The sequence below is a fragment of the Trachurus japonicus genome, chromosome 11 (genome assembly GCF_045865225.1).
Source record: "Trachurus japonicus isolate A0001 chromosome 11, Traja_1.0".
Taxonomy (NCBI): Eukaryota; Metazoa; Chordata; class Actinopteri; order Carangiformes; family Carangidae; genus Trachurus; species Trachurus japonicus.
Window position 1 is genome coordinate 4,963,884 of NC_140917.1, and position 135,123 is coordinate 5,099,006.

The window sequence follows — 135,123 nt, forward strand, 5'->3', positions numbered from 1 at the left end:
TCGTTTCTTTTTTAACTATTACAACAACCTGCTTGGGGACTACAGACAGAAACAGTAACTTTTTGATTACTGTTACTGAAAAAAGTAGCGCCGTCATTTTATAACGCTGTTATTCCCCTCACTCTGACTGTGTGTGTGTGCGTCAGTCGTGCCCCAGGTGTGTGCGTGGCGTGCTGCTGTCCACGCTGCTGGAGCTGTGTGATAATTCCAACACCGTGTCTCACCTGCTGAGCTGGAGGGGGGACGGAGGACGGACGGCTCCGAGTCTCCTGCTGCAGCTGTGGAGGGACGAGGAGGAGACGCTGGGAGTCGGCCGCAGCCGGCACGGAGAGATCACAGGTCTGGATGTTATTGATTATTGATTAATATTGATCAACTGAACAGAAACACAGGAGCAACACATGGGAACAGTTGAACCTGTCAGAGTCTGTGGCAAGAATGTTACTTTTTTAGTCAATGTATGTTCAAATTAGAGCCAATGGCGGGAATTTGTGGAAATATTGTAGAGAAATTTCTGGAAAAAAGTGGTAAGATTTCTAAAAAGGAAGAAAGAAAGAAATTTTCTAGAAAAAAGTGTTACATTTCTCAAAAAAAAGTTTTTAAAAAATTCTAGAAGAAACTGGTAAAATTTCTCAAACAAAAGTTTTTTTTTAATTCTAGAAAAAGTCGTAAAATTTCTATTTAAAAAAAGTAACATAATAATGAAAAAACAACTGGTAAAAAAGAAAAACGTTTAAAAATTCTAGAAAAAAGTGGTAAAAATCTAAAGAAAAGGTTGGGGACACTTTTTCTTTACATTTTTACCACTTTTTTCTAGAATTTTTTAGTCAATGTAACTTCAAATTAGGGCCAATGGCGTGAATTTGTGGAAATATTGTAGAGAAATTTCTGGAAAAACGTGGTACAATTTCTCAAAGAAAAGTTTTTAGAACAAATTCTAGAAAGATTTGGTAAAAAGGAAGAAAGAAAGAAAGAAAGAAAGAAAGAAAGAAAGAAAGAAAGAAAGAAAGAAAGAAAGAAAGAAAGTTAAAGATTTTCTAGAATAAAGTGGTAAAATTTCTCCAAAAAAAGTTTTTAAAAAATTCTAGAAGAAACTGGTAAAATTTCTCAAACAAAAGTTTTTTTTTAATTCTAGAAATAGTGGTAAAATTTCTATGAAAAAAAAGTAAAATAATAATGATTTTTAAAAGAATTTAAAAAAAAAAAAAAAAAGTAAAAAAATTATAGAGATTATAATTTCAAGAAAAAGTTTGGACCCCCTTGAACCCTCTCAAGGACCCCTGGGGGTCCCCGGACCACACGTTGAGAACCACTGTCCTACAGGACTCAGATGTTTGAGGCAGGACGACTCGTCTTCTGGTTGAGCTACAGACTCACCAGTGGACTCTACGTAAAGGTGAAAGTGTCCCGCTTCCAATAAAAAAAGAATTACGTCGCTGTCGTTCGTCGTTCCAGAGACACGACACAAAACAGTAAAACCAAACCTCCGGCATCGTGTACGCTGAACCGACCTCAGAGGGTTAAACAGGAGTTTGGTCACGGCGCGGTGACTGAGCTCTCAGGTGAGGACGTCTCTGCTGACCGTGTCTCACCTGTCCAGACCCCCTCAGGCCGATCCTCAGCCGCCAGCTGCAGGAGAACACACACCCGTCGCTTCCTGCCCACACGGCGAGCGGTGCCGTCCTGGAGGTGTCGGAGAACCTGCGCTCCAAGATCTACGCCGTCTTCTGCAAACTGGGTAAAACAGAAAACACTCAACACAGGCTGTTTGATTCTGTTCAATCAGTCCAGATTCTCTGATTTCAGCTTCTTCAATGTGAATATTTCTGGTTTCTTTGTTCCTTTATGACAATAAACTGAGTCTCTCTTTGCTTTGTGGACAAAACAAGACATTTGAGGACGACGTCTGGTGGTTTGGGAAACACTGATTGATGTTTTTAACATTTTATTGACCAAACAGCTAATCTATTAATCGTTTGAATGGTCAACAGATTCATTGATAATGAAAGTAACCATTAGTTGCAGCTCTAGTTCACTTCTTAAAACCCACTTTTACAGTCTTTCTTTTATGTGATGTCATCCTCTTCTTTCATCATCATCTATTTTATTTCACAGTTTTACTCAGATTCTCTTAGTTTTACTTTACACCTTCTTCTGTTTTTACTCTTTTATCCCATCTTCTCTTATCTTATCTAGTATTTTTATCATGTATACCCCCCTTTTTATTTATTTGATCTAATTAACTGCATCCTGCATTTTAATTGGTAGTTGGGTTCTTGTATTGCAGCCTTGGGCGCTCCATCGCCTATGGTTTTATGGCATCTGTGACTTTGCTCTTACATGTTATTTTGTGTGTTTTTAAAGGTGCCTTATAAATAAATTAAATAAATTAAAATTCCATTGAAAGGGAACCGTGTCAGTGACTGTGGACTCGTCCTCCCTCAGGTTTCCAGCAGCTTCCTGGTCTGTCCACCAGAGACTACGTGACTCTGAGCATCGTCAGGAGATACCTGGACTTCAAGGTAGGAAACGTTTCGCTGCAGAACAGAAACCAGAACGTGTGACTGAGTGACTGAGTGACTGAGTGACTGAGTGGTTCTGTGACGCTCCGCTGCTCTGTGGGCGCGGCAGGTGGGCGAGGTCTGGGCCGAGATCAGCAGGGAGCTGCGTGAGGACGGGCTGAGGCCGGTCAGTCCCGACCTGGAGGCTCTGAGCTCCATCGGCCGGATCAGCGAGGACACGGCCCAGAAGGTGGCGGCTGAGCAGCAGCTCATCCTGCAGCAGCAGCTGAACCAGGACCAGGATGAGGAGCAGCTCATGTACACAGAGGTGGGTCCAACACAACCAGGACCAGGACCAGGACCTGGACTCTCTGACCAGTCTGAAAATATTATTGACTCAGTGTGTTTCACCTCCGTTAACAATGATATAATAATAATCATTGATTTTAGGAAGAGCAGTGCTGAACCTAACGCCTGATTCATGGTGAGGACGAGCAAACTGTACAAATGTACAAGTATCTCGGCACAGTTTCTGACTTGAAACTGAAATTCAGTGAGAATTTCCACTGAATAGGAACTAGGAACTCTCCCTGGAACAAGTCACAAGTCACGTAGTTAATTATCACAATTACTCTGTTTTGAGTGAGTTTTCAATTAAGGTAGAAATGGAGCATAGCCACAGGGAAATCCTGCTTAGTTTCTCTTTAAAGGGATAGTTCATACATTTAGTCAGGTCCTCCTCTCACCATAATCCCTATAATGGACAAGTTGTGACCTGCACATTCACCACACTATGAGATAATCATGTAACATTATCTAACATTAGGACACATGAAGCAAATACTCTGAACTACTTTCTCTTCTGAAATCCCTCCGCCCAGCAGCCGTGTCTGGAATGTAGTTCCGGCTGTATTTCCCTCTAAAACAACTCTGTCTGGTAACGTTGTGTTATTATCTCATAGCGTGGTGAATGTGCAGGTCACAACTTGTCCACCAGAGCGTTGTGGAGTTGTTGGATTGTGTATTTGATGAGTTTGATGAGGGACAGGGGACCTGCTGCACCGTTCACCTCCATTGTGTTCACTGAGCAGCTCACGTCTCTGCCCCGCCCATCTCAGAACAACATGCACCGATAATTAAAGGTGATGAACCAACTGCTATGACTATAGGGGCTATGGTGAGAGGAGGACCTGACTAAATGTTGAACTGTCCCTTTAAGCGAGAAGCAAAACAAAGAGTTACTTTTTTCTGAGGAAACTGAGCTCTTTTTGTGTCCATCTGATATGTTATGAACCTTTTACCAAACGTTTATTGATGAATAAAGTCTCCTGACTGTGTGGTTGTGTCTCTCCTCCTCAGCTGAAGTCTCAGTGGAAGCAGCTGGAGCTCACTGCAAAGTCCTGGGACGGATACGTGTCCAGAACCTCAGACTATCACATCCTCAAGGTTTCACTGGTTCACACTCCATCGATTCATTATTATCATTATTATTATTATTATTATTATTATTATTATCAATAATAATCAGTTTGACCCTGGATGAGTCTCAGCTGTGTTTTATTCTCTGTGACAGGAAGTCAGAGCTCAGAGGAAGAAACAGAGTGAAGCTTCTCACCTGAAGCAGGAGGCGACTGCAGCTCGTCCTGCTCAGGTCTCACACACACACACACACACACACTCTCACCCACACACACACTCCCTCTACATGGTTTGTAGTGTGTGGAGCAGCAGAGATTAAGATCTTTACTGACCTCTGCTGGTGAAGAGACAGAACTGAACTGAGCAACTTCAGCTGCACACAATAGTACACGGCTGCAGACTGGAGACCTGCACGTTCAGACCACATCCATGGTTCAGACCCCTTAACGCCACCTAGTGGTCGACTGTAAAACTGCACAGTCTGGACCAGCACTATTTTAATAGTTTTTTGACAGGGCAAAATCCAAATAAAACACCATGATCTAATAGTTTGTGAAGCTTGGAACACTTTTAAACTTTATTCAATAGCCTATAATGAAATAAAATGCTTTTAAATGTTCTATTGCATGGGGTTACTATTGGTTTTGTTGCTAATGGATACAGATATGACAGATACCAAATATGGACAATATGGATGGAAGTAGGAACGTGAGTATCGGACTATTCGTTTAATGTCATAAAAGTTTTTGTCTAAATCTATCTGACAGTGTGGGCCAACGTTTCCACAACAGCATGACATTTTATATTTTATGAACACGTTGGCCCACACACACACAGCCTATAATTTTATTTCTGTTTAATTTAAGCACACAGTATTAAAGTATCTCGGTTTCATTAACTAGCGAGCTTCCAAAAAGATCAATATAATATATATTACTGTATTTGACAACGTGTATATACTGTAAGACGTTCGTAGTAAACGTATTATGGTCAAACGGTCGTTACACTGTCAGATACATTTTAGAAAAAAACTTTTATGACATTAAATGAACAATGTGATTCACGTTCGATACTCACGTTCCTACTGACATCCATATTGTCCATATTTCGTATATATTATCTGTATCCATTAGCAACAAAACAGGTGTCGCTGTAGCAACAAACACACAGACACACACTCTGACTGCTGGTGTGTTCATGTGCGTCAGGACTTCCTGGGTCGCGTCCTGGCCGTGGACAGAACCGGAGCTCAGGGACCGGCCGGTGTCAAGGTGACGGTGGGACGCACCGTGATCAGAGCCGCCGCCGCCGCCGCGGGAATCGAACACGCGGCGGAACCAGCAGCACAGGACCCCGAGTACTTCAGCACCGTGTCCGTCAAACACTGATCAGTACCACACCTTCATCATCTTCATCTTCATCAACACTTTGAATCTGTAACAGACGAGTTCCTGTTTGTTGTATTTATAGTTTTCACCTCAGTGCTTTAATATATGAACTAGCAACACACACACACACACACACACACACACACACACACACACACACACACACAGCTGTAGTAGAGTAACTGGTCTCTGTGTCGTATCTGTTAAAGTTCATATTTATTAGATGAATTAATAAACATCAACAGTAAATAAAGTGAAATATTCAACATTAATAACGAATGATGTCGTTTCTCTGATCTGTAAAAACTTTAAAGGACAATTGACCTATGGCTAAGCCACGCCCCCAAACGCGATGAACCAATCACAGTGCGCATAGCTAGCCCATACACTCGGACATTCTCTGCTTCCACGTCCATTGAAATGCATTGCAGTTGGTCAGTTTTCATTCGTTTTTATATGTTTTTTCTTGACATTTTAAGTTTAAAATGGTCAGACGGTGTGCATGGGGTACATGCAACTCCGACACTAGGTATCCAAAGAGGCTGGGCCACGGGGTGGATTTTTTTTTACCTTTTCCCAAGCCACATCTCAACCGAGAGAAGTGTCTGCCCTGGATAAAGTTATGAGGTAGACCACAACACCAACTAAACGTGGATAAACTTAACAAGGATGTCTACATCTGTTCTAAGTTAAGTCAACAACGTATTTGAGGCAACATATTGTCAGAGATGTTTAGAGGTTAGCCAGCATCACAACTAAGCATAAAGCCCGCTAGCTTAATGCTAACGTATAATGCAAAACGCCATAGACAGGCTAACAGAAGTTAGCCCGTCGCTATTGACGTTTCGTGGCAAACGGCAGCCATAGCAGTAAAGCTAAGTTAAGTTTTGGTGACTTCCAGATGATATTTAATCTTTCTGTCTCCAAAAACCATCAATTGCCTCCTGTGAAATGTCTCCTACTGTGACAGCTGCCATAGAGCCTTCACTGAATGTTGACTGTTTGTCCGAGTGAGTGGAGGGGGCGGGGCTTAGCCATAGGTCAATTCTGGGCAAATTTACCTCCTAACATTTTAGGTCTAAAGGAAGGAATCTGGAAAGGAAAGAAGGAAATCCTTCTTTTAGACCTAAAATGTTAGGAAAATACAGCCCCAAGTAGAAATGTCTTTGTTCCTGTGGACGTCTCGTTACTGGAGTCACTCAACTAGTTCCTCTGTAGTGTGTGTGTGTGTGTGTGTGTGTTACATAAGTCTCTGCAGTGCATTAACACACATGTTCCTTGAAGCGGCAGGTGTCAGGTGAAGTCCGGATGCAGCCGCAGAGCAGCTTCATCGATCCCATCGCCATGGTGATGGCCACCGTGGGGACGGCAGTGTGTGTGTACAGCAGCAGACGGATGAGTCAGAAACTACCGGTGACCTCTGACCTCTGACCTCTGACCTGTCAGGGCGAGGAGGAGCAGGAGGAGGAGGAGGAAGGGGGCGGAGCTTGTAGGACAGAGAGTTGGAGGAAGTTTGTGATGATGATGATGATGAAGATGAGTTTGTCGCTGGAGGGAAACTGTGAAGTGATGGAGGATCAGAGGTTTGAGTCAGAGTCTGATAATGTTATAATGTGTAGAATACGATCACAGCGTCACTGCAAGAGCCGTAAGTTATAGATTTTTTTAGTTTTGAACTTCATTATTTCATAGTTTGTGTTTTTGTCTAGAGTCTAGAATTTGAGGGAAATGACGTCAGCGACGGCTTCAGTTGGACATGAGAGCTGTGAACAGGAGCACAGGGAGCGATGGATGTAAATTATTTTTTTCTTTTAGTAAACTTTTGTTTTGAAAACGGATACATCTCGTTATTCCGTCTTGTAAGAAACCTTTCAAGCCTCCACGAAGGAAAAAAAACACCACAGCCACGTTTCACTGCAGCAGCTTCAGGTCTGTTTTGATTGATGATTTTTTATTTGAAAAAAAAAAAAAATCGATATTTAAATATTGGATGTCGATATCGTATCGTGATATAAAGTATCGCGATATATTGCCATATCGATATTTTTGCCCACCCCTAGTGAAACCTCTCCAGGGTCCTGATGTTCTTTCGATAGAGAGTCCAGCTCTCTGACCCATAGAGGAGGGTTGGGATTACAACAGCTCTGTAGACGCTAATCTTAGTTTGTATGGACAGGCCGTGTTGAGTAAAGACGCGGTGGTAGAGCTTGCCGAAAGCTTGATGGGCTGAGCGGATCCGGTTGTTAATGTCGTCACCAGGATCGCTAGTGTTGTTGATCATAGTCCCAAGATAGCAGAATCTTGGGACCTGTTCAACTGACTTGCCATGGATGAAGAAAGGCTGGAGAGGATGTGCAGGGTGCGGTTGTGCCAGGACTTTTCTCTTTCCAACATTGACCTCCAGGCCTGCACTCTCATATGCTTCCACAAAAGCATCAGTGGACTCCTGTAGATCAGCAGAAGAAGAGGCTGGGGCACAGTTGTCGTCGGCATACTGGAGTTCTGAAATGTATGTTTCAGATGTTTTTTTTCGGGCTTTCAGCCGCCGAAGGTTAAAAAGTCCTCCATCCACCCGGTGTCTGATACACACTCCAAGATGAGGGTGAGTTGTTTTGACTGAAGCACGAGCCAAGTTTTCCCCTACTACAGCTGTACAGCTGACATGTGGTCAAGACGTACAGCAGAGACCTAGCACAGTCTCATCGGTGCATTTCATTATTATAAACTCCAACCTGAATGCTCTCTGTCCTCAGACTGTCCACTACCCAGGCCATCACACAGGGAGAGCATGTGTGGCTTGTGTCATGAGTGTGTTACAGAGTTCGATATGAATGTTCACATCAGTCTTATTTGTCAGTGCTTTGTTATGTTGTCATGATAGTTAATATGCTGAGAAACAGGCTTGTAGCCTAAAATAAATCCAGACCAGTTTATTTTTAATAAATCAAATATTGTTCAATAGTTTCAGCTGCAAATGTGACCACTAGCAGCTAGAGGAACTTTTGTGTTTAGTGTGAAGTTACACAGTTATTGGTGTCCTTTTTCGTTACTTTTCCAATAAAGCCCCCAGTAAACCCCCAATAAAGTTATATATTAATCTTTTTCTCCTTTTCCATTAATAATGTCATCTATGTGTCTATATATTCAATACAATGTATCACTTATGTCATTCAAATTAGTCAACTACACACATTGCTATGAAAAAAAGGAACTTCGGGAGGCTAATTTGGCAGCCATCTTGAAAAATGGCCGCCATCTTGGATTTTCACATGTCCAATCGGACAGATTTCATCAATAGGCCCTAGAGAACAACCAAACCAAATTTCATGCTTGTATCATAATTTGCATGATTTTTCTGTTATCTACTCCACTACTTAGAAAGTGCTCAAACAGGCGATCGTGGGCTTTGAGAGGTTTTGTACATTCACAAGAACTTGTAGAAAATAGAAACAGACCCGGCTTCTGACTGAGACTCAAACCTGGATCCAGTAGGAGACCGGAGTCTGGTTGAGACTCTGAGGCTTTTATTCCAGACTTTAATCTAACTCTCTCTCCTCCCTCAGCTGTACAGAGAACATCATGTGATGTTGTCTCTGCTGACGCTGCTGAAGCCGCCCGGCTCCTCCTCCGGGCCGCGGCGCTCTGGAGCCGGGTCGGGGCGGCGGTTCTGGTCGGTGGTCCAGCAGGAGGAGCTGCAGCTGCAGGCGCTGGCCTCCCTCAGCACCGTGGCTCCTCTGCTGCTCGACGAGTTCATGTCCTGTCAGGGCAACGCCCGCCTGCTGCTGCTGCTGGACTGGTGCATGGGCCAAGGTGAGGGCAAAGGGCAAACTTTAGGCACTGTCATCAATATGTCTATTCTAATCTAGTCTAGTATAATCTATCCATCCATCCATCCATCCATCATCTTTCACTTATCCGCGTCCGGGTCACGGGGGCAGCTTGGAGCAGGGACATCCCGGGAGGATCCCAAGGCATTCCAAGGCCAGCCAAGTGACATAGTCACTCCAGCGTGTCCTGGGTCTTCCTCGGGGTCTCCTCGCGGTGGAAAATGCTCAATATACCCCCCCAGGAAGGCGTCCAGGAGTCATCCGATACAGATGCCCAAGCCACCTCAGCTGGCTCCTCTCAATGTGGAGGAGCAGCGGCTCTACTCCGAGCTCCTCCCGGGTGACAGAGCTCCTCACCCTATCTCTAAGGGAGCGCCCCGCCACCTTGCAAAGGAAACTCATTTCGGCCGCTTGTATCCGGGATCTTGTTCTTTCGGTCATGACCCAGAGTTTATGACCATAGGTGAGGGTGAGAACGTAGATTGACCGGTAAATTGAGAGTTTCGCCTTTCGGCTCAGCTCCTTCACCACGGCGGACCAATACAACGATCACATTACTGCGGCCACTGCACCAATCCACCTGTCAATCTCGCGCTCCATCCTTCCCTCACTCGTGATCCACCTGTCAATCTCACGCTCCATCCTTCCCTCACTCGTGAACATGACCCCAAGATTCTTAAACTCCTACACCTGAAACAGGAGCTCTCCCCCGACCTGGAGGGGGCAAGCCACCCTTTTTCTGGTCGAGAACCATGGCCTCTGACTTAGAGGTGCTGATTCTCATCCCAGCTGCTTCACACTTGGCTGCAAACCGCCCCGATGCATGCTGGAAGTCCTGACTCGAAGGAGCCCCTGGCTGCGCCTAGAAATTCTGTCCATAAAGATAATGAACAGAACCGGTGACAAAGGGCAGCCCTGCCGGAGTCTAACATGCACCGGGAACAGGTCTGACTTACTGCCGGCAACGTGAACCAAGCTCCTGCTCCGGTCATACAGAGACCGTACAGCCCTCAGCAGAGGGCCTCCGACCCCATACTCCCAGAGCACCTCACACAGAACGCCATGTGGGACACGGTCGAATGCCTTCTCCAAGTCCACAAAACACATGTGGACTGGTTGGGCAAACTCCCATGAGCCCTCGGGCACCCTGTGGAGGGTATAGAGCTGGTCCAGCGTTCCACGGCCAGGACGAAAACCGCATTGTTCCTCCTGAATCTGAGGTTCGACTATCGGCCGAATTCTCCTCTACAATACCCTGGAATAGACTTTCCACGGGAGGCTGAGGAGTGTGATGCCTCGATAGTTGGAACTCATCCTCTGGTCCCCGTTCTTGAAGAGAGGAACCACCACTCTGCCAGTCCAGAGGCACTGTCCCCGACTGCCACGCGATGCTGCAGAGGCATGTCAGCCACGACAGCCCCACAACATCCAGAGACTTGAAGTACTCAGGGCGGATCTCATCCACCCCCGGTGTCTTGCCACCAAGGAGCTTCTGAACTACCTCAGTGATTTCAGCTTGGGTGATGAATGAATCAACCTCTGAGTCCTCAGCCTCTGCTTCCTCGACGGAAGGCGTGTCAGTGGGATTGAGGAGATCCTCGAAGTATTCCTTCCACCGCCCGACAATGTCCCCATTCGAGGCCGACCGGTAGTCCTCTTCCATGGCCTCCCTGAACTTTTCCCAGACCTGAGTTCTCTGACTTCTGCGACCGACCAACCTGCCGTCCGCTTGGCCTGCCAGTACCCGTCAGCTGCCTTAGGAGTCCCCCGAGCCAGCCAGGCTCGATAGGACTCCTTCTTCAGCTTGACGGCATCCCTTATTTCCGGTGTCCACCACCGGGTTCCCCAGCGCCACGACAGGCACTGGGGAACTTACGGCCACAGCTTCGGACAGCCGCGTCAACAATTGAAGTGGAGAACATGGTCCACTCGGACTCAATGTCTTCCTCCCCTGCCAGCGGATCCAACTCACCACCAGGTGGTGATCAGTTGACAGCTCAGCCCCTCTCTTCACCTGAGTGTTCAAGACATACGGCTGGAGATCAGATGACACGACTACAAAGTCGATCATTGACCTCCGGCCTAGGGTGTCCTGGAGCCACATGCACTGATGGACACCCTTATTTTTGAACATGGTGTTTGTTATCCAAAATATGACTAGCACAGAAGTCTCTAGCCGGTACCGCTCAGCCTCCCGCACAAGCTCAGGCTCTGACATTCCATGTCCCTATAGCCAGAGTTGTTGTCCAGGGATTGGGTCGTCGGGGCCCCCGCCCACGACTGCCACCCAGAATACAACGCACTGGTCCCTTGATTCTTCCTGCTGGTGGTGGGCCTACTGGAAGGCGGGCCCACATCGCTCTTGTAGGTCCCATGGGAAGAAATCTGGCCACTGGACGCTCACCTGCGAGCCCCAACCCCAGGCCTGGCTCCAGGGTGGGGCCCCGGTGACGCCGGTCTAATTTTCATCTTCAACCTCTCAACTTTAAACTTGTAGTTCAGGTTCAGGTATTTGAACTTTGTCCTCAGCTGTGTCTCATCTTCATGTGTTTCAGACTCGTACTTTGGTCACGGTCACAGTTTCCACGGCGTTGGAGGTCGCGGCAGCAAAAAGGCTCCAATGAGACTCTGTGTTCGAGTCCTGAGGTCTGTGACATCATCAGGTGAGGAGTCAGTGAAGCAGGATCTGTGTGACCAGGGCGCCATCAACCAGCTGCTTGGTGAGTGACATCATCATCATTACAGGGTTATTATAGTTCATTGAAACTAAAACCAGCAGTGAAATAATAATCTAGTAAACTGAAATAAAAACAAGAGCTTGCTCCAACCTCCAGGTGTGGATGCTAAACTGCAGTAAAGTAAGGTCAGATAACATCAGCTTAGTTGTAGTTTTCTTGTCGATGTCTAAAGCTGTAGGAAGAAAACGCCACAGCTCAATATGGGACGACGACCTGATGAGGACTGATGGGAACATTATGGGATGGATGCAACTAAAAGGGAAAAAGTTCATCCTCAGAGGTCTGACAGAGGCTTTCTCCTAAAACCTGGAAAACTACAACTAAGACTAAGACTAAATAAAAACTAGTCAGTGCCTCTAAAATAAAAACTAAACTAAAACTGATTCATCTGCTGTGTAGCGACGGGTCGGGTCCGGGCTATTTTGGGCAAATTTAGGCCACCTGACAGAAATATGTTGATGCATGACATATGAACAGATACATTAGGGATACGACAATAGAGTTTGATGGTAAAAAAAAAAAAAAAAAAAAAAGGCTTTTGCTTTCACACAATTATTACGTGTAATTTATTTCCCGAAAATATGGATGTATAAAATCACATGAGCATCTGTAATCTGAGGTTTAGTTGTACTTTCCCCACAAGTTCTTTATTTTTGTTTTTTAAACAGTTGCTCCCTTCCACACAAAGAACACATGAACATGATGAGTAAAAATAACAAAAAAAAGTGTTAAATATATGTATCTATATGTTACACACATCAAGATATTCACACCCAGGTTTTTCTAACAGGTATAGCAAGTTTCTGACCACAATTATGTCACTTTTCAAAGCTGTCAGAGCTTGTGTTATTAATCTACATGAGTTTATATGTCTTAACTCCCACACACAAGACACGGTTTTACAAGGAAATGTGTGCGGTAGATAACCTTTTTTTTTTTTACATCCCTATGCACAACAGTAATTTATTTACTTATTAAAAAACACATGAAAAGAGCTTTTATGAGGCACGTGCCTGGAACTGCTCCTCTACATTCATCTGGACCGACCGGTTCAACATTCAGTCACTTTTCAAAGCTCCGCCCCCTCACATGACTCATAAACCAGGAAACTGCTGCACTTTCACTTCAGTCCCAGAGACGCAGACTGAAGAAGAGACGATCAGATTCAGCTTCAGACCAAACTAACAACTTCCTGTGAGTGAGTCCAGCTACAACACTGCTGCTTCAACCTGCTGACACTCCACACACTGAAGGTGAGTTTGACTAAAACCTGGACTCAGAGTCACAGTAAACTAAAGTCTAGTCAGTAGAGGAGGGAGGGGAGCCATGACTGACTCTACTTCCTGTCTGCTGTGTTTTCAGCTTCACTCACAGACTAAATGGCTTCCAGATTAGAGGAGGATCTCTACTGTCCGGTCTGTACGGAGGTCTTCAGAGATCCTGTTGTTCTGTCCTGCAGCCACAGCTTCTGTAAAGACTGTCTGAAGAGCTGGTGGAAGGAGAAAAAAGATCAATTGTGTCCAGTTTGTAAGAGAAGATCTTCAAAGGATCGTCCACCTTGTAACCTGGTGTTGAAGAACCTGTGTGAGAGCTTCTTACAGCAGAGAGAGCAGAGATCTTCAGAGGCTCTCTGCAGTCTGCACTCTGAGAAACTCAAACTCTTCTGTCTGGACCATCAGCAGCCAGTGTGTCTCATCTGCAGAGATTCAAAAACACACACCAACCACAGATTCAGACCCATCGATGAAGCTGCTTCAGACCTCAAGAAGGAACTTGAGGAAACTCTGGAGCCCTTAAAGAAGAAGTTAAAGGGTTTTGAAGAAATTCAGGTGAAGTTTAATCAAACAGCAGAACACATTAAGGTCCAGGCCCGACACACACAGAGGCAGATTAAGGATCAGTTTCAGAAGCTTCACCAGTTTCTAGAAGAGGAAGAGGAGGCCAGGATGGCTGCACTGAGGGAGGAAGAGGAGCAGAAGAGTCAGAGGATGAAGGAGAAGATGGAGGCTCTGAGCAGAGAGATAGCAGCTCTTTCACACGCAGTCAGAGCCACAGAGGACGAGCTGAGAGCTGAAGACGTCTCATTCCTGCTCAACTACAAGGCTGCAGTGGAAAGAGTCAAGCAGCGCCCCCTGCTGGAGGATCCACAGCTGGACTCAGGAGCTCTGATAGACCAGGCCAAACACCTGGGCAACCTGACCTTCAACATCTGGAACAAGATGAAGGACATGGTCTCCTACAGTCCTGTGGTTCTGGACCCAAACACTGCTGGTCCATATATCATCCTGTCTGAAGATCTGACCAGTGTGAGACTAGGAGATGAACAGCAGCTTCCTGACAATCCAGAGAGGTTTGATTATTTCTGCTCTGTCCTGGGCTCTGAGGGTTTTAACTCGGGGACTCACAGCTGGGATGTCGAGGTTGGAGACAGTACACGGTGGGGACTGGGTGTGTTACCAGAGTCTGTGCAGAGGAAGGGAGGCAAGATAGTGTCTGGATTATGGAGAATAAGGTTCAATGAAGGTAAATACAAAGCATATTCACCATCAACACCAATCACCATTCCCCCAGTGCAGAAGAAGTTCCAGAGGATCAGAGTGAATCTGGACTTGAACAGAGGAAAACTGTCGTTCTCTGATCCTGATACTAACACACACATACACACCTTCACACACACTTTCACTCAGAGGATGTTTCCATACATTAACATTGGTGATAAACTCCCATTGAAGCTGTTACCAGTGAAGGTGTCAGTGACAGTGGAGCAGAGCAGTTAGAGATAAAGAGGATGATCATATTTATAATGTTGTTTATTTCTTAAAGGGAAAAGTCAGTGAATTGAACCTGTTAAACTGCACCTGTCCTCCTGCTGTCTCATTAGTACACTTTTCTTTTCTTACCACCGTACTTTTCATTTCGCATTACGTTTTTTATTATGACTTTGTGTGGAGTGATGAGCTAAAAAATGATAAATTATTGAACATTTGATCAGTTTATTTTCAGTTCTTCTCCAGATGATAAAATGTCAAACATGACAAGTTGAAAAATGATTCTGGTTTAATTACATGTGTGAAAAGTTTGTATCTGTTCATATGAAATTATCTAAAATGTATCGTGTCATTTCATCACAAAAACTGAATGTACGTTTGTTCCTGTTTTTCATCAACATAATAAAATGTTGTCTTGACTTGGATTCATATTCAGCTTCGTCTTTAACGTCTCCTGCATCTACACAACGTCCCATTCTCTTCAGAATTAGCAGCAGAGGTGGAGGAAGTGTTGATGAATACTCTGGAGTAGTTTTTTATTCCTCAAAGTGCATCTGGAGACCCGGGAGGCCGGTTCCTAGTCCAACCAAAACTTTATATGAGAGTAATAGGACCCGACACAAAAACGTCCATAAAACTACACAAAAACCATTTAATATTCCTCCACACTGCTCGTCCACTGCAATCCAAGTGTCCTGAAGGGAGATAGTCCAGAGTTTACTGGAAACAACCTCATTTGTGTGTGTGTGTGTGTCTCAGGCGTCCTGATGCAGATGGAGTCGGGTCCCGGCGTCGAGGACGATGAAGTGACTCTGGAGATCAAGTCGGACATCCAGCTGGTCCTGTCGGCGCTGTGTGAGCCCGACATGCACAGGAAGGTCTGAACTCTGAACACGTGACATCATCAGCTCATCAGCACCGTGACATCACTGTCTGTGCTGCAGTGATGTCATCCACCTGTTCACTTCCTGTAGATTTTATGTTTATCAGCCACAGACTCATCATCAGTTGTGGTTGTGGCTGGTTTACAACTCACTGAACGGCAGAGGTGGGAGAAAGTCCCTATGTTGCAAGTCCAAGTAGAGTCTCAAGTCTTTGCTCTCAAGTCACAAGTCAAGTCCAGTTTTGAGTCCCAAACAAATCGATTATAATTAATGTAAGAGACATACAGGCTGAAGATGAGCAGCACGGTGTGTTTGAGTGTGTGTGTTGCAGAGGGGGTGGTTCACATGGGAGTAGGCGTGTGTGCGTGCGGAAGTGTGTGTGCGTAAAGGTGGGCACTCACCGGTGACACAGATGAGAGAGAGAGAGAGAGTCAGGGTTGGGAGTAGCCGTAATTTTTGTTGACCGCTACTCATTCATTCATTAATCACCCTTTTACCTGTTTAATTCGCTGGTCTCATATTTCCATTCATCCATCCTTGCTGCGCTGTGATAGCTCTGTGCTGTTTGTTTCACAATAAATGCACCAAAGCATATTTGGATCTCAGCGTATCTGTTATCATAATCTACTAAAGCGCGTCACAAATCTACGTACCTGAGGACCCAACCTCATACTCTCAGCGGCTAAAAGGTTTGTGTTTGGAAGCCGCAACAATTAATGATACATAAAGATCATTACCACGCCTCGCTTCTTTATTGGTTACATTCAATTTCACTTCACATTCTGCGGAGACGGTGACTCAGGATTGTCGTGTTCCCCCACACACATGGCGACTTTTGATCCAAACGGTCACAATTGTTGGGGCCAACAATCGTAAATATTGAACATGTTTAATATTTACGATTGTCTCCGCTGACCGTTTTACGAGTCGATTGTCAGGAGAATTTAAATCTTAAAACACCACACACCACAGGAGAATCTCATAAGATAATCTTAAGAGCCTAAGATAATCGGGCGATTTTTGTCTTTGGTCGGAAGGGGGAAAATCGGGGCAAAATCAGCCAGATTATCTTTATGTGTGTGGTAGGCATTAGTGTGTTGGCATTAATTATACAGCCAAGACTGATAACAGGAGTGGGTTCTATATAGAATGTCTCTGGCTGGCTGCTACAGTAACATTGATGTGACATTTTTGAAAATATTTTAATATTTGTGCTTGCTGCATGTGACTTGACTTGAATTCAAGTCTTTGCTCTCAAGTCCAAGTAGAGTCTCAAGTCTTTGGCATCAAGTCCCAAGCGAGTCCAAGTCTTTTTTTGATCTGATCAAGCAAGTCTTAAGTCATCAAAATCGGGACTCGAGTCCAAGTCAAGTCTCGAGTCCAAGTCCCCACCTCTGCTTAACGGTTTAGGTCCAGAATACGTAGAATATAAACCCAGTGGAGCTCTGAGATACTGACTCAGGTGAAGCAGCATTTACAAACTGGAACAAACTACCAGCAGAACTGAAATCAGCCCCAACATTAAGCACTTTTAAATCCAGGTTAAAACATAAGTTCTCTTTTCATGTTGAGCTTTTTTAAAGAACTTTAAATCGTAATCTTGGATTTGCACTGTAAATCCTCTTAATTGTTTTAATACAAATCAATATTTCATGCTGCAAGCTCATATTTTATTTTAGCTCTATTTTAGTCTGTTAATTTTTTTCCTCCTATTTTTCAGAGTAAACATTTTTTTCTGACTTAATGAGATTTCAAAATCCTGCAGAAGCTCCCACCTTCAAGTAAAGTTTAACCTCTGCAGTCAAGCCTCCACTTCATCATGGATCGCCACTTCAAAAAATACAGTCGAGTTCTCCTCAGCTTTGTTTTGTGCTACTTATACACCAGTAAGAGCGAAGGACTGATTTCAAAATAAAGGTGACCTTCCAAAACGGATTCAATTGCTTGATTTGCAAGGTGATGTAGATTTTCAAAGGAAAAGCCACACATTTTTCTTATTTAATTTTTCACTGTAAATTCAGGTTGATATTGAGAGAAGACGACCTGTTATTATTGAACTCCACCTCAGAGAGTCACTCAGGAAATATCAGAGCAGATGTAGCACCTTTATTTTGAAATCAGTCCTTACGTTATCCTGGGATTTTGAAATCTCGTGAAGTCAGAAAAGTAATTACTCTGAAAAACACAGCTTTTTTCAAGTGAATGCGATACACTTCTGTACGTTTCCATCTCTTAGTGTTAGATGTTTTGTTTTGAAGTGAAGCTCACTGAGTTTCTCCTCGGTGTGAAATGTGCTGTATGAATGAATCAAGCTGCCTCGTCGTCTGGTTCTTCTGCTCCAGGAGCTGTTTGGGTCCGAGGGCGTCGAGATGGTCGTCCACTTCCTGAGGAAAGGCTCCGCCCACTTCTACAGCGGCCTGGGACACAACAAGCTCCTCCTCTCCACCGTCGACTGCGTCTGGTCCGTGCACACACACACACACACACACACACACACACACACACACTCACACACAGTTGGTGTTTGACAGTGAGTCTTATAATAAACTATAAACTGCTGGTGTGTGTGTGTGTGTGTGTGTGTGTGTGTGTGTGTGTGTGTGTGTGTGTGTGTGTGTGTGTGCAGGTCGTGCATCGTGGGCTGCTACACCACGGAGGATTTCTTCCTGGTGAAGGAGGGCGTGTTCCTCCTGCTGCACCTCCTCTCTGTGAGTATCACACTGAAGATGAAGGAGCAGTGGTGTTGTTGTTGTTGGGCACGTTACCTTTAAAAAGTAATTAGTTATAGTTACTAGTTACTTTCCCCAAAATGATAGATAGATAGATAGATAGATAGATAGATAGATAGATAGATAGATAGATAGAACGATAGATAGATAGAACGATAGATAGATAGATAGATAGATAGATAGATAGATAGATAGAATGATAGATAGATAGATAGATAGATAGATAGAACGATAGATAGATAGATAGAAAAATAGATAGATAGATAGATAGATAGATAGATAGATAGATAGATAGATAGATAGATAGATAGATAGATAGATAGATAGAACGATAGATAGATAGAAAAATAGATAGATAGATAGATAGATAGATAGATAGATAGATAGATAGATAGATAGAATGATAGATAGATAGATAGATAGATAGATAGATAGATAGATAGATAGATAGATAGATAGAATGATAGATAGATAGATAGATAGATAGATAGAATGATAGATAGATAGATAGATAGATAGATAGATAGATAGATAGATAGATAGATAGATAGATAGATAGAACGATAGATAGATAGAAAAATAGATAGATAGATAGATAGATAGATAGATAGATAGATAGATAGATAGATAGATAGATAGATAGATAGAATGATAGATAGATAGATAGATAGATAGATAGATAGATAGATAGAACGATAGATAGAAAAATAGATAGATAGATAGATAGATAGATAGATAGATAGATAGATAGATAGATAGATAGATAGATAGATAGTCATTGCATATAAAAACACGATGAAATTTCGTTTGTAGCACCACATCAAATCAAAAAGCAGCATAAAAAGGATAAAAAGTAACAGTTCAATTCACTCATTAATTAAACTGTTTGAGAGATGCAAGGATAGTAGCTTAAAGCGGTTGCTATCGGTAACGGTAACAATGTTATAACGGGGGAAACAGTAACTTTATTGATTAGTCGTTGAAAATAGTAGCACCGTTACCGCTGCTATTCCCCTCACTGTGAATGAGTCTCTCTGACAGTTATGGACTGAACCTGAACACCTGGTGTGTGTGTGTGTGTGTGTGTGTGTGTGTGTGTGTGTGTGTGTGTGTGTGTGTGTGTGTCAGTCGTGCCCCAGGTGTGTGCGCGGCGTGCTGCTGTCCACGCTGCTGGAGCTGTGTGATAACTCCAACACCGTGTCTCACCTGCTGAGCTGGAGGGGGGACGGAGGACGGACGGCTCCGAGCCTCCTGCTGCAGCTGTGGAGGGACGAGGAGGAGACGCTGGGAGTCGGCCGCAGCCGGCACGGAGAGATCACAGGTCTGGATGTTATTGATTATTGATTAATATTGATCAACTGAACAGAAACACAGGAGCAACACATGGGAACAGTTGAACCCTTCAGAGTCTGTGGCAAGAATGTTACTTTTTTAGTCAATGTATGTTCAAATTAGAGCCAATGGCGGGAATTTGTGGAAATATTGTAGAGAAATTTCTGGAAAAAAGTGGTACAATTTCTAAAGAGGAAGAAAGAAAGTTAAAGATTTTCAAGAAAAAAGTGTTAAATTTCTCAAAAGAAAAGTTTTTTAAAAATTCTAGAAGAAACTGGTAAAATTTCTCAAACAAAAGTTTTTTTTTAATTCTAGAAAAAGTCGTAAAATTTCTATTTAAAAAAAGTAAAATAATAATGAAAAAACAACTGGTAAAAAAAAAAACGTTTAAAAATTCTAGAAAAAAGTGGTAAAAATCTAAAGAAAAGATTGGGGACACTTTTTCTTTACATTTTTACCACCTTTTTTCTAGAATTTTTTAGTCAATGTAAATTCAAATTAGGGCCAATGGCGTGAATTTGTGGAGAAATTTCTGGAAAAAAGTGGTACAATTTCTCAAAGAAAAGTTTTTAGAACAAATTCTAGAAAGATTTGGTAAAAAGAAAGAAAGAAAGTTAAAGATTTTCTAGAATAAAGTGGTAACATTTCTTTTTAAAAAGTTTTTTAAAAATTCTAGAAGAAACTGGTAAAATTTCTCAAACAAAAGTTTTTTTTAAATTCTAGAAATAGTGGTAAAATTTCTATGAAAAAAATGTAAAATAATAATGATTTTTAAAAGAATTTAAAAAAAAAAAAAAAAAGTTAAAAAATTATAGAGATTGTAATTTCAAGAAAAAGTTTGGACCCCCATGAACCCTCTCAAGGACCCCTGGGGGTCCCCGGACCACACGTTGAGAACCATTGTCCTACAGGACTCAGATGTTTGAGGCAGGATTATTCAGCTTCTGGTTGAGCTACAGACTCACCAGTGGACTCTACGTAAAGGTGAAAGTGTCCCGCTTTCAATAAAAAAAGAATTACGTTGCTGTCGTTCAGCGTTCCAGAGACACGACGACATGAACAATAAAACCAAACCTCCGGCATCGTGTACGCTGCACTGACCTCAGAGGGTTAAACAGGAGTTTGGTCACGGCGTGGTGACTGAGCTCTCAGGTGAGGACGTCTCTGCTGACCGTGTCTCACCTGTCCAGACCCCCTCAGGCCGATCCTCAGCCGCCAGCTGCAGGAGGACACACACCCGTCGCTTCCTGCCCACACGGCGAGCGGCGCCGTCCTGGAGGTGTCGGAGAACCTGCGCTCCAAGATCTACTCCGTCTTCTGCAAACTGGGTAAAACAGAAAACACTCAACACAGGCTGTTTGTTTCTGTTCAATCAGTCCAGATTCTCTGATTCCAGCTTCTTCAATGTGAATATTTCTGGTTTCTTTGTTCCTTTATGACAATAAACTGAGTCTCTCTTTGGTTTGTGGACAAAACAAGACATTTGAGGACGTCGTCTGGTGGTTTGAGAAACACTGATTGATGTTTTATATATTTTATTGACCAAACAACTAATCGATTAATGGTTTAAATAATCAACAGATTAATTGATGACAAAATTAACCGTTAGTTGCAGCTCTAGTTCACTTCTTAAAACCCACTTTTACAGTCTTTCTTTTATGTGATGTCATCCTCTTCTTTCATCATCATCTATTTTATTTCACAGTTTTACTCAGATTCTCTTAGTTTTACTTTACACCTTCTTCTGTTTTTACTTTTTTATCCCATCTTCTCTTCTCTTATCTAGTATTTTTATCTTGTATACCCCCCTTTTTATTTATGTGATCTAATTAACTGCATCCGGCATTTTAATTGGTAGTTGGGTTCTTGTGTTACAGCCTTGGGCTCTTATAGTTTTATGGCATCTGTAACTTGGCTCTTACATGTTGTTGTGTGTTTTTAAAGGTGCCTTATAAATAAATTAAATAAATTAAGATTCCATTGAAAGGAACCGTGTCAGTGACTGTGGACTCGTCCTCCCTCAGGTTTCCAGCAGCTTCCTGGTCTGTCCACCAGAGACTACGTGACTCTGAGCATCGTCAGGAGATACCTGGACTTCAAGGTAGGAGACGTTTCGCTGCAGAACAGAAACCAGAACACGTGACTGAGTGACTGAGTGACTGAGTGGTTCTGTGACGCTCCGCTGCTCTGTGGGCGCGGCAGGTGGGCGAGGTCTGGGCCGAGATCAGCAGGGAGCTGCGTGAGGACGGGCTGAGGCCGGTCAGTCCCGACCTGGAGGCTCTGAGCTCCATCGGTCGGATCAGCGAGGACACGGCCCAGAAGGTGGCGGCTGAGCAGCAGCTCATCCTGCAGCAGCAGCTGAACCAGGACCAGGATGAGGAGCAGCTCATGTACACAGAGGTGGGTCCAACACAACCTGGACCAGGACCAGGACCAGGACCAGGACCAGGACCAGGACCTGGGCTCTCTGACCAGTCTGAAAATATTATAGACTCAGTGTGTTTCTCCTCCGTTAACAATGATATAATAATAATCATTGATTTTAGGAAGAGCAGTGCTGAACCTAACGCCCGATTCATGGTGAGGACGAGCAAACTGTACAAATGTACAAGTATCTCGGCACAGTTTTTGACTTGAAACTGAAATTCAGTGAGAATTTCCACTGAATAGGAACTAGGAACTCTCCCTGGAACAAGTCACAAGTCACGTAGTTAATTATCACAATTACTCTGTTTTGAGTGAGTTTTCAATTAAGGTAGAAATGGAGCATAGCCACAGGGAAATCCTGCTTAGTTTCTCTTTAAAGACCCACTCCCGTGAAAATCGTGTTTTTTGAGCTTTTCACATGTTCCTGTGGCATTTTTCTTGTGTTAGAGGACATATCAGCAGAAAAGGAAGTGCAAAATTGCATTTCTGAGTTTTTCTGCCTTCAAACTGCTGTGAACCAATGGCAGACTCAAACTGGCAGTTTCAGGGAGACTGGAGCTGACGTGTCACAGCTCCAGGGGAGGGCACTAGTGCTACAAGCTGCCGCCCCGTTCTTCATCTGGCTTAGAGGTGAAAGGCTTGGCAGCTCGGTGTAGCTGTCAAGGTATAATAGGTATAGCTCACCTGGTAGAGCAGCTTGCACTGTGAGCAAGGACTATGCTCCAGTCTGGGATTGAATCCCAGCGTGGAGTTTTACACTAAATGCGCTGAATCTGTAATTGTACAATGTCCAGCTGTCAGCAACCGGGGGGTGGGGTGCGAGGAGGTGGCTGGGCGGGTGCAAAACAGCGCAGTCTCCGCCCACCCCCCAGAGGTGAATTGCTAATGTGCATGGCTAATGAGCTGGTTTTAAAATGGCCGAAAAGGGTCGCGGGAGTGGGACTTTAAAGGGATAGTTCATACATTTAGTCAGATCCTCCTCTCACCATAATCCCTATAATTGACAAGTTGTGACCTGCACATTCACCACACTATGAGATAATCATGTAACATTATCTAACATTAGGACACATGAAGCAAATACTCTGAACTACTTTCTCTTCTGAAATCCCTCCGCCCAGCAGCCGTGTCTGGAATGTAGTTCCGGCTGCATTTCTCTCTAAAACAACTCTGTCTGGTAACGTTGTGTTATTATCTCATAGCGTGGTGAATGTGCAGGTCACAACTTGTCCACTAGAGCGTTGTGGAGTTGTTGGATTGTGTATTTGATGAGTTTGATGAGGGACAGGGGACCTGCTGCACCGTTCACCTCCATTGTGTTCACTGAGCAGCTCACGTCTCTGCTCCGCCCATCTCAAAACAACATGCACTGATAATTAAAGGTGATGAACCTACTGCTGTGACTATAGGAGTTGTGGTGAGAGGAGGATCTAACTAAATGTTGAACTGTCCCTTTAAGCGAGAAGCAAATCAAAGAGTTCATTTTCTGAGGAAACTGAGCTCTTTTTGTGTCTGTCTGATATTTTATGAACCTTTTACCAAACTTTTATTGATGAATAAAGTCTCCTGACTGTGTGGTTGTGTCTCTCCTCCTCAGCTGAAGTCTCAGTGGAAGCAGCTGGAGCTCACTGCAAAGTCCTGGGACGGATACGTGTCCAGAACCTCAGACTATCACATCCTCAAGGTTTCACTAGTTCACACTCCATCGATTCATTATTATCATTATTATTATTATTATCAATAATAATCTATTTTGACCCTGGATGAGTCCCAGCTGTGTTTTATTCTCTGTGACAGGAAGTCAGAGCTCAGAGGAAGAAACAGAGTGAAGCTTCTCACCTGAAGCAGGAGGCGACTGCAGCTCGTCCTGCTCAGGTCTCACACACACACACACACATACACACACACACACACACACACACACACACACACACACACACACACACACACACACACACTCTCTCTCTCTACATGGTTTGCAGTGTGTGGAGCAGCAGAGATTCAGATCTTTACTGACCTCTGCTGGTGAAGAGACAGAACTGAACTGAGCAACTTCAGCTGCACACAACAGTACACGGCTGCAGACTGGAGACCTGCACGTTCAGACCCCTTAACGCCACCTAGTGGTCGACTGTAAAACTGCAACTGCACAGTCTGGACCAACACTATGGTTTTTTGACAGGGCAAAATCCAAATAAAACACCAAGATCTAATAGTTTGTGAAGCTTGGAACACTTTTAAACTTTATTCAATAGCCTATAATGAAATAAAATGCTTTTAAATGTTCTATTGCATGGGGTTACTATTGGTTTTGTTGCTAATGGATACAGATATGACAGATACCAAATCTGGACAATATGGATGGCAGTAGGAACGTGAGTATCGGACTATTCGTTTAATGTCATAAAAGTTTTTGTCTAAAATGTATCTGACAGTGTGGGCCAACGTTTCCACAACAGCATGACATTTTATATTTTATGAACACGTTGGCCCACACACACACACAGCCTATAATTTTATTTCTGTTTAATTTAAGCACACAGTATTAAAAATATCTTGGTTTCATTAACTTAAACAAAATTTGCCGGCCAAGCGAGCTTCCAAAAAGATCAATATTATATATATTACTGTATTTGACAACGTGCATATAAGACGTTCGTAGTAAACGTATTATGGTCAAACGGTCGTTACACTGTCAGATACATTTTAGACAAAAACTTTTATGACATTAAACGAACAATGTGATTCACGTTCGATACTCACGTTCCTACTGACATCCATGTTGTCCAGATTTCGTATATATTATCTGTATCCATTAGCAACAAAACAGGTGGCGCCGTAGCAACAAACACACAAACACACACACTCTGACTGCTGGTGTGTTCATGTGCGTCAGGACTTCCTGGGTCGCGTCCTGGCCGTGGACCGAACCGGAGCTCAGGGACCGGCCGGTGTCAAGGTGACGGTGGGACGGACCGTGATCAGAGCCGCCACCACCGCCGCGGGAATCGAACACGCGGCGGAACCAGCAGCACAGGACCCCGAGTACTTCAGCACCGTGTCCGTCAAACACTGATCAGTACCACACCTTCATCATCTTCACCTTCATCTTCATCATCACTTTGACTCTGTAACAGACGAGTTCCTGTTTGTTGTATTTATAGTTTTCACCTCAGTGCTTTAATATATGAACTAGCAACACACACACACACACACACACACACACACACACACACACACAGACACACACAGACACACACACACACGGCTGTAGTAAAGTAACTGGTCTCTGTGTCGTATCTGTTAAAGTTCATATTTATTAGATGAATTAATAAACATCAACAGTAAATAAAGTGAAATATTCAACATTAATAACGAATGATGTCGTTTCTCTGATCTGTAAAAACTTTAAAGGACAATTCTGGGCAAATTTACCTCCTAACATTTTAGGTCTAAAGGAAGGAATCTGGAAAGGAAAGAAGGAAGTCCTTCTTTTAGACCTAAAATGTTAGGAAAATACAGCCCCAAGTAGAAATGTCTTTGTTCCTGTGGACGTCTCGTTACTGGAGTCACTCAACTAGTTCCTCTGTAGTGTGTGTGTGTGTGTGTGTGTGTGTGTGTGTGTGTGTTACATAAGTCTCTGCAGTGCATTAACACACATGTTCCTTGAAGTGGCAGGTGTCAGGTGAAGTCCGGATGCAGCCGCAGAGCAGCTTCATCGATCCCATCGCCATGGTGATGGCCACTGTGGGGACGGGGGTGTGTGTGTACAGCAGCAGACGGATGAGTGAGAAACTACCGGTGACCTCTGACCTCTGACCTCTGACCTGTCAGGGCGAGGAGGAGCAGGAGGAGCAGGAGGAGGAGGAGGAGGAGCAGGAGGAGGAGGAGGAGGAGGAGGAGGAGGAGGAGGAGGAGGAGGAGGAGGAGGAGGAGGAAGGGGGCGGAGCTTGTAGGACAGAGAGTTGGAGGAAGTTTGTGATGATGATGATGATGAAGATGAGTTTGTCGCTGGAGGGAAAATGTGAAGTGATGGAGGATCAGAGGTTTGAGTCAGAGTCTGATAATGTTATAATGTGTAGAATACGATCACAGCTTCACAACGTCACTGTAAGAGCCGTAAGTTATAGATTTTTTTAGTTTTGAACTTCATTATTTCATAGTTTGTGTTTTTGTCTAGAGTCTAGAATTTGAGGGAAATGACGTCAGCGACGGCTTCAGTTTGACATGAGAGCTGTGAACAGGAGCACAGGGAGCGATGGATGTAAAAAAAATTTTTCTTTTAGTAAACTTTTGTTTTGAAAACGGATACATCTCGTTATTCCGTCTTGTAAGAAACCTTTCCAGCCTCCACGAAGGAAAAAAAACACCACAAGCACAGCCACGTTTCACTGCAGCAGCTTCAGGTCTGTTTTGATTGATGATTTTTTATTTGAAAAAAAAAATTAAAAAAAAAAAAAAATCGATATTTAAATATTGGATGTCGATATCGTATCGATATAAAGTATCGCGATATATTGCCATATCGATATTTTTGCCCACCCCTAGTGAAACCTCTCCAGGGTCCTGATGTTCTTTCGATAGAGAGTCCAGCTCTCTGACCCATGGAGGAGGGTTGGGATTACAACAGCTCTGTAGACGCTAATCTTAGTTTGTATGGACAGGCCGTGTTGAGTAAAGACGCGGTGGTAGAGCTTGCCGAAAGCTCGATGGGCTGAGCGGATCTGGTTGTTAATGTCGTCACCAGGATCGCTAGTGTTGTTGATCATAGTCCCAAGATAGCAGAATCTTGGGACCTGTTCAACTGACTTGCCATGGATGAAGATGCCGAAAGGCTGGAGAGGATGTGCAGGGTGCGGTTGTGCCAGGACTTTTCTCTTTCCAACACTGACCTCCAGGCCTGCACTCTCATATGCTTCCACAAAAGCATCAGTGGACTCCTGTAGATCAGCAGAAGAAGAGGCTGGGGCACAGTTGTCGTCGGCATACTGGAGTTCTGAAATGTATGTTTCAGATGTCTTTGTTCGGGCTTTCAGCCGCCGAAGGTTAAAAAGTCCTCCATCCACCCGGTGTCTGATACACACTCCAAGATGAGGGTGAGTTGTTTTGACTGGAGCACGAGCCAAGTTTTCTTCTACTACAGCTGTACAGCTGACATGTGGTCAAGACGTACAGCAGAGACCTAGCACAGTCTCATCGGTGCATTTCATTATTATAAACTCCAACCTGAATGCTCTCTGTCCTCAGACTGTCCACTACCCAGGCCATCACACAGGGAGAGCATGTGTGGCCTGTGTCATGAGTGTGTTAGAGTTCGATATGAATGTTCACATCAGTCTTATATTTGTCAGTGCTTTGTTATGTTGTCATGATAGTTAATATGCTGAGAAACAGGCTTGTAGCCTAATATAAATCCAGACCAGTTTATTTTTAATAAATCAAATATTGTTCAATAGCTTCAGCTGCAAATGTGACCCCTAGCAGCTAGAGGAACGTTTGTGTTTAGTGTGAAGTTACACAGTTATTAGTGTCCTTTTTCGTTACTTTTCCAATAAAGCCCCCAGTAAACCCCCAATAAAGTTATATATTAATCTTTTTCTCCTTTTCCATTAATAATGTCATCTATGTGTCTATATATTCAATACAATGTATCACTTATGTCATTCAAATTAGTCAACTACACACATTGCTATGAAAAAAAGGAACTTCGGGAGGCTAATTTGGCAGCCATCTTGAAAAATGGCCGCCATCTTGGATTTTCACATGTCCAATCGGACAGATTTCATCAATAGGCCCTAGAGAACAACCAAACCAAATTTCATGCTTGTATCATAATTTGCATGATTTTTCTGTTATCTACTCCACTACTTAGAAAGTGCTCAAACAGGCGATCGTGGGCTTTGAGAGGTTTTGTACATTCACAAGAACTTGTAGAAAATAGAAACAGACCCGGCTTCTGACTGAGACTCAAACCTGGATCCAGACCCGGTCCAGTAGGAGACCGGAGTCTGGTTGAGACTCTGAGGCTTTGATTCCAGACTTTAATCTAACTCTGTCTCCTCCCTCAGCTCTACAGAGAACATCATGTGATGTTGTCTCTGCTGACGCTGCTGAAGCCGCCCGTCTCCTCCTCCGGGCCGCGGCGCTCTGGAGCCGGGTCGGGACGGCGGTTCTGGTCGGTGGTCCAGCAGGAGGAGCTGCAGCTGCAGGCGCTGGCCTCCCTCAGCACCGTAGCTCCTCTGCTACTGGACGAGTTCATGTCCTGTCAGGGCAACGCTCGCCTGCTGCTGCTGCTGGACTGGTGCATGGGCCAAGGTGAGGGCAAAGGGCAAACTTTAGGCACTGTCATCAATATGTCTATTCTAATCTAGTCTAGTTTTATCTAATCTAGTCTAGTATAATCTATCCATCCATCCATGCATCCATCATCTTTCACTTATCAAGTCACAGGGGCAGCTTGGAGCAGGGACATCCCGGGAGGATCCCAAGGAATTCCAAGGCCAGCCAAGTGACATAGTCACTCCAGCGTGTCCTGGGTCTTCCTCGGGGTCTCCTCCCGGTGGGATATGCTCAATATACCCCCCCAGGAAGACGTCCAGGAGTCATCCGATACAGATGCCCAAGCCGCCTCAGCTGGCTCCTTTCGATGTGGAGGAGCAGCAGCTCTACTCCGAGCTCCTCCCGGGTGACAGAGCTCCTCACCCTATCTCTAAGGGAGCGCCCCTCCACCCTGCGGAGGAAACTAATTTCGGCCGCTTGTATCCGGGATCTTGTTCTTTCGGTCATGACCCAGAGTTCATGACCATAGGTGAGGGTGAGAACGTAGATTGACCGGTAAATTGAGAGTTTCGCCTTTCGGCTCAGCTCCTTCTTCACCACGGCTGACCAATACAACGATCACATTACTGCGGCCACTGCACCGATCCACCTGTCAATCTCGCACTCCATCCTTCCCTCACTCGTGATCCACCTGTCAATCTCACGCTCCATCCTTCTCTCACTCGTGAACAAGACCCCAAGATTCTTAAACTCCTCCACCTGAAACAGGAGCTCTCCCCCGACCTGAAGGGGGCAAGCCACCCTTTTTCTGGTCGAGAACCATGGCCTCTGACTTAGAGGTGCTGATTCTCATCCCAGCTGCTTCACACTTGGCTGCAAACCGCCCCGATGCATGCTGGAAGTCCTGACTCGAAGGAGCCCCTGGCTGCGCCTAGAAATTCTGTCCATAAAGATAATGAACAGAACCGGTGGGAGTCAAACATGCACCGGGAACAGGTCTGACTTACTGCCGGCAACGTGAACCAAGCTCCTGCTTCGGTTGTACAGGGACCATACAGCCCACAGCAGAGGGCCTCCAACCCCATACTCCCAGAGCACCTCACACAGAACGCCATGTGGGACACGGTCGAATGCCTTCTCCAAGTCCACAAAACACATGTGGACTGGTTGGGCAAACTCCCATGAGCCCTCGGGCACCCTGTGGAGGGTATAGAGCTGGTCCAGTGTTCCACGGCCAGGACGAAAACCGCATTGTTCCTCCTGAATCTGAGGTTCGACTATCGGCCGAATTCTCCTCTACAATACCCTGGAATAGACTTTCCACGGGAGGCTGAGGAGTGTGGTCCCTCGATAGTTGGAACTCATCCTCTGGTCCCCATTCTTGAAGAGAGGAACCACCACCCCGGTCTGCCAGTCCAGAGGCACTGTCCCCGACTGCCACGCGATGCTGCAGAGGCGTGTCAGCCACGACAGCCCCACAACATCCAGAGACTTGAGGTACTCAGGGCGGATCTCATCCACCCCCGGTGCCTTGCCACCAAGGAGTTTCTGAACTACCTCAGTGATTTCAACGTGGGTGATGAATGAATCGACCTCTGAGTCCTCAGCCTCTGCTTCCTCGACGGAAGGCATGTCAGTGGGATTGAGGAGATCCTCGAAGTATTCCTTCCACTGCCCGACAATGTCCCCATTCGAGGCCGACCGGTAGTCCTCTTCCATGGTTCTCTGAGTTCTCTGACTTCTGCGACCGACCAACCTGCCGTTCGCTTGGCCTGCCAGTACCCGTCAGCTGCCTTAGGAGTCCCCCGAGCCAGCCAGGCTCGATAGGACTCCTTCTTCAGCTTGACGGCATCCCTTATTTCCGGTGTCCACCACCGGGTTCCCCAGCGCCACGACAGGCACTGGGGAACTTACGGCCACAGCTTCGGACAGCCGCGTCAACAATTGAAGTGGAGAACATGGTCCACTCGGACTCAATGTCTTCCTCCCCTGCCAGCGGATCCAACTCACCACCAGGTGGTGATCAGTTGACAGCTCAGCCCCTCTCTTCACCTGAGTGTTCAAGACATACGGCTGGAGATCAGATGACACGACTACAAAGTCGATCATTGACCTCCGGCCTAGGGTGTCCTGGAGCCACATGCACTGATGGACACCCTTATTTTTGAACATGGTGTTTGTTATCCAAAATATGACTAGCACAGAAGTCTCTAGCCGGTACCGCTCAGCCTCCCGCACAAGCTCAGGCTCTGACATTCCATGTCCCTATAGCCAGAGTTGTTGTCCAGGGATTGGGTCGTCGGGGCCCCCGCCCACGACTGCCACCCAGAATACAACGCACTGGTCCCTTGATTCTTCCTGCTGGTGGTGGGCCTACTGGAAGGCGGGCCCACATCGCTCTTGTAGGTCCCATGGGAAGAAATCTGGCCACTGGACGCTCACCTGCGAGCCCCAACCCCAGGCCTGGCTCCAGGGTGGGGCCCCGGTGACGCCGGTCTAATTTTCATCTTCAACCTCTCAACTTTAAACTTGTAGTTCAGGTTCAGGTATTTGAACTTTGTCCTCAGCTGTGTCTCATCTTCATGTGTTTCAGACTCGTACTTTGGTCACGGTCACAGTTTCCACGGCGTTGGAGGTCGCGGCAGCAAAAAGGCTCCAATGAGACTCTGTGTTCGAGTCCTGAGGTCTGTGACATCATCAGGTGACGAGTCAGTGAAGCAGGATCTGTGTGACCAGGGCGCCATCAACCAGCTGCTTGGTGAGTGACATCATCATCATTACAGGGTTATTATAGTTCATTGAAACTAAAACCAGCAGTGAAATAATAATCTAGTAAACTGAAATAAAAAGAGCTTGCTCCAACCTCCAGGTGTGGATGCTAAACTGCAGTAAAGTAAGGTCAGATAACATCAGCTTAGTTGTAGTTTTCTTGTCGATGTCTAAAGCTATAGGAAGAAAACGCCACAGCTCAATATGGGACGACGACCTGATGAGGACTGATGGGAACATTATGGGATGGATGCAACTAAAAGGGAAAAAGTTCATCCTCAGAGGTCTGACAGAGGCTTTCTCCTAAAACCTGGAAAACTACAACTAAGACTAAGACTAAATAAAAACTAGTCAGTGCCTCTAAAATAAAAACTAAACTAAAACTGATTCATCTGCTGTGTAGCGATGGGTCGGGTCCGGGCTATTTTGGGCAAATTTAGGCCACCTGACAGAAATATGTTGATGCATGACATATGAACAGATACATTAGGGATACGACAATAGAGTTTGATGGTAAAAAAAAGAAAAGAAAAAAAGGCTTTTGCTTTCACACAATTATTACGTGTAATTTATTTCCCGAAAATATGGATGTATAAAATCACATGAGCATCTGTAATCTGAGGTTTAGTTGTACTTTCCCCACAAGTTCTTTATTTTTGTTTTTTAAACAGTTGCTCCCTTCCACACAAAGAACACATGAACATGATGAATAAAAATAACAAAAAAAGTGTTGGCGTAAAATATAGGTCTCTATATTGTCAGGACTGGCTCCTTTTCCTGACAAACAACACGCGGAGAGGGGAAGGTGCCGACAATAATCTTATTTATTTATAACAACAATCAAAGGTAAACAATCAGTAGTGGAGGATATCAGTGGTGAGTGCGGGTGCATGGATGGATATGTAGGTGTTGTCTGTGCATTAAAACCAAGAGGACAGTCGCAGCGGGGGAGCTGCAGGACGCCAGGTCATGAATGGGATGAGAGAGAGGGAGACGGCGATCTCCACCCGGCTTTTAGGAACATAGCCACGCCCCCCTACGGCACGCACACCGGAGGCCCATGAGTAATCCTGAGGGAGAGAGACAGGAGAGCGAGAGGGGCGCCGCACACACACACACTCACACATACCCACAACCACTTGGGGTTGTCACACCCCCCCCCTTAAGACGGGACCCCAAAGGGGAACCGGCACAATAAACCCCCAAGCTAGTAAGGGTTGCAGGACCAGCTACATGTTAACCATCTACAGTTATAACCATACTCTAAATAACATGAATTACATGAACAATTCCCACTGCAAAAACTCAACCCAACTCACCCAGCCATCCTAGAACTCTGCAACCTGGTACCGGGGAAGCCTATTTAAGAGTCTGAAAGGATGGAGGAGCAGGAGTGTGAAAGCAGGGATAAAGTTACATGTCATCATACATACAAGATTAACAATGCACAACTGACCCAATACCCCATCAACTCTAAGGCAGAGGCGCCCTAGACAAAGCATCTGCCAGGATATTATCTTGCCCTTTAATGTGGCGTATATCTAAATCATAACCCTGCAAAAAGAGAGACCACCTGACCAGTCTCTGATTTGGAGTTTTCAAGGAACCTAAGAATGTTAAAGGGTTGTGATCTGTGTAAACAATTAAAGGTGCCGTCCCACCTACGTACACCTCAAAATGCTGTGTTTTTTCAGACACAGTGTATGGGCCAACAAACTTAGCCTGGAATGGTGACGTGACCAGCGGAGTCAGTGCGAGGACCTGGTCCCCAGGACTATACTCATGACGCACCGTACCCCGGTCATACTGGGCTTTCATTTTCACTTGAGCCTGCCCCAGCTTTTCTTTTGCCAACAGACCCGCCCGAAACAATCTGTGCCGAAAACCATTAACAAAGTCAATCAGGTTTCGAGGCGCCTCGGCAGGAACCCATCCACCCTTCAGCGCTGCCAACGGCCCGCGCACCGAGTGCCCAAAAACCAATTCGTTCGGACTGAAGCCTGTGCTCTCCTGCACGGCTTCTCGCGCTGCCAACATCAACCAGGGGAGCCCCTCCTCCCAGTCCCGATCCAACTCTGTACAGTAAGCGCGCAACAAGGACTTGAGCGTCTGATGGAACCGCTCTAACGCGCCCTGACTTTGCGCATGATACGCAGTGGACTGGTTATGGCTCACCCCCAGCGATTTCAACACTTCCGCAAACATATGCGAGGAAAAATTGGACCCCGATCACTTTGTATGACCTTGGGTATCCCGAACACTGAAATGAACTGTGCAAGTGCTTTAACTACCGCTTTGGTGGTGATGGTTCGAAGCGGATAAGCCGCTGGGTATCGAGTACACTGACACGTGACAGTCAACAAATACTTACACCCCGACTTGGCACTAGGCAACGGCCCCACACAGTCTATTATCAGATACTCAAACGGTTCACTCACCACAGAGATGGGCTGCAACGGTGCCGGTTTTACGCACTGGTTGGGTTTCCCCGTCAGCTGGCAGACGTGACATGTTTTAATATACGCCGCCACCTCTTTTTTGGCCCGCGGCCAAAAAAAATGTTTAAGCACAGACAGATACGTTTTACGCACCCCAAAGTGACCACTTTCATCATGTGCTGTTCTCAAAACGTGGGAACGACAATCCTGAGGCACCACCACCTGAAACACAGGCGCTCCCACAACATCCTCATCACAAGGCAACCATTTGCGGACCAACATCCCATCCTGCACAAAATAGCCCTGGGCTACATCACCAACCTGGTGACGCGGCACCCCCTGATCCCACAGTGAGGACAACGAAACATCAGATTTCTGAGCCTTAATCCACTCCTCTCTTACCACAAGTGGAGGCAAATCAGGCAGCGCAACCGGTTCCACCGAGGCCGCAGCCTCCGCTGGCACAGACGCACATTTACTCTGAGCGCGCGTCATGGCACAAACAGGAAAAACTTCAAGCGCTGAACTGTCAGACGCCACCGGTTCGGACACCACCACAGGTGGCGGGGGACCACTGGACCAAACCCGACCACCACAAATATCATTTCCCAGAATCATTGACACGCCTGGCAAAGGCAACTCAGGCCGCACGCCCACAGAAAACACACCTTTAGCCAGATCACAATCCAACACCACATCATGGCGTGGCACGGGAACGAAGCCAAGCTCCATCCCCCGCATCACAATGAAATCTCCAGACTGCGTATCAGAGGAAAAAGGAAGCACAGACTGCACAATGAAAGAATATCGGGCCCCTGTGTCACGCAACACTCTCACCGGAACACATTCAGTACTGCCCACCAAGGACACACGCGCCTTTATGATGAAAGGCTCAAACCCAGACTTGTCACTGACGGTCGCCTCCACCGCCTTTTCCTCTCGCACACTTGCACACAACATAGCAGGAGCTGGGGAAGGCGCAAAATTTTTTCGCCTGAGCAAAGGACACTGGTCCTTCCAATGACCTTCCCCACGACAAAAATTGCACAAGTTTGAACGTCCTGGGCGCACAGAGACAGGCGCGCCACGGGCCGGAACAGGTTTGGAAAAACGGCTGCGCGTAAACCTACTGTCATCCACAGCGCGCTCGCGCCCCTCAGCAAAACCAGACTTGTGCGTCAGCAAGAAATCATCAGCCAACTCAGCTGCTTTAAGCGCAGTAGCTGGCCCTCTTTCATTTAAGTAGGCGGCTACGCGCTGAGGAACAACATTTTTAAACTGCTCCTTGATTATCAGTTCACACAGACCATCAAATGAATTCACTTTTTCCGCGGAACACCAGCGGTGAAAATGAGTGGTCAAATCGCGCACAAACTCCACATTAGTTTGTTTATCAACCTTCACCCACTGTCTAAACCTCTGGCGATATGCCTCTGGAACGAGCTCATATGCCTTGAGGACGGCTGACTTCACCATGTCATAAGTCAAACCCTCCTGCGCGCACACAGCCGAGTACGCCTCCTGCGCCTTGCCCGTGAGGACGCACTGCAGCAGGAGAACCCTATCAACATCTGGCCACCGCCTGGCATCTGCCACGCGCTCAAACAACGTGAAAAAAGTATCAGGATCTCGCTCATTAAATTTAGGCACAAGGAGCAGACTCGCCGTCAAGTCTCTGCCCTCACGCTCAGCCACAGACCCAGACGCGCCAGGACCCCCCTCATTTCGGTCCAAAACCCTCAGCTTTGCCCGCTCCACCTCTAACTGCAACTCCAAGAGGTTTTTCTGCCTGTCTTGACTGTCCTTCTCTCCCCGCTGCATCTCTAACTGCAACTGCAACAGTTCCCTCTCTTGCACAAACGTGAGCTTCTCAGCCCGCTCAACCAGCGCCGCAGCCCCCGGCTCTCTCTTTGATCCAGCTGGCTCAACCCCTGGCCCTTTCCGAAACACACCTCTTTCAAACAATGTCAACAACACAAACACCTTCAACTCATCCTTCAGGATTCCCTCTTCCAACTCAATCTCATAATGTTCCGCAATTTCAAGCAACTCCTCTTTCTTACATGATTCCAAAAACACCGCAGAGGGCGCATCATAGAAAGCTGACAAATCACTCATATTCACCGTAGAGCCGGATCCACACCGCTATGCGCACTTGAGCAGACAATGCCCCCCAGAGCGTTCCCCTCACTGCCTATCCAGAATCTAACTAAACTCAACCCTGGTCTTCATGTGGTTCTGCAGCGGGCTGATTAAGCACAAAACCAGCGGGGACCACCAGCGGCGACCCCACGGAGTGCCCCCGAGATGATTGCTCGCGCAACCAACGCTAGCCGCTCCCCACAACACTACTGACAAAAAAAACAAACAGACACAATCCCAAAGGAGACGTGTCCTTCGCCTAACGGGAACCTCCAGAAAAAAATGCGCATCCAGTGTATCACCTACCCTCCACAGGTGAACAAAAAACTCGGACGAGCCCCCATTTGTCAGGACTGGCTCCTTTTCCTGACAAACAACACGCGGAGAGGGGAAGGTGCCGACAATAATCTTATTTATTTATAACAACAATCAAAGGTAAACAATCAGTAGTGGAGGATATCAGTGGTGAGTGCGGGTGCATGGATGGATATGTAGGTGTTGTCTGTGCATTAAAACCAAGAGGACAGTCGCAGCGGGGGAGCTGCAGGACGCCAGGTCATGAATGGGATGAGAGAGAGGGAGACGGCGATCTCCACCCGGCTTTTAGGAACATAGCCACGCCCCCCTACGGCACGCACACCGGAGGCCCATGAGTAATCCTGAGGGAGAGAGACAGGAGAGCGAGAGGGGCGCCGCACACACACACACTCACACATACCCACAACCACTTGGGGTTGTCACAATATGTTACACACATCAAGATATTCACACCCAGGTTTTTCTAACAGGTATAGCACGTTTCTGACCACAATTATGTCAAGTTTCAAAGCTGTCAGAGCTTGTGTTATTAATCTACATGAGTTTATATGTCTTAACTCCCACACACACAAGACGCGGTTTTACAAGGAAATGTGTACGGTAGATAACCTTTCTTTTTTTTACATCCTTATGCACAACAGTAATTTATTTATTTATTAAAAAACGAATGAAGAGGCCCTTTTCAATACAAGGCACGTGCCTGGAACTGCTCCTCTACATTCATCTGGACTGACCGGTTCAACATTCAGTCAGTTTTCAAAGCTCCGCCCCTTCACATGACTCACCTGAGATGAACCAGGAAACAGTGCATTAGATTTTGTCAGTCCCAGAGACGCAGACTGAAGAAGAGACGATCAGATTCAGCTTCAGACCAAACCAACAACTTCATGTGAGTGAGTCCAGCTAAAACACTGCTGCTTCAACCTGCTGACACTCCACACACTGAAGGTGAGTTTGACTAAAACCTGGAATCAGAGTCACAGTAAACTAAAGTCTAGTCAGTAGAGGAGGGAGAGGAGCCATGACTGACTCTACTTCCTGTCTGCTGTGTTTTCAGCTTCACTCACAGACTAAATGGCTTCCAGATCAGAGGAGGATCTCTGCTGTCCGGTCTGTAAGGAGGTCTTCAGAGATCCTGTTGTTCTGTCCTGCAGCCACAGCTTCTGTAAAGACTGTCTGAAGAGCTGGTGGAAGGAGAAAAAAGATCAATTGTGTCCAGTTTGTAAGAGAAGATCTTCAAAGGGACGTCCACCTTGTAACCTGGTGTTGAAGAACCTGTGTGAGAGCTTCTTACAGCAGAGAGAGCAGAGATCTTCAGAGGCTCTCTGCAGTCTGCACTCTGAGAAACTCAAACTCTTCTGTCTGGACCATCAGCAGCCAGTGTGTCACATCTGCAGAGATTCAAAAAAACACACCAACCACAGATTCAGACCCATCAATGAAGCTGCTTCAGACCTCAAGAAGGAACTTGAGGAAACTCTGGAGTCCTTAAAGAAGAAGTTAAAGGGTTTTGAAGAAGTTCAAGTGAAGTTTGATCAAACAGCAGAACACATTAAGGTCCAGGCCCGACACACAGAGAGGCAGATTAAGGAGCAGTTTAAGAAGCTTCACCAGTTTCTAGAAGAGGAAGAGGAGGCCAGGATGGCTGCACTGAGGGAGGAAGAGGAGCAGAAGAGTCAGAGGATGAAGGAGAAGATGGAGGCTCTGAGCAGAGAGATAGCAGCTCTTTCACACACAGTCAGAGCCACAGAGGACGAGCTGAGAGCTGAAGACGTCTCATTCCTGCTCAACTACAAGGCTGCAGTGGAAAGAGTCCAGCAGCGCCCCCTGCTGGAGGATCCACAGCTGGACTCAGGAGCTCTGATAGACCAGGCCAAACACCTGGGCAACCTGACCTTCAACATCTGGAACAAGATGAAGGACATGGTCTCCTACAGTCCTGTGGTTCTGGACCCAAACACTGCTCGTCCAAGACTCCTATCCTAATCCTATCTGAAGATCTGACCAGTGTGAGAGTAGGAGTCAAACAGAAGCTTCCTGACAATCCAGAGAGGTTTGATTCTATCTGCTCTGTCCTGGGCTCTGAGGGTTTTAACTCGGGGACTCACAGCTGGGATGTCGAGGTTGGAGACAATACAGGGTGGGCACTGGGTGTCATACCAGAGTCTGTGCAGAGGAAGGGAGAGGAGATAGTGTCTGGATTATGGGTGTTATGGTTCAGTGGAGGTAAATACGGAGCAGGTTCACCATCAACTCCAGTCATTGATCTCCCAGAGCAGAAGAAGCTCCAGAGGATCAGAGTGAATCTGGACTTCAACAGAGGAAAACTGTCGTTCTCTGATCCTGATACTAACACACACATACACACCTTCACACACACTTTCACTCAGAGGATGTTTCCATACATTCAGATTGGTGATCTCCTCCCAGTGAAGCTGTTACCAGTGAAGGTGTCAGTGACAGTGGAGCAGAGCAGTTAGAGATAAAGAGGATGATCATATTTATAATGTTGTTTATTTCTTAAAGGGAAAAGTCAGTGAATTGAACCTGTTAAACTGCACCTGTCCTCCTGCTGCCCCATTATTACACTTTTCCTTTTTTACTACTCTTCATGTGAAAAATATTTTCACTGTTTTTTATGGTTGAGTCATTTCAAATTATGTTTGTTATTATGACTTTGTGTGGAGTGATGAGCTAAAAAATGATAAATGACTAAACATTTGATTCTTCTTCTCCAGATGATAAAATGTCAAACATGACAAGTTGAAAAATGATTCTGGTTTAATTACATGTGTGAAAAGTTTGTATCTGTTCATATGAAATGATCTCAAATGTATCAACGTGTCAGTTCATCACAAAAACTGAATGTACGTTCGTTCCTGTTTTTCGTCCACATAATAAAATGTTGTCTTGACTTGGATTCATGTTCAGCTTCGTCTTTAATGTCTCTTGCATCTACACAACATCCCATTCTCTTTATAATTAGCAGCAGAGGTGGAGGAAGTGTACAAGTACTCTGCACAGGTAAGTACTGCACTGAAGATATCATCAGGAAAGTATTGGCTGATCAATCATGTCAATGCTAAAGCAGCATTTTACTGCTGTCGTTGGTCAAAGTGGTTTAACAACTTGGTACAAGGCTTCAATTAATAATTATAGCTGCTACTCAGCTCAATAACTGATGTTTAAATATGCCATTCTTGTATTGACTCTAATTGTTTACATGAGAGAAAAATTCAAAATGCTGTGGAAAAATTCAGTTTTTGAGATAAAATTCTGAAATTTGCCACACATCATCTACCATGATTCCAAAATGTTCATTATTTCCATGAACATTGAAAATGTAATTAGCAAGAATTTGCAGGTAGGTATATTACAGTAGTGTTTACTGTACACTGAAACATTTTGATGCACTGTAGGTTCAATTTTTTGATAAATCAAAAATCTGAAAAAAACAGTTTTGTGTAGGACAGTCTGAAGATGCTCTCTAGCAAGTTTGGTGTCAATTGAGGGAAAAAATGTGGGAGGAGATAGGTTAATAATATAAATAGGTTTAAGAAGTTTTACAGTTTTTGAAAAAAAAACCATTATAGGATGGATGCAACTAAAAGGGAACAAGTTCATCTTCAGAGGTCTGACAGTGGCTTTCTCCTAAAACCTGAAAAACTACAACTACGACTCAATAAAAACTATGACTAAGACTACATAAAAACTACAACTAAGACTAAGACTAAATAAAAACTACAACTAAGACTAGGTAAAACAAGTTTCTGACAACAATTATGTCAAGTTTCAAAGCTGTCAGAGCTTGTGTTATTAATCTACATGAGTTTATGTCTTAACTCCCACACACAAGAAATGGTTTTACAAGGAAATGTGTACGGTAGAGAACCTTTTTTTTTTATTACATCCCTATGCATGACAGTAATTTATTTATTTATTTAAAAACACATGAAATTACCTTTTTTAATACGAGGCACGTGCCTGGACCTGCTCCTCTACATTCATCTGGACCGACCTGTTCAACATTCAGTCACTTTTCAAAGCTCCGCCCCCTCACATGACTCACCTGAGATAAACCAGGAAACAGTTCATTGGACTTTGTCAGTCCCAGAGACGCAGACTGAAGAAGAGACGATCAGATTCAGAGAGTCCAGCTACAACACTGCTGCTTCAACCTGCTGACACTCCACACACTGAAGGTGAGTTTGACTAAAACCTGGACTCAGAGTCACAGTAAACTTCAGTCAAGTCAGTAGAGAGGAGGGAGGGGAGCCATGACTGACTCTACTTCCTGTCTGCTGTGTTTTCAGCTTCACTCACAGACTAAATGGCTTCCAGATTAGAGGAGGATCTCTGCTGTCCGGTCTGTACGGAGGTCTTCAGAGATCCTGTTCTTCTGTCCTGCAGCCACAGCTTCTGTAAAGACTGTCTGAAGAGCTGGTGGAAGGAGAAAAAAGATCAATTGTGTCCAGTTTGTAAGAGAAGATCTTCAAAGGAACGTCCACCTTGTAACCTGGCGTTGAAGAACCTGTGTGAGAGCTTCTTACAGCAGAGAGAGCAGAGATCTTCAGAGGCTCTCTGCAGTCTGCACTCTGAGAAACTCAAACTCTTCTGTCTGGACCATCAGCAGCCAGTGTGTCACATCTGCAGAGATTCAAAAACACACACCAACCACAGATTCAGACCCATCGATGAAGCTGCTTCAGACCTCAAGAAGGAACTTGAGGAAACTCTGGAGCCCTTAAAGAAGAAGTTAAAGGGTTTTGAAGAAGTTCAAGTGAAGTTTGATCAAACAGCAGAACACATTAAGGTCCAGGCCCGACACACAGAGAGGCAGATTAAGGAGCAGTTTAAGAAGCTTCACCAGTTTCTAGAAGAGGAAGAGGAGGCCAGGATGGCTGCACTGAGGGAGGAAGAGGAGCAGAAGAGTCAGAGGATGAAGGAGAAGATGGAGGCTCTGAGCAGAGAGATAGCAGCTCTTTCACACACAGTCAGAGCCACAGAGGACGAGCTGAGAGCTGAAGACGTCTCATTCCTGCTCAACTACAAGGCTGCAGTGGAAAGAGTCCAGCAGCGCCCCCTGCTGGAGGATCCACAGCTGGACTCAGGAGCTCTGATAGACCAGGCCAAACACCTGGGCCACCTGACCTTCAACATCTGGAACAAGATGAAGGACATGGTCTTCTTCAGTCCTGTGGTTCTGGACCCAAACACTGCTGATCCAAGACTCATCCTGTCTGGAGATCTGACCAGTGTGAGACGAGGAGACAAACAGCAGCTTCCTGACAATCCAGAGAGGTTTGATTATATCAACTCTGTCCTGGGCTCTGAGGGTTTTAACTCAGGGACCCACAGCTGGGATGTCGAGATTGGAGACAATACACGGTGGGGACTGGGTGTGTTAACAGAGTCTGTGCAGAGGAAGGGAAATAGGATAGGTTATGGATCATGGATGTTAGCATTCACTGTAGGTAAATACAAAGCAGTTTCACCATCAGGTCCAGTCATTGTTCACCCAGATCAAAAGAAGTTCCAAAGGATCAGAGTGAATCTGGACTTGAACAGAGGAAAACTGTCGTTCTCTGATCCTGATACTAACACACACATACACACCTTCACACACACTTTCACTCAGAAGGTGTTTCCATACATTGCCACTGGTAGAAACCTCCCAGTGAAGCTGTTACCAGTGAAAGTGTCAGTGACAGTGGAGCAGAGCAGTTAGAGATAAAGAGGATGATCATATATATATAAAGTCAGTGAATTGAACCTGTTAAACTGCACCTGTCCTCCTGCTGTCTCATTATTACACTTTTCCTTCTTTTTTTAAAATACTTTTCATGTGTAAAATATTTTCACTTTTTTTATATTCATGAGTCCTTTCACATTATGTTTGTTATTATGACTTTGTGTAGAGTGATGAGATTAAAAAAAAGATAAATTACTGAACATTTGATTCTTCTTCTCCAGATGATAAAATGTCGAACATGAAAAGTTGAAAAGTGATTCTTGTTTAATTACATATGTGAAAAGTTTGTATCTGTTCATATGAAATGATCTAAAATGTATCAACGTGTCAGTTCATGTACGTTTGTTCCTGTTTTTCGTCAACATAATAAAATGTTGTCTTGACTTGGATTCATATTCAGCTTCTTCGTCTTTAATGTCTCCTGCATCTACACAACCTCCCATTCTCTTTATAATTAGCAGCACAGGTGGAGGAAGTGAACAAGTACTCTGCACAGGTAAGTACTGCACTGAAGATATCATCAGGAAAGTATTGGCTGATCAATCATGTCAATGCTAAAGCAGCATTTTACTGCTGTCGTTGGTCAAAGTGGTTTAACAACTTGGTACAAGGCTTCAATTAATTAAAGCTGCTACTCAGCTCAATAACTGATGTTTAAATATGCCATTCTTGCATTGACTCTAATTGTTCACATGAGAGAAAAATTCAAAATGCTGTGAAAAATTCATTTTTTGAGATAAAATTCTGAAATTTTCCACACATCATCTACTATGATTCCAAAATGTTGTCCATTTTTTCCATGAACGTTGAAAATGTATTTAGCAAGAATTTGCAGGTAGGTACTGTATATTACAGTAGTGTTTACTGTACACTCAAACATTTTGATGCACTGTAGGTTCAATTTCTGACGAATCAAAAATCGGAGAAACCAGTTTTGTGTAGGACAGTCTGAAGATGCTCTCTAGCAAGTTTGGTGTCAATTGAGGAAAAAATGTGGGAGGAGATAGGTTAATAATATAAATAGGTTTAGGAAGTTTTACAGTTTTTGAAAAAAAAACCCATTATAGGATGGATGTAACTAAAAGGGAACAAGTTCATCTTCAGAGGTCTGACAGAGGCTTTCTCCTAAAACCTGAAAAACTACAACTAAGACTAAGACTAAATGAAAACTACAACTAAGACTAAATAAAGACTAAGACTAGGTAAAACAAGTTTCTGACAACAATTGTGTCAAGTTTCAAAGCTGTCAGAGCTTGTGTTATTAATCTACATGAGTTTATATGACGTCTTAACTCCCACACACAATAAATGGTTTTACAAGGAAATGTGTACGGTAGATAACCTTTTTTTTATTACATCCCTATGCATGACAGTAATTTATTTATTTATTTAAAAACACATGAAGAGACCTTTTTTAATATGAGGCACGTGCCTGGACCTGCTCCTCTACATTCATCTCTACCGACCTGTTCAACATTCAGTCACTTTTCAAACCTCCGCCCTCTCACCTGACTCACCTGAGACAAACCAGGAAACAGTGCATTGGACTTTGTCAGTCCCAGAGACGCAGACTAAAGGAAAGATGATCAGATTCAGCTTCAGACCAAACCAACAACTTCCTGTGAGTGAGTCCAGCTACAACACTGCTGCTTCAACCTGCTGACACTCCACACACTGAAGGTGAGTTTGACTAAAACCTGGACTCAGAGTCACAGTAAACTAAAGTCTAGTCAGTAGAGGAGGGAGGGGAGCCATGACTGACTCTACTTCCTGTCTGCTGTGTTTTCAGCTTCACTGACAGATTAAATGGCTTCCAGATTAGAGGAGGATCTCTGCTGTCCGGTCTGTACGGAGGTCTTCAGAGATCCTGTTGTTCTGTCCTGCAGCCACAGCTTCTGTAAAGACTGTCTGAAGAGCTGGTGGAGACAGAAACAAGATCAACTGTGTCCAGTTTGTAAGAGAAGATCTTCAAAGGATGAACCAACTAATAACCTGGCGTTGAAGAACCTGTGTGAGAGCTTCTTACAGCAGAGAGAGCAGAGATCTTCAGAGGCTCTCTGCAGTCTGCACTCTGAGAAACTCAAACTCTTCTGTCTGGACCATCAGCAGCCAGTGTGTCTCATCTGCAGAGATTCAAAAAAACACACCAACCACAGAATCAGACCCATCGATGAAGCTGCTTCAGACCTCAAGAAGGAACTTGAGGAAACTCTGGAGCCCTTAAAGAGGAAGATAAAGGATTTTGAAGAAGTTCAAGTAAAGTTTGGTCAAACAGCAGAACACATTAAGGTCCAGGCCCAACACACAGAGAGTCAGATTAAGGATCAGTTTAAGAAGCTTCACCAGTTTCTAGAAGAGGAAGAGGAGGCCAGGATGGCTGCACTGAGGGAGGAAGAGGAGCAGAAGAGTCAGAGGATGAAGGAGAAGATGGAGGCTCTGAGCAGAGAGATAGCAGCTCTTTCACACACAGTCAGAGCCACAGAGGACGAGCTGAGAGCTGAAGACGTCTCATTCCTGCTCAACTACAAGGCTGCAGTGGAAAGAGTCCAGCAGCGCCCCCTGCTGGAGGATCCACAGCTGGACTCAGGAGCTCTGATAGACCAGGCCAAACACCTGGGCAACCTGACCTTCAACATCTGGAACAAGATGAAGGACATGGTCTCCTACAGTCCTGTGGTTCTGGACCCAAACACTGCTGGTCCATATCTCATCCTGTCTGAAGATCTGACCAGTGTGAGACGAGGAGACAAACAGCAGCTTCCTGACAATCCAGAGAGGTTTGATTATTTCCCTTCTGTCCTGGGCTCTGAGGGTTTTAACTCAGGGACTCACAGCTGGGATGTCGAGGTTGGAGACAGTACATACTGGGTACTGGGTGTGTTAACAGAGTCTGTGCAGAGGAAGGGAAAGGAGATGGTGTCTGGATTATGGGTGTTAGCGTTTGATGAAGGTAAATACTCAGCACTTTCACCATCAGGTCCAAACATTGTTCTCCCAGTGCAGAAGAAGCTTCAGAGGCTCAGAGTGAATCTGGACTTGAACAGCGGAAAACTGTCGTTCTCTGATCCTGATACTAACATACACATAAACACCTTCACACACACTTTCACTCAGAAGATGTTTCCATTCATTCAGATTGTTAATAACCCCCCAGTGAAGCTGTTACCAGTGAAGGTGTCAGTCAAGGGCGTAGAATTGGGTAGGGACGCTAGGGACACGTCCCTACCAATATTCAGCCGCTGTTTCCGCTGTCCGTAGTGTTTAGTTAATGATTATGGCACACAAAGGGTTAACAGTCGATCTCTGCTAGAAGTCCCGCCTCTAACCTGAATATCGATCTCCGATTGGCTCTGCCGTTTCTCGCTAACGTACATGTGATTGGCTGTCCCCGCTGTCACTCCGTCTGCTTGTAAAAGTTACCTGCTCGTTGGTCGGACGGGACAGGAGGTCACGGTGCTTCAATCTGCAACCGCGAATGTAAGTTGTCAACATGTTCATCATGTTCGGCATTTCTTCTGCCTGGGTCACGTCAGCTAGACGGATTTTAACATCATTGGTGTCATTTACATGGACATTTGTGTTTGTGTCTGTCTGTCTGTCTGTCTGTCTGTCTGTCTGTGTGCGTGCGTGCGTGCGTGCGTGTGTGCGCGCTCTGCCTGTGTGTCTGTGCTTGGTAATAATGTCAAATAAAAGGAAAATGGACAAGACACTTTGTAAGTCCAAGTGTAAGTTACTTCAAGGGTATCTAACTGTCGAGCCTCAACAATAGGCCACAGATAATGAATTAGAGCCTATATTTAATGGCAAACAGATACACGTTTTTAAAAGTTATTTAAAAAAAAAAAAAAAGAACATTGGTCAGGAAAATAGGCCTACAAAAAAACCTCAGATTCCAGATGCTCATGTAATTTTATACATCCATATTTTTGGGGGAATAAATTACACAAGTGTGTAAAAGTAAAAGCCTTTTTCCTCAGGCAATAACTGTACCATCAAACTCTATGATCATTGTATCCCTAATGTATCTGTTCATATGTCCTGCACCAACATATTTTTGTCAGGTGACAGAGACAGACAGTAGAGAGGCTGGAGGAGATGGAGAAGGAGAGACCAGAGGAGGTAGAGGAGGAGAGGCTAGAACAGATGAATAAGGAGAGGTAGAGAAGGAGAAGCTGGATGAGGTAGAGAAGGAGGAGATGGAGGAGAGGCTGGAAGAGGTAGAGAAGGAGAAGCTGGATGAGGTAGAGAAGGAGGAGATGGAGGAGAGGCTGGAAATTCACAGGTGAGGTTAAATAATGATGGATGTGTTAGTCATGATGATGCACAGTTGACTTCAGCCAGAGCAACTGAGAACTCTTCTAAATTGCCTTCTTCTCTTTCATTAGTTGCTCATTAGTTACCCCTACATAACATGAAATTATGATTGCAAATGCAAAAAACATCAACTTTAAGGAGCGATGCCTCGGAGTACTTTTGTGTCCCCACCAATGTCAAAATCAAACCTACTCCCTTGGTGTCAGTGACAGTGAAGCAGCAGAGCAGAATGATAAAGTTGTTCAAATTAAAAAAAAAAATGTCAGTGAATTGAACCTGTTAAACTGCACCTGTCCTCCTGCTGCCTCATTATCACACTTTTCCTTTTTTACTACTCTTCATGAAAATATTTTCACTCTTTTTTATGGTTGAGTCATTTCAAATTACGTTTGTTATTATGACTTTGTGTGGAGAGATGATTTAAAAATTTTAAATTACTGAACATTTGATTTTTCTTCTCCAGATGATAAAATGTCAAATATGAAAAATGATTCTGGTTTGATTACATGTGTGAAAAGTTTGTATCTGTTCATATGAAATGATCTAAAATATATCAACGTGTCAGTTCATCACAAAAGCTGAGTGTACGTTCGTTCCTGTTTTTCGTCAACATAATAAAATGTTGTCTTGACTTGGTTTCATATTCAGCTTCGTCTTTTACGTCTCCTGCTTCTACACAACATCCCATTCTCTTTATAATTAGCAGCACAGGTGGAGGAAGTGTACAAGTACTCTGCACAGGTAAGTACTGCACTGAAGATATCAGGAAAGTATTGGCTGATCAATCATGTCAATGCTAAAGCAGCATTTTACTTCTGTCGTTGTTGGTCAAAGTGGTTTCAATTAATAATTATAGCTGCTACTCAGCTCAATAACCGATGTTTAAATATGCCATTCTTGCATTGACTCTTGTTCACATGAGAAAAACATTCAAAATGCTGTGGAAAAATTCAGTTTTTGAGATAAAATTCTGAAATTTGCCACACATCATCTACCATGATTCCAAAATGTTGTCCATTTTTTCCATGAACGTTGAAAATGTATTTAGCAAGAATTTGCAGGTAGGTATATTACAGTAGTGTTTACTGTACACTCAAACATTTTGATGCACTGTAGGTTCAATTTTTGATAAATCAAAAATCTGAGAAACCAGTTTTGTGTAGGACAGTCTGAAGATGCTCTCTAGCAAGTTTGGTGTCAATTGAGGAAAAATTGTGGGAGGAGATAGGTTAATAATATGAATAGGTATAAGAAGTTTTACAGTTTAAAAAAAAAAAACATTATGGGATGGAAGTTCACCTTCAGAGGTCTGACAGAGGCTTTCTCCTAAAACCTGAAAAACTACAACTAAGACTAAGACTAAATAAAAACTACAACTGAGACTACATAAAAACTACAACTGAGACTAAGACTAAATAAAAGCTACAACTAAGACTAAATAAAAACTACAACTGAGACTAAGACTAAATAAAAGCTACAACTAAGACTAAATAAAAACTAGTCAGCGCCTCTAAAATAAAAACTAAACTAAAACTGATTCATCTACTGTGTAGCGCTGGGTCGGGTCCGGGCTATTTTGGGCAAATTTAGGCCACCTGACAGAAATATGTTGATGCATGACATATGAACAGATACATTGGGATACAACGATAGAGTTTGATGGTTAAAAAGAAAAAAAAGGCTTTTGCTTTCACACAATTATTACATGTAATTTAGTTATCCAAAATATGGATGTATAAAATCACATGATTATCTGGAATCTGAGGTTTTGTTGTATTTTCCCCACAAATGTTCTTTATTTTTGTTTTTTAAACAGTTGCTCCCTTTCACACAAAGAATTAATGAAAATAATGAGTAAAAATAACACCAAAAAAAAGTGTTAAATATATGTATCTATATGTTTTACACACATCAAGATATTCACACCCAGGTTTTTCTAACAGGTAAAGCAAGTTTCTGACCACAATTATGTCACTTTTCAAAGCTGTCAGAGCTTGTGTTATTAATCTACATGAGTTTATATTTCTCAACTCACACACACACAAGACACGGTTTTACAAGAAAATGTGTACGGTAGATAACCTTTTTTTTTTTTTTACATCCCTATACACAACACAAATTTATTTATTTATTAAAAAACACATGAAAAGAGCTTTTATAATATGAGGCAAGGTTATTATCGTGAACGAAATGACGAAAACTAGGATTGAAAAAACATTTTCGTTAACTGGAATAAATAAAAACTATAATCAAATGAAAAAACGATAACTAACTGAAACTGTATTGTGTGTTTACAAAACTAACTAAAACGTACTGAAATTATAGATAAAATTCCCTTCGTTTTCGTCTTTGTCAATTTCGGATTGATATGAAATCGATTCAGGCTATTTCACTCGAGCAATTTTACGTGAGCTGGCACCACACTGCACCTGGCGGTCCGTCACTTCCCGTGACCAAACGTCCCTTAGAAAGACACTCGGGATCGGTTAATTATGCTTGCAGAGCTCTATGGTTGAAATCGTGTGCAATGTTTATCCTCGTATTACTGTAATTAAACCAGACACGGTCCGACACGCGTGCTGAAGCCCGGACCAGACACGGCCAGACTCGGTCCAAGCCCGCGCGACCGATTAGGTTGACCTGACCGGCCCGTTGAGAACTGACATGTAGCAGCCCATACAGATCCATGAACATCTGGGAGCTCAGAAGAACAGACAAGCTGCCCACTCCCAGAGCAGAAAGACTGTGTGTGTCTGTGTGTGTGTGTGTGTGTGTGTGTGTGTGTGTGTGTGTGTGTGTGTGTGTGTGTGTGTGTGCGTGCGTGTGCCTGTGCGAGTGTGAGAGGACACACTCCTCGGGAGCGAACAGGAAAGACAGAGGCAGTGTGTGAGTGAGTGAGATTTTATATTATTACACCTACTTTGAATTTTATTCGAATACAAATGCCTCATCCTGAACCAGTTCTAATGGACAGAAGGCACTGTAAGGTTAACAAAAGCTAAGCACATCAGCATCAAGCTGAGGTGGAGAAGTATATTATCAGCTGTCTGGCTCTGTGCACTACCAGATAAAAGTGCACTTTAAATGTCCAAAACATTTGCTGTGTTCACTTTATGCTACTTTATGTTAAATACAATACAACATGCGAGGTAGGCTACTGTAGGCCTATTGTTACTTTACTGCACTAATATGTCAAAAAAACTGCAGTAACTGAATACATTTGTTAAATGGTATCTTTTGAGTTTTATTACACAATACTTGCTCTGATCTTTTTGAATCCTTCAACCAACAAATAACCCAAAGTATGAAAAAACTAAAACTAATAAAAACTAAACTAAAACTAAGCGTTTAGAAAGAAATTAGAACTAACTAAAACAAGCAAACCCGCTCTAAAAACGGATTAAAACTAACTGAATTAGAGAAAAAGAAGTCAAAACTAAATAAAACTAAACTATAATTAAAAATCCCAAACTATTATAACCTTGATATGAGGCATGTGCCTGGAACTGCTCCTCTACATTCATCTGGACCGACCGGTTCAACATTCAGTCACTTTTCAAATCTCCGCCCCCTCACATGACTCATAAACCAGGAAACTGCTGCACTTTCACTTCAGTCCCAGAGACGCAGACTGAAGAAGAGACGATCAGATTCAGCTTCAGACCAAACTAACAACTTCCTGTGAGTGAGTCCAGCTACAACACTGCTGCTTCAACCTGCTGACACTCCACACACTGAAGGTGAGTTTGACTAAAACCTGGACTCAGAGTCACAGTAAACTTCAGTCTAGTCAGTAGAGGAGGGAGGGGAGGGGAGGGGAGCCATGACTGACTCTACTTCCTGTCTGCTGTGTTTTCAGCTTCACTCACGGACTAAATGGCTTCCAGATTAGAGGAGGATTTCTACTGTTCGGTCTGTACGGATGTCTTCAGAGATCCTGTTGTTCTGTCCTGCAGCCACAGCTTCTGTAAAGACTGTCTGAAGAGCTGGTGGAGACAGAAACAAGATCAACTTTGTCCAGTTTGTAAGAGAAGATCTTCAAAGGCTGATCCACCTTGTAACCTGGTGTTGAAGAACCTGTGTGAGAGCTTCTTACAGCAGAGAGAGCAGAGATCTTCAGAGGCTCTCTGCAGTCTGCACTCTGAGAAACTCAAACTCTTCTGTCTGGACCATCAGCAGCCAGTGTGTCTCATCTGCAGAGATTCAAAAAAACACACCAACCACAGATTCAGACCCATCGATGAAGCTGCTTCAGACCTCAAGAAGGAACTTGAGGAAACTCTGGAGCCCTTAAAGAAGAAGTTAAAGGGTTTTGAAGAAGTCCAGGTGAAGTTTGATCAAACAGCAGAACACATTAAGGTCCAGGCCCGACACACAGAGAGGCAGATTAAGGAGCAGTTTAAGAAGCTTCACCAGTTTCTAGAAGAGGAAGAGGAGGCCAGGATGGCTGCACTGAGGGAGGAAGAGGAGCAGAAGAGTCAGAGGATGAAGGAGAAGATGGAGGCTCTGAGCAGAGAGATAGCAGCTCTTTCACACACAGTCAGAGCCACAGAGGACAAGCTGAGAGCTGAAGACGTCTCATTCCTGCTCAACTACAAGGCTGCAGTGGAAAGAGTCCAGCAGCGCCCCCTGCTGGAGGATCCACAGCTGGACTCAGGAGCTCTGATAGACCAGGCCAAACACCTGGGCCACCTGACCTTCAACATCTGGAACCAGATGAAGGACATGGTCTCCTACAGTCCTGTTGTTCTGGACCCAAACACTGCTGGTCCAGAACTCATCCTGTCTGAAGATCTGACCAGTGTGAGACTAGGAGATGAACAGCAGCTTCCTGACAATCCAGAGAGGATTGATTCTTCCTACTCTGTCCTGGGCTCTGAAGGTTTTAACTCAGGGACTCACAGCTGGGATGTCGAGGTTGGAGACAATACAGGGTGGATACTGGGTGTGTTACCAGAGTCTGTGCAGAGGAAGGGAAACAAGATAAGGTCTGGATTATGGATGTTATTGTTCCGTGAAGGTAAATACAAAGCAGGTTCACCATCAACTCCAGTCATTGTTCTCCCAGAGCAGAAGAAGTTCCAGAGGATCAGAGTGAATCTGGACTTCAACAGAGGAAAACTGTCGTTCTCTGATCCTGATACTAACAGACACATACACACCTTCAAACACACTTTCACTCAGAAGATGTTTCCACTCATTGCCATTGGTGATACAGTGAAGCTGTTACCAGTGAAGGTGTCAGTGACAGTGGAGCAGAGCAGTTAGAGATAAAGAGGATGATCAGCGTTCCAGGCAACCCACTCGTGTTTTTCCGACCTGTTTTACCTGTGAAAGTCACTATAACGGCCACTCGTAACTTCCGACCCGTGAACTCGTACCAGATCGAACTGGTACGACTTCACAGGTCGGAAAATCACGAGTTACGGGTTGCCTTGAACGCACCCTAACGTCTTGTCAGCCGATGGAGTTAGCAGCCCCCGCCCTCGTCATGGATCTATTGGTCCTCGTCCCTACGTCACCACATTCACGCGCATCCCTTGGCTGCACACACAGCCCTTCATGCCGTTCTCTCTCCTCATTGGATAAAACTTGTAGGATACGAGAAATGTTTTCTCCTCGGCTCAGAGCAGAGCAGAGTGACTGACAGACCCGTGTTTCGGTCCAAACACTCTATATAAGTGATTGCTGTCGGAAGATATAACTATTTAAGACTTATATTAACACAAATATATCGCTTACTTCTGCTTTAAAGGGAAAAGTCAGTGAATTGAACCTGTTAAACTGCACTTGTCCTCCTGCTGCCTCATTATTACACTTTTCCTTTTTTACCACCGTACTTTTCATTTCGCATTACGTTTTTTATTATGACTTTGTGTGGAGTGATGAGCTAAAAAATGATAAATTACTGAACATTTGATCAGTTTATTTTCAGTTCTTCTCCAGATGATAAAATGTCAAACATGAAAAATTGAAAGTGATTCTTGTTTAATTACATATGTGAAAAGTTTGTATCTGTTCATATGGAATGATATAAAATGTATCAACGTGTCATTTCATCACAAAAACTGAATGTACATTTGTTCCTGTTTTTCGTCAACATAATAAAATGTTGTCTTGACTTGGTTTCATATTCAGCTTCGTCTTTAATGTCTCTTGCATCTACACAACGCCCCATTGTCTTTATAATTAGCAGCACAGGTGGAGGAAGTGTACAAGTACTCTGCACAGGTAAGTACTGCACTGAAGATATCATCAGGAAAGTATTGGCTGATCAATCATGTCAATGCTAAAGCAGCATTTTACTGCTGTCGTTGGTCAAAGTGGTTTAACAACTTAAGGCTTCAATTAATAATTATAGCTGCTGCTCAGCTCAATAACTGATGTTTAAATATGCCATTCTTGCATTGACTCTAATTGTTCACATGAGAGAAAAATTCAAAATGCTGTGAAAAATTCAGTTTTTGAGATACAATTCTGAAATTTGCCACACATCATCTACCATGATTCCAAAATGTTGTACATGTTTTCCATGAACGTTGAAAATGTATTTAGCAAGAATTTGCAGGTAGGTATATTACAGTAGTGTTTACTGTACACTCAAACATTTTGATGCACTGTAGGTTCAATGTTTGATAAATCAAAAATCTGAGAAACCAGTTTTGTGTAGGACAGTCTGAAGATGCTCTCAAGCAAGTTTGGTGTCAATTGAGGAAAAAATGTGGGAGGAGATAGGTTAATAATATAAATAGGTTTAAGAAGTTTTACAGTTTTTGAAAAAAAAAACATAATAGGATGGATGCAACTAAAAGGGAACAAGTTCATCTTCAGAGGTCTGACAGAGGCTTTCTCCCAAAACCTGAAAAACTACAACTAAGACTAAGACTAAATAAAAACTACAACTAAGACTAAGACTAAATAAAAACTACAACTAAGACTAAATAAAGACTAAGACTAGGTAAAGCAAGTTTCTGACAATAATTGTGTCAAATTTCAAAGTCAGAGCTTGTGTTATTAATCTACATGAGTTTATATGTCTTAACTCCCACACACAAGAAATGGTTTTACGAGGAAATGTGTACGGTAGAGAACCTTTTTTTTATTACATCCCTATGCATGACAGTAATTTATTTATTTATTTAAAAACACATGAAAAGACCTTTTTTAATACGAGGCACGTGCCTGGACCTGCTCCTCTACATTCACCTGGACCGACCTGTTCAACATTCAGTCATTTTTCAAAGCTCCGCCGCCCTCTCACCTGACTCACCTGAGATAAATCAAGTTAGTTATTAACGCTGAGGACAAAGTCCCAGGAACAACTTTATTGGACTCTGTCAGTCCCAGAAACGCAGACTGAAGAAGAGACGATCAGATTCAGCTTCAGACCAAACCAACAACTTCCTGTGAGTGAGTCCAGCTACAACACTGCTGCTTCAACCTGCTGACACTCCACACACTGAAGGTGAGTTTGACTAAAACCTGGACTCAGAGTCACAGTAAACTAAAGTCAAGTCAGTAGAGAGGAGGGAGGGGAGCCATGACTGACTCTACTTCCTGTCTGCTGTGTTTTCAGCTTCACTCACAGACTAAATGGCTTCCAGATTAGAAGAGGATTTCTACTGTCCGGTCTGTACGGAGGTCTTCAGAGATCCTGTTGTTCTGTCCTGCAGCCACAGCTTCTGTAAAGACTGTCTGAAGAGCTGGTGGAGAGAGAAACAAGATCAACTGTGTCCAGTTTGTAAGAGAAGATCTTCAAAGGAACGTCCACCTTGTAACCTGGTGTTGAAGAACCTGTGTGAGAGCTTCTTACAGCAGAGAGAGCAGAGATCTTCAGAGCCTCTCTGCAGTCTGCATTCTGAGAAACTCAAACTCTTCTGTCTGGACCATCAGCAGCCAGTGTGTCACATCTGCAGAGATTCAAAAAAGCACACCGACCACAGATTCAGACCCATCGATGAAGCTGCTTCAGACCTCAAGAAAGAACTTGAGGAAACTCTGGAGCCCTTAAAGGAGAAGTTAAAGGGTTTTGAAGAAGTTCAAGTGAAGTTTGATCAAACAGCAGAACACATTAAGGTCCAGGCCCGACACACAGAGAGGCAGATTAAGGAGCAGTTTCAGAAGCTTCACCAGTTTCTAGAAGAGGAAGAGGAGGCCAGGATGGCTGCACTGAGGGAGGAAGAGGAGCAGAAGAGTCAGAGGATGAAGGAGAAGATGGAGGCTCTGAGCAGAGAGATAGCAGCTCTTTCACACACAGTCAGAGCCACAGAGGACGAGCTGAGAGCTGAAGACGTCTCATTCCTGCTCAACTACAAGGCTGCAGTGGAAAGAGTCCAGCAGCGCCCCCTGCTGGAGGATCCACAGCTGGACTCAGGAGCTCTGATAGACCAGGCCAAACACCTGGGCCACCTGACCTTCAACATCTGGAACAAGATGAAGGACATGGTCTCCTACAGTCCTGTTGTTCTGGACCCAAACACTGCTGGTCCAGAACTCATCCTGTCTGAAGATCTGACCAGTGTGAGATTTGGAGAAGTCAAACAGCAGCTTCCTGACAATCCAGAGAGGATTGATTCTTACCCCTCTGTCCTGGGCTCTGAGGGTTTTAACTCAGGGACTCACAGCTGGGATGTCGAGGTTGGAGACAATACAGCATGGGTACTAGGTGTGATACCAAAGTCTGTGCAGAGGAAGGGAAAGAAGATAGTGACTGGATTATGGATGATATGGTTCATTGAAGGTAAATACAAAGCAGGTTCACCATCAGCTCCAAACATTGTTCTCCCAGAGCAGAAGAAGCTCCAGAGGATCAGAGTGAATCTGGACTTCAACAGAGGAAAACTGTCGTTCTCTGATCCTGATACTAACACACACATACACACTTTCACACACACTTTCACTCAGAAGATGTTTCCATACATTAACACTGGTAGAAACGTCCCATTGAAGCTGTTACCAGTGAAGGTGTCAGTGACAGTGGAGCAGAGCAGTTAGAGATAAAGAGGATGATCATATTTATAATGTTGTTTATTTCTTGAAGGGAAAAGTCAGTGAATTGAACCTGTTAAACTGCACCTGTCCTCCTGCTGTCTCATTATTATACTTTTCTTTTCTTTTTTTTACTACTTTTCATGTGGAAAATATTTTCACTCTTCTTTTATCTTTGAGTCATTTCATATTATGTTTGTTATTATAACTTTGTGTGGAGTGATGAGTTAAAAATTGATAAATTACTAAATGTTTGATTCTTCTTCTCCAGAAGAAAATCTGGAGTTCTTCTCCAGATGATAAAATGTCAAACATGAAAAGTTGAAAAGTGATTCTGGTTTAATTACATGTGTGAAAAGTTTGTATCTGTTCATATGAAATGATCTAAAATGTATCAATGTGTCAGTTCATCACAAAAACTGAATGTACGTTCGTTCCTGTTTTTCATCAACATAATAAAATGTTGTCTTGACTTGGATTCATGTTCAGCTTCGTCTTTTACGTCTCCTGCTTATACACAACATCCCATTCTCTTCAGAATTAGCAGCAGAGGTGGAGGAAGTGTTGATGAATACTCCGGAGTAGTTTTTTATTCCTCAAAGTGCACCTGGAGACACAAAAACGTCCATGAAACTACACAAAAACCATTTAATATTCCTCCACACTGCTCATCCACTGCAATCCAAGTGTCCTGAAGGGAGATAGTCCAGAGTTTACTGGAAACAACCTCATTTGTGTGTGTGTGTGTGTGTGTGTGTGTGTGTGTGTGTGTGTGTGTGTGTGTGTGTGTGTGTGTGTGTGTGTGTCTCAGGCGTCCTGATGCAGATGGAGTCGGGTCCCGGCGTCGAGGACGATGAAGTGACTCTGGAGATCAAGTCGGACATCCAGCTGGTCCTGTCGGCGCTGTGTGAGCCCGACATGCACAGGAAGGTCCGAACTCTGAACACGTGACATCATCAGCTCATCAGCACCGTGACATCACTGTCTGTGCTGCAGTGATGTCATCCACCTGTTCACTTCCTGTAGATTCATGTTTATCAGCCACAGACTCATCATCAGTGTGTGTTGGTGTTGGTCTACAGAATAGATTTTAAAGTTCTGCTACTGGTTTATGACTCACTGAACGGTTTAGGTCCAGAATACATGAACAACGTGTTAGTAGAATATAAACCCAGTAGAGCTGAGATACTGACTCAAGCAGCATTTACAAACTGGAACAAACTACCAGCAGAACTGGGATCATATTTAATTTTTTAGCTCAATTTTAGTCTAGTTTTTTATTAAAATAAATTTCTTTCTCTTTTTTCTGTACTTTCTTTTATTCTTTTTTTTCTTGCTTTTAATTGTATAGAAGCGTGTTGCATTCACTTGAAAAAAAACATTTTTTTTTTGGTTTGTTTTTTGAATAATTTTTTCTGTTCTTCTGTTTTTATTAGAGGTAATTTTTTTCCTCCAATTTTTTATTTAGAGTAATTTTTTCTGACTTAATGAGATTTCAAAATCCCACAAGAAGTTCCCACCTTCAAGTAAAGTTTAACCGCTGCGGTGAAGCCTCCACTTCATCGTAAATGCTCCACTTCAAAAAATATAGTCGAGTTCTCTCCAGCTTTGTTTTGTGCTGCATGTTTATACAACAGAGCGTGTAAGGGTAAGGACGGATTTCAAAATAAAGGTGACCTTCCAAAACGGATTCAATTGCATGATTTGCAAGGTGATGTAGATTTTCAAAGGAAAAGCCACACATTTTTCTTATTTAATTTTTCACTGTAAATTCAGGTTGATATTGAGAGAAGACGACCTGTTATTACTGAACTCCACCAGAGTCACTCAGGAAATATCAGAGCAGATGTAGCACCTTTATTTTGAAATCAGTCCTTACGTTATCCTGGGATTTTGAAATCACGTGAAGTCAGAAAAGAAATTACTCTGAAAAACACAGCTTTTTTTGTGAATGCATTACACTTCTGTACGTTTCCATCTCTTAGTGTTAGATGTTTTGTTTTGAAGTGAAGCTCACTGAGTTTCTCCTCGGTGTGAAATGTGCTGTATGAATGAATCAAGCTGCCTCGTCGTCTTGTTCTTCTGCTCCAGGAGCTGTTTGGGTCCGAGGGCGTCGAGATGGTCGTCCACTTCCTGAGGAAAGGCTCCGCCCACTTCTACAGCGGCCTGGGACACAACAAGCTCCTCCTCTCCACCGTCGACTGCGTCTGGTCCGTGCACACACACACACACACACACACACACACACACACACACACACACACAGTTGGTGTTTGACAGTGATCTTTATTATAAACTGCTGGTATGTGTGTGTGTGTGTGCAGGTCGTGCATCGTGGGCTGCTACACCACGGAGGATTTCTTCCTGGTGAAGGAGGGCGTGTTCCTCCTGCTGCACCTCCTCTCTGTGAGTATCACACTGAAGATGAAGGAGCAGTGGTGGTGTTGTTGTTGGGCACGGTACCTTTAAAAAGTAGTTATAGTTACTAGTTACTCTCCCCAAAAAGATAGATAGATAGAAAGACGGACGGACGGACGGACGGACGGACAGACAGACAGACGGACAGACGGACAGACAGACGGACAGACAGACGGACGGACGGACGGACAGACAGACAGACAGACAGACAGATAGATAGATAGATAGTCATTGCATATAAAAACACGATGAAATTTCGTTTGTAGCACCACATCAAATCAAAAAGCAGCATAAAAAGGATAAAAAGTAACAGTTCAATTCACTCATTAATTAAACTGTTTGAGAGATGCAAGGATAGTAGCTTAAAGCGGTTGCTATCGGTAACGGTAACAACGTTATAACGGGGGAAACAGTAACTTAAAGCAGAAGTAAGTGGTCCGGTTGTTTTCGCTAATGCTGCGTTCCAGGCAGGCTTTTGAAATCGTAAATTACAGCTTCAAGTCACAACTTACGACTTTGTAGCGTTTCAGGCAACCCACTCGTGTTTTTCCGACCTGTTTTACCTGTGAAAGTCACTATAACGGCCACTCGTAACTTCTGACCGGTGAACTCGTACCAGATCGAACTGGTACGACTTCACGGTCGGAAAAATACGAGTTTCCTTGAACGCACCATAACAGTCCTCGTCCCTACGTCGCCACATTCACGGCGTCCCTTGGCTGCACACACAGCCCTGCATGCCGTTCTCTCTCCTCATTGGATAAAAACTGTAGGATACGATAAATGTTTTCTCTTCGGCTCAGAGCAGAGCAGAGGGACTGACAGACCCGTGTTTCAGTCCAAACACTCTATGTAAGTGATTGCTGTCGGAAGATACAACTATTTAAGACTTATATTAACACAAATATATCACTTACTTCTGCTTTAATTGATTAGTCGTTGAAAAAAGTAGCACCGTTAGTAACGCCATCATTTTAAAACGCTGCTATTCCCCTCACTGTGAATGAGTCTCTCTGACAGATATGGACTGAACCTGTGTGTGTGTGTGTGTGTGTGTGTGTGTGTGTGTGTGTGTCAGTCGTGCCCCAGGTGTGTGCGTGGCGTGCTGCTGTCCACGCTGCTGGAGCTGTGTGATAACTCCAACACCGTGTCTCACCTGCTGAGCTGGAGGGGGGACGGAGGACGGACGGCTCCGAGCCTCCTGCTGCAGCTGTGGAGGGACGAGGAGGAGACGCTGGGAGTCGGCCGCAGCCGGCACGGAGAGATCACAGGTCTGGACGTTATTGATTATTGATTAATATTGATCAACTGAACAGAAACACAGGAGGAACTCATGGGAACAGTTGAACCTGTCAGAGTCTGTGGCAAGAACATTACTTTTTTAGTCAATGTATGTTCAAATTAGAGCCAATGGCGGAAATCTGTGGAAATGCTGCAGAGAAATTTCTGGAAAAAAGTGGTACAATTTCTCAACAAAAAAGTTTTTAGAAAAAATTCGAAAAAGATTTCTAAAGAGGGAGAAAGAACGTTGAAGATTTTCTAGAAAGAAGTGTTAAATTTCTCCAAAAAAAAAGTTTTTTAAAAATTCTAGAAGAAACTGGTAAAATTTCTCAAACAAAAGTTTTTTTTTAATTCTAGAAAAAGTCATAAAATTTCTATTTAAAATAGTAAAATAATAATGATTAAAAAAAAGTGGTGAACATTTAAAAAAGTTTAAAAATTGTAGAAAAAAAGTGGTAAAATTTTAAAGAAAAGGTTGGGGACACTTTTTTTTTTTTTTTTTTTTTACATTTTTACCACTTTTTTCTAGAATTCTTTAGTCAATGTAAATTCAAATTAGGGCCAATGGCGTGAATTTGTGGAAATATTGTAGAGAAATTTCTGGAAAAAAGTGGTACAATTTCTCAAAGAAAAGTTTTTAGAACAAATTCTAGAAAGATTTGGTAAAAAGGAAGAAAGAAAGAAAGAAAGAAAGAAAGAAAGAAAGAAAGAAAGTTAAAGATTTTCTAGAATAAAGTGTTAAATTTCTCAAAAAAAAACTGGTAAAATTTCTCCAAAAAAAGTTTTTAAAAAAATCTAGAAGGAACTGGTAAAATTTCTTAAACAAAAGTTTTTTTTTAATTCTAGAAAAAGTGGTAACATTTCTATAAAAAAAAATAAGAAAAAAAATAAAAAATAAAAAAGTTTAAAAATTCTAGAAAAAAGTGGTAAAATTTCAAGAGAAAGTTGGGACCCCCTTGAACCCTCTCAAGGACCCCTGGGGGTCCCCGGACCACACGTTGAGAACCATTGTCCTATAGGACTCAGATGTTTGAGGCAGGATTATTCAGCTTCTGGTTGAGCTACAGACTCACCAGTGGACTCTACGTAAAGGTGAAAGTGTCCCGCTTTCAATAAAATAAGAATTACGTCGCCACGAAACAATAAAACCAAACCTCCGGCATCGTGTACGCTGCACCGACCTCAGAGGGTTAAACAGGAGTTTGGTCACGGCGTGGTGACTGAGCTCTCAGGTGAGGATGTCTCTGCTGACCGTGTCTCACCTGTCCAGACCCCCTCAGGCCGATCCTCAGCCGCCAGCTGCAGGAGGACACACACCCGTCGCTTCCTGCCCACACGGCGAGCGGCGCCGTCCTGGAGGTGTCGGAGAACCTGCGCTCCAAGATCTACTCCGTCTTCTGCAAACTGGGTAAAACAGAAAACACTCAACACAGGCTGTTTGATTCTGTTCAATCAGTCCAGATTCTCTGATTCCAGCTTCTTAAATGTGAATATTTCTGGTTTCTTTGTTCCTTTATGACAATAAACTGAGTCTCTCTTTGGTTTGTGGACAAAACAAGACATTTGAGGACGTCGTCTGGTGGTTTGGGAAACACTGATTGATGTTTTTAACATTTTATTGACCAAACAACTAATCTATTTATCAACAAGATTAACAGATTCATTGATAATGAAAGTAACCGTTAGTTGCAGCTCTTGCTCACTTCTTAAAACCCACTTTTACAGTCTTTCTTTTATGTGATGTCATCCTCTTCTTTCATCATCATCTATTTTATTTCACAGTTTTACTCAGATTCTCTTAGTTTTACTTTACACCTTCTTCTGTTTTTACTCTTTTATCCCATCTTCTCTTATCTTATCTAGTATTTTTTATCATGTATACCCCCCTTTTTATTTATTTGATCTAATTAACTGCATCCTGCATTTTAATTGGTAGTTGGGTTCTTGTATTGCAGCCTTGGGCGCTCCATCGCCTATGGTTTTATGGCATCTGTGACTTTGCTCTTACATGTTATTTTGTGTGTTTTTAAAGGTGCCTTATAAATAAATTAAATAAATTAAGATTCCATTGAAAGGAACCGTGTCAGTGACTGTGGACTCGTCCTCCCTCAGGTTTCCAGCAGCTTCCTGGTCTGTCCACCAGAGACTACGTGACTCTGAGCATCGTCAGGAGATACCTGGACTTCAAGGTAGGAGACGTTTCGCTGCAGAACAGAAACCAGAACGTGTGACTGAGTGACTGAGTGGTTCTGTGACGCTCCGCTGCTCTGTGGGCAGGTGGGCGAGGTCTGGGCCGAGATCAGCAGGGAGCTGCGTGAGGACGGGCTGAGGCCGGTCAGTCCCGACCTGGAGGCTCTGAGCTCCATCGGCCGGATCAGCGAGGACACGGCCCAGAAGGTGGCGGCTGAGCAGCAGCTCATCCTGCAGCAGCAGCTGAACCAGGACCAGGATGAGGAGCAGCTCATGTACACAGAGGTGGGTCCAACACAACCAGGACCAGGACCAGGACCTGGGCTCTCTGACCAGTCTGAAAATATTATAGACTCAGTGTGTTTCTCCTCCGTTAACAATGATATAATAATAATCATTGATTTTAGGAAGAGCAGTGCTGAACCTAACGCCTGATTCATGGTGAGGACGAGCAAACTGTACAAATGTACAAGTATCTTGGCACAGTTTTTGACTTGAAACTGAAATTCAGTGAGAATTTCCACTGAATAGGAACTAGGAACTCTCCCTGGAACAAGTCACAAGTCACGTAGTTAATTATCACAATTACTCTGGATTTTTAATTAAGGTAGAAATGGAGCATAGCCACAGGGAAATCCTGCTTAGTTTCTCTTTAAAGGGATAGTACATACATACATTTAGTCAGGTCCTCCTCTCACCATAATCCCTATAATGGACAAGTTGTGACCTGCACATTCACCACGCTATGAGATAACGTATAATTATGTAACATTACGACACATGAAGCAAATACTCTGAACTACTTTCTCTTCTGAAATCCCTCCGCCCAGCAGCCGTGTCTGGAATGTAGTTCCGGCTGCATTTCCCTCTAAAACAACTCTGTCTGGTAACGTTGTGTTATTATCTCATAGCGTGGTGAATGTGCAGGTCACAACTTGTCCACCAGAGCGTTGTGGAGTTGTTGGATTGTGTATTTGATGAGTTTGATGAGGGACAGGGGACCTGCTGCACCGTTCAGCTCCATTGTGTTCACTGAGCAGCTCACGTCTCTGCCCCGCCCATCTCAAAACAACATGCACCCATAATTAAAGGTGATGAACCAACTGCTACGACTATAGGGGCTATGGTGAGAGGAGGATCTGACTAAATGTTGAACTGTCCCTTTAAGCGAGAAGCAAGTCAGAGTTAATTTTCTGAGGAAACTGAGCTCTTTTTGTGTCTGTCTGATATGTTATGAACCTTTTACCAAACGTTTATTGATGAATAAAGTCTCCTGACTGTGTGGTTGTGTCTCTCCTCCTCAGCTGAAGTCTCAGTGGAAGCAGCTGGAGCTCACTGCAAAGTCCTGGGACGGATACGTGTCCAGAACCTCAGACTATCACATCCTCAAGGTTTCACTAGTTCACACTCCATCGATTCATTATTATTATTATTATTTTTAATAATAATAATCTATTTTGACCCTGGATGAGTCTCAGCTGTGTTTTATTCTCTGTGACAGGAAGTCAGAGCTCAGAGGAAGAAACAGAGTGAAGCTTCTCACCTGAAGCAGGAGGCGACTGCAGCTCGTCCTGCTCAGGTCTCACACACACACACACACACACACACACACACACACACACACACACACACACACACACACACACGCACACACACACACACACACACATTTGAAATATTTATTTATTTAGAGATTCAGATCTTTACTGACCTCTGCTGGTGAAGAGACAGAACTGAACTGAGCAACTTCAGCTGCACACAACAGTATCTGGCTGCAGACTGGAGACCTGCACGTTCAGACCCCTTAACGCCACCTAGTGGTCGACTGTAAAACTGCACAGTCTGGACCCGCACTATGTTTTTTTTGACAGGGCAACATCCAAATAAAACACCAAGATCTAATAGTTTGTGAAGCTTGGAACACTTTTAAACTTTATTCAATAGCCTATAATGAAATAAAATGCTTTTAAATGTTCTATTGCACGGGGTTACTATTGGTTTTGTTGCTAATGGATACAGATATGACAGATACCAAATATGGACAATATGGATGGAAGTAGGAACGTGAGTATCAAACGTGAATCACATTGTTCGTTTAATGTCATAAAAGTTTTTGTCTAAATGTATCTGACAGTGTGGGCCAACGTTTCCACAACAGCATGACATTTTATATTTCATGAACACGTTGGCCCACACACACATAGCCTATAATTTTATTTCTGTTTAATTTAAGCACACAGAATTAAAAGTATCTCGGTTTCATTAACTTAAACAAAATGTGCCGGCCAAGCAAGCCTCCAAAAAGATCAATATTATATATATTACTGTATTTGACAACGTGTAGCCTATATAAGACGTTCGTAGTAAACGTATTATGGTCAAACAGTCGTTACACTGTCAGATACATTTTAGACAAAAACTTTTAATTAACAATTCCAGGCGAATTCAACTCAGGGGTGTATTTTCATATCATTTCAGGTCTAAAAGAATGAATCTGAAGATTTTCAGTTTAATCGCTCCTGTTTTGCGGTAGTTGCGTCTGTCCGCGCATCGCCACGGCAGCAATGAATGGGAGTAGATGTAAGTTCTGCTGTTTAGGCTGTTTCCAGCCCTCAAAGCCGCAATTTTTTTCCACAGACAGCATCAGATGGCTACTCAAACATGCACCGAGAAGTTTATTTACTTCAAGCAAGCCGACATGTTTGTAAAACTAGATCTAATTCAAAGTCTCCCGGAGTCTCGCGCGAGACCAGTTACCGTGCGCGGTGTGTTCACATGCAGTGGGAAAAGCTACCGTTTGTGTCATAAATACAGGAATATCAACTCTTTACTTGCTTCAAGGAAAAAAAACTTCTCGGCGCATCTTTGAGTAGCCATCTGACGCTGTCTGTGGAAAAAAATGTACACTTCAAGCAAGTAAAGAGTTGATATTCCTGTGTTTATGACACAAGCGGTAGCTCCCACTGCACCTGAATACACCAGCACTGCAACTTCGGGCTCGCGCGAGACTCCGGGAGACTTTGAATTAGATCGACTTTTACAAACATGTCGACTTGCTTGAAGTAAATAAACTTCTCGGTGCATGTTTGAGTAGCCATCTGACGCTGTCTGTGGAAAAAAATTGCGGCTTTGAGGGCTGGAAACAGCCTAAACAGCAGAACTTACATCCACTCCCATTCATTGCTGCCGTGGCGATGCGGGGACAGACACAACTACCGCAAAACAGGAGCGATTAAACTGAAAATCTTCAGATTCATTCTTTTAGACCTAAAATGATATGAAAATACACCCCCGAGTTGAATTCGCCTGGAATTGTCCTTTAAACGAACAATGTGATTCACGTTCGATACTCACGTTCCTACTGACATCCATATTGTCCATATTTCGTATATATTATCTGTATCCATTAGCAACAACACAGGTGGCGCTGTAGCAACAAACACACAGACACACACTCTGACTGCTGGTGTGTTCGTGTGCGTCAGGACTTCCTGGGTCGCGTCCTGGCCGTGGACAGAACCGGAGCTCAGGGACCGGCCGGTGTCAAGGTGACGGTGGGACGGACCGTGATCAGAGCCGCCGCCGCTGCCGCCACGGGAATCGAACACGCGGCGGAACCAGCAGCACAGGACCCCGAGTACTTCAGCACCGTGTCCGTCAAACACTGACCAGTACCACACCTTCATCATCTTCATCTTCATCTTCATCATCACTTTGAATCTGTAACAGACGAGTTCCTGTTTGTTGTATTTATAGTTTTCACCTCAGTGCTTTAATATATGAACACAACACACACACACACACACACACACACACACACACACACACACACACACACACACACACACACACAGCTGTAGTAGAGTAACTGGTCTCTGTGTCGTATCTGTTAAAGTTCATATTTATTATATATTATATTGAATTAATAAACATCAACAGTAAATAAAGTGAAATATTCAACATAACGAATGATGTCGTTTCTCTGATCTGTAAAAACTTTAAAGGACAATTCTGGGCAAATTTACCTCCTAACATTTTAGGTCTAAAGGAAGGAATCTGGAAAGGAAAGAAGGAAATCCTTCTTTTAGACCTAAAATGTTAGGAAAATACAGCCCCAAGTAGAAATGTCTTTGTTCCTGTGGACGTCTCGTTACTGGAGTCACTCAACTAGTTCCTCTGTAGTGTGTGTGTGTGTGTGTGTGTGTGTGTGTGTGTGTGTTACATAAGTCTCTGCAGTGCATTAACACACATGTTCCTTGAAGCGGCAGGTGTCAGGTGAAGTCCGGATGCAGCCGCAGAGCAGCTTCATCGATCCCATCGCCATGGTGATGGTCACCGTGGGGACGGCAGTGTGTGTGTACAGCAGCAGACGGATGAGTCAGAAACTACCGGTGACCTCTGACCTCTGACCTGTCAGGGCGAGGAGGAGGAGGAGGAGGAGGAGGAGGAGGAGGAGGAGGAGGAGGAGGAGGAGGAGGAGCAGGAGGAAGGGGGCGGAGCTTGTAGGACAGAGAGTTGGAGGAAGTTTGTGATGATGATGATGATGATGAAGATGAGTTTGTCGCTGGAGGGAAAATGTGAAGTGATGGAGGATCAGAGGTTTGAGTCAGAGTCTGATAATGTTATAATGTGTAGAAAACGATCACAGCTTCACAACGTCACTGTAAGAGCCGTCATTTATAGATTTTTTTAGTTTTGAACTTCATTATTTCATAGTTTGTGTTTTTGTCTAGAGTCTAGAATTTGAGGGAAATGACGTCAGCGACAGCTTCAGTTGGACGTGAGAGCTGTGAACAGGAGCACAGGGAGCGATGGATGTAAATTATTTTTTCTTTTAGTAAACTCTTGTTTTGAAAACGGATACATCTCGTTATTCCAAGCTGCCGTCCGCTTGGCGTGCCAGTACCCGTCAGCTGCCTTAGGAGTCCCCCGAGCCAGCCAGGCTCGATAGGACTCCTTCTTGGCATCCCTTATTTCCGGTGTCCACCACCGGGTTCCCCAGCACCACGACAGGCACTGGGGAACTTACGACCACAGCTTCGGACAGCCGCGTCAACAATGGACGTGGAGAACATGGTCCACTCGGACTCAATGTCTCCAGCCTCCCTCGGGATCTGGTCAAAGCTCTCCCGGAGGTGGGAGTTGAAGACCTCCCTGACATGGGATTCCGCCAGACGTCCCCAGCAGACCCTCACGATACTCTTTGGTCTGCCAAGTCTGTCCAGCTTCCTCCTCTGCCAGCGGATCCAACTCACCACCAGGTGGTGATCAGTTGAGGAGGTCAGATCATTGACCTCTGGCCTAGGGTGTCCTGGTGCCACGTTCACTAATGGACATCCACCCGAGGCAACTGTGAGAAACCTGTCCCTGACCTGAAGGTACAGGGAGGTGACCCTCTTGTTCAGCGGGGAGAACTCCAACACATGGCGGCTGAGCTGGGGAGCTATGAGCAAGCCCACACCATCTTGCCGCCTCTCACCGCGGGCAACTCCAGAGTGGAAGAGAATCCAGCCTCTCTCAAGGAGTTGGGTTCCAGAGCCCAGACTGTGTATAGAGGTGAGCCTGACTATCTCTAGCCGGTACCGCTCAGCCTCCCGCATGAGCTCAGGCTCTGACATTCCATGTCCCTATAGCCAGAGTTGTTGTCCAGGGATTGGGTCGTCGGGGCCCCCGCCCACGACTGCCACCCAGAATACAACGCACTGGTCCCTTGATTCTTCCTGCTGGTGGTGGGCCTACTGGAAGGCGGGCCCACATCGCTCTTGTAGGTCCCATGGGAAGAAATCTGGCCACTGGACGCTCACCTGCGAGCCCCAACCCCAGGCCTGGCTCCAGGCTGGGGCCCCGGTGACGGCGGTCTAATTTTCATCTTCAACCTCTCAACTTTAAACTTGTAGTTCAGGTTCAGGTATTTGAACTTTGTCCTCAGATGTGTCTCATCTTCGTGTGTTTCAGACTCGTACTTTGGTCACGGTCACAGTTTCCACGGCGTTGGAGGTCGCGGCAGCAAAAAGGCTCCGATGAGACTCTGTGTTCGAGTCCTGAGGTCTGTGACATCATCAGGTGACGAGTCAGTGAAGCAGGATCTGTGTGACCAGGGCGCCATCAACCAGCTGCTTGGTGAGTGACATCATCATCATTACAGGGTTATTATAGTTCATTGAAACTAAAACCAGCAGTGAAATAATAATCTAGTAAACTGAAATAAAAACAAGAGCTTGCTCCAACCTCCAGGTGTGGATGCTAAACTGCAGTAAAGTAAAGTCAGATAACAGTAGCTTAGTTGTAGTTTTCTTGTCGATGTCTAAAGCTGTAGGAAGAAAACGCCACAGCTCAATATGGGACGACGACCTGATGAGGACTGATGGGAACATTATGGGATGGATGCAACTAAAAGGGAAAAAGTTCATCCTCAGAGGTCTGACAGAGGCTTTCTCCTAAAACCTGGAAAACTACAACTAAGACTAAGACTAAATAAAAACTAGTCAGTGCCTCTAAAATAAAAACTAAACTAAAACTGATTCATCTGCTGTGTAGCGATGGGTCGGGTCCGGGCTATTTTGGGCAAATTTAGGCCACCTGACAGAAATATGTTGATGCATGACATATGAACAGATACATTGGGATACGACAATAGAGTTTGATGGTAAAAAAAAAAAGAAAAGAAAAAAAGGCTTTTGCTTTCACACAATTATTACGTGTAATTTATTTCCCGAAAATATGGATGTATAAAATCACATGAGCATCTGTAATCTGAGGTTTAGTTGTACTTTCCCCACAAGTTCTTTATTTTTGTTTTTTAAACAGTTGCTCCCTTCCACACAAAGAACACATGAACATGATGAGTAAAAATAACAAAAAAAGTGTTAAATATATGTATCTATATGTTACACACATCAAGATATTCACACCCAGGTTTTTCTAACAGGTATAGCAAGTTTCTGACCACAATTATGTCACTTTTCAAAGCTGTCAGAGCTTGTGTTATTAATCTACATGAGTTTATGTCTTAACTCCCACACACAAGACACGGTTTTACAAGAAAATGTGTACAGTAGATAACCTTTTTTTAATATATATATCCTTATGCACAACAGTAATTTATTTATTTATTAAAAAACACATGAAAAGGGCTTTTTTAATACAAGGCACGTGCCTGGACCTGCTCCTCTACATTCACCTGGACCGACCTGTTCAACATTCAGTCACTTTTCAAAGCTCCGCCCCTTCACATGACTCACCTCAGATAAACCAGGAAACAGTTCATTGGACTCTGTCAGTCCCAGAGACGCAGACTGAAGAAGAGACGATCAGATTCAGTGAGTCCAGCTACAACACTGCTGCTTCAACCTGCTGACACTCCACACTGAAGGTGAGTTTGACTAAAACCTGGACTCAGAGTCACAGTAAACTTCAGTCAAGTCAGTAGAGGAGGGAGGGGAGCCATGACTGACTCTACTTCCTGTCTGTTGTGTTTTCAGCTTCACTCACAGACTAAATGGCTTCCAGATTAGAGGAGGATCTCTGCTGTTCGGTCTGTACGGAGGTCTTCAGAGATCCTGTTGTTCTGTCCTGCAGCCACAGCTTCTGTAAAGATTGTCTGAAGAGCTGGTGGAAGGAGAAACAAGATCAATTGTGTCCAGTTTGTAAGAGAAGATCTTCAAAGGATCGTCCACCTTGTAACCTGGTGTTGAAGAACCTGTGTGAGAGCTTCTTACAGCAGAGAGAGCAGAGATCTTCAGAGGCTCTCTGCAGTCTGCACTCTGAGAAACTCAAACTCTTCTGTCTGGACCATCAGCAGCCGGTGTGTCTCGTCTGTCTCCATTCAGAAACACACACCAACCACAGAATAAGACCCATCAATGAAGCTGCTTCGAAACTCAAGAAGGAACTTGAGGAAACTCTGGAGGCCTTAAAGAAGAAGTTAAAGGGTTTTGAAGAAGTTCAAGTGAAGTTTGGTCAAACAGCAGAACACATTAAGGTCCAGGCCCGACACACAGAGAGGCAGATTAAGGAGCAGTTTAAGAAGCTTCACCAGTTTCTAGTAGAGGAAGAGGAGGCCAGGATGGCTGCACTGAGGGAGGAAGAGGAGCAGAAGAGTCAGAGGATGAAGGAGAAGATGGAGGCTCTGAGCAGAGAGACAGCAGCTCTTTCACACACAGTCAGAGCCACAGAGGACGAGCTGAGAGCTGAAGACGTCTCATTCCTGCTCAACTACAAGGCTGCAGTGGAAAGAGTCCAGCAGCGCCCCCTGCTGGAGGATCCACAGCTGGACTCAGGAGCTCTGATAGACCAGGCCAAACACCTGGGCAACCTGACCTTCAACATCTGGAACAAGATGAAGGACATGGTCTCCTACAGTCCTGTGGTTCTGGACCCAAACACTGCTTATCCGTATCTCATCCTGTCTGGAGATCTGACCAGTCTGAGACATGGAGTAGATGAACAGCTGCTTCCTGACAATCCAGAGAGGTTTGATGATTCTTCCTACTCTGTCCTGGGCTCTGAGGGTTTTAACTCAGGGACTCACAGCTGGGATGTCGAGGTTGGAGACAATACATACTGGGCACTGGGTGTGTTAACAGAGTCTGTGCAGAGGAAGGGAGAGGAGATAGTGTCTGGATTATGGATGATATGGTTTGATGGCGGTAAATACTCAGCATATTCACCATCAGCTCCAGTCACTGTTCTCTCAGAGCAGGAGAAGCACCAGAGGATCAGAGTGAATCTAGACTTGAACAGAGGAAAACTGTCGTTCTCTGATCTTGATACTAACACACACATACACACCTTCACACACACTTTCACTCAGAAGATGTTTCCATACATTAACACTGGTGAAAACCTCCCATTGAAGCTGTTACCAGTGAAGGTGTCAGTGACAGTGGAGCAGAGCAGTTATAGATAAAGAGGATGATCATATTTATAATGTTGTTTATTTCTTAAAGGGAAAAGTCAGTGAATTGAACCTGTTAAACTGCACCTGTCCTCCTGCTGCCTCATTATTACACTTCTCCTTTTTTACTACTCTTCATGTGAAAAATATTTTCACTCTTTTTTATGGTTGAGTCATTTCAAATTACTTTTTATTATTATGACTGTGTGGAGTGATGAGCTAAAAAATGATAAATGACTGAACATTTGATTCTTCTTCTCCAGGTGATAAAATGTCAGACATGAAAAGTTGAAAAGTGATTCTGGTTTAATTACATGTGTGAAAAGTTTGTATCTGTTCATATGAAATGATCTAAAATGTATCAATGTGTCAGTTCATCACAAAAACTGAATGTACGTTTGTTCCTGTTTTTCGTCAACATAATAAAATGTTGTCTTGACTTGGTTTCATATTCAGCTTCGTCTTTAATGTCTCTTGCATCTACACAACATCCCATTCTCTTTATAATTAGCAGCACAGGTGGAGGAAGTACTCTGCACAGGTAAGTACTGCACTGAAGATATCATCAGGAAAGTATTGGCTGATCAATCATGTCAATGCTAAAGCAGCATTTTACTTCTGTCGTTGGTCAAAGTGGTTTACCAACTTGGTACAAGGCTTCAATTAATAATTATAGCTGCTACTCAGCTCAATAACTGATGTTTAAATATGCCATTCTTGCATTGACTCCAATTGTTCACATGAGAGAAAAATTCAGTTTTTGAGATAAAATTCTGAAATTTGCCACACATCATCTACCATGATTCCAAAATGTTGTACATGTTTTCCATGAACGTTGAAAATGTATTTAGCAAGAATTTGCAGGTAGGTATATGTTTACAGTAGTGTTTACTGTACACTCAAACATTTTGATGCACTGTAGGTTCAATTTTTGATAAATCAAAAATCTGAGAAACCAGTTTTGTGTAGGACAGTCTGAAGATGCTCTCAAGCAAGTTTGGTGTCAATTGAGGAAAAAAATGTGGGAGGAGATAGGTTAATAATATAAATAGGTTTAGGAAGTTTTACAGTTTTTGAAAAAAAGAAAAAAACATTATGGGATGAAAGTTCACCTTCAGAGGTCTGACAGAGGCTTTCTCCTAAAACCTGAAAAACTACAACTAAGACTAAATAAAAACTACAACTGAGACTACATAAAAACTACAACTGAGACTACGACTAAATAAAAGCTACAACTGAGACTACATAAAAACTACAACTGAGACTAAGACTAAATAAAAGCTACAACTAAGACTAAATAAAAACTACAACTAAGACTAAATAAAAACTCGTCAGTGCCTCTAAAATAAAAACTAAACTAAAACTGATTCATCTGCTGTGTAGCGATGGGTCGGGTCCGGGCTATTTTGGGCAAATTTAGGCCACCTGACAGAAATATGTTGATGCATGACATATGAACAGATACATTGGGATACGATGATAGAGTTTGATGGTTAAAAAGAAAAAATAAAAGGGTTTTGCTTTCACACAATTATTACATGTAATTTAGTTCCCCAAAATATGGCTGTATAAAATCACATGATTATCTGGAATCTGAGGTTTTGTTGTATTTTCCCCACAAATTTTCTTTATTTTTGTTTTTTAAACAGTTGCTCCCTTCCACACAAAGAATTAATGAAAATAATGAGTAAAAATAACACCAAAAAAAAGTGTTAAATATATGTATATATATACACACATCAAGATATTCACACCCAGGTTTTTCTAACAGGTAAAGCAAGTTTCTGGCCACAATTATGTCACTTTTCAAAGCTGTCAGAGCTTGTGTTATTGATCTACATGAGTTTATATTTCTCAACTCACACACACACAAGACACGGTTTTACAAGAAAATGTGTATGGTAGATAACCTTTTTTTTTTTTTTTTTTACATCCCTATACACAACACTAATTTATTTATTTATTAAAAAACACATGAAAAGAGCTTTTATAATATGAGGCAAGGTTATTATCGTGAACGAAATGACGAAAACTAGGATTGAAAAAACATTTTCGTTAACTGGAATAAATAAAAACTATAATCAAATGAAAAAACGATAACTAACTGAAACTGTATTGTGTGTTTACAAAACTAACTAAAACGTACTGAAATTATAGATAAAATTCCCTTCGTTTTCGTCTTTGTCAATTTCGGATTGATATGAAATTGATTCAGGCTATTTCACTCGAGCAATTTTATGTGAGCTGGCACCACACTGCACCTGGCGGTCCGTCACTTCCCGTGACCAAACGTCCCTTAGAAAGACACTCGGGATCGGTTAATTATGCTTGCAGAGCTCTATGGTTGAAATCGTGTGCAATGTTTACCCTCGTATTAATTAAACCAGACACGGTCCGACACGCGTGCTGAAGCCCGGACCAGACACGGCCAGACTCGGTCCAAGCCCGCGCGACCGATTAGGTTGACCTGACAGGCCCGTTGAGAACTGAAATGTAGCAGCCTATACAGATCCTTGAACATCTGGGAGCTCAGAAGAACAGACAAGCTGCCCACTCCCAGAGAGCAGAGAGACTGTGTGTGTGTGTGTGTGTGTGTGTGTGTGTGTGTGTGTGTGTGTGTGTGTGTGTGTGTGTGTGTGTGTGTGTGTGTGCGTTTGTGAGAGGACACACTCCTCGGGAGCGAACAGGAAAGACAGAGGCAGTGTGTGAGTGAGTGAGATTTTATATTATTACACCTACTTTGAATTTTATTCGAATACAAATGCCTCATCCTGAACCAGTTCTTATGGACAGAAGGCACTGTAAGGTTAACAAAAGCTAAGCACGTCAGCATCAAGCTGAGGGGGAGAAGTATATTATCAGCTGTCTGGCTCTGTGCACTACCAGATAAAAGTGCACTTTAAATGTCCAAAACATTTGCTGTGTTCACTTTATGCTACTTTATGTTAAATACAATACAACATGCGAGGTAGGCTACTGTAGGCCTATTGTTACTTTACTGCACTAGTATGTCAAAAAAAAACTGCAGTAACTGAATACATTTGTTAAATGGTATCTTTTGAGTTTTATTACACAATACTTGCTCTGATCTTTTGGAATCCTTCAACCAACAAATAACCCAAAGTATGAAAAAACTACTAAAACTAATAAAAACTAAACTAAAACTAAGCGTTTATAAAGAAATTAAAACTAACTAAAACAAGCAAACCCGCTCTAAAAACGGATTAAAACTAACTGAATTAGAGAAAAAGAAGTCAAAACTAAATAAAACTAAACTATAATTAAAAATCCAAAACTATTATAACCTTGATATGAGGCATGTGCCTGGAACTGCTCCTCTACATTCATCTGGACCGACCGGTTCAACATTCAGTCACTTTTCAAAGCTCCGCCCCCTCACATGACTCATAAACCAGGAAACTGCTGCACTTTCACTTCAGTCCCAGAGACGCAGACTGAAGAAGAGACGGTCAGATTCAGCTTCAGACCAAACTAACAAACTTCCTGAGAGTGAGTTCAGCTACAACACTGCTGCTTAAACCTGCTGACACTCCACACACTGAAGGTGAGTTTGACTAAAACCTGGACTCAGAGTCACAGTAAACTTCAGTCAAGTCAGTAAAGGAGGGAGGGGAGCCATGACTGACTCTACTTCCTGTCTGTTGTGTTTTCAGCTTCACTCACAGACTAAATGGCTTCCAGATTAGAGGAGGATCTCTGCTGTCCGGTCTGTACGGAGGTCTTCAGAGATCCTGTTCTTCTGTCCTGCAGCCACAGCTTCTGTAAAGACTGTCTGAAGAGCTGGTGGAAGGAGAAACAAGATCCACTGTGTCCAGTTTGTAAGAGAAGATCTTCAAAGTTTCAACCACCTATTAACCTGGCGTTGAAGAACCTGTGTGAGAGCTTCTTACAGCAGAGAGAGCAGAGATCTTCAGAGGCTCTCTGCAGTCTGCACTCTGAGAAACTCAAACTCTTCTGTCTGGACCATCAGCAGCCAGTGTGTCACATCTGCAGAGATTCAAAAAAACACACCGACCACAGATTCAGACCCATCAATGAAGCTGCTTCAGACCTCAAGAAGGAACTTAAGGAAACTCTGGAGCCCTTAAAGAAGAAGTTAAAGGGTTTTGAAGAAGTTCAGGTGAAGTTTGATCAAACAGCAGAACACATTAAGGTCCAGGCCCGACACACAGAGAGGCAGATTAAGGAGCAGTTTAAGAAGCTTCACCAGTTTCTAGAAGAGGAAGAGGAGGCCAGGATGGCTGCACTGAGGGAGGAAGAGGAGCAGAAGAGTCAGAGGATGAAGGAGAAGATGGAGGCTCTGAGCAGAGAGATAGCAGCTCTTTCACACACAGTCAGAGCCACAGAGGACGAGCTGAGAGCTGAAGACGTCTCATTCCTGCTCAACTACAAGGCTGCAGTGGAAAGAGTCCAGCAGCGCCCCCTGCTGGACGATCCACAGCTGGACTCAGGAGCTCTGATAGACCAGGCCAAACACCTGGGCAACCTGACCTTCAACATCTGGAACAAGATGAAGGACATGGTCTCCTACAGTCCTGTGGTTCTGGACCCAAACACTGCTGATCCAAGACTCCTATCCTAATCCTGTCTGAAGATCTGACCAGTGTGAGACTAGGAAACGAACAGAAGCTTCCTGACAATCCAGAGAGGTGTGATCCTTTCATTGTCCTGGGCTCTGAGGGTTTTAACTCAGGGACTCACAGCTGGGATGTCGAGGTCGGAGACAGTACAGGGTGGGCACTGGGTGTGTTAACAGAGTCTGCACAGAGGAAGGGAAAGGAGATAGAGTCTGGATTATGGATGTTATGGTTCAGTGGAGGCAAATACGGAGCAGGTTCACCATCAACGCCATTCATTGATCTCCCAGAGCAGAAGAAGCTCCAGAGGATCAGAGTGAATCTGGACTTGAACAGAAGAAAACTGTCGTTCTCTGATCCTAATACTAACACACACATACACACCTTCACACACACTTTCACTCAGAAGATGTTTCCATACATTCAGATTGCTGATGGTCTCCCATTGAAGCTGTTACCAGTGAAGGTGTCAGTGACAGTGAAGCAGCAGAGCAGTTAGAGTTAAAGAGGATGATCATATTTATAATGTTGTTTATTTCTTAAAGGGAAAAGTCAGTGAATTGAACCTGTTAAACTGCACCTGTCCTCCTGCTGCCTCATTATTACACTTTTCCTTTTTTTACTACTTTTCATGTGTAAAATATTTTCACTCTTTTTTATCTTTATGAGTCATTTATATTACGGTCGTTATTATGATGTTGTGTAGAGTGATAAGATTTTTTAAAAAATGAAAAATGACTGAACATGTGATTCTTCTTCTCCAGATGATAAAATGTCAAATATGAAAAGTTGAAAGTGATTCTGGTTTAATTACATATGTGAAAAGTTTGTATCTGTTCATATGAAATGATATAAAATGTATCGTGTCATTTCATCACAAAAACTGAATGTACGTTTGTTCCTGTTTTTCATCAACATAATAAAATGTTGTCTTGACTTGGATTCATATTCAGCTTCGTCTTTAACGTCTCCTGCTTCTACACAACATCCAATTCTCTTTATAATTAGCAGCACAGGTGGAGGAAGTGTACAAGTACTCTGCACAGGTAAGTACTGCACTGAAGATATCATCAGGAAAGTATTGGCTGATCAATCATGTCAATGCTAAAGCAGCATTTTACTGCTGTCGTTGGTCAAAGTGGTTTCAATTAATAATTATAGCTGCTACTCAGCTCAATAACCGATGTTTAAATATGCCATTCTTGCATTGACTCTAATTGTTCACATGAGAAAAACATTCAAAATGCTGTGGAAAAATTCAGTTTTTGAGATAAAATTCTGAAATTTGCCACACATCATCTACCATGATTCCAAAATGTTGTCCATTTTTTCCATGAACGTTGAAAATGTATTTAGCAAGAATTTGCAGGTAGGTATATTACAGTAGTGTTTACTGTACACTCAAACATTTTGATGCACTGTAGGTTCAATTTTTGATAAATCAAAAATCTGAGAAACCAGTTTTGTGTAGGACAGTCTGAAGATGCTCTCTAGCAAGTTTGGTGTCAATTGAGGAAAAAAATGTGGGAGGAGATAGATTAATAATATTAATAGGTTTAAGAAGTTTTACAGTTTTTGAAAAAAAAAAAAAACATTATGGAATGGAAGTTCACCTTCAGAGGTCTGACAGAGGCTTTCTCCTAAAACCTGAAAAACTAAGACTAAGACTAAATAAAAACTACAACTAAGACTAAGACTAAATAAGAACTACAACTGAGACTACATAAAAACTACAACTGAGACTAAGACTAAATAAAAGCTACAACTAAGACTAAATAAAAACTACAACTGAGACTAAGACTAAATAAAAACTACAACTAAGACTAAATAAAAACTAGTCAGTGCCTCTAAAATAAAAACTAAACTAAAACTGATTCATCTACTGTGTAGCGATGGGTCGGGTCCGGGCTATTTTGGGCAAATTTAGGCCACCTGACAGAAATATGTTGATGTATGACATATGAACAGATACATTGGGATACAACGATAGAGTTTGATGGTTAAAAAGAGAAAAAAAAGGCTTTTGCTTTCACACAATTATTACGTGTAATTTAGTTCCCCAAAATATGGATGTATAAAATCACATGATTATCTGGAATCTGAGGTTTTGTTGTATTTTCCCCACAAATGTTCTTTATTTTTGTTTTTTAAACAGTTGCTCCCTTCCACACAAAGAATTAATGAAAATAATGAGTAAAAATAACAAAAAAAAGTGTTAAATATAGGTCTCTATATGTTACACACATCAAGATATTCACACCCAGGTTTTTCTAACAGGTAAAGCAAGTTTCTGACCACAATTATGTCACTTTTCAAAGCTGTCAGAGCTTGTGTTATTAATCTACATGAGTTTATATTTCTCAACTCACACACACACACAAGACACGGTTTTACAAGAAAATGTGTACGGTAGATAACCTTTTTTTTTTTTTAACATCCCTATACACAACACTAATTTATTTATTTATTAAAAAACACATGAAAAGAGCTTTTATAATATGAGGCAAGGTTATTATCGTTAACGAAAACGAACGAAATGACGAAAACTAGAATTGAAAAAACATTTTCGTTAACTGAAATAAATAAAAACTATAATCAAATGAAAAAACGATAACTAACTGAAACTGTATTGTGTGTTTACAAAACTAACTAAAACGTACTGAAATTATAGATAAAATTCCCTTCGTTTTCGTCTTTGTCAATTCCGGATTGATATGAAATCGATTCAGGCTATTTCACTCGAGCAATTTTCCGTGAGCTGGCACCACACTGCACCTGGCGGTCCGTCACTTCCCGTGACCAAACGTCCCTTAGAAAGACACTCGGGATCGGTTAATTATGCTTGCAGAGCTCTATGGTTGAAATCGTGTGCAATGTTTACCCTCGTATTAATTAAACCAGACACGGTCCGACACGCGTGCTGAAGCCCGGACCAGACACGGCCAGACTCGGTCCAAGCCCGCGCGACCGATTAGGTTGACCTGACAGGCCCGTTGAGAACTGAAATGTAGCAGCCTATACAGATCCGTGAACATCTGGGAGCTCAGAAGAACAGACAAGCTGCCCACTCCCAGAGAGCAGAGAGACTGTGTGTATGTGCGCGTGTGAGTGTGAGAGGACACACTCCTCGGGAGCGAACAGGAAAGACAGAGGCAGTGTGTGAGTGAGTGAGATTTTATATTATTACACCTATTTTGAATTTTATTCGAATACAAATGCCTCATCCTGAACCAGTTCTAATGGACAGAAGGCACTGTAAGGTTAACAAAAGCTAAGCACATCAGCATCAAGCTGAGGTGGAGAAGTATATTATCAGCTGTCTGGCTCTGTGCACTACCAGATAAAAGTGCACTTTAAATGTCCAAAACATTTTCTGTGTTCACTTTATGCTACTTTATGTTAAATACAATACAACATGCGAGGTAGGCTACTGTAGGCCTATTGTTACTTTACTGCACTAGTATGTCAAAAAAACTGCAGTAACTGAATACATTTGTTAAATGGTATCTTTTGAGTTTTATTACACAATACTTGCTCTGATCTTTTGGAATCCTTCAACCAACAAATAACCCAAAGTATGAAAAAACTACCAAAACTAATAAAAACTAAGCGTTTAGAAAGAAATTAAAACTAACTAAAACAAGCAAACCCGCTCTAAAAACTGATTAAAACTAACTGAATTAGAGAAAAAGAAGTCAAAACTAAATAAAACTAAACTATAATTAAAAATCCAAAACTATTATAACCTTGATATGAGGCACGTGCCTGGAACTGCTCCTCTACATTCATCTGGACCGACCGGCTCAACATTCAGTCACTTTTCAAAGCTCCGCCCCCTCACATGACTCATAAACCAGGAAACTGCTGCACTTTCACTTCAGTCCCAGAGACGCAGACTGAAGAAGAGACGATCAGATTCAGCTTCAGACCAAACTAACAAACTTCCTGAGAGTGAGTTCAGCTACAACACTGCTGCTTCAACCTGCTGACACTCCACACACTGAAGGTGAGTTTGACTAAAACCTGGACTCAGAGTCACAGTAAACTCAGTACAGTAAACAGTAAAAGTCTAGCCAGTAGAGGAGGGAGAGGAGCCATGACTGACTCTACTTTCTGTCACTGACTTTCTTTCACTCACAGACTAAATGGCTTCCAGATTAGAGGAGGATTTCTTCTGTTCGGTCTGTACGGAGGTCTTCAGAGATCCTGTTGTTCTGTCCTGCAGCCACAGCTTCTGTAAAGACTGTCTGCAGAGTTGGTGGAGACAGAAACAAGATCAACTGTGTCCAGTTTGTAAGAGAAGATCTTCAAAGGCTGATCCACCTAATAACCTGGCGTTGAAGAACCTGTGTGAGAGCTTCTTACAGCAGAGAGAGCAGAGATCTTCAGTGTTTGAACCACCTATTAACCTGGTGTTGAAGAACCTAATACTACTACTACTAATAATAATAATATTAATAACTTATTATAACCTGTGTGAGTGCTTCTTACTAGAGAGAGAGCAGAGATCTTCAGAGCCTCTCTGCAGTCTGCACTCTGAGAAACTCAAACTCTTCTGTCTGGACCATCAGCAGCCAGTGTGTCTCATCTGCAGGGATTCAGAAACACACACCAACCACAGATTCAGACCCATCGATGAAGCTGCTCCGAAACTCAAGAAGGAACTTGAGGAAACTCTGGAGGCCTTAAAGAAGAAGTTAAAGGGTTTTGAAGAAGTACAAGTGAAGTTTGGTCAAACAGCAGAACACATTAAGGTCCAGGCCCGACACACAGAGAGGCAGATTAAGGAGCAGTTTAAGAAGCTTCACCAGTTTCTAGAAGAGGAAGAGGAGGCCAGGATGGCTGCACTAAGGGAGGAAGAGGAGCAGAAGAGTCAGAGGATGAAGGAGAAGATGGAGGCTCTGAGCAGAGAGATAGCAGCTCTTTCACACACAGTCAGAGCCACAGAGGACGAGCTGAGAGCTGAAGGCGTCTCATTCCTGCTCAACTACAAGGCTGCAGTGGAAAGAGTCCAGCAGCACCCCCTGCTGGAGGATCTGGACTCAGGAGCTCCGATAGACCAGGCCAAACACCTGGGCAACCTGGCCTTCAACATCTGGAACAAGATGAAGGACATGGTCTCCTACAGTCCTGTGGTTCTGGACCCAAACACTGCTCATCCAGAACTCATCCTGTCTGAAGATCTGACCAGTGTGAGACGAGGAGATGAACAGAAGCTTCCTGACAATCCAGAGAGGATTGATACTTTCCCCTCTGTCCTGGGCTCTGAGGGTTTTAACTCAGGGACTCACAGCTGGGATGTCGAGGTTGGAGACAGTACATACTGGGTACTGGGTGTGTTAACAGAGTCTGCGCAGAGGAAGGGAGAGGAGATAGTGTCTGGATTATGGATGATTTGGTTTGATGAAGGTAAATACGGAGCAGGTTCACCATCAGCTCCAGTCACTGTTCTCTCAGTGCAGAAGAAGCAGAGGATCAGAGTGAATCTGGACTTGAACAGAGGAAAACTGTCGTTCTCTGATCCTGATACTAACAGACACATACACACCTTCAAACACACTTTCACTCAGAAGATGTTTCCATTCATTGAGATTGGTGATCTCCCAGTGAAGCTGTTACCAGTGAAGGTGTCAGTGACAGTGGAGCAAAGCAGTTAGAGATAAAGAGGATGATCATATAATGTTGTTTATTTCTTAAAGCTCCAGTTGGTAAGTTGACGAAAGTGAAAGTAAACTCCGCGACTTGGTCGGAAATTTCAAGACAATACTCCGTCAGGTCCCTTTATGAACCTCTGCCAAAGAGTTTATAAACCGTCTTTGCCTCTGCCAAGCGCCCCACACACACACAGACACACACAAAGTAGCCATAAACGCACCCACAGAAGATGTACCGTATCCATAGCACGACGTGTAGGAGCTGTGATTGGCTGCTCCTCCTGCTCCCTCTACCTGACTGGTGGAGAATCGTCGGGCGCGGTGGATTTTGGCAAATACGATTACAGGCTGTAGGTGGAGCCAGAGGAGTTGGATTTTGTCCTAAATTACTCATTTAATGTCTGACCATCAGAATATAGTGACAGTTCCAGCAAATATGACTGAATAATTGTTACCAACTGAAGCTTTAAAGCAGAAGTAAGCGATCCGGTCGTTTTGGCTAATGCTGCGTTCCAGGCAGGCTTTTGAAACCGTAAATTACAGCTTCAAGTCACGACTTACGACTTTGTAGCGTTCCAGACAACCCACTCGTGTTTTTCCGACCTGTGAAAGTCACTATAACGGCCACTCGTAACTTCCAACCCGTGAACTCGTACCAGATCGAACTGGTATGACTTCACAGGTCGGAAAAACACGAGTTACGGGCTGCCTTGAACGCACCATAACGTCTTGTCAGCCGACGGAGTTAGCAGCCCCCGCCCTCGTCATGGATCTATTGGTCCTCGTCCCTACGTCACCACATTCACGCGCATCCCTTGGCTGCACACACAGCCCTCCATGCCGTTCTCTCTCCTCATTGGATAAAAATTGTAGGACACGAGAAAAGTTTTCTCCTGGGCTCAGAGCAGAGCAGAGTGACTGACAGACCCGTGTTTCGGTCCAAACACTCCATGTAAGTGATTGCTGTCGGAATATATAACTATTTAAGACTTATATTAACACAAATATATCGCTTACTTCTGCTTTAAAGGGAAAAGTCAGTGAATTGAACCTGTTAAACTGCACTTGTCCTCCTGCTCCCTCATTATTACACTTTTCCTTTTTTACCACCGTACTTTTCATTTCGCATTACGTTTTTTATTATGACTTTGTGTGGAGTGATGAGTTAAAAAATGCTAAATTACTGAACATTTGATCAGTTTATTTTCAGTTCTTCTCCAGAAGATAAAATGTCAAACAGGACAAGTTGAAAAATGATTCTGGTTTAATTACATGTGTGAAAAGTTTGTATCTGTTCATATGAAATGATCTAAAATGTATCAACGTGTCAGTTCATCACAAAAACTGAATGTACGTTTGTTCCTGTTTTTCGTCAACATAATAAAATGTTGTCTTGACTTGGTTTCATATTCAGCTTCGTCTTTAATGTCTCTTGCATCTACACAACGTCCCATTCTCTTTATAATTAGCAGCACAGGTGGAGGAAGTGTACAAGTACTCTGCACAGGTAAGTACTGCACTGAAGATATCATCAGGAAAGTATTGGCTGATCAATCATGTCAATGCTAAAGCAGCATTTTACTGCTGTCGTTGGTCAAAGTGGTTTAACAACTTGGTACAAGGCTTCAATTAATAATTAAAGCTGCTACTCAGCTCAATAACTGATGTTTAAATATGCCATTCTTGCATTGACTCCAATGGTTCACATGAGAGAAAAATTCAAAATGCTATGAAAAATTCAGTTTTTGAGAAAAAATTCTGAAATTTGCCACAATTCATCTACCATGATTCCAAAATGTTGTCCTTTTTTTCCATGAACGTAGAAAATGTATTTAGCAAGAATTTGCAGGTAGGTATATTACAGTAGTGTTTACTGTACACTCAAACATTTTGATGCACTGTAGGTTCAATTTTTGATAAATCAAAAATCTGAGAAACCAGTTTTGTGTAGGACAGTCTGAAGATGCTCTCTAGCAAGTTTGGTGTCGATTGAGGAAAAAATGTGGGAGGAGATAGGTTAATAATATAAATAGGTTTAAGAAGTTTTACAGTTTTTGAAAAAAAAAAACATTTTAGGATGGATGCAACTAAAAGGGAGCACGTTCATCTTCAGAGGTCTGACAGAGGCTTTCTCCCAAAACCTGAAAAACTACAACTAAGACTAAGACTAAATAAAAACTACAACTAAGACTAAGACTAAATAAAAACTACAACTAAGACTAAGACTAAAAAAACTACAACTAAGACTAAATAAAGACTAAGACTATGTAAAGCAGGTTTCTGACAACAATTGTGTCAAGTTTCAAAGTCAGAGCTTGTGTTATTAATCTACATGAGTTTATATGTCTTGACTCCCACACACAAGACACGGTTTTACAAGAAAATGTGTACGGTAGATAACCTTTTTTTTTTTATATATCCTTATGCACAACAGTAATTTATTTATTTATTAAAAAACACATGAAAAGGGCTTCTTCAATACGAGGCACGTGCCTGGAACTGCTCCTCTACATTCACCTGGTTCGACCTGTTCAACATTCAGTCACTTTTCAAAGCTCCGCCCCCTCACATGACTCACCTCAGATAAACCAGGAAACAGTTCATTGGACTTTGTCAGTCCCAGAGACGCAGACTGAAGAAGAGACGATCAGATTCAGAGAGTCCAGCAACAACACTGCTGCTTCAACCTGCTGACACTCCACACACTGATGGTGAGTTTGACTAAAACCTGGAATCAGATTCACAGTAAACTTCAGTCTAGTCAGTAGAGGAGAGAGGGGAGAGGAGCCATGACTGACTCTACTTCCTGTCTGCTGTGTTTTCAGCTTCACTCACAGACTAAATGGCTTCCAGATTAGAGGAGGATCTCTGCTGTCCGGTCTGTACGGAGGTCTTCAGAGATCCTGTTCTTCTGTCCTGCAGCCACAGCTTCTGTAAAGACTGTCTGAAGAGCTGGTGGAAGGAGAAAAAAGATCAATTGTGCCCAGTTTGTAAGAGAAGATCTTCAAAGTTTGAACCACCTTGTAACCTGGTGTTGAAGAACCTGTGTGAGAGCTTCTTACAGCAGAGAGAGCAGAGATCTTCAGAGGCTCTCTGCAGTCTGCACTCTGAGAAACTCAAACTCTTCTGTCTGGACCATCAGCAGCCAGTGTGTCTCATCTGCAGAGATTCAAAAACACACACCAACCACAGAATCAGACCCATCGATGAAGCTGCTTCAGACCTCAAGAAGGAACTTGAGGAAACTCTGGAGCCCTTAAAGAAGAAGTTAAAGGGTTTTGAAGAAGTTCAAGTGAAGTTTGGTCAAACAGCAGAACACATTAAGGTCCAGGCCCGACACACAGAGAGGCAGATTAAGGAGCAGTTTAAGAAGCTTCACCAGTTTCTAGAAGAGGAAGAGGAGGCCAGGATGGCTGCACTGAGGGAGGAAGAGGAGCAGAAAAGTCAGAGGATGAAGGAGAAGATGGAGGCTCTGAGCAGAGAGATAGCAGCTCTTTCACACACAGTCAGAGCCACAGAGGACGAGCTGAGAGCTGAAGACGTCTCATTCCTGCTCAACTACAAGGCTGCAGTGGAAAGAGTCCAGCAGCGCCCCCTGCTGGAGGATCCACAGCTGGACTCAGGAGCTCTGATAGACCAGGCCAAACACCTGGGCAACCTGACCTTCAACATCTGGAACAAGATGAAGGACATGGTCTCCTACAGTCCTGTGGTTCTGGACCCAAACACTGCTCATCCAGAACTCATCCTGTCTGGAGATCTGACCAGTGTGAGACTAGGAGACAAACAGCAGCTTCCTGACAATCCAGAGAGGTTTGATTATTACGGCTCTGCCCTGGGCTCTGAAGGTTTTAACTCAGGGACTCACAGCTGGGATGTCGAGGTTGGAGACAGTACAGGGTGGGCACTGGGTGTGTTACCAGAGTCTGTGCAGAGGAAGGGAGAGGAGATATTGTCTGAATTATGGATGATATTGTTTAATGAAGGTAAATACAAAGCATATTCACCATCAACTCCAGTCATTGATCTCCCAGTGCAGAAGAAGCTCCAGAGGATCAGAGTGAATCTGGACTTGAACAGAGGAAAACTGTCGTTCTCTGATCCTGATACTAACACACACATACACACCTTCACACACACTTTCACTCAGAAGATGTTTCCATTCATTCTCATTGGTGATAACCTCCCATTGAAGCTGTTACCAGTGAAAGTGTCAGTGACAGTGAAGCAGAGCAGTTAGAGATAAAGAGGATGATCATATTTATAATGTTGTTTATTTCTTAAAGGGAAAAGTCAGTGAATTGAACCTGTTTAACTACACCTGTCCTCCTGCTGCCTCATTATTATACTTTTCTTTTCTTTTTTTTACTACTTTTCATGTGGAAAATATTTTCACTCTTCTTTTATCTTTGAGTCATTTCATATTATGTTTGTTATTATAACTTTGTGTGGAGTGAAGAGTTAAAAATTGATAAATTACTAAATGTTTGATTCTTCTTCTCCAGAAGAAAATCTGGAGTTCTTCTCCAGATGATAAAATGTCAAACATGAAAAGTTGAAAAGTGATTCTGGTTTAATTACATGTGTGAAAAGTTTGTATCTGTTCATATGAAATGATCTAAAATGTATCAATGTGTCAGTTCATCACAAAAACTGAATGTATGTTTGTTCCTGTTTTTCATCAACATAATAAAATGTTGTCTTGACTTGGATTCATATTCAGCTTCGTCTTTAACGTCTCCTGCATCTACACAACGTCCCATTCTCTTTATAATTAGCAGCACAGGTGGAGGAAGTGTTGAAGGAAATTCACTCCCCCTCATGCTGATGAATACTCTGGAGTAGTTTTTTATTCCTCAAAGTGCATCTGGAGACCCGGGAGGCCGGTTCCTAGTCCAACCAAAACTTTATATGAGAGTAATAGGGCCCGACACAAAAACTAATTTGTGTGCGTGTGTGTGTCTCAGGCGTCCTGATGCAGATGGAGTCGGGTCCCGGCGTCGAGGACGATGAAGTGACTCTGGAGATCAAGTCGGACATCCAGCTGGTCCTGTCGGCGCTGTGTGAGCCCGACATGCACAGGAAGGTCCGAACTCTGAACACATGACATCATCAGCTCATCAGCACCGTGACATCACTGTCTGAGCTGCAGTGATGTCATCCACATGTTCACTTCCTGTAGATTTTATGTTTATCAGTCACAGACTCATCATCAGTGTGTGTTGGTGTTGCTACAGAATAGATTTTAAAGTTCTGCTGCTGGTTTATAACTCACTGAACGGTTTAGGTCCAGAATACGTAGAATATAAACCTAGTGGAGCTCTGAGATACTGACTCAGGTGAAGCAGCATTTACAAACTGGAACAAACTACCAGCAGAACTGGGATCAGCCCCAACACTGAGCACTTTTAAATCCAGGTTAAAAACATTTCTCTTTTCATGTTGAGCTCTTTTAAAGAACTTTAAATCATAATCTTGGATTTGGAATGTAAATCCTCTTAAAATCAATATTTCATGCTGCAAACTCATATTTTATGCTCTATTTTAGTCTAGTTTTAATTTGATTACTTTTTTCTCTCTCTTTTTTTACTGTCTTTTATTTTTTATTTCTTTATTTTAATTGTAAGGAAGTGTATTGCATTCACTTTTAAAAAAAAGACTCGGCTTTCTGAGTAATTCATTTTTTGGTTTGTTTTTTGAATAATTTTTTCTGTTTTTCTGATTTTTCTCATTTTTTTCCTCCTGTTTTTGGAAGTAATTCCTTTTTCGGACTTAACAAGATTTCAAAATCCTGCGACAAGCTCCCACCTTCAAGTAAAGTTTAACCTCTGCGGTCAAGCCTCCACTTCATCATGGATCTATTAGATCTATTAGATCCATGATGTGTAAATGCTCCACTTCAAAAAATACAGTTGAGTTCTCCTCAGCTTTGTTTTGTGCTACTTATACACCAGTAAGAGCGAAGGACTGATTTCAAAATAAAGGTGACCTTCCAAAACGGATTCAATTGCTTGATTTGTAAAGTGACGTAGATTTTCAAAGGAAAAGCCACCAATTTTTCTTATTTTCACTGTAAATTCAGGTTGATATTGAGAGAAGACGACCTGTTATTACTGAACTCCACCAGAGTCACTCAGGAAATATCAGAGCAGATGTAGCACCTTTATTTTGAAATCAGTCCTTACGTTATCTTAACCTGGGATTTTGAAATCTCGTGAAGTCAGAAAAGAAATTACTCTGAAAAACACAGCTTTTTTTTGTGAATACGTTACACTTCTGTACGTTTCCATCTCTTAGTGTTAGATGTTTTGTTTTGAAGTGAAGCTCACTGAGTTTCCCCTCGGTGTGAAATGTGCTGTATGAATGAATCAAGCCGCCTCGTCGTCTTGTTCTTCTGCTCCAGGAGCTGTTTGGGTCCGAGGGCGTCGAGATGGTCGTCCACTTCCTGAGGAAAGGCTCCGCCCACTTCTACAGCGGCCTGGGACACAACAAGCTCCTCCTCTCCACCGTCGACTGCGTCTGGTCCGTGCACACACACACACACACACAGTTGGTGTTTGACAGTGATCTTTATTATAAACTGCTGGTATGTGTGTGTGTGTGTGTGTGTGTGTGTGTGTGTGTGTGTGTGTGTGTGTGTGTGTGTGTGTGTGTGTGTGTGTGTGTGTGTGTGTGCAGGTTGTGCATCGTGGGCTGCTACACCACGGAGGATTTCTTCCTGGTGAAGGAGGGCGTGTTCCTCCTGCTGCACCTCCTCTCTGTGAGTATCACACTGAAGATGAAGGAGCAGTGGTGTTGTTTTAGCCTCATAAACCAGCCTCTCGCGGAAATGCATTTCATTTCATTTCTCGGGAGAGTCTGGCCTCATCCCCCCTGCAAGCGTTTGGGGTGGGCGGGAGCAGGGCGGGAGTAGTAGCGTTGACAGACAATCCCATTCAGCCAATCAGCAAGTTAGTGTAGTGACGGGGCGTTGCACCAGTCGGTCCCTGATTGACCAACGTGCTGTGTCAATCACAGCGGCGACGCTGATTGGCTCGGCCTTCTGAGGGTTTCAGTCCAAACGCTTAGAATGGGGATGAGGCCAGACTCTCCATCGGAATGAAATGAAATGCACTTCCGCGGGAGGCTGGTTTACGAGGCTAGTGTTGTTGGGCACGGTACTTTAAAAAAGTAATTGAAGAGTTCATTTGCAAAAGCAGATAAATGCCATTTTGAAAAAAAATGAGCTGAGGCTTTGTAATTATTCTTTGCGTTGTTTTCAATAAAACTTTATTTTTTTTGAGATATGTCTGTTTTGTTACATCTCAAAGTCACTCAACTTTGACTGATATCACCTTATGTAAATAAAAAATGAAGATTCTAGAATTTTTTTAAAACGGAGTTATCTGCTTTTGCAAATGAACTCTTCAATTAGTTATAGTTACTCTCCCCAAAAAGATACATAGATGGATGGACGGACGGACGGACAGACAGACAGATTTATTGTCATTGCAGATAACAACACAACGAAATTTCGTTTGTGGCACCACATTAAATCAAAAAGCAGAATTAAAAGGATAAAAAGTAACTGAATTACACATTAAACTGTTTTTTCATTTTCTCTTTCTTTGTTTCTTTTCTTGTTATGGTCACTGCTGATTTGTTCTACTTTTGTTACCTTTGTTTTTGTTTTGTTTTATTGTACTTGCGTGTGTGTGTTCCTTCTGTCCCTCTTAGTGTAACTAACTCTTCGTATCGGTCTTTTATGTTTATGTTTATATGTGTTTCTCATGTTTCTTTTTTAACTATTACAACAACCTGCTTGGGGACTATAGACAGAAACAGTAACTTTTTGATTACTGTTACTGAAAAAAGTAGCGCCGTCATTTTATAACGCTGTTATTCCCCTCACTCTGACTGTGTGTGTGTGTGTCAGTCGTGCCCCAGGTGTGTGCGTGGCGTGCTGTTGTCCACGCTGCTGGAGCTGTGTGATAACTCCAACACCGTGTCTCACCTGCTGAGCTGGAGGGGGGACGGAGGACGGACGGCTCCGAGCCTCCTGCTACAGCTGTGGAGGGACGAGGAGGAGACGCTGGGAGTCGGCCGCAGCCGGCACGGAGAGATCACAGGTCTGGACGTTATTGATTATTGGTTAATATTGATCAACTGAACAGAAACACAGGAGCAACACATGGGAACAGTTGAACCTGTCAGAGTCTGTGGCAAGAATGTTACTTTTTTAGTCAATGTATGTTCAAATTAGAGCCAATGGCGGGAATTTGTGGAAATATTGTAGAGAAATTTCTGGAAAAAAGTGGTAAGATTTCTAAAAAGGAAGAAAGAAAGAAATTTTCTAGAAAAAAGTGTTACATTTCTCAAAAAAAAGTTTTTAAAAAATTCTAGAAGAAACTGGTAAAATTTCTCAAACAAAAGTTTTTTTTTTAATTCTAGAAAAAGTCGTAAAATTTCTATTTAAAAAAAGTAAAATAATAATGAAAAAACAACTGGTTAAAAAAAAAAACGTTTAAAAATTCTAGAAAAAAGTGGTAAAAATCTAAAGAAAAGGTTGGGCACACTTTTTCTTTACATTTTTACCACTTTTTTCTAGAATTTTTTAGTCAATGTAAATTCAAATTAGGGCCAATGGCGTGAATTTGTGGAAATATTGTAGAGAAATTTCTGGAAAAAAGTGGTACAATTTCTCAAAGAAAAGTTTTTAGAACAAATTCTAGAAAGATTTGGTAAAAAGGAAGAAAGAAAGAAAGAAAGAAAGAAAGAAAGAAAGAAAGAAAGAAAGTTAAAGATTTTCTAGAAAAAAGTGTTAAATTTCTCAAAAAACTGGTAAAATTTCTCAAAAAAAAGTTTTAAAAAAATTCTAGAAGAAACTGGTAAAATTTCTCAAACAAAAGTTTTTTTTTTAATTCTAGAAAAGTGGTAAAATTTCTATTGAAAAAAAAGTAAAATAATAATGATTAAAAAAAATTAAAAAAAAAAAAGTTTAAAAATTCTAGAAAAAAGTGGTAAAATTTCAAGAAAAAGTTGGCACCCCCTTGAACCCTCTCAAGGACCCCTGGGGGTCCCCGGACCACACGTTGAGAACCATTGTCCTACAGGACTCAGATGTTTGAGGCAGGATTATTCAGCTTCTGGTTGAGCTACAGACTCACCAGTGGACTCTACGTAAAGGTGAAAGTGTCCCGCTTTCAATAAAAAAAGAATTACGTTGCTGTCGTTCAGCGTTCCAGAGACACAACACGAAACAGTAAAACCAAACCTCTTGCATTGTGTACGCTGCACCGACCTCAGAGGGTTAAACAGGAGTTTGGTCACGGCGTGGTGACTGAGCTCTCAGGTGAGGACGTCTCTGCTGACCGTGTCTCACCTGTCCAGACCCCCTCAGGCCGATCCTCAGCCGCCAGCTGCAGGAGGACACACACCCGTCGCTTCCTGCCCACACGGCGAGCGGCGCCGTCCTGGAGGTGTCGGAGAACCTGCGCTCCAAGATCTACTCCGTCTTCTGCAAACTGGGTAAAACAGAAAACACTCAGGCTGTTTGTTTCTGTTCAGGCTTTAAATAAAGTTTGAATCATCGATTAATCAAACAATAATCGATTATTAGATTAATCGCCAACTATTCTGATAATCTAATAATCAATCCAATCAATCAGTCCAGATTATCTGATTCCAGCTTCTTCAATGTGAATATTTCTGGTTTCTTTGTTCCTTTATGACAATAAACTGAGTCTCTCTTTGCTTTGTGGACAAAACAAGACATTTGAGGACGACGTCTGGTGGTTTGGGAAACACTGATTGATGTTTTTAACATTTTTTAACATTTTATTGACCAAACAGCTAATCTATTAATCGTTTGAATGGTCAACAGATTCATTGATAATGAAAGTAACCATTAGTTGCAGCTCTAGTTCACTTCTTAAAACCCACTTTTACAGACTTTCTTTTATGTGATGTCATCCTCTTCTTTCATCATCATCTATTTTATTTCACAGTTTTACTCAGATTCTCTTAGTTTTACTTTACACCTTCTTCTGTTTTTACTCTTTTATCCCATCTTCTCTTATCTTATTTAGTATTTTTATCATGTATACCCCCCTTTTTATTTATTTGATCTAATTAACTGCATCCTGCATTTTAATTGGTAGTTGGGTTCTTGTATTGCAGCCTTGGGCGCTCCATCGCCTATGGTTTTATGGCATTTAACTTACATGTTGTTGTGTGTTTTTAAAGGTGCCTTATAAATAAATTAAATAAATTAAGATTCCATTGAAAGGAACCGTGTCAGTGACTGTGGACTCGTCCTCCCTCAGGTTTCCAGCAGCTTCCTGGTCTGTCCACCAGAGACTACGTGACTCTGAGCATCGTCAGGAGATACCTGGACTTCAAGGTAGGAGACGTTTCTCTGCAGAACAGAAACCAGAACATGTGACTGAGTGACTGAGTGACTGAGTGACTGAGTGACTGAGTGACTGAGTGGTTCTGTGACGCTCCGCTGCTCTGTGGGCGCGGCAGGTGGGCGAGGTCTGGGCCGAGATCAGCAGGGAGCTGCGTGAGGACGGGCTGAGGCCGGTCAGTCCGGACCTGGAGGCTCTGAGCTCCATCGGTCGGATCAGCGAGGACACGGCCCAGAAGGTGGCGGCTGAGCAGCAGCTCATCCTGCAGCAGCAGCTGAACCAGGACCAGGATGAGGAGCAGCTCATGTACACAGAGGTGGGTCCAACACAACCAGGACCAGGACCAGGACCTGGGCTCTTTGACCAGTCTGAAAATATTATAGACTCAGTGTGTTTCTCCTCCGTTAACAATGATATAATAATAATCATTGATTTTAGGAAGAGCAGTGCTGAACCTAACACCTGATTCATGGTGAGGAAGTATCTCGACACAGTTTTTGACTTGAAACTGAAATTCAGTGAGAATTTCCACTGAATAGGAACTAGGAACTCTCCCTGGAACAAGTCACAAGTCACGTAGTTAATTATCACAATTACTCTGGATTTTTAATTAAGGTAGAAATGGAGCATAGCCACAGGGAAATCCTGCTTAGTTTCTCTTTAAAGGGATAGTTCATACATACATACATTTAGTCAGGTCCTCCTCTCACCATAATCCCTATAATGGACAAGTTGTGACCTGCACATTCACCACGCTATGAGATAATGAGGTATAATTATGTAACATTACGACACATGAAGCAAATACTCTGAACTACTTTCTCTTCTGAAATCCCTCCGCCCAGCAGCCGTGTCTGGAATGTAGTTCCGGCTGTATTTCCCTCTAAAACAACTCTGTCTGGTAACGTTGTGTTATTATCTCATAGCGTGGTGAATGTGCAGGTCACAACTTGTCCACCAGAGCGTTTTGGAGTTGTTGGATTGTGTATTTGATGAGTTTGATGAGGGACAGGGGACCTGCTGCACCGTTCACCTCCATTGTGTTCACTGAGCAGCTCACGTCTCTGCCCCGCCCATCTCAGAACAACATGCGCCGATAATTAAAGGTGATGAACCTACTGCTGTGACTATAGGGATTATGGTGAAAGGAGGATCTGACTAAATGTTGAACTGTCCCTTTAAGCGAGCAGCAAAACAAAGAGTTACTTTTTGCTGAGGAAACTGAGCTCTTTTTGTGTCTGTCTGATATGTTATGAACCTTTTACCAAACGTTTATTGATGAATAAAGTCTCCTGACTGTGTGGTTGTGTCTCTCCTCCTCAGCTGAAGTCTCAGTGGAAGCAGCTGGAGCTCACTGCAAAGTCCTGGGACGGATACGTGTCCAGAACCTCAGACTATCACATCCTCAAGGTTTCACTAGTTCACACTCCATCGATTCATTTTATTATTATTATTATTAATAATAATAATCAGTTTTGACCCTGGATGAGTCTCAGCTGTGTTTTATTCTCTGTGACAGGAAGTCAGAGCTCAGAGGAAGAAACAGAGTGAAGCTTCTCACCTGAAGCAGGAGGCGACTGCAGCTCGTCCTGCTCAGGTCTCACACACACACACACACACACACACACACCGTACACACACACACACACTCTCACCCACACACACACTTTCTCTACATGGTTTGTAGTGTGTGGAGCAGCAGAGATTAAGATCTTTACTGACCTCTGCTGGTGAAGAGACAGAACTGAACTGAGCAACTTCAGCTGCACACAATAGTACATGGCTGCAGACTGGAGACCTGCACGTTCAGACCACATCCATGGTTCAGACCCCTTAACGCCACCTAGTGGTCGACTGTAAAACTGCACAGTCTGGACCAGCACTATTTTAATAGTTTTTTGACAGGGCAAAATCCAAATAAAACACCATGATCTAATAGTTTGTGAAGCTTGGAACACTTTTAAACTTTATTCAATAGCCTATAATGAAATAAAATGCTTTTAAATGTTCTATTGCATGGGGTTACTATTGGTTTTGTTGCTAATGGATACAGATATGACAGATACCAAATCTGGACAATATGGATGGAAGTAGGAACATGAGTATCGAACTATTCGTTTAATGTCATAAAAGTTTTTGTCTAAAATGTATCTGACAGTGTGGGCCAACGTTTCCACAACAGTGTGACATTTTATATTTCATGAACACGTTGGCCCACACACACACAGCCTATAATTTTATTTTTAATTTAATTTAAGTTTAATTTAAGCACACAGTATTAAAAGTATCTCGGTTTCATTAACTTAAACAAAATTTGCCGGCCAAGCAAGCTTCCAAAAAGATCAATATTATATACAGCGGGGAAAATAAGTATTGAACACGTCAAGATTTTTCTCAGAAAATATATTTCTAATAGAGCTATTGACATGAAATTTTCACCAGATGTCGGCATCAACCCAAGTAATGCACACATACAAAGAAATCCAAACATTAATGTCCATAAATTAAGTTATGTGTAATAAAGTGAAATGACACGGAATAAGTATTGAACACATGAAGAAAAGGAGGGGCAAAAAGGTATGGAAAGCCAAGAAAGCAGCTGGAGTTTGTCAGTATTTAGAATGTAATCCTGTCTCCTATCAGTGCAAAGTAATATCTGCTGGTTTAGTCCCGATTGATGCCTTTTAAAAAGGTTTCTCACCACCAAGGTGTCAGACAATAAGTATTGCATGATAGGTAATAGCAAAGAGCTGTCTTAGAGCTGTCTAAAGACCTACGCAACCAAAGATTTCAGACAGAAGAGTCAAAACAATAATTAGAAGGGTTCCCTAACAGTCCAGGACCACTGGTGAAGAGCTTCAGACAGACCTGGAATCAGCAGGTACAGTTGTTTCAAAGAAAACAATAAGTAATGCACTCAACCGCCATGGCCTCCATGTCTTGCATGGTGTGCGCGCATGGAGGCCATGGCGGTTAAAATACTGACAAACTCCAGCTGCTTTCTTGGCTTTCCATACCTTTTTGCCCCTCCTTTTCTTCATGTGTTCAATACTTATTCCCTGTGTCATTTCACTTTATTACACATAACTTAATTTATGGACATTAATGTTTGGATTTCTTTGTATGTGTGCATTACTTGGGTTGATGCCGACATCTGGTGAAAATTTCATGTCAATAGCTCTATTAGAAATATATTTTCTGAGAAAAATGTTGACGTGTTCAATACTTATTTTCCCTGCTGTATATTACTGTATTTGACAACGTGTATATAAGACGTTCGTAGTAAACGTATTATGGTCGAACGGCCGTTACACTGTCAGATACATTTTAGACAAAAACTTTTATGATATTAAACGAACAATGTGATTCACGTTCGATACTCACGTTCCTACTGACTGTCCATATTTCGTATATATTATCTGTATCCATTAGCAACAAAACAGGTGGCGCCGTAGCAACAAACACACAGACACACACTCTGACTGCTGGTGTGTTCATGTGCGTCAGGACTTCCTGGGTCGCGTCCTGGCCGTGGACAGAACCGGAGCTCAGGGACCGGCCGGTGTCAAGGTGACGGTGGGACGGACCGTGATCAGAGCCGCCGCCGCCGCCGCGGGAATCGAACACGCGGCGGAACCAGCAGCACAGGACCCCGAGTACTTCAGCACCGTGTCCGTCAAACACTGACCAGTACCACACCTTCATCATCACCTTCACCTTCATCTTCATCATCACTTTGGCTCTGTAACAGACGAGTTCCTGTTTGTTGTATTTATAGTTTTCACCTCAGTGCTTTAATATATGAACTAGCAACACACACACACACACACACACACACACACGCACACGCACACACGCACACACACACACACACACACACAGCTGTAGTAGAGTAACTGGTCTCTGTGTCGTATCTGTTAAAGTTCATATTTATTAAATGAATTAATAAACATCAACAGTAAATAAAGTGAAATATTCAACATTAATAACAAATGATGTCGTTTCTCTGATCAGTAAAAACTTTAAAGGGCAATTCCGGTAAACATCGTATTAATGTACTAAAACAGAGGAAAATCTAAATTTTTAAAATATATTTAAAGGTTATTATGGTATTATTTTACAGGTCCGGCCCACTTGAGATTAAATTGTGCTGTTTGTGGCCCCTGAACTAAATTGAGTTTGACATCCCTGGTCTAAAGGAAGGAATCTGGAAAGGAAAGAAGGAAGTCCTTCTTTTAGACCTAAAATGTTCGGAAAATACAGCCCCAAGTTGAAATGTCTTTGTTCCTGTGGACGTCTCGTTACTGGAGTCACTCAACTAGTTCCTCTGTAGTGTGTGTGTGTCTGTGTGTGTGTGTGTGTGTGTTACATAAGTCTCTGCAGTGCATTAACACACATGTTCCTTGAAGCGGCAACAGAAGCTGGATGAGCAGATCAGCTCTGACAGGCCGCCTCCATTCATCCATTCATCCAGCTCCATCAGCCTGCGTGTGTGTGTGGTTGTACTGTAGTTGTGTGTGTGTCTGTGTGGTTGTCTGTGTGTCTGTGTGTCTGTGTGTGTCGGACTGGGACTTCACAAAGCGCTGGGACTCAGGAGTCGGTTCAGAGCGACAGGCTGTTTGTTCATTCAGACTTCACATGGTGTCGGTCTGTGGAGCCGCTGCTGCTCGATCCAGGACCAGGAACCAGGACCCGATCCAGGACCCGATCCAGGACCTGCTCCCTGAACTGTGAGACTCTAAACTTCCTGTTAATGATCAGTCTTTCCACTGTAGAAGAGTTCAACTGTTAATTAATGAGCAGTTATTAAATCTGTGTTTTACTGGGTTCTTCTATTCCACATTGACACCTGCTAAAAACTAAAATTAAATTAATAAATAGATAGGTAGGTAGGTAGGTAGGTAGGTAGGTAGGTAGGTAGGTAGATAGATAGATAGATAGATAGATAGATAGATAGATAGATAGATAGATAGATAGATAGATAGATAGATAGATAGATAGATAGATAGATAGATAGATAGATAGATAGATAGATAGATAGATAGATAGAACTTTATTCATCCCGAAGGAAATTCTTCTGCCAGGATGCTCCAGAGGGAAATGTGCAAGGAAGATAAATAGGATACAAAGAGGAAGTATATGATAAAATATATCCTACAATGTCTAAAACAGTAGAATATACGCTAGATAGATAGATAGATAGATAGATAGATAGATAGATAGAGATAGATATGTAGATGTAGATAGATAGATATAACTTTATTCATCCCGAAGGAAATTATTTTGCCAGGATGCTGCAAAGGGAGATAAACTAAATTTATTAAAAGCAAAACAGAACTGAACAGAACTGATGTTTTGTCTTGGTACCCAGATGATCTCATTTGTAAAAGGATTTCTTTGGGGAAAAAAGGGGAGGACTACATAAGTTCACTTCTTTTGCCTTATTTCATTCTGGAGTTGCTGTTATTTTTGTATTAAACTGTTTTTTTTCTTCTTTTTTCAATGAATTAAATAAATAAATAAACTAAACTAAACTAGACGTTTTCCTCCAGACTGAAGCTCCAGCTGCAGGATGATCATCAGACTGGGACGACTGACACCAGGATACTTCCGCCTCCTCCAGGTCTGAGTCCATCTCCTCCTCATCATCATCATCATCACTCATATTTACCAGTCTGCGTCTATATCTCCATCTCTCAGGATGAAGTTTTATCTCAGTTTGACTCGAACCTTCTTGTTACGTAACGACACAAACGCGTCAGACTGAGAGGAAAGAAACAGAAACATGGAGATAAATATTTTACAGAGGAGGCGGAGCTTGTGTCAGGAGGTGACGTTATGTAACCTGTACAGACTCCTCACCCCCCCGCACCTCCTCTCTCCTCCTGCTCCTGCTGCAGGAAACAGGGATTTGATGAGGAGGTGACTGTCAGGAGACCTAAGAGCTGTGCTTCTCTGTCGTATTTTAATGAGCTCTTACACTTATTATCCTCATTATTATGATTAGAATAGAATATAGGGCTGTAACTAACGATTATTTTCATTTTCTATTAATCTGTCGATTATTTAAACAGTTAATAGATTAGTTGTTTGGTCGATAAAATGTCTAAAAACTTCAATCAGTGTTTCTCAAACCACCAGACGACGTCCTCAAATGTCTTGTTTTGTCCACAAACCAAAGAGAGACTCAGTTTATTGTCATAAAGGAACAAAGAAACCAGAAATATTCACATTGAAGAAGCTGGAATCAGAGAATTTGGACTTTTTTTCTTATAAAACTACTCAAACTGATTATTAGATTATCAGAATAGTTGATGATTAATTTAATAATTGATTATTGTTCGATTAACCGATTAGTGGTTGTGGCTCTAATAGAATAAAATAGAATAGCCTTCTTGAAGTTGTTTCTGCTGTCATGAAATCTTAAACTTGAAATGCTTTTTAAAGGGTTGCTGCTAAGTTTTTAAACTATTGTTTTCACATTTTTAGATATATATTGTCAAGTTTTCTTTTCTTTTCTTTTTTGTAATTTTAAATGTAAAATTCTGCACCTTTTCACTGCTCCTTCTGTTACCACTGCTAGCAAGAATTAAAAAAATAAAATAAAATTTAAAATGCCAAACCAGACTAAATAAAAAAAGAGACCGTGAAGGAGCATAAAAAATAGCTGTTATCCCCAGTTTCTCTCTCTTCCTCTTTTATATTTTTATATAAATATATATATATTACGACTTCCAGTTTCATCTTGTGTATGTAAGTGTGACAAATAAAATGTGTTACTATAATAATAATAATACAAAACGAACTAAAAGATCTGCACACCATAGAGCTCCCAGTGTTTTCTATATTATAGTTTTCACTATAATAATAATAATAATAATAATAATAATAATAATAATAATAATAATAATAATAATGATAATTATCATTGACAGCTGAATGTTTTTATGTCTACTCTTGGTTGTGATCTCCAGCGGCAGGTGTCAGGTGAGGTCCGGATGCAGCCGCAGAGCAGCTTCATCGATCCCATCGCCATGGTGATGGCCACCGTGGGGACGGCGGTGTGTGTGTACAGCAGCAGACGGATGAGTCAGAAACTACCGGTGACCTCTGACCTATGACCTGTCAGAGCGAGGAGGAGGAGCAGGAGGAGCAGGAGGAGGAGCAGGAGGAAGAGGAGGAGGAAGGGGGCGGAGCTTGTAGGACAGAGAGTTGGAGGAAGTTTGTGATGATGATGAAGATGAAGATGAGTTTGTCACTGGAGGGAAAATGTGAAGTGATGGAGGATCAGAGGTTTGAGTCAGAGTCTGATAATGTTATAATGTGTAGAATAAAATGTAGATCACAGCTTTACTAAGTCACTGTAAGAGCCATCATTTATAGATTTTTTTTAGTTTTGAACTTCATTATTTATTTCATAGTTTGTGTTTTTGTTCTAGAATTTGAGGGAAATGACGCCAACGACGGCTTCAGTTGGACGTGAGAGCTGTGAACAGAAGACACATGGAGCGATGGATGTAAAATAGATTTTCTTTTTTTGTAAACTTTTGTTTAGAAAACGGATACATCTCGTTATTCCCTCTTGTAAGAAACCTTTCATGCCTCCACGAAGGAAAAAAAAACACCACCAGAGCCACGTTTCACTGCAGCAGCTTCAGGTCTGAATGTTCAGCTTCAGCTCAGTCAGGAAGAAGAAAAAGAAGAAGTTTATTAATGTTTTATCACTGTGAATTAATGTTTGTACCTGATGAACCACAGACACTTTGTATAATAATAAGATGTAATTCTGAATAAATCACATTGAAAATCATGTTTCAGTGTGTGTGTGTGTGTGTGTGTGTGTGTGTGTGTGTGTGTGTGTGTTGTCACGGTGGATGAGCTCTGTGGGAAACTCCGTGTGTGTGTCCGGTGGCTGCACAAACTCTACAGAGCGACTCATGTGAACAACACGGTGACTGATCTGGGATGTTTCCTCTGATGCCTGGCTCATGGGCCACTGACTGAGTGACTGAGTGACTGAGTGAGTGAGTTGTTCATTAATTAAACCACAGACGCTGCAGAACACCTTTGAGCTGGACTATAACTTTTATTATTTTAACTTGTTTTATTTATCTATGTATTTATTATTAATGGTGATTCTGAGGTGTGTTTTTTATTGTGTGAATGAGCAGCTGACCAATGTGTAAATTTCCCTCGGGATCAATAAAGTTTAATCTATCTATCTATCTATCTATCTATCTATCTATCTATCTATCTATCTATCTATCTATCTATCTATCTATCTATCTATCTATCTATCTATCTATCTATCTATCTGTCTATCTATCTATCTATCTATCTATCTATCTATCTATCTATCTATCATCTATCTGTAGTAGTAGTAGAAGTGGTAGTAGCCCACTAGTTGTATTCTCTCTCTCTCCTCCTCTCCAGCAGGTGTCGCTGTCGCAGCCTCTGGTCAGAGACAGAGAGAAGGAGAGAAAGTGCGCGTGCCTGTGGGCGCGTGCACGTGTATGATGGTGTGAGTGAGTCCACACCTTCATCCCCAGACCGACCAGACTCCTCTTCCTCCTCCTGTGTCTGTTTAAACCCTCTGAGCGGGAGACTGGAGACAGGGCGGCGCCATGTTGGCTCTAACAACTCCTTTTTAAAATTCTACATTTTGACGTCACATGAACTTTCTCTCACTCTGTGACGTAGTTGTATGATGACCGTGGAGTTGTTGGGTCACAGTGCGCCCTGCAGCACCACCACCACCAGCACCAGCAACCTCTTCATCCTCCTCCTCCTCCTCCTCCTCGGCTCCAGACCCTCCAGACCCTCCAGACCCAGACCGGAGCAGCAGCTGTAAACATGGCCGAGCTGCGGTGCTCCCGGTCCGGCTTCCTCCGCCTGCTCCTCCCGCTGCTGCTGCTGCTGCTGCTGCTGCTCCCTGCAGCCGCATCCAGCTCCAGCTCCAGCTCCGGTCGGGATGTCGCCCCGGCGGGAAAGAACCAGACCGGGACAGGGAACCAGAACCAGGACCAGCACCAGAACCAGAACCGGTCGGTGCATCACAAGAAGCCGTTCCCCGTCCTCTCCTTCAACTACGAGTACGTCAAGAAACCGTTCGAGATCTCACTGTGGATCCTGCTGGCTCTGTTAATGAAGCTGGGTGAGCACACACACACACACACACACACACACACACACACACACACACACACACACACACACACACACACACACACACACCTGCTGCCGCCGCTCACCACCACCAGACAGCTGACTGACTCCCCTCAATTAGTGTGAGACAGGAACTGACTCATTTAGGCAAGGCAAGGCAATTTTATTTGTATAGCCCGTTTTTACAGTTTTTTTTTTTTACAACAGTTTGTCTCAAAGGGCTTTACATGTCATCACAACAACATCCTCTGTCCTTAGACCCTCACATCGACTGAGGAAAAACTCCATGGAAAACCCTTTTAACAGGGAAAACCAGGAGAAAGCTCAGGGTGAGCAACAGAGGAGGGATCCCTCACCCAGGACGGACAGACAGGACATAGATTTAGTAGGCCTAGAGTAGAGTAGATAAGGGGAAAAATACTTCATAGTTTGTGATACAAACATGAAAATTGTTCTCACTATAACCCACTCTTTTAAAAGGTTTGGGTGTCCACGCAAAATGTCAATATTTTAATTTTAGACACTTTCAGTGCCCAATCAATTTTTAATAATATGTGGTCATGATGTTGACACTGACATTAGGAACAAATACTTGACAAAAAAAAAAAAAAGGTAAGACGCGCTCATTCCAGAGGCTACTTACTGTACACCTCACATGTGCAGCTGCATCAAGCTGTACATGCTATTCCAAGCCTGTATAGCATTTGCATCTGCCACAACAGGCAGACTTGCACCCACATTAGTGAGTTGTTAACAGCTCTTTGCAGTGGGGGAGATGGCTGTCCAGAAGACTTTCCATTCCTCACCAACCTTAACCCCACTCAGCTGGACTCTCAGCTTCTGGCTGGTCCATACACAACCCAAATGCCAAATGCGAGCCACAGCTTCTCCAGACCTATAAACCTTGCAGAGTTGGGAACATGCTTAGGCCATGCTTTTAAGAGATTATTTCATACATTAGAGCCATAGACTGCACATCTTGAAACCAGACTTCTGGGAGAGAGAATGAGAGAGAGAGTGGAATAAACATAGAAACAAACTGGTTAAATGTACAAAATAAGGTTCCATTGTCAAAAAGAACAGGACGGAGGGGATGAATCAGTGTATGGCAAACTGTAAAAACTAATGTCTGTCAAACTGTAGCAGCTGAAAATGTCCTGGAAAACTATTTCAAGAGAAGAGTGGTTATCCAACATGACTGAGGTTCAATAATAAGTCAATTGATCAATAACTCAGCTTTAATCAATCATGACGTCAAAAAAGCTTCAGCTCAGTAAAGTTTCTGTTTGAACAAGTCACACTGTTGAATTATGGGAAGGTTTTTAAAAAAAAAAAAAATACTGTTTCTGACGTTTTCTAGATCAAACAATAGATTTATTAATGGAGACAATATAATCAGCTGATCGATTATCTCCAGCTGCTGTGAACCAGTCAGACTCATCGACGACGACAGATGCAAGAGTGACGTCAGATCAGAGTTTTTTAATTGGTCTGGATTAATTCAGCAGTGAGTCAGTGAGCTGCCTGCTGCTGCTGTCAGGTCGCCATGGATACAGAGGGTCGTTTCACCTGAGGACTACATTACCCACAATTCAACCTGAGCAGCAGAACAGTCAGTAGTCGAGTCTGTTGATCAAATGAGCCTTTTCTCTGAGTTATTGATCAGCTCAGCGAGCGATCACTGATCCAGAGACATTGATCGCCTCCTTGTGCTGTGTGTGTGTGTGTGTGTGTGTCTGTGTGTGTGTCTGTGTGTGTGTGTGTGTGTGTGTCTGTGTGTGTGTGTGTGTTGACAGTTGAACTCCCTCTGATCAGAATCAGATAGTGAAGCTCCTCCATCTTATCTCTGCGTCCAGCTGCCGTGTCTCTGGGCCGGACCAACTTCCTGTAGCACATGGACCGCTCGATAACAAAGAGCCAGTGTGCCCAGGGAGGGGGGGTGGGTGGGTGGGGGGGGGCAATGGGGGCATGGTGGAAACGTTGGTCATGTGACCGAAACGTGAGACTGAGGAGGAAGAACTGACATCATCTGAAGTTATGAATCCAACATTATATTATAGTACAGTATATTATAGTATAGTACATTGCAGTAGAGGATAAAGTAACAGTATAGTGAAGTACAGTATAGAATAGTATAGTTGGCCTATTGTACATTGCAGTATAGTATAATACAGTAAAAGTACAGTATAGTACAGTGCACTATGGTATAGTAAAGTATACCACAGTATATTATAGTATAGTATAGTGCAGTGTAGTAGTACAGTGTATTGATTTTCATGATGATTCATCAATTTGGTTCAATGAGTGTTTGAAAAAATTTAAACTGATGAATGAAATAAAGTTAAGACAGAAGTCAGTTTCTGTTTCCTGTCTAATGAGGTTGTCATTAGGGCCACGGGGCAACTGACCTCTACATACAGCTATAAAATAGCTTTACGAATGCTATTTTACAAATTTTTTACGACACAAGTCACAAAAAACTGTGAAAAATTTGCATTGAAGTGAATGGGACAAGCCAAAAAGAGTCGTTAAAATGAGCAATTATTGGAGTTTTTCAAACATCTACTGCTCAGGGATACTTTCACCTAGAGACTGCATTTGAACTAGACACAAGTCTCTTATATTGGTGTGTTAATCAATGTTTTGATAGGTATTATAGTTTTTTATCAATCCCTGTTCAATGACCATGATAATTTTTGGAGAAATTTTGAGATTATAATGGGTGTGTATTGCATGGAATGTTCGTGTCAGAGTGTGTGACATCATCGGTCAGAGTGGGAGAAAGTTGTCTGAATTTGTTTTGTTTTTTTCTCTTTCCACACTCCTCCCAGCCAGAAATTACACTCTTCACACATGATTTTTTCCACAGTTGTAGACAAACGTGTCCTCTCTCCAACAATGTGTTCAACAAAGCAGAGAGACTTACAGAATTTAAACTGTCAGCCTCTCAGTGCGGCCACGTCTCTCTCTGCTCCTCATTGACTCTAATACAGAGATTGTCTGAGAGAAGCAGAACCGACCCCTGTTTATAACTCGCAAGTGTTTCCAAAATATTTACTGTAGAAACACCAAAATCACACCAAAGCGTTCAGGAAGTCCTTCGACGACCACGTTTTGATAGGAGCTACCGTTTTGTCAGAATAAGCCTAAATGTGAGACCAGTGAAGAGGCAGAAAATCACCCTTTTTCTCCACGTTTCTGTCTGTCTCAGCCTGGGGGGCCCCTAACGTCATTGGCAACCACCTCAAGTTGCCGTGGTAACGTCTGAGCCTCAGGCCAGAGACTCCTCTGATTGGCTCTGACTCCTGTAACCAGACATTTATTGTACAGTCCTCCAGTAAACCTGAACTCCGTCAGTGCTTTCATCACTTCCTGTTCCCTGGTCAAAGAGTCAGTATGTTTTCTGAATGTGGTTCTGGTGAAACCCCTCAGATCAGGTCTGTGGTGAACAAAAGCTTCAGAGAGTTTCAGGTTTAGTTGTAGGACATAAACCAGGTCAGTAAATACCCTACTGGTGAATGTTGAAGCTTTGACGTGTGGTCAAAAAGGCGGTTGCTAACAAGTTGCTCCATACGACTACAAACCCTGTGGGGGACATCCAGCCGAGAGCCGCGTATATCCGTATAATGGAGTCTACAGGGCAGCAGAATGCAGCCTCTAAATAACACATTATCTGCAGAGAAACTCCTTCATTTCACCAATATTTAGTTCTGATAGGCTAGTGCTATTCCCCTCTGAGTCCGGGGTTAGCTGTTATCAACATCCGGGGTCTGTAGGTTGACCTCTGACCTCTGACCTGGATGATGTCATCTCTGAGCGCTGCCTGGCTCATTCTGATAATAATCATTCCACTTCGGCATTCGGGTCAATTTTTTAGCTCAACTAGCCAGAGCTTTAGTGAGTCCAGTGCTGTCTCAAATCGCACACTTCTCTTAGTGCACTGCTTTACAGTACACTGCCTTGTGCAGTGCACAAATTTCGACAGGTTAGTACCGTCTCAAATCAAACACTGCTGCTGCACACTTACCGGAAATGACTCGACAGCTGCTTCTTCTATTTTTTAAATTCTGATTGCAACCATAGCAACCGGCCGTTGGAGCCCTATCGCCGACACTTGACAGCGCTTTTTGCCGATCAAAACGAGCTATTAAGTTGTGTTTTATTGTGTTAGTGTTGTTGTTGTGCTGTTATTAGTGTTTTTTAAAGCAGAACTATGCAGGTCGGCCGGAAATAGCTCGCTCCTTCGTTGGTTTCTCTTTTTTTCCCTCTCCGGAGCTCCCCCACAGTTCTGGTAGGCACATGTCACTGTCGTAAAAAAAAAAAAAAAAAAACTCGCCGCCGCCACCTCCTCCACCCCCCCTACACGTGCTTGTGTTTACTGCTGTTGGCTAAGCCCTGCTAACACCGAGCTAACGCTAACACGGAGCTAATGCTAACACGGAGCTAACGCTAACACCGAGCTAACGCTATGCTAACACGGAGCTAACGCTAACACGGCGCTAACGCTAATACAGCCACACACAGGCACAAAGACACAGACATACACACACAGGAATAAAGGTTCCAAAACGCGAAGGTTTGTGTGTGTGTGTCATGATGTAGGCTATTACATTATCTTATAAAAGACCCATGGTGTGTGTATCTGTGTTAGCATTAGCTCCCTGTTAGCCACAAGCTGAACTTCATCAGTAAACATTTCATGTTTCCATGGTTTCCTCCGACTTTCCGAACTCAAACCAATCACGATTCGTGACATGCATGACGTCATATGTGTTCTTATCTCGTACTGCCGTAAGGCAGTTTCTCGCGATACTTCTATCCATTGACGAGATTTGTAACACCGAGACGGACGACTGATCTTGCAAGTGCGGTTTTCAGCCAGTGGGGGGGGTGAGCGCATTGGCCTAGACCCCATTCACTTCATAACAGGTCACTCAACCATCACAGTGACTCTGAGCCACAATAATTACAGCCCAAATCCTGCATAGTTCTGCTTTAAAGACATTTACGCCGGTGTCAGCTCCGTCGCTGCTCAAAGCAACCGCTGCCGTTTGAAAAGTAGTGACGTGCTTCCGCTACGTCACCAAGATGGCGGCCGTTAAGTGTGGAAAGTGTCCATCGATCCACACTCAATTTTCTGGCCGTTTGAGTGCGCCAATTGAGTGCGGATAGCGCACTACATTTTCGCGCACTGCTCAGTGTGAACGCACTTATGCACTCAAAATATTAAGTGTAAGTGCACAAGTGCGCGATTTGGGACACACCACAGGTTGAGGAGAGGAAGCCTGTGGAAGCTGAACTTCATCCAGCTGCTCATTTTGTTCTGACAAGTCGGAAACACGCAGAAATGAACCGTAGCATTAGCGGTAGCAACAAGCCGCGCCGCGTTGACAGGTATGGTAACCCCGGCAGCGGCCCCCGTGGCCCTATCAACATTTATTTGATCATGTTTCACTGAACAAACACACAACTTAAAAACTTTATTCAAACATTCTATCAATGACAAAACATCAATTTTATATGAACAGAGGCAGAATGATAATTGACAGTATTACAATTTATAGGCTCCTACAGTGTTTGTGTGCAGATAAATGTTAAAAATACAGACTAAAACTCGAGAGAATCGGCAATATCGTAGAATCGCAATTTAGATCGAATCGCCATCCAAAAAATCGTAGATGAATCAAATCGGGAGAAAAGCATATCGTCCCAGCCCTACTGTAAATGTTTGAATAATTGAATTCACAGTGCTTCTCCCAACATTTAAAATTAGTTTGACAGATTTTGAAAACTAGTTCAACAATTTTGTATGTAATGACTCAAGCAATGAAATGAGGACTATTAGTTTTATAGGGAAAGACTATTCAGCGTTCAAAAGTATAGTTCATTTTGACTGACATGACATAAACAAATGATAATGTTGTAAAACAGCAGAGAATTGTATGAGAGCAACTGATACATGTCCAAAAACATTTGCAATTTGTTCAGAGGAAGGAGAAACTGCTGCTATGATGTGAACAAATGACTACATGTTGTGGAGGTTGAACTAATAGTTATGAGAACTTTCATTCTGATCTGAGAATAGCACCAAAGCGACTGAGAAAAACTGTGATGGAGCAGGTTAATGAGTCCTGGCGATGGTCTTCCTGCAGGTTTCCACATCATCCCGCGGGTTTCCCACGTGGTCCCGGAGAGCTGCCTGCTGATCGTGGTGGGGCTGCTGGTGGGCGGGATCATCAAGGCGATCGGCGAGGAGGCGCCGGTCCTGGACTCGGAGCTGTTCTTCCTCTACCTGCTGCCGCCCATCATCCTGGACGCCGGCTACTTCCTGCCCATCCGCCCCTTCACCGAGAACATGGGCAGCATCCTGGTGTTCGCCGTGATCGGCACGCTGTGGAACGCCTTCTTCGTGGGCGGGCTGATGTTCGCCGTGTGTCGGATCGAGGGCGCGGAGCTGGGCGGCGTGGACCTGCTGTCCTGCCTGCTGTTCGGGACCATCATCTCCGCCGTCGACCCCGTGGCCGTGCTCGCCGTGTTCGAGGAGATCCACATCAACGAGCTGGTGCACATCCTCGTGTTCGGGGAGTCGCTGCTCAACGACGCCGTCACCGTGGTGAGTGCAGGTGGAGGGAGGGAGGGGGCGGGGCCTATAGGGGGCGGGGCTTAGAGGGGTGGGGCTTAGAGCGGCGACGCCTGAAGCTAAGGGAATGGCTAGTGTGACGTCACGAGTCACTTCCGTGTCCAACTCCTGCTGCCAACGTATACAGCAATGCATGTTCTTCATTGCTGTCCCCCCAAAGCACGCACGCACACACACACACACACACACACACACTCAGTTATAAGTTACATAGAGACGTTATATGAGGTAACGTTTAGCGCTAGCTACCAGCTAACTAACGTTTACCTCCGTGACTGGACCACCGAGATCCACTGGTTCACTGGCCTCCTCCTGTAGTATTTACACATGTATACGGTCGCATTGTTTACGTTGTGTGTTTTAATTAATCCTGTAACGTTAACACATCACGGTAACCGCGGTGCGGCACGGTGACAGACAGGCTCATTAATGTGCAGAGGGACCATAGACTGTATAAAAGAGAGGGACGAGGTTAACTTTACAGCTGTTTCCTTCGTCCCCACAGTGACTCCCGACACTTAATCCTAGCTGCTTCTATACTGAAAAACTCTACTCTATACTGAAACCATCTATGACACCTGAAACGGTAAACACAGCTGATCGATCGAAATAAATCACAGAGTGAATTCACTTTCAGTCATTGAAAACAGCTGGTTCTTGAATGTAACTCGGTCAAAGTCAGACGTAACCTCAAGATTTTTTTCTGTTAGGTTATACATGATGTACATGCTGACAAAGTTAGACATAGGCCTATCTGCTCGGAGAAAATCGCTTTGTTACTTTCGTCCCATGTTACGTTCATCTTTTCTCTCTCTCTCTCTTTGGTTCTGGGTCAGGCTAAGATACTGGTTCAGGTTCTGGTTCTGGGTCCGGTTCAGATTCTGGTTCTGGTTCTGGTTCTGTGCAATGCTTCACTGAGGAGTCCATTAGGAAAAGCACAGAAACTCTCAGGCTGCAGCCCCCCCCTGCCCCCCCCAGAGGTCTCCCAGTCTCGAGGACCCGGGTCAGAACCAGAACTCCCTGAGGGGGTTCACGTCCCCTCAGGCCTGGGAACTGTTATTGTCTCTGGACCAATCAGAGGCTTCGAGCTGACGACATCACTCCAGATGTTTCTCCTCTCGGCTTCTGTTCCCGTCGCTGTTTGTTTCTGTTTTGAACTAAAGATGAGTTCTGACCTGAGAAGCAGCAGCGATCAGTCTGATCATCAATAACACCAATAACTTTTAACTAAAGCACTATAGCTTTAAAAAGTAAACAAAGCAAATGTTACACAAGCTGTGGCCACGCCCCCTCTGATGTCATCAGACAGAATCAGAATAACTGAACTGTGATATTAAATACCGTAATTTCCGGACTATAAGCCGCTACTTTTTTCTCATGCTTTTTGAACCCTGTGGCCTGTACAACGATGCGGCTAATTTATAGATTTTTACTGGCTAACGGCCTCCGGGGGGCGCTCTAGCAGGAAGCACAAGTGAGACAGACATGTGGGGAAATATTATGCGCCGAAGAAGACACTAGTTTTGAGTGTTGGTGCAGTGTTTTATTTTCTAACCAGGCATGTTACTGTCTGTTGGTGCTGTGTTGATGCCGTGTTGGTGCCTCCGGAGTAATTGTGATGGTTTAACTCGCTACAGTCCTCAGTGGATGTGAGGGTCTAAGGACAGAGGATGTTGTTACGATGCCATGTAAAGCCCTTTGAGACAAACTGTTTGTAAAAACGGGCTATACAAATAAAATTGCCTTGCCTTGCCTTGCCTTACATGACTTGTTACGAGTGAGAACGGAGGCTCTCTGTCTTCACCTGGCGTCTCACGGCTGAAAACCAACTTTGCAACATCACTACAGCACCTGGTCGCTGCCCCGTGTCCCAGCTCTCGTCTCTGCTGCACCGTGACACAAACGCGCTCCATAACCCATAATCTTTTGTTCATGACGGTTAAGACTACACAAACACACACACGCTGTAACAACGTATGTTATGTAACGTTTTCCACCGCTCCATTTATTGATTTTTCGACGGCTTTGTTGTCAACAAATGCACATGGCTGAGAGGAGCGTAACCAAAACAGCGGAAAAGCGAGAGGACTTGCATAGTTCCACACATATTCTTCTGTGTAGCCTACTGTCTTTCTGTGTAAATATCTCATGTTACAACACGAAAAACCTGCGGCTTATATTCAGGTGCGGCCTATATATGTACAAAATCTACTTTATTTTAAAATTTAGCTGGTGCGGCTTATATTCAGGTGCGCTTAATAGTCCGGAATTTACGGTATCATAACATGCAACATCTGCCCCCTCCTCCTCCTCCTCCTCCTCCTCCTCCTCCTCCTCCTCCTGCTCCTCCTCCTCCTCCTCCCTCTGTGCAGGTGCTCTACCACCTGTTTGAGGAGTTTTCCCACGCGGGGACGGTAACCGTGGGCGACGCCTTCCTGGGCGTGGTCTGTTTCTTTGTGGTGTCCCTGGGCGGCATCCTGGTGGGCGCCATCTACGGCCTCCTGGGCGCCTTCACCTCCCGCTTCACCTCGCACACCCGCGTCATCGAGCCGCTCTTCGTCTTCCTCTACAGCTACATGGCGTACCTGTCGGCCGAGGTCTTCCACCTGTCGGGAATCATGTCGTAAGTGGGCGTGGCCTGTCTCACCTTGATGCTGCTGCTTCCTGTCTGTGTGTTACTTTAAATTCTCAGAATCACTTCTTTCCTTTCACTTCTTTCCCGTCACTTCTTTCCTGTCACTTCTTTCTCGTCACTTCTTTCCTCTCATTTCCTTTCATTTCTTCCCTGTCACTTCTTTCCTTTCACTTCTTTCCCGTCACTTCCTTCCTGTCATTTCTTTCTTGTCACTTCCCGTCACTTCTTTCCTGTCATTTCTTTCCCGTCACTTCTTTCCCATAATTTCTTCCCCATCACTTCTTTCCTTTCACTTTCTTCCCTGTCACTTCTTTCTCATCACTTCTTTCCTGTCATTTCCTTTCACTTCTTTCCTGTTATTTCTTCCCTGTCACTTCTTTCCTTTCACTTCCTTGTCACTTCTTTCCTTTCATTTTCTTTCCTGTCACTTCTTTCCTTTCACTTCCTTTCGTTCACTTCTTTCCTTTCATTTTCTTTCCTGTCACTTCTTTCCTTTCACTTCCTTTCCTGTCACTTCTTTCCTTTCACTTCTTTCCTTTCACTTCCTTTCCTTTCACTTCCTTCCCTGTCACTTCTTTCCTTTCACTTCTTTCCTTTCACTTCCTTCCCTGTCACTTCTTTCCTTTCACTTCCTTCCCTGTCACTTCTTTCCTTTCACTTCCTTCCCTGTCACTTCTTTCCTTTCACTTCCTTCCCTGTCTCTTCCTTCCTGTCAGGTTGATTGCGTGCGGCGTGATGATGCGTCCGTACGTGGAGGCCAACATCTCCCACAAGTCCTACACCACCATCAAGTACTTCCTGAAGATGTGGAGCAGCGTGAGCGAGACGCTCATCTTCATCTTCCTCGGCGTCTCCACGGTGGCCGGTCCTCACGCCTGGAACTGGACCTTCGTCGTCTTCACCGTCATCATCTGTCTGGTGTCCAGGGTGCTCGGTGAGCGGGAACGACCTCGGGAAGTCACGGATGTTTTTATATGAGTTTAGAGTTTATTTATTTAGCGCACAAATTTCAATGGTGCAAGGAGGGAACGAAGCCGGTTGGCTTGTACATAAGTTCCACCCCTATAACAAATTACAGCAAGACAAAGAGACAGAGATAAAGTGCATACATAATCAATGTTATATGAGCAAAATGAACAAAAATGAGAAAAAAAATAAAGAGATAAAGTGCAAAGTGATTCGGTAACAAATAGAGACAATAGAGATAAGATACCAAAAAAATTAAAGACAAAGTAAGGATGTGGGACATGGAGAGAGCGAAAGAGAGACAGGAAAGAGCGGGAAATTCAAGAGAAGTTGAGATGTATTTTTAACTGCTTTTTAAAAAGTGAATAAGAATAAATGGATCTTAATGAAGGAGGTATAGTCCATTCCAAAACATAGGACCTCTATAAGTCTAAGTATTAAACTGATGGTGTGATGTGCGGGTGAAGGGTAAATATAGAGTAAGATTATTACTGTGTCTAGTGCGGTGAGAATGTACATTATAAGTGAAGGTAAAGAAATTTTGAAAAGTGACAGGGAGATCTTGGTTCCTGTAAATAAACTTGTGAATAAACAAACCAATCTGATAGTTATTCAATTTGTGAATTGGTAAGAGAGAATACTTAGTGAATAGTGGTGCTGACGGAGCATATCTATTTGAATGTGAGATGAATCTTATGAATCTCTTCTGAATAGTACATCATTTCTTGAGATGTGTAGGAGATGTAGCTGCCCAGACCATGTTACAGTAGTTCAAATGAGGAAATAAAAAACTATAATATAACGTTAAACTATACATATATGAATATATTTATATTTATAACCTGAACATTCAAGTTTTAACCCCTCGTCTCCCGTCATCAGGCGTCATCGGCCTCACCTTCATCATCAATAAGTTCCGTATCGTGAAGCTGACGAAGAAGGACCAGTTCATCGTGGCCTACGGCGGCCTGCGAGGCGCCATCGCCTTCTCCCTCGGCTTCCTGCTCACCAAGAACGAGATGAAGGACTTGTTCCTCACGGCCATCATCACCGTCGTCTTCTTCACCGTGTTCGTGCAGGTGACAGCGAACGCCTCGTATGAGCAACATGAGCTTCATGAGTTCAGTTCATCACAGTTTAACCCTCATGTCGTCCTTCTGGGTCAGATAGACTCAATCTGTTCCCTTCCTCCATCCTTCCTTCTTTCCTTCCTTTCTCTCTTCCTTCTTTCCACAATCCTTTTTCCCTTCCTTCCTTCCTTCCCTTTTGATCCAATTGACCTCATCTGTTCCCTATCCCTCCATGTTTCTTTCCTTTCCTTTCCTTCCCTTTTCCCTTCTTCCTTCCTTGAACAAATCTGTTCCCTCCCTCCATCTTTCTTTCCTTCCTTTTCCCTTCCTTCTTTCCACAATCCTTTTTCCCTTCCTTCCTTCCTTCCTTCCTTCCCTTTGTCCTTAATTTTTCCTTCCTTTTTGACCCAATCTGTTCCCTCCCTCCATCTATCTTTCCTTCCTTTTTCCCCTTCCTTCTTTTCTCCCATCGTTCCCTTTGTCCTTCCTTACTTACTTAGTTCTTTCCTTTCGTCCTTCCTTCCTTCCTTTCTTCCTTGACCCAGGAGGACAGCGGGAGGGTTAAAGAAGCAGCGATGTGTCAGTGTCAGAATAAAAATCATAAAACATCTCAGGATGAAATGTTTTAGGGAATAAAAGATTATATTTGTTTTTACAGCTCAAAAAAACATTTAAAAAAAAAGGAAACTTCAGTGTTACAACTAAATTCTTCATCCAAAATAGAAAAGATATAATATCAATCATAAAATTTCAAACATAAAAACACTTATTGATCTATAAGAAATGATTAATTTTTTATTTTTATACAGAAATGAGACACAAATCTGCTCACTGTGAGAACATGATGTGTTTACTGACCTCTGGTGGAGATGAGGAGGAACTGCACTGACCTGCATTAAAACTGCTTCTATGTGTGTGTGTGTGTGTGTGTGTGTGTGTGTGTGTGTGTGTGTGTGTGTGTTCAGGGGATGACCATCAGGCCTCTGGTGGAGCTTCTGGCCGTGAAGAAGAAGAAGGAGAGTAAAGGATCGATTAACGAGGAGATCCACACTCAGGTGACGTCTCCACCTTTTTACTAACCATCAACAACGACAACAACACACAGACTAAAGTTTATTGAGGTGTAGAATCTTTTGAAAAAGAGATTCTACATCTCAATAAGCTTTATCTGGTTAAATAAAGGTTAAAAGAAAAGAAAAAAGACACACACACACACACACATATTAATTAATGTGATGACATCAGCTGCAGTTTTTCTCTCCAGTTCCTGGATCATCTGCTCACGGGGATCGAAGGCATCTGTGGTCACTATGGACACCATCACTGGAAGGACAAGTAGGTCCCAGAGGAGACGCAGCTACGTTCACACGCACAAAAAAACGTCTTAATCAGATTAAAAACTTTGGAAAACTTTTAGAAAATTTGAATCCACGGTTAATTTGGGCACAAAATCCAACAATCTGATCATGACGTGTAAACATGCACATAAACATCCATGATTTTTTCCTGCGATGGATGAACATGATGAACTGTTTAGAATCTACCACGTGATGCATTTTTATTCTGATCAGCCCTTTATTCTCAATTAGGGATGTCACAATTACTTGTTTTCACAATTAATCGCGGTATTAAACGCCACAATTAATTAATCGTAAAGATTCCTAAATACCGTTATTCTCCAAAAAAGATGATGTTGGAACCGTATCGGCAGATGTGCGGCAAAGTAAAGGTGAATGCTCAGATACTGGTCCATTTAACGTAACATTGAATTGGTAGGAATTTAAATGTTGAGTGTCAAACAAAAAACTTAAACATTTGGTATAGATGACAATTTATGACCTGAATATTTCAAACATTTCCTCTGGGGGATTAATAATTGTTCCTATATTAATAGATACTTGAAATATTTTGTGTAAACATATGAGTAATGTATTTGATTTTACACATTCATAGTGTTGTGAAATTAAAGCAGATATCAGTGGAATGTTTTTGTTAATATAAGTCCTAAATAGTCCTATTTTCCGTCAGCAATCACTTACATGAAGTATTTCAGCCTAAACACGAGTCTCTCCGTCACTCTGCTCTGCTGTAACCCGAGGAGAAAATTTTCCTTGTGGGATACAAGTGTTATCCAATGAGGGGAGAGAACGGCATGAAGGGCTGTGTGTGCAGCCAAGGGATGCGCGTGAATGTGGTGACGTAGCACGAGGACCAATTGATGCCTGACAAGGGCGGGGGCTGCTAACTCATGGTGCGTTCAAGGAAACTCGTACTTTGTGTTTTTCCTTCCTGTGAAGTCATACCAGTTCGATCTGGTACGAGTTCACGGGTCGGAAGTTACGAGTGGCCGTTATAGGGAACTTTCACAGACAACAGGACGGTAAAAACACGAGCTACGGGTTACCTGGAACGCTACCAAGTCGTAGTTGTGACTTGAAGCTGTAACTTACGGTTTCAAAAGCCTGCCTTGAACACAGCATTAGCCGAAACGGCCGTGCCGCTGTTATCTGCTTTAATTAATGCACAATAATTGTGATAATCGTAATACCGTGATTATTTCTCTGACAATAATCGAGTCAAGAAAATGTATAACCGTGACATCCCTATTCTCAATATTTGTGTCCATGGAAACATAGCTACTGATGATGATGATGATGATGATGGAGGTGGGCGGGGCTGAGTCTGACGGTCATTGTCTGCTCTGTGTTGAACTTCCTGTCCAGGCTGAACCGCTTCAACAAGGCGTACGTGAAGCGGTGGCTGATCGCCGGCGAGCGCTCCACGGAGCCGCAGCTCATCTCCTTCTACAACAAGATGGAGATGAAACAGGCCATGATGCTGGTGGAGAGCGGGAGCGCCGCCAAGCTGCCCGCCCTCGTCTCCGTGCAGTGAGTCCACGCCGTCCACGTTAACGGGAACAAAATGATCTGGATTTTTAAATCCCTTGTTTTTCCATCTAGGATCAATAATCAATAATCCATCTTTACTTTTATCCCAGTTGTTCAGAGCTCAGTTGGATCAGTCTGATTTGATTTGACAGTACATTAGTCAAATACATTGTGAATATTTTTCCATATTTTTTCAAATTTCATTTATCCCGTAGTTGGGAAAAGTTCTTAATTTGTGGAATAATCAAAAGTTTACTTTAGTTACTTTATCACCGTGATGGTTTAAAAATCAGGTACAAAATATAACAAATAAATGTTTATATTCTACATTGTAAATGTTGTTAATTTGACCAGATTGAATTTGAATTTAAAGGACAATTCCGGGCAAATTCAACTCGAGGTTGTATTTTCCTAACATTTTAGGTCTAAAAGAAGGAATCTGAAGATGTTCAGTTTAATTGCTCCTGTTTTGCGGTAGTTGTGTCTGTCCCCGCATCGCCACGGCAGCGATGACTGGGAGCGGATTGAAGTTCTGCTGCTTAGGCTGTTTACATCCCTCAAAGCCACAGACAGCGTCAGATGGCGACTCAAACATGCACCCAGAAGTCTATTTACTTCGGAATTGTCCTTTAATTTAAATCACATTTTGTTCCTGAATCCACCAAACTGCTGGATCAGAATAATCCTGATGTTCTGGATCAAAGTTTTCCTGATCTGACAAAAAAGTTCTGATCAACACAAACTGAGGGTTTGATCCAGATTAAAACAGAGACTGGATCACGTGATCTGATCTGGTTTTAGTTTTGAAACAAGATTTGATCCGATCAATGATCCAGAATCTGATCAGATTACCTCTGAACAACTGGACCCTGGACTGGTTCTAAAATAAAACTTAGAGCCTAAAGTCTGATCTTTAACAGACTGAACAGTTGATGAGACGTTGAACCACTGAGACTGAAGCCGATCAGCTGATCAGAGGATCAATAACGTGTGGTGTCTCTGCAGGAACGTGCAGCCCAGAGCTCCGCCCACACAGAGAGCCATGCCCACCATCTCCAAGAAACGGGAGCAGGAGATCAGGAAGCTGCTGAGGGCCAACCTGCAGAACACCAGGCAGCGGGTGAGGGGGCGGGGCCATAAAGGGGCGGGGTCATACGGTGTGTTTGTTGAAAGCTCCAGTGTGTAACTTATTTGGCTTTTTATTAGCAATAATCTAATACTTCTTTCATAAATCCGTATTTCACTGAAGTGGAATCACAGCTGCATACAAATGAAAGCTTTCTCGTACCTTAGAATGAGTTGTTACAAGTCGTTACAAATACATAAGTGGGCGACGCACCGAACCGAGGCGGCCATGTTGCATCGCCATTTTTTTTACGTCGAGTGGCAGCGTGACCGTAGGTAACCACGGAAACTGAGCGGAGCTGTGGGCTCGGCCTGTTAAAACTGTCACCACTGTGTAGTGTGAGGAAGGACGGAGGCACTGGTGTTGCATTCAGGTGCAGTCAGGCAGACGGCCGTCGGCAAACCAACCGGATGTCATTTTACTAAAACAATACCACATCACCATGACAACATATTGTCAGGCCTGTATTGTTTTGCCTCGTGCTGGCGGACCACTTGTTTACATAGACGCTTGTTTATCCTGTTACATGCAGCGTCTGTTGTCTGTCTGACGTCTGCCCAATTTCACGTGAATGCAACATCAAGAATACGTTCTGATATGCAACCGCACCGCTAGATGGGGGGAATTCCTACGTACTATACCTTTTTAAATGTGTAAAATGTGTGTGTTAGTGACGCTGGTGTGTGTGTTTGTGCTCAGCTGCGCTCCTACAGCCGACACGACCTGATGATCGACCCGCTGGAGGACAACGTGAGCGAGGTCCGCTTCAGGAGGCAGAGGGTGGAGATGGAGCGGAGGGTGAGTCTCCACGGCAACAAGACACTTCACCTGTGACCTGAGTGATCGATCACAGTGATCAGTGGCTGTTCGCTCCTGATCAGACCTCATTCCCTGCAGAGTGGGCAGAGCTTTAATAGAGCAGTAAGAGTTATCCACAAGGCAGGTAATAGAGATCCTTCAAATAGATTGTTTATTTCTGCAGGTTTGTTGAAAATGGCCGATATAATAGAATTACAGACCCTAAAAATAATGTTTAAAGCAAAGAACAGATCATTACCAGAACATTTACAAAGCTTGTTTAAATTGGAGGAAGGGGACAACAGACTGAAGCTTAATTTTAAACAGACATTTGCAAGGTTACGCTTAAAACAAATGTGTATTTCTGTTGCAGGTGTAAAACTATGGCATTCACAAAGCAAGGAATTGAAAAGCTGTACAAGTATGTCTCAGTTTAAGAAAATGTTTAAAAAAGAAAAGATAAGTATCTACAAAAAAGAAGAAGGAGAAAGAGAAAAAGAAGGGAAAAAAAGAAAAAGATAGATAGATGAGTGGTGTTTACCGTTAATATGTTTCATCATCTTTAATATTTTGAAACGGATAACAATACTGGTGTTGAAGTAAGCCAATGAAATTTGTAACAACAGAGAGGGGCAGGTACTATAAGTTTTTTCTTCATCCTGCTCTTTTTCATTCATGGTGAAAATGTGTACATTATGTATATGTGCAACTATGTGAGAATGTAGCTACATACCATGAATGAAATAAATCAAAAATGAAATGAAATAGAGTGTGAGTTGAAGCTCCGCCCACTTTCCGCTCACTGTCGTCTCTCACCCACAGATGAGTCACTACCTCACCGTCCCAGCGAACCGTCAGGAGACGCCACCTGTGAGGAAGGTGGCCTTCGAGCCAGGTGAGAGTCACATGACCTCTGATCAATAAACAGATGTTAAAGGGACAGTTCAACATTTAGTCAGATCCTCCTCTCACCATAACCCCTATAGTCATAGTAGCAGCAGGTTCATCACCTTTAATTATCGGTGCATGTTGTTTTGAGATCGGCGGGGCAGAGATGTGAGCTGCTCAGTGAACACAATGGAGGTGAACGGTGCAGCAGGTCCCCTGTCCCTCATCAAACTCATCAAATACACAATCCAACAACTCCACAACGCTCTGGTGGACAAGTTGTGACCTGCACATTCACCACGCTATGAGATAATAACACAACGTTACCAGACAGAGTTGTTTTAGACAAATGTGAAGACAAATTTCCCCATGGGGGGGACAAATAAACTTAATCTAAATCTAAATCTAGAGGTAAAAGCAGCCGGAACTTCATTCCAGACACGGCTGCTGGGCGGAGGGATTTCAGAAGAGAAAGTAGTTCAGAGTATTTGCTTCATGTGTCGTAATGTTACAAAATGTTACATGATTATCTCATAGCGTGGTGAATGTGCAGGTCACAACTTGTCCACCAGAGCGTTGTGGAGTTGTTGGATTGTGTATTTGATGAGTTTGATGAGGGACAGGGGACCTGCTGCACCGTTCACCTCCACTGTGTTCACTGAGCAGCTCACGTCTCTGCCCCGCCCATCTCCCTCCCCCTTCCCCTTCAGGTTGCACTTGAAAATACGAATTTTATTCTTAATTTGCTCGCCTGGTTAAATAAATAAAATACAAAAACAACATGCACCGGTAATTAAAGGTGATGAACCTACTGCTATGACTATAGGGGCTATGGTGAGAGGAGGATCTGAATAAATGTTGAACTATCCCTTTAATGTCTTTGTACCGGAGTCTTTAAACTGTGGGACTCTTCTCTCTCTCTCTCTCTCTGTTTCCAGAACATCAGGTTTACACCTATGACGACAGCGACAGCGACAGCCCCCGGGGGCGGAGCTCCCAGCCTCAGCCCCGCCCCTCCGACGCCGCCAACCTGTTGAACGAATCACAGCGACGATCCAATCAGAGCGGCAGCAGCAGCAGCAGCACGCCGCGCGTTGCCGCCGACGACCAGGAGCAGGAGCAGGTGAAGCTGTCACGCTGCCTCAGTGACCCGGGGCCAAACCAGGAGGGGGAGGGGCCGGAGTAGAGGGGGCGGGGGCGGGGGCGGGGCTACTTCCTGTCGCCATGAAGCACAAAGGTTCAAAACTTGAAAGTGAAGTTTCCTCGTCGTCGTGGAGAAGCTTCAGATTAATCCTGCAGTGTTTTCACTGTTGTTGTTATTTTTATTTTATGTTGTGTTTTTGATTTTGTTACTACCAAAGCTGCATGAACCTGTGTGTGAGTGTGTGTGTGTGTGTGAGTGTCAGAGAGTGTGTGAGTGTGTGTGTGTGTCTGAGCCGCGTCGTGTCTTATAAACACACCGATCTGCAACGAGTCGAACAAAAACTACAAACAAATAGAGCACTTTCTCTTGAACAGACGTGACGCAGTATCCCTACGCCAAGAAAAGTAGATCCTGCTGCGTCAACAATCTGAACAAACTGAATCTGTGTCTCCGTAGCGACACCCCCGGGTCGTGTCCGTAGCGCCACCATCAGGTTCACAGCGGTAGTTTGAGTGAAGATGTTTTGGTTTTAATGTGATTCAGCCTCGTTAGCTTCTGTGCTAAATAGCATAGCGTTAGCATGCTAACAGATGACACTACTATGCACAGTTAGCTTAGCATAAGCCTTAGCATGCTAACATCGTTATTGTGAGCGCGGCGCGCTAGCATCCTGACATTAGCGTGTAGCATGTAGCACAGCCGAAGCTTTAACTGTGTGTGTATCTGAAACTAATCAGTGTTATTGATGAAGTATTGATTATTAACTGGTATCAGTGTTATTGATCATTGATCATTGATCGGCCTTATGATGATGTCATCAAGTGTGAAGCAGCCTCACACTGGTGATGAGCTCAGGGACGACCTCACCGCTCCGTCTGTACTGACCCGTCTGTACCGACCCGTCTCTCATGAAACCAAAGTGTTACACTGCCAACAGCTTCACTACCGTTTCCATGGTGATAGCACTTCCTGTCAGCTCCGACTGCCTCAGCTTCAGCTGCACGATTTGCCTTAAACTGTTTTTGCTTTGTGTTTGTTGTTTGTTTGTTTGTTTGTTGGTTTATTTTGCTGATTGAAGTATTTTTATATCTTGGAGAGAAAAAAAAGCGACGTCGCCATAAATATCTGTGAAAAGAAGAAAAAAGCTTTAATTCCTGTCAGAAATAAAGTTTTCTTACAGTCGACCCTCAGGTGTGATCTGATCTGTTCCATAGAGGTGGGCGTGGCCTGAGTGACATCAGCAGCAGGTGTTATGGTGCCTTCATGTGCTACGGTAATTATGGTAAATACCAAAAGACGACGTGAAAAGTGCACATGAACACCCTCTCTCGTGGTATTTTCCACTGGGCAACTTGTAGAATTTTTTGATGCCCGAGCTGCCGAGATGAGAATAACCTTTGACCTTTTCAACATGGCGGCGAGCAACGCAAGATTTGTTAATGGTAAGCAAGGCAAGCCTTTAGAAAACAGTTAGCAGCTATTCACTTTATGTACATATGCGTGCATGTACAGTAAAAAACGCTTTTAAAAAGCTAGCCAAATAGCCAGAGCTAAATCTCCATGAATATTAATATTTACCGTTTGAGTTTTGATAATTCATCTTCTTGCTGTAAGAGATGAACTAGGCAATCCAAGATTGTTTTACCCCATAGATATATACACGTAGATGCCACACGTGTATATATCTATGGTTTTACCCAAGTAACAAGTCTGAATCTGTGTGTCCACCATCTTTATTTTCTCTGTACAACAACGAAAGCACATGAACACAACGCACTGGTAAATACCAGGTCACAAGTGGAAAATACCATCTGTACCATAGCACATGAAGGCAGCATTAGTGTCGAAGCTTCTCCAACGTCGTCATGACGACACCAAACTCCTGACTGATGTAAATAATATTAGTAAAAAGAGGCGGAGCTCAAATAGGCCCCGCCTTCAATCAGACAAAACTTTGTCACGTTTTAGAGCATAATAATAATAATTCAAGACTTCACACAGCAACTCAGTAAACAGGATGTAACTAACTGGAACTATAGTCTGAGAGGCGGAGGGATACGACCACGAGACAGTGGTGCTTCCAGATGTGTTTGATTATGATAAATGGAACAAAACAACAATAATATAATAACTTTATATGTATAGCACGTTTCAAAACAATGTTACAAAGTGCTTTTCATAAAATAAATCGGTGATATGGCAGCAGTTATAGTTGTATAAAACAATAAAAACAGGAGAACAGTAGCATCTTAAATCAATAAAACCAAATTATATTTAGTATTTTGAATATTAAATATACATTTATTGAAAAGCCTTTCTCCAAAAGATTTAAGAAGTGACTTAAAAGCTGAAATGGTAGTTCAGAGGTCAGGTTGTGTTGGAGATAAATATCATTAGAAATCTTTTTTCTGTGATGCTTTAAAAGTTAAAAATACGTTTTTAATTCTGACTCAAGGCAAGGCAATTTCATTTGTATAGCCCGTTTTTACAAACAGTTTGTCTCAAAGGGCTTCACATGGCATCGTAACAACATCCTCTGTCCTTAGACCCTCACATCCACTGAGGAAAAACTCCATGGAAAACCCTTTTAACAGGGAAAACCAGGAGAAACCTCAGGGTGAGCAACAGAGGAGGGATCCCTCACCCAGGACGGACAGACGGGACATAGATGTTGTTACAGACAAGAAAACAGTTTATAGTTTATGACACAGAATGTGGGAAACATGGAAATGTTAAAGCAGAAGTAAGCGATCCGGTCGTTTTGGCTAATGCTGCGTTCCAGGCAGGCTTTTGAAACCTTAAATTACAGCTTCAAGTCACAAATTACGACTTTGTAGCGTTCCAGGCAACCCACTCGTGTTTTTCCGACCTGTTTTACATGTGAAAGTCACTATAACGGCCACTCGTAACTTCTGACCGGTGAACTCGTACCAGATCGAACTGGTACGACTTCACAGGTCGGAAAAACACGAGTTACGGGCTGCCTTGAACGCACCATAACTTCTTGTCAGCCGATGGAGTTAGCAGCCCCCGCCCTCGTCATGGATCTATTGGTCCTCGTCCCTACGTCACCACATTCAGGCGCATCCCTTGGCTGCACACACAGCCCTTCATGCCGTTCTCTCTCCTCATTGGATAAAACTTGTAGGATACGAGAAAAGTTTTCTCCTCGGCTCAGAGCAGAGCAGAGGGACTGACAGACCCGTGTTTCGGTCCAAACACTCTATGTAAGTGATTGCTGTCGGAAGATATAACTATTTAAGACTTATATTAACACAAAAATATCGCTTACTTCTGCTTTAACAAGAGTTGATGAAGGCACAGGAAGCTCACAGGTAAAGATGGAGACAACTTTAGTTTCCATCTAACAGGTGGATGAAAAGTTGTTTTGACCCGAGCGCAACAGCCTGACACTGAGCTGCAGCAGGAAGTTGCGTCTGTTGTGGGTCTCATTGGAGCTTCAGTCTAAATAACAGGGAGAGTGAAGTCCCCGAGCTGCCAACCAGCAAGAGGTGGAGAGAAGAGAAGAACAACAAACAGCTGGAGGCAGCAACAGCAGCAGCATCAGGATCAGGATCAGGATCAGGACCAGGACCAGGATCATCATGGACTTCAGCGGCACCTGGAAGGTTTATTCTGAGGAGAACCTGGACGAGTTCCTGAAGGTCGTAGGTGAGGACGTCCTCGTGTCTCCAGAGTTTATCTGTCTGTGTCTGTGAACAGTAAAAAAAAAAAAGGACTTTGATTATTAAAGCAGATATCATCGGCACGGCCGTTTCGGCTAATGCTGTGTTCAAGGCAGGCTTTTGAAACCGTAAGTTACAGCTTCAAGTCACAACTACGACTTGGTAGCGTTCCAGGTAACCCGTAGCTCGTGTTTTTACCGTCCTGTTGTCTGTGAAAGTTCCCTATAACGGCCACTCGTAACTTCCGACCCGTGAACTCGTACCAGATCGAACTGGTATGACTTCACAGGAAGGAAAAACACAAAGTACGAGTTTCCTTGAACGCACCATGAGTTAGCAGCCCCCGCCCTTGTCAGGCATCAATTGGTCCTTGTGCTACGTCACCACATTCACGCGCATCCCTTGGCTGCACACACAGCCCTTCATGCCGTTCTCTCCCCTCATTGGATAACACTTGTATCCCACAAGGAAAATTTTCTCCTCGGGTTACAGCAGAGCAGAGTGACGGAGAGACTCGTGTTTAGGCTGAAATACTTCATGTAAGTGATTGCTGACGGAAAATAGGACTATTTAGGACTTATATTAACAAAAACATTCCACTGATATCTGCTTTAATGAATGTGATTAGGGATGTCACGATTACTTGTTTTCACAATTAATCGCAGTATTAAACCAACGCCACAATTAATTGATCGCAAAGATTCCTAAATACCGTCACTTTACAAAAAAGATTATGTCGGAACCATATCGGCAGATGTGGTGCCAAAGTAAAGGAAAATGCACAGATACTGGTCCATTTATCTAACGTAACATTTAATTGGTAGGAATTTAAATGTTAGTGTGTCATTTGTAATTTAAAAAAAAGATTAAAATAAACTTAAACATTTGGTATAGATGACAATTAATGACTTAAATATTTCAAACACTTCCCCGGGGGATTAATAGCTGGTCCTATATTAAGAGATTAGTGTTATAATATTATTTTTTCACTGCTGTATATTTGATTTTACACATTCATAGTGTTGTGAAATAATCGTGATAATCGTTAATACCGTGTTTTATATTTCTGACAATAATCGTACCAAGAAAATCTATATAATCGTGACATCCTTAAATGTGATTTGAAGGAGCTCCTGAGATGATCGTTAAGATGCGTAAAGAAGTGAAGCCGGTGCTGGTGATCGAGCAGAACGGGAAGGACTTCACCTGCACCATGAAGACTCCGGTCTGCACCAAGGTCCACTCCTTCAGCATCGGGAAGGAGTCTGAGATCACGGCGGTGGACGGCAGGAAGTTCAAGGTAAACGGGAAACTCTCTATTTATACAGATCATTTTCATCTTTTAATACAGGAAGGTAAAAACAAAAGACAAATACAAAACATTGAACAATTACTCACATTCCAGGGGTGATCAGTAAATCCAAAAGGCAAAGTATCATATCAAGTACGTGCAGGGCCGTTGCTAGGAATTCTGGGCCCCCTTAAAAAATACTAAAGTGGGCCCCTCCCCCTAACTTTCCCTTTTTTTTTCTTAGACTACGTATGTATTATCGTTTTTTATTTAGCCTTCTTTGTTTTGATGCTAATGCAGCATTACACTGCAAAAACTCAAGTATCTTAGCAAGAATATTTGTCTTATTTCTAGTCAAAATGTCATTTCTAGTCAAAACAAATCTCATTCTACTTAAAATAAGACACATCATATTAAAAGTAGCTTGTTTTTAGACACTTTTTACTTCTTTCAAGCATATTTACACTTGGAATAAGTAGAAAAAATCTGATAGTGGAGCAAGTTTTTCTTCCTTATTACAAGCACAAAAAACTTACTTTCACTGGCAGATTTTTCTATTTATTGTGAATTTAAGTGAAAATTATCTAAAAACAAGTTAATTTTTAGGTAATGAGTCTTATTTTAAGTGGAAAGAGATTAGTTTTGACTAGAAATGAGACATTTGGACAAGAAATAAGACAAATATTCTTGGAAAGATGTTGAGTTTTTACAGTGTACTATGAGTATTAGTCAGGGTCTAACCAGAATAAATCAGTCATACAAAGATTAGACTACTGGGGTTTTTTATGGGCCCCACTGGGCGCTGGGCCCCTAGAATTATCATCACCTTTCTCCCCTATACAACGGCCCTGAGTACGTGCACACAGTCTCACTCATTGGCCATTTCTGCCATCGTTTTCCACCTAGATCTTTTTGAAGTCTGACTGAGTAAGTCATTTGCTCTTGTACATGTAGTTGTTTTACAATATTAACAAAAGAATCTGTAGTGGGGGCATTTTTCTGGAGCATCCTGTGTGTGTGTTTGTGAGCAGTGCACCGTCAGAGAGGAGGCCGGGAAGCTGATCGCTCAGACTGAGAAGTTCACCTCCGTCAGAGAGATCCAGGGCGACGAGATGGTGGAGGTTGGTGTCTGTTTGAGATGTTTGAACATGAAGATGAAGATGAAGATGAGTCAGTGTCAGGATGTTTCTCACGTAACGTTGTCTCTCTGTGTCTCCTCGCCGCTGCAGACCATCACGGCCGGAGATGTGACCTTCATCAGCAAGAGTAAACGAGTCTGATCGGATTCACTCCTCCTCGGCTTCAAGCAAAGAGCTCGGCAGGAAATGATTAATAAAGTTTAATGTAGATTAATAAATTTAAATCATTCAGATGGAACGTGTTTGTTTTTATTCCGTCGCTGCACAGACTCGACACAGGAGCATGAGAACAACCTGTTAAAGGCCTGAACATGTCATACACACTGTATCTCACTGTAAGGCCCTGAGGCTTCACTATAACATCATTTAAATCGTAAAGACGAGACTCTGCTGAGGGTTACACAATCACACAGAGACTAATGATTGACCAGGATTATGGGATATAAACAACAGGAAGGTGTTTTCATATGGACGGAGGAAATCTATTCAAATCTATTCATAAAAAAAAAGGACTGACTCAAAACCAACCTTCACACATTTTTTTGCAGGAACAACGCACCAGAAAACCAAAAGGCATTAATAAAAACAAACTTTGTTTTGGTAAAAATTTTCATTTAAAACCCATTAACTGCCTGCTCAACCATTTGTTTGAGCTCATTTTGGGTCACTATCTCAGTGAGAGGAGTGCTGGTTATCTCTACCACTTGGTTGAGGTACACTGTGCTAAAGAAATCCACCAGAGGGCACTTTGTTCTTAAATAGTATTCTTCTTCACACCCCCTACAACCAGGAAATCTGAAACACAAAAATCATTTGCGACATGTTCACTGTTTTCAGTAAAAAAAAAATTTAAAGGTACAGATGGTTTTCTGATATGTGTTTTAGAGTCCTTACTGAACAGAATTATGTCACTTGATATCATATAAAAACCTAAATTAAATGTCTAATTTTTTTTTTAAAAACATGCTCAACGAAATGGTTGATTTGTCAATGTAGCAAATTAAACTAATGTAAGTAAAATTGACCTTTTTTGCTATAAAATCTACCAGAAATGTGACTGTTGTGTCCCAAAAAACATGACTGCTGGTGCACCAACACAGACGAGACCGTGTTCAGATATTAAAACAAGAAATGAACATTTTTTTCTACTGTTTTGCAGGATTTTATTTTCCCATTTGAATGCAAAAATGAATGTTTTGCACTGTTACATATAATCAGAAGTGTATTGAATGTGAGAATTCTAGATACAGTAAAGATGGGAGAATTAGAAACGCAATATTTCCTTGTTCGAAGCAATAATTTTTCGTGGTTGTAATAAAAACCAGAGGTGTTTTGTGGCATACTGAAAGAAATAGAGTGTATTCAATGCCCCAGACATTTTCTGACATTGATGACAGCTGTACCTTTTGTAAAAATGATAAAGAAAGTATCATTCATTTATTTTATAAGTGTCCATTTTGTATCACTTTTTGGAAAGATTTGGAAAAATTTCTTTTAGCTAAAACCACTGTTTGGTGTCACTTTGATGAGAAAATTATTATTTTCGGCTCCTCCTCTCACAATAATAAATTTAACATAATTAATCTTTTCATATTACTAGGTAAATTCCATATTCATAAAGCCAAAATGTCTAATACAACCCCATCATTCCCATTATTTTCAGTCGAATTAAACATTTATTTTGAGTCTGTATTACATGTTGAATCAAACAAAAAATGTATATCAGCGACTGAATTTTATTCAAATTATATTAAGTAATCTTGTCTGCCTTTATAACTTGTTCTATGTCTTTAATTTCATTTTTTAAGGTCTTTTTTTATAATTTATTTCTTTTATTAGACATATTTATCTTATTTACTTACTGAATGAGAGTGTGAATGGTTGTCTGTCTACATGTGTTAGCCCTGCGATATACTGGCGACCTGTCCAGGGTGTACCCCGCCTCTCGCCCAAAAGTCAGCTGGGATAGGCTCCAGCTCACCCGTGACCCTAGTGCAGGATAAGCGGTATAGAAAATGAATGAATGAATGAATGAATATTTACTTATTATTTTATCATCTCTATATTTCTTATATTATTTATCTACTATATATTAGTTCTTTAAATGTTTTTGATAATATTTGCCTTTGTCATGTCTTGGAATGTCTGTCGCTTTGTTTTTTTGTTCCTTGTTCAATTGGTGATGTTATTTGATGATAAATAAAAAAAATAAAAAAATAAAATCAATGCCCCAGACATTTTTTGTTGTTTATTTCTTCATAAATTAGCATTTTATGTGAATTAATCTACTGTCCCTGGTATTTGTTCTGTTTTCACTGGTTTCTTCTTGGTGGGGTTGTTAAAGGGTTAGCCTAACTAATATTTTCATTTTTCATTGATTATTTATTTTCCTGGCCAAATAAAAACTAAAAACAAAGAAGCAGCAGAAGTGGCGGCAGAAGGCGCGTCGTGTCTGCGCATGCTCAGTCACCACACTGCGTCTCTGCAGCAGCAGCAGCGCCGCGTTTCTTTTCTCCTCTTGAGTTTAAACTCTGAGTCAGACTCATGAGGCCTCCCAACACGTCTCTGTTCGTCAGAAACATCTCCGACGAGTCCCGGTGAGTCCGAACCCGGTCCGAACCCGGAGCCCCCGGTTCTTCTGAGCCGCAACTAACGTTAACTAACGGCTGCTAGCTCCGTTAGCCTAGCCTAGCAGCCGTTAGCCTGCTCCGGTTAGATTAAACCGGAACATTTTACATTTATCTCACATTTCCTTTCATAAATATCCGATCAGAAACAGCATTAATGAGTAAACCGAGTCTTTATCAAGAGTAAATAATAATTTAATAGTTTGTCCTGAGAGAGTTTCTGTGCTCGTCTTGTTTGTACCGGAGGAGCTAACAGTTAGCTTAGCTTAGCTTAGCTTAGCTTAGCTTAGCTCAGACTGAAACCAAAACAAAGTGAAAAAAAACATTTAAAAACAGGTGGAGTTTACTTGTAGCTGGTAATGCGTTACCTCAGGCACCGTTACATTACTCACCTTCATTATTATTCACCAGCGCTGACTCGGTCTGAAGTTTAATATGCAGGTTGTCGACAGTGTAAAGACTGTAATGTTAGTGTAGCTGCAGGAGGATGTTCAGGTCAACACAGTAGAAACTACAGTAAACACACACTGCTATTAGTGCAGCACTTTATTTATATAACACGATATGTGCACAAAGGCAACCCAATGTGTGTTTTTTTTTTCACAAAAACAACGATCAGTAATACAAAAAAAATCTACAAATAGAAAATTTCAGACGCATTAAAAACAAGACAAACAGGAAAGAGAAACGAAACAAGAGGCTAAAACGATGAACAGCACCAAACAAGATCATAATAATGATTTAAGTTAAAATTATTATTATTATTATTTTCATCCATAAGCACTAGAGAAGATTTTTTCAGCCTGGATTTTAAAACGGTCACATATGATGATTTCAGTCTGAACTCTGGGTTACAACATGTGGATGTGCACGTTTTAAAATCTGAAAATATAAGTTACAGCAATTAAATTTTACTTAGCTGCATTAATATTAATGAACTTTTACATGGACATATAAAGTAAATGTTGCAGGGTTTAGTCTGACTCATAACAACAATGGTTAGGTTACCTGTTGAGCTGTAGTTTTCTCCTCCATCATCGTGGTAACATAACCTGAACGGTTTTAGTTTTAGATCCGATCATGTGACTGTAACGTGAACAGAGCGACGCTCTTTAACCTGTTGGTGGGTTTTTACAGTTCATTGCATGTTGTATTTGATGAAGGGGCAGTTCACCAGAAACACAACAACACAAAAGATTCTCATTTCTTTATGAGATAAAAAAAACAAAAACAAGGAGATGGTTTAAAGTAGAGCTGCAACTAACCATTATTTTCATTATCGATGAATCTGTCAATCATGTAAACGGTTAATCGATTAGTTGTTTGGTCAATAAAATGTAAAAAAATGTTGAAAAACATCAATCAGTGTTTAGACGACGTCCTCAAATGTCTTGTTTTGTCCACAAACCAAAGAGAGACTCAGTTTATTGTCATAAAGGAACAAAGAAACCAGAAATATTCACATTTAAGAAGCTGGAATCAGAGAATTTCGACTTTTTTTTAATTTAAAAACTACTCAAACTGATTATTAGATTATCAAAATAGTTAATGATTAATTTAATAATTGATTATTGTTCGATTATTAGCCGATTGTGGCTCTAATAGAATAAAATAGAATAGCCTTCTTAAAGTTGTTTCTGCTGTCATGAAATCTTAAACTTGAAATGCTTTTTAAAGGGTTGCTGCTAAGTTTTAGTTGACAATTAATTTAATAATCGATTATTGTGCGTTTAATTGATGCAGCTCTAGTTTAAAATGAAGCCTGAGAGCTGCCATCTCTATTTATTTTAATTTGAAATAACATTTGTGTGCTGTTAGTGATAGTTCACTGTGTGTGGCAGGTGGATCTCTCTCCAGGTAAGATGAACAGCAGGTGTCACTGTGTTTTTAAAAGGTGAACTGTCCCTTTAGCCTGTCCAGATGTTCCAGCTGTTACTGGTTTCATGATGTAGCTAGAGTTTCCCCTGATGGTCAGTGGAGTCATTGCTGTATTTACGGTGTTCAGGCCTGAGGATTTGCGGCGTGAGTTTGGCCGCTATGGGCCGATAGTAGATGTCTACATCCCACTTGACTTCTATACGCGTCGACCAAGAGGATTTGCATACATTCAATATCCTTTCTGCTGCTAACGACCACGCACTGACCCTCTGTTTCAGCACAGGATGTTGTGATTGATTGATGATGTGTTTTTGACTGATTGAATATCTAACACACGTATTTCTCTGTTATTGCTTCAGAAAATGTAAAAGCATCCAGTTGTGGAACTGGCCACACACAGAGTAACAAAGACCTGTATAGAGTAGCTGTAAAGAACCTGCAGGATCAGAGGGTTGAAGGGAAAAAGGTTGAACAGAGAAAGTAAAGCATGAAGAGGAAAAGGGCACGGAGACAAAGCTTGGAAATGGCGGCAAAGAATGTGGCAAAGAAAAGAGTTTTAAGAGTCAAGCAGGAAACAACAAGTCTCTGTGGGAGTCGATTAAAGAGAGTAAAGATCAAGATCAAGTTCAAAGTCAAGCAAAGGTAACAAGTCTGAATTATTTTGTATCCTCCCAAGACAAGACCGAGCCGACAATCTGACACCAGAGACGACTTTTCTAGTTCTGAGCCAAACTCTTTAATAAGAACGTGTTTGTGTTTTGTTCATCTTTACTCTGCTGAGCGTCTCTGTGTGTGTCCCTGTCCTTCTGTTGAGTTAAACACTGAGCTAATGGAGAGTTTAATTCATTCATTCATGTTCCTGTTTATTACTGATTGACGTATGTACAGTATGTATGTGTGTGTAAGTGTGTGTATGTGTGTGTAAGTGTGTGTGTGGCCTTTTATCAAACACAACCAGTCAAAACCTTAACCACTCAGCATGTTTGAGGATGTTCGCGACGCAGAGGACGCGCTCCACAGTCTGGACAGGAAGTGGGTCTCCGGACGCCAGATCGAGATCCAGTTCGCCCAGGGAGACCGCAAGAGTGAGTTTAGAGTTCCTCCGAGTCCTCAAACATGTTAAATACTCAACTCAACAGATACAGAAACTAACAAATGTCACCTTGAAACTTCACAAGTTTATCACTTACACACTAGACAAACTAGGGATGTCACGATTATAGATTTTCTTTGTACGATTACTGTCAGAGAAATAAATAATCACAGTATTACGATTATCATGATTATTATGCATTAATTAATATCACAACATATGAATGTGTAAAATCAAATACAGTCAAAATTTTATTACATTACACATTTTTACACTAAATATTTTAAGTTATCTACTATTCATATGTAACCAATTATTAATCCTCCAGGGGAAGTGTTTTAAATATTCAAATCGTTAATTGTCATCTATACCAAATGTTTTAAGTTTATTTTAATTGTTTGTATTTTATCACAAATGAGACGCTAACATTTAAATTTCTACCATGTTTCGTTGGGTAAATTGACCTTTACCTTACCTTTGACCTGACTTTTTTGGAAAGTGACGGTATTTAAGAATCTTTACGATTAATTAATTGTGGCGTATAATACCACGATTATTTGTGAAAACAAGTAATTGTGACATCCCTAATACAAACATTTTTTGTATTACAAGTTTTGTCAAATTTCTATGTTTAAATATGTAAATATGAGGCCAAATCGAATTAAATATGCGCTAATTTGCATATATTTCCAGAACAGAAATCTGAACAATGGATGAAGCCTCTTTCAAAGTTCTTGTTTTATCTTGTTGACATATTAGTGAGTCAGAAGGGATTCTGGATATCTCTTTTTATCACTCTGTAAATGAGAAAATACTGTCACCAGCCCTAAAACATCTAATGTTTTTTAGTAATAAAATGTTGTATAAATGAGGCTGTGAATGATATATCAACTCTGTAAAAACCTTCAGGATATAGAAAGGGATCAAACTGGAAGGTTTGGTGTCTGTAAGTGCTGCTGAAGTGGAGATTTCTAGCTCAGAGTCTGAGTCTGAAAAACTCTTTCTGAGAAAACGGCCTTTAAAGACTTGGACTGTAAAATTACATAGATTGTTATTGTCAATCGTACTTTTATGATTTGTTGCTGATACAAAGGAAATTACATCATTGTTCAAGAGAGAGAGAGCTTTACAATGATACCTGACATGACATGGCTCAGACTAACGCCTGGTGAGTTTAGGAGAAATTTACAGATGAAATTAAGTAAAATGAATAAAAACCAAAGAAGTAAAAACAGCCCGAAATCTCAAAATTGATCAGTGCATGAAACAACAGTGTTTGAGCCAATTTAATCTGGACTCAGAGCAGCTGAGCAGAGTCTGGGGTCAAAGGTCAGAGAGCTGTAACCTTCACTTCCTCCTCAGCGCCGAACCAGATGAAGTCGAAGGAACGCAGCTCTCCGGAGGGACACTCCTCCTCTCGCTACGACGACTACGACCGGGACGGACGCCGCCGCCGCTCACGCAGCCGCAGCTACGACAGACACGACAGGAACGACAGGAACGACAGAAACGACAGATACCGGTCACGCAGCCCGTCGTACGACCGCCGCCGCCGCCGCTCCCAGAGTCCTCAAGAGTGAGTGACCTTCTCTTGACCTCTGACCTGCAGCAGCACGACCTCAGACCCAAGTAACTTCCTGTTTGTCCTCAGGTCTCGTGGACGGGTGTACGGACGGGGGCGGAGCCGGAGCCGCGAGGACGACAGGTACGACCCGTTGACGCTCGCTGGTCGGTCGCTCACCAGTTGTTTCTGTTTCCCACTAAAATCCAAGATGGCGCAGTTCAAATGGCCGTAAAGGATCACAAAACAGGGGCTGTCCCATTCCTCCACACTTGGCTCAGTGCGCTTGGTTACGCACACACTTTGGTGACGTTTTGCCGGCGGAACGTATATTTACATATAGGCTGTGTTCGAAATCATCCACTCACTCACTCACTCCCTATCCACTACATCATGTATATGATATAGTGGACTACATCATGTACACGATGTAGGGAACGACGGGAGGAGAATTCGGACACTAGACGGTAATTTTCTGGACGTGGTTGCGTCAGCAGATGCGCCAGGTGTTGCTGTGACGGAAGCAGACGCGCCGAGAATCATGTCAACAAACCATGGACGTATGAAACAAACCGGACACATAAAAAATAAAATAAGAAAAACCAGACACTTGCGGGAACATTTGAGGATGTGATTATGTGTGGTTGTGTTACTCGGACAATAAACTGTTGAAATATCGGAAGTTTGGTTTGGTAAACTACTGTTGTGTGTCCCGACCGTGAGCCGTTAGCGGCTCTGTGGCTATGCTCTGTGGCTATTAGCTTAGCTCGTCAGATCGTATTTACTACATATTCTACTACAGTTTCTTAATTAGATTGATTTAATGCTGCCTGTTAATGTTCGGATGCTGCTGCCCAACTCCTGCTACTCGGGCGAGGCAAACGGAGCGAAGGCAAATATGTCTGAGGAGTTTTTTTGGTAAATTGCCTAAATAAATCGTAGCTAACATGCTAATTAGCTTCATCTTCTTCTCTGGCAAAACACGACCGCATTGCATTGTGGGATACGGGAGTAGAAAGTAGTGTACATCGCTTGTTCACTCAATTTCGCGGTGCATTGTGGGTGTTTTGTCATCCACTACATAGTGGATGAAATTAATCGCGGAGAATTCGAACAACACTACAAAATGGCGAACACACTATATAGTGCACTACATCCGTGATAGGGGGTGATTTCGAACACAGCCATAGTGTGCAAGCAGGGTTTAAAATTAGCACCCGCCACTCGCCAAATGCGGGTAAAAATATGATTTGGCGAGTAAAATTATTAGGTCACTCGCCATTGGCCGGCAGCTGGAATATGCCAACTTCACTATATAATTGTCATCATAAATGCTGAACAGTGAAACAAACAGTTTACAGCTACACAGGAGATCTACTGACTGTGTTTCGAATGTCGGAGTTGTCCCGTTATCCTCCGTGATTCAACATTCAACATTAAATGTAGGCTAAGTTTCAAAACTCACATCACTATATCTTCCTCTGAAAGCCTTTTTATGTAATGTCTGTTGTCATTCCATCAGCTAATCTAAACCTATTTTTTTTTAAATATATTTATTGCAACAATTTAGTTTAGGAGGCAGGTGTGTGTTGTTAAGGCAGCTGCCTAACTATAATACAATGCAGTTCAGTGGCCGGTGAAAACATATTTTGGCCGGTAAAATTTTTGACCTAGGTCAAAAAGTTAATTTTATACCCTGTTTGCAAGCATGGATTAAGTGGCCAAGCGTGTGGGGGGAGATTTAAAAGCAATCGGGACACACTTGACAAGTGCAGCCTGTGCCATTGCGCACACTAGCACAGCTACGACACACACACACACAGCAACAATTTTAATAAACAGTGCTGCTGGATCACAGTCTCATCTACTCCTAAAGTGTCTCTATGCGCAAGATTCAGATCATAAACATGTAAGCCCAACTCCGTAAGTAAATAAAACAAACAAGAAAAACGAAAAAATAAAAACATGAACAGAGCATGATGAATATAAAATATGACATTAAAAAGTCATAATTATGAGATAGAAAGTTAATTTCATTTTATTGAGGGCGACGCCTCTAAAGCAGGAATATATTGGGGCGTGACATTTAAATTACGCTCGTTTTCAGCCGCCGGATTTATCAACACCATGCCGGTTCTACGCCGAAATCAGCAGCGCACACACTTTTAGTAAATCACACGTGACACTTGGCGTACACTGATATTTACACCAGAATCTACACCAGATCCTGCGCAAGTTTGATAAATGAGGGCCACTGTCTCTCTAAATGGGCGTGGCCAACCGTCACCCCACCTCGTCTGTGAACGTGTGTGTGGATTTATACAATTTGTAGGTAGATGAAAGTGAGATGTTTATATATTCTTATGATAACATTAAATATTTACACTACTAACAGTCATTTTCACGGGAGTTCACAGAGACAGAGACAGGTCTTGAACAAAGTGGATTTTCTCCTGATGTGTCCGTCTGAAAGTTGCCGTTTTCGTGTCAAACTGTTCAGAAGAGATGTGGCTTGTGAAAAATGAGTCCAAAATTTACGTCAGTCAGTACGTTTACATGACACTTGAAAAAAACGAATTATTGCCTTAATCCGACTATAACTGGACAACTGAAGTGCATGTTAACACCTTAGTCCGACTGAAATCGGAGTTGAGAACTCCGATTAAGACACCCAGATAATGCGATTGGAATTCGATTTTCTCCGTCATGTATACACCTTAGTCGGAGTATAACTGGACAATGCATGTGCGCATGCTCCACAACCGCACAAAGTGGAGCAGAGAAGCCGCCCGAACCCGGCAAAGTAAAGAAAAAAACCCAACATCAGTGCCGATTCAATGCATTTCACACAGCGCGACCAGCAAGAGTGTTTTATTTAAAAAATTTAAAAAGAGAGAGAGAGAGAGAGAGAGAGGAAAAAGGAAGCCCGTATCCTATTCTCAGCGCGCATCCGGCCCAGACTGGTGCGTCTGGTCGGGAACTGCAGTTGAGAATTTATTATTAAGCTTATAAGTTGTTTATATTCAGTTTTTTACCAGGTGACAGAAAAGTCAACAGGACAGGCGGCGCATTAACCCGCTGAAGCAACGGGTGACGGCGCATGAGGGGGCGGACCCCGTCAGTTATTCGGTTTTTTCAGTTGCATGTAAATTGAGACAAGGACAGAAGTCCGACTTGACGCCAAAATCGAATTTTGAGCATAGCTCGATTAAGCTCTGCATGTAAACGTACTGAGTGACTGTGGGGAGAAAGACTCGACCATAATCTGTGTTCACGTTCAGTTTTCCCATTGGAGTCAATACACTCCAGGCTGCCTCTGGTCTCCCTAAAGGGGCGTGGCCGTGCAGAAGCCTAGTGACATCATACAGGAAGCTGACTCCTCATGGACGGTCTTGGTTTATAAACCGTCTTTGACTCAGTGACTTCAAACAGCTACCCATAATGCAACACTGTAGCAGCCTCCAGCTTCATACGTTGTCCTGTCATGTTGACCCGTGTCTCCGTCCTCAGGTACCGGCAGCGGCCTCGCAGAGAGTCCCGAGGCAGATCCAGGTCCCGCTCCAGGTCGGCGTCGCCACGGGAACCGGCCGCCAACCCGCCGTCGACCTCCCACTACACCGAGGAGGAGGTGCGACGGACGACGCACTCCCCCTCCCCCCCCTCCGCCGGGTCCCGGTCCGCGTCCCGCTCCCGCTCCCGTTCCCGCTCCCGCTCCCGTTCCTGGGCCGGACGCAAGTCAGGAGGACGCTAGCGAGGCCCCGCCCCCTTTCCCCTCCTCCCTCCCCCCTCCCCCCCGGCCGCGGCGGCGTGGAGTCAGATGGAGTCTGAGCTGAATGTAGGGTCCAGTCATGGTCCTCTGTTGTTTTTCTAACGTGGTGTTTGGTGGCGTGTCCCGGTGGAACATGACTCGGCAGTTTTTCTGTGTTCGCTGTCGTCGGCAGGAAGAATCTTTTTTTTTTTTATAAACGGTTACTGATGATGATAATGACTTTGTTTTCTAAACCCTATGCACCTGTTTTTGCAAAAACAAAACAAAAAAAGAACATTCAGTATTTTAAAAAGGAAGTGTGTCCAGAGCGGCGTCCTGTGT

General features: G+C 42.9%; 14 protein-coding genes and 2 pseudogenes across 18 annotated transcripts in view; all 16 read left to right on the forward strand.

The window, feature by feature from the left end:
- Positions 1–5,493, forward strand: part of cfap69 (cilia and flagella associated protein 69) — a 31,994-nt gene extending 26,501 nt beyond the window's left edge. For 3 of the 4 annotated variants that reach the window (XM_085790749.1, XM_085790751.1, XM_085790750.1), the window contains exons 17-23: positions 147–339; positions 1,601–1,738; positions 2,446–2,522; positions 2,632–2,829; positions 3,861–3,947; positions 4,075–4,152; positions 5,129–5,449. In XM_085790749.1, the coding sequence (XP_085646875.1) occupies positions 147–339; positions 1,601–1,738; positions 2,446–2,522; positions 2,632–2,829; positions 3,861–3,947; positions 4,075–4,152; positions 5,129–5,308 (951 nt within the window). In that variant the 3' untranslated portion in view covers positions 5,309–5,449. Of the gene's footprint in view, positions 1–146; positions 340–1,600; positions 1,739–2,445; positions 2,523–2,631; positions 2,830–3,860; positions 3,948–4,074; positions 4,153–5,128 lie in introns of all 4 variants that reach the window. The other variant, XM_085790752.1, reaches the window with a different exon arrangement.
- Positions 5,494–6,616: 1,123 nt separating this feature from the next.
- Positions 6,617–25,251, forward strand: LOC146977968 (cilia- and flagella-associated protein 69-like). Its single transcript, XM_085790547.1, has 14 exons — positions 6,617–6,721; positions 7,851–7,910; positions 8,872–9,118; positions 11,691–11,855; positions 15,401–15,519; positions 17,868–17,986; positions 18,152–18,233; positions 19,383–19,575; positions 20,777–20,914; positions 21,611–21,687; positions 21,789–21,986; positions 23,611–23,697; positions 23,811–23,888; positions 24,910–25,251. Exons 1-14 carry the CDS (start codon positions 6,617–6,619, stop codon positions 25,087–25,089), a joined length of 1,848 nt encoding a protein of 615 aa, XP_085646673.1. The 3' UTR covers positions 25,090–25,251.
- Positions 13,253–14,922, forward strand: LOC146977969 (E3 ubiquitin-protein ligase TRIM39-like). The gene has a single exon (XM_085790755.1). It carries the CDS (start codon positions 13,253–13,255, stop codon positions 14,648–14,650), a length of 1,398 nt encoding a protein of 465 aa, XP_085646881.1. The 3' UTR covers positions 14,651–14,922.
- Positions 25,252–28,063: 2,812 nt separating the features above from the next.
- LOC146977970 (cilia- and flagella-associated protein 69-like) lies at positions 28,064–94,127 on the forward strand. The gene is made up of 12 exons (XM_085790756.1): positions 28,064–28,328; positions 66,858–67,022; positions 85,018–85,136; positions 86,454–86,572; positions 86,729–86,810; positions 87,966–88,158; positions 89,420–89,557; positions 90,355–90,431; positions 90,557–90,754; positions 91,762–91,848; positions 91,958–92,035; positions 93,946–94,127. The coding sequence occupies exons 1-12, from the start codon at positions 28,103–28,105 to the stop codon at positions 94,123–94,125; spliced, it is 1,662 nt and encodes a 553-aa protein (XP_085646882.1). The 5' UTR covers positions 28,064–28,102; the 3' UTR covers positions 94,126–94,127.
- LOC146977971 (nuclear factor 7, ovary-like) lies at positions 37,034–38,563 on the forward strand (annotated as a pseudogene).
- LOC146977972 (nuclear factor 7, brain-like) lies at positions 40,098–41,687 on the forward strand. Its single transcript, XM_085790758.1, has 2 exons — positions 40,098–40,161; positions 40,273–41,687. Exon 2 carries the CDS (start codon positions 40,290–40,292, stop codon positions 41,685–41,687), a length of 1,398 nt encoding a protein of 465 aa, XP_085646884.1. The 5' UTR covers positions 40,098–40,161; positions 40,273–40,289.
- LOC146977973 (nuclear factor 7, ovary-like) lies at positions 40,098–51,293 on the forward strand. 2 transcript variants are annotated; one of them, XM_085790761.1, is made up of 2 exons: positions 40,098–40,161; positions 49,885–51,293. In XM_085790761.1, the coding sequence occupies exon 2, from the start codon at positions 49,902–49,904 to the stop codon at positions 51,291–51,293; it is 1,392 nt and encodes a 463-aa protein (XP_085646887.1). In that variant the 5' UTR covers positions 40,098–40,161; positions 49,885–49,901. The 2 variants fall into 2 exon arrangements, with proteins under 2 accessions (XP_085646887.1, XP_085646886.1); XM_085790760.1 differs by lacking the exon at positions 40,098–40,161 and adding an exon at positions 49,615–49,765.
- On the forward strand, positions 43,518–44,969 carry LOC146977974 (E3 ubiquitin-protein ligase TRIM35-like). Its single transcript, XM_085790438.1, has one exon. It carries the CDS (start codon positions 43,518–43,520, stop codon positions 44,967–44,969), a length of 1,452 nt encoding a protein of 483 aa, XP_085646564.1.
- LOC146977975 (nuclear factor 7, brain-like) lies at positions 53,598–55,026 on the forward strand. Its single transcript, XM_085790762.1, has one exon. It carries the CDS (start codon positions 53,619–53,621, stop codon positions 55,017–55,019), a length of 1,401 nt encoding a protein of 466 aa, XP_085646888.1. The 5' UTR covers positions 53,598–53,618; the 3' UTR covers positions 55,020–55,026.
- On the forward strand, positions 68,164–69,928 carry LOC146977976 (nuclear factor 7, ovary-like). The gene is made up of 2 exons (XM_085790757.1): positions 68,164–68,274; positions 68,384–69,928. Exon 2 carries the CDS (start codon positions 68,401–68,403, stop codon positions 69,808–69,810), a length of 1,410 nt encoding a protein of 469 aa, XP_085646883.1. The 5' UTR covers positions 68,164–68,274; positions 68,384–68,400; the 3' UTR covers positions 69,811–69,928.
- Positions 73,488–75,164, forward strand: LOC146977977 (nuclear factor 7, ovary-like; annotated as a pseudogene).
- Positions 78,542–80,053, forward strand: LOC146977978 (E3 ubiquitin-protein ligase TRIM35-like). Its single transcript, XM_085790439.1, has one exon. The coding sequence runs from the start codon at positions 78,542–78,544 to the stop codon at positions 80,051–80,053; it is 1,512 nt and encodes a 503-aa protein (XP_085646565.1).
- On the forward strand, positions 82,893–84,290 carry LOC146977979 (E3 ubiquitin-protein ligase TRIM39-like). Its single transcript, XM_085790759.1, has one exon. The coding sequence runs from the start codon at positions 82,893–82,895 to the stop codon at positions 84,288–84,290; it is 1,398 nt and encodes a 465-aa protein (XP_085646885.1).
- Positions 94,128–99,003: 4,876 nt separating the features above from the next.
- On the forward strand, positions 99,004–118,942 carry LOC146977980 (Na(+)/H(+) exchanger beta-like). Its single transcript, XM_085790772.1, has 12 exons — positions 99,004–99,592; positions 105,756–106,216; positions 108,616–108,866; positions 109,595–109,812; positions 110,727–110,923; positions 111,880–111,969; positions 112,179–112,249; positions 113,638–113,802; positions 114,808–114,922; positions 115,628–115,726; positions 116,549–116,621; positions 117,553–118,942. Exons 1-12 carry the CDS (start codon positions 99,292–99,294, stop codon positions 117,798–117,800), a joined length of 2,289 nt encoding a protein of 762 aa, XP_085646898.1. The 5' UTR covers positions 99,004–99,291; the 3' UTR covers positions 117,801–118,942.
- Positions 118,943–121,299: 2,357 nt separating this feature from the next.
- On the forward strand, positions 121,300–124,061 carry LOC146977981 (fatty acid-binding protein 10-A, liver basic-like). Its single transcript, XM_085790309.1, has 4 exons — positions 121,300–121,430; positions 122,572–122,744; positions 123,767–123,856; positions 123,965–124,061. Exons 1-4 carry the CDS (start codon positions 121,364–121,366, stop codon positions 124,013–124,015), a joined length of 381 nt encoding a protein of 126 aa, XP_085646435.1. The 5' UTR covers positions 121,300–121,363; the 3' UTR covers positions 124,016–124,061.
- A 2,283-nt stretch (positions 124,062–126,344) lies between these two features.
- Positions 126,345–135,114, forward strand: LOC146977982 (uncharacterized). The gene is made up of 6 exons (XM_085790763.1): positions 126,345–126,471; positions 128,507–128,611; positions 129,361–129,464; positions 130,835–131,048; positions 131,124–131,177; positions 134,544–135,114. The coding sequence occupies exons 1-6, from the start codon at positions 126,419–126,421 to the stop codon at positions 134,782–134,784; spliced, it is 771 nt and encodes a 256-aa protein (XP_085646889.1). The 5' UTR covers positions 126,345–126,418; the 3' UTR covers positions 134,785–135,114.
- The last annotated feature ends 9 nt before the right edge of the window (positions 135,115–135,123 follow it).

Bases quoted from the DNA above. Each gene is read 5' to 3' on its own strand.
- LOC146977968 (XM_085790547.1), top strand. From the start codon at position 6,617: ATGCAGCCGCAGAGCAGCTTCATCGATCCCATCGCCATGGTGATGGCC. The intron at 11,856-15,400 runs GTGAGTGACATC...TGTGTGTCTCAG, and splicing joins CGCCATCAACCAGCTGCTTG to GCGTCCTGATGCAGATGGAG. The intron at 21,987-23,610 runs GTGGGTCCAACA...TCTCCTCCTCAG, and splicing joins AGCAGCTCATGTACACAGAG to CTGAAGTCTCAGTGGAAGCA.
- LOC146977969 (XM_085790755.1), top strand. From the start codon at position 13,253: ATGGCTTCCAGATTAGAGGAGGATCTCTACTGTCCGGTCTGTACGGAG.
- LOC146977970 (XM_085790756.1), top strand. From the start codon at position 28,103: ATGTTGTCTCTGCTGACGCTGCTGAAGCCGCCCGTCTCCTCCTCCGGG. The intron at 86,573-86,728 runs GTCCGTGCACAC...GTGTGTGTGCAG, and splicing joins TCCACCGTCGACTGCGTCTG to GTTGTGCATCGTGGGCTGCT. The intron at 88,159-89,419 runs GTCTGGACGTTA...TCACCTGTCCAG, and splicing joins CCGGCACGGAGAGATCACAG to ACCCCCTCAGGCCGATCCTC.
- LOC146977972 (XM_085790758.1), top strand. From the start codon at position 40,290: ATGGCTTCCAGATTAGAGGAGGATCTCTGCTGTCCGGTCTGTACGGAG.
- LOC146977974 (XM_085790438.1), top strand. From the start codon at position 43,518: ATGGCTTCCAGATTAGAGGAGGATCTCTGCTGTCCGGTCTGTACGGAG.
- LOC146977973 (XM_085790761.1), top strand. From the start codon at position 49,902: ATGGCTTCCAGATTAGAGGAGGATTTCTACTGTTCGGTCTGTACGGAT.
- LOC146977975 (XM_085790762.1), top strand. From the start codon at position 53,619: ATGGCTTCCAGATTAGAAGAGGATTTCTACTGTCCGGTCTGTACGGAG.
- LOC146977976 (XM_085790757.1), top strand. From the start codon at position 68,401: ATGGCTTCCAGATTAGAGGAGGATCTCTGCTGTTCGGTCTGTACGGAG.
- LOC146977978 (XM_085790439.1), top strand. From the start codon at position 78,542: ATGGCTTCCAGATTAGAGGAGGATTTCTTCTGTTCGGTCTGTACGGAG.
- LOC146977979 (XM_085790759.1), top strand. From the start codon at position 82,893: ATGGCTTCCAGATTAGAGGAGGATCTCTGCTGTCCGGTCTGTACGGAG.
- LOC146977980 (XM_085790772.1), top strand. From the start codon at position 99,292: ATGGCCGAGCTGCGGTGCTCCCGGTCCGGCTTCCTCCGCCTGCTCCTC. The intron at 112,250-113,637 runs GTAGGTCCCAGA...CTTCCTGTCCAG, and splicing joins CACCATCACTGGAAGGACAA to GCTGAACCGCTTCAACAAGG. The intron at 115,727-116,548 runs GTGAGTCTCCAC...TCTCACCCACAG, and splicing joins GGGTGGAGATGGAGCGGAGG to ATGAGTCACTACCTCACCGT.
- LOC146977981 (XM_085790309.1), top strand. From the start codon at position 121,364: ATGGACTTCAGCGGCACCTGGAAGGTTTATTCTGAGGAGAACCTGGAC. The intron at 121,431-122,571 runs GTGAGGACGTCC...TGTGATTTGAAG, and splicing joins CGAGTTCCTGAAGGTCGTAG to GAGCTCCTGAGATGATCGTT. The intron at 123,857-123,964 runs GTTGGTGTCTGT...TCGCCGCTGCAG, and splicing joins AGGGCGACGAGATGGTGGAG to ACCATCACGGCCGGAGATGT.
- LOC146977982 (XM_085790763.1), top strand. From the start codon at position 126,419: ATGAGGCCTCCCAACACGTCTCTGTTCGTCAGAAACATCTCCGACGAG. The intron at 126,472-128,506 runs GTGAGTCCGAAC...TACGGTGTTCAG, and splicing joins AACATCTCCGACGAGTCCCG to GCCTGAGGATTTGCGGCGTG. The intron at 129,465-130,834 runs GTGAGTTTAGAG...CTTCCTCCTCAG, and splicing joins CGCCCAGGGAGACCGCAAGA to CGCCGAACCAGATGAAGTCG.